The sequence below is a fragment of the Amblyraja radiata genome, chromosome 3 (genome assembly GCF_010909765.2).
Source record: "Amblyraja radiata isolate CabotCenter1 chromosome 3, sAmbRad1.1.pri, whole genome shotgun sequence".
Taxonomy (NCBI): domain Eukaryota; kingdom Metazoa; phylum Chordata; class Chondrichthyes; order Rajiformes; family Rajidae; genus Amblyraja; species Amblyraja radiata.
The window spans coordinates 63,096,084-63,216,185 of NC_045958.1; the positions used below are offsets into that span (position 1 = coordinate 63,096,084).

General features: G+C 43.5%; 1 protein-coding gene across 1 annotated transcript; it reads right to left on the reverse strand.

Annotated features, from left to right (window-relative positions):
- Positions 1-37,375: 37,375 nt before the first annotated feature.
- On the reverse strand, positions 37,376-105,563 carry tacr3 (tachykinin receptor 3). The gene is made up of 5 exons (XM_033017925.1): positions 105,103-105,563; positions 73,008-73,184; positions 67,686-67,836; positions 51,256-51,452; positions 37,376-38,287 (listed from the first exon to the last, which is right to left on the reverse strand). Exons 1-5 carry the CDS (start codon positions 105,492-105,494, stop codon positions 37,972-37,974), a joined length of 1,233 nt encoding a protein of 410 aa, XP_032873816.1. The 5' UTR covers positions 105,495-105,563; the 3' UTR covers positions 37,376-37,971.
- Between the last annotated feature and the right edge of the window lie 14,539 nt (positions 105,564-120,102).

Genomic DNA, 120,102 nt, shown 5'->3' on the forward strand with positions numbered 1-120,102 from the left:
ATGATTATTTAAAATAGACGAGCAATTGGATGTAAGAACAGAAAATACATGTGGAGAGCCGCAGATTGGTTATCTCTCCACAGTTGCTGCCTGATCTTCTGAGCTTTTCCAATATTTTCTGGTTTTATTGCAGATTTCCAGTTCCTGCGGTTTTTTTTAATTCCCTGGGAATTTGGTGTGGTATTGGGAAACTTGAGGCCATGAATCAGGAGTACCCGGAAGCCCCGCATAATTGGTGGAGAGTGAGACCGCCTTACACGCTGCATACCTGTCCTCTTGCACTTCATCCTTCTTCTACCCCACCTGTGAAAGAGTCCTGCACTGACCCCATCAGTCACCTCAGAACTCACAAAGCTGGCTGGATCTTGAACAGTTGCCTAATAAGAAGACTTTGCACCACATAGCCATTCTGCTATCTTTATCATTAAGTTACTGCACTAATGACTGACTGTGTCTGCTAGTTTCTACTCCTAAAAATATGTCTGCACTTCCTCTGGAATAAATAACTTCATATCTCTCATTGTTTGGCCTTCCAATACATAGCAGGACCGGAACTTGCAAGCATTGTGACATTGCAACATTTGTACATCAGTTGAATGCCAATATGAAAACACAAATAATTCTGAATTCTCACAATTCTGTTAGCTCTAGCTGTCTCCTCCCCTTTCTACCTCTCCCTCAGCCCTCGGGCTCCTCCTCCTCCTTTTTCCTTTCTTCTCCCCGCCTCCTCCCACCCCCCATCAGTCTGAAGAAAGGTTTCGGCCCGAAATGTTGCCTATTTCCTTCGCTTCATAGATGCTGCTGCACCCGCTGAGTCTCCAGCATTTTTGTGTACACAAATAACATCAGTCAACTCTTGCTATTGGATTCCATTGCTTACTGTCTCAAAACACAACCATGTTCATTATATATGACATGATCTCTCCTGGCTATCTGATCAGCTTACATTCATCCACATGCACAGAAATTCAGTTTTCAAAACTGATTCCAGTGACTATTATTAAATTAAAAGTCTTAACATTTCTTATTACATCTTTCCTATATTTTTCAAATAGTAAATTGGCAATGACAGGTCTGTCATTTTGCCATCTGTTTGTGCAGATGGCAAATTATTATTAGAATAATAGAAAAATAGGTGCAGGAGTAGGTCATTTGGCCCTTCGAGCCAATTCATTGAATATGATCATGGTTGATTATCTAAAATCAGTACCCCGTTCCTGCTTTTTCCACATATCCCTTGATTCCTTTAGCCTTAAGAGCTAAATCTAACACTCGCTTGAAAACATCCAGTGAATTGGCCTCCACTGCCTTCTGTGGCAGAGAATTCCACAGATTCACAACTTTCTGGATGAAGAAATTTTTCCTCAGTCCTAAATGCCCTACCCCTTATTCTTAATCTATTACCCCAGATCCCATCTCAGCTTCCTAAACCACAACCAGTACCTTATGCCCCTGTCCCACTTAGGACCGCTGTCGCCACATGGTCGCCGGGGTGTTGCCTGTATGGTCGTGAGTAGTCTCCTCAGTCGCCCAAAGAGGCGTCATGTTTTTCTGGTTGCCGCTGGATTTTGAAATGTTCAAAACGTTTCGGCGACAGTCGGCGACAGTTAGCTTGACGCCAATGAGTGTAAGTTGACTTCTCCTGATGTAGATGCTGTCGTAGATTGTCGCCAGGATGACTTAGGTTGTCGCCAGGTGACGTAGGTTATCGCCGGTGTTGACTTCGGTGAATTCCATTGGCGAATACCTACGTCAACCGGCAACAGGCACTGGCGACTGAATTGTCTTAAGTTCTGAGACTCAGAGCTTCCGTGGATTTTGAAGAAACAGCAGCAAAGAGAAGCAGGAAAAAGCATTGATTGGCTCTAGCCCATGTGGGAGAAGAGTTAGAAGTGAGTCAGAGGGGGAAAATTGTTTAAAACTGAGGAATTTGGTTTGTAAATTGGGAAATTGGTAAATTAGGCAATTTATCAGTCAATATGAGCAAGACGGCTCTTAGGGAGCGGCAGTGAGGGAAGTGCCTTGTGAGTAAAGTGTGAGTCTTTGGCTCGAGAGTCTTTGGCTCGAGAGTCTTTGGCTCGAGAGTCTTTGGCTCGAGAGTTTTCGGCGAGGAGGCTGAGGAGAGGAGGCTGCGCAAAACGTTGGAGAGGGAGAGACGAAAGAAGGAGATGTCAGGCAAGTTGATTCAGTGCGGTGTTTGCAGTATGTGGGAGGTCAAGGACACCGCTGGTGCTCCTTATGCTACAAGTGTGAAAAGTGCATCCAGGTACAGATCCTGAAGGATCAAGTTGGGGAACTGGAGAAGCAAGTGGATGACCTCAGGTTCATCCGAGAGGCTGAGTCGTTCCTCGACGAGTCCTACAGCTAGATTGTTACACCAAAGGTACGTGAAGAGGGAAGGTGGGTGACGGTGAGAAAGTGAAGTAAACATGGAATGCACAGGTCCCTGGGTGTTGTACCTCTTGTGAACAGGTTCACCCACTTACAAGCTGTCGGGACAGAAGACGTTGACGCACTGAGCGGCGCATTGGCTTGCCAAGCAAAAAGTGCTGTTGAGCCAAAACCAAAGAGGCCGACGTCAGGCAACGCTGTGGTGGTTGGAGACTCCATTGTGAGAGGTACGGACAGGAGTTTCTGCGGCAACAGACGGGATTCGAGGATGGTGAGCTCCCAGGCTCTGGAACTCCTTCCCCCAACTGATCCGCAATTCCGTGTCCCTCACCATCTTCCAGTCCCGCCTCAAGACCCATCTCTTCACCTCTGCCTATCCTTAGCCCCACGTCCCCATCCCTTTTCATCTGTGCATTAATTGCCTCGTACTGTGTTTTGTATTGAATTCTGTCTTTACTTTGTGTACTAGTCATGTCTCTACTATTTATTTCATTCCCCTTACATGTTTTTCCTCTACATGCTCAATTTTTGTAAGGTGTCCTTGAGACTCTTGAAAGGCGCCCATAAATAAAATTTATTATTATTATTATTAAATGGGATAGTCAAGGACGGAGTTAAAGGGAAAGGGAGTAAAGGGATAGTTAATGACCCCAGAATTAACGGGAAAGAAAGGTCCCAAAGGGATAGGAGATTATGGCCAAGTGTAGTAGGGATCGATGTGAATGGTGAGATGCATAAGGAATTGAATGCGCTAAGTATAAGAAGTAAAGTAGATGAGCTTGAGGCTCAGATAGAGGTTGGTAGATATGACATTGTGGGGATTACCGACACGTGGCTGCAGGCGGATTGGGCCTGCAGCCACGTCTTGGAACTTAATATTCAGGGTTATACATCCTATAGAAGGGACAGGCAGGTGGGCAGAGGAGGGGAGGTAGCTCTTCTGGTGAGGAATGGAATTCAGTCCCTTGCGAGGGAAGACATAGGGACTGATGAGGTAGAGTCACTGTGGATTGAGTTGAGGAATTGTAAAGGCAAGAAGACACTAATTGGTGTTATCTACAGACCCCCAAATAGTAGCCCGGATGTAGGGTGTACGTTGCAGCAGGAGTTAAAACTGGCATGTAACAAAGGTAATGCCACTGTGGTGATGGGGGATTTCAATATGCAGGTAGACTGGGAAAATCAGGTTGGTTCAGGACCCCAAGAAAGAGAGTTTGTAGAGTGCCTCCGAGATGGATTCTTCGAGCATCTTATAATGGAGACGACCAGAGAAAAGGCAATTCTGGATTTAGTGTTTACCAATGAACCAAATTTGATAAGAGAACTCGAGATAAAGGAACCACTTGGAGGTAGTGATCATAATATGATTAGTTTTAATCTGCAATTTGAGAAGGAGAAGGTTAAATCGGAAGTGGCAGTGATGCAGTTGAACAAAGGCATGAGAGAGGAGCTGGCCAAGGTAGACTGGAAAGGGATCCTAGCAGGAATGACGGTGGAACAGCAATGGCAGGAATTTCTGGGCATCATCCGGAAGCTTGTTAGTTTAGTCCCGTGTCTGAGTGTTATTGGGTAACTAACTAATTATATGCTTTAATTTCTGGACTTCGAAGTAAGATTGTTTCATATTTGTTTCAGGGATGGGATAAATTGCAGACTAGATTTTTAAAATCTCAAAATTTTGTAACATTGCTACTCTGTGAATGAGGTGTGAAGAAGGTGATTGGTTCAGGTGCCTGATAGCTTTGGGGTAAATGCTGCTCTTAAGTCTGGACATCGGTGTTTCATGTTTTTGTATCTTCTCCTGGAAGTTAGAAGAAAGGAAAGGGAATGGCCAGGGCAACAGTCATCCTTAATAATACTTCCAGTCTTTCTGATACCACATACCGTGGTGATGGACTTAATGGAAGGAGTGATGAGCCTGTGATGGACTTGGCTGTATTCATCACTCTCTGCAGGTTCACGGGAAAGGAGTCAAATTAGGGAAAAAAGCTGCATGTTTCTTAATTCTAGATAACACCACCAATGCTACGAGGGCAGATACCTGCTGAGTTACTCATGGTTAGATATATTAGAGCTATTCAGGATTTGGTGAAACCTCAATTTAAAGCATGACACTAGAACTTGTGACTGCCACATATTTGGTTCAAATATTGTGTGAGGAAACTAGTCTTAAGAACACTGAACCAGTTGCATATGTAGTTTATTTGGATGATGGTGACATGATGAAACTTCATCAAGACCACTTAGTAAGTTGTACATCACCATTATTAAATAAACCAGCTTAATGGGGCTTTTTCACGGGGCGAGTTGACGCAAGATGTCACCAGAGTGAAGTGGTCGTGGTCCAGCACGAGTTTCGCACGATATAACGAGGGGTAGATAAAGAGTTCCCACGGTACTCGGCATTTCTGTTATTTGTGCGAGTGACTTGTCCGTCTCCCGAGCTTTCCCGTTAATCTTGAATGAACATCGTGAACTGTAGTGTTGTTAATCACGTGGCACAAATGATGTTACTTTGTTTTCACACACTATATTGGGTTTTTTCACACACTATATTCCTCCCTTGGTTGAATTGGCTCATTTGGAGACATGCCTATACTAATATATGTCCTTTGCCCACAGAGGGGATTCGAGGACCAGAGGGCATAGGTTCAAGGTGAGGGGGGAAGATCTAATAGGAATCTGAGTGAGGGGTAACATTTTCGCACAAAGGGTGGTGGGTGTATGGAACAAGCTGCCAGAGGAGGTAGTTGAGGCTGGGTCCATCCCTACATTTAAGAAACATTTAGACAGGTACATGGATAAGACAGGTTGGGAGGGATATGGACCAGACGCAGGCAGATGGGACTAGTTTCGATGGGACATTTTGGCCGGTATGGGCAAGTTGAGCCGAAGGGCCGGTTTCCACACTGTAACTCGATAAAGCCAGTGAGTATACGATCTAAGATAGTCCGAGGGTCTCGAATGAGGTAGGTAGTAGTTCAGGAATGCTCTGTGGTTGGTGTTAGGATGGTTCAGTTACATAAGTGCTCAAATGTAGGCACCGTTTTCGCAGTGGAAGCTCCGAGACTGTGCAGCGGGCGATTGTCGTGTTGGCTGGGACTCCTGTTATCCATGCAGGGGATTGACCTCAGTCTGAAGAAGGCTCTCGACCCGAAACGCCACCCGTTCCTTCTCTCCAGATTTGCTGCCTGTCCGGCTGAGTTGCTCCAAGCAACTGGTGTCTATCTTCAAAGGACTGACCACCGGGCTGGATGTCGGGGCTGGCGTGTTGCGTTTCACAGACCGAACTGTCCAATTAATGGTAACAGATGGGCACTGAGGGAAGTCCCCCCCCCTCTCTGTTTATCTGCCCTTTCTTTAACGTTTGTGCCTCTATGCAAGTATCTCGCGAGCCATCCCAGACTGCCCATTTCTGCTCCCCCTCGTCTTTAATAACTACATTTCCCTAACAATTACTATCTTTGTTAGTTATAGGAGCAAAATTAGGCCATTCGGTCCATTAAGTCCACTCCGCCATTCAATCGCGGCTGATCTATCTCTCCCTCTCAACCACATTCTCTTGCCTTCTCCCCATAACCTCCTGACAACCGCACTAATCAGGAATGTATCTATCTCTGCCCCTATTCTTCACCCTTTTGACAGTAGTTTTGTTTTATTGGAGACGCGGGAGACAGCGGATGCTGGAATACTGAGCAAAACACGAAATGTTGGAGGAACTCGGTGCATTTGTGTTTAAGAAGGAACTGCAGATGCTGGAAAATCGAAGGTACACAATAATGCTGGAGAAACTCAGCGGGTGCAGCAGCATCTATGGAGCGAAGGAAGTAGGCAACGTTTCGAGCCGAAACGTTGCCTATTTCCTTTGTTCCATAGATGCTGCTGCACCCACTGAGTTTCTCCAGCATTTGTGTGTGTGGGTGGGAGTAGGGGGGAGAGGGGGGGGGGGGGGGGGGGTGAGATAAGGCAGCCTGAAGAAAGGGTCGCCTGTCCATTTCCCTCCGTAGATGCTGCCTGGCCCGCGGAGTTCCTACAGTCTTAGAAACTGCTTTAGACAAAAAGAGACACAAACTGCTGGAGTAAAATAGCTCAGCAAGTGAGGTACCTGAACACTCAAAAATGAAAAAGAATGAAAATGTGATTATTTCACCTCCCTTCAACTATTTTGTGTTTCAGCATGAGAGGGATTATAACATTAGAGACATTCATCTTGTAGTGATGTGTTAATGAAGAATTGCGGACATCAATCTGATAGTAAAAAATATATTTATTTAACAATGAGGTAAAACAAGCACTGACAATCAAACTGCTCAGTTACTCACCGTTCGCAGGAGTTCCCACGGTACCCGCAAGAGTTATTATGGATATCGCACGGATATCGCACTGGCCACTATGTTCATACAATGTTGCAATGCTCAACCACAAGTGTACAAGTCACTCTTGGAGAAATTCAAACTTACTTGAATTTTCTCCCGAGTGACCAAATTACACGACTACCTGCCGTTAGCGCCATGGTGGTCCACGGTGGTCCACGAATGCCGTACTGTTATCGCACGAGGTTCCCACGATGTTAAACTCTGGTTCACTCTTGCGTCAAGTCGCCCCGTGAAAAAGCCACTTAAGAGTTATTGGATCTGGATGTTTCATCACCTGCGAATTGTACTGTTGCAATGAAGGAGGATTCAGGATGAGTAGAGATAACATCATCTCATGCTGTTGTTTTGGCATAATTGAGGTGCATAGAGGGAAGACAGCACTGGATAGACTTGTAAACATGGAATTTAAATTTGCTGGTACACAAAAAAGCTGGAGAAACTCAGCGGGTGCAGCAGCATCTATGGAGCGAAGGAAATAGGCAACGTTTTGGGCCGAAACCCTTCTTCAGACCTATTTACTATTGATTTGCACTCTTGGACACTATAATGCCCACATTTCTCCTCTTAATATTTTTACCCATGTTATATGAACTGGAAACAGGAATATGCCAAATAGTCCCTCAAACCTACTCTGTTATTTAAAATGAGCATGAATGATCTGATAATAATCACAACTCTGTAACCTTCACCACTTGAAGAAATGATGTTAGTGCATTGGAAGCAGTTCAAGGAAGATTTATTGGACAAATGCCTGGAATGGAAAGGTTGTCTAATAAGAGGTCGAACAGACTAGTTCTTCATTCATTGAAGATTAGAAGTTGGAGGAAATTTGATTGAATCAAATAAATTTCTGAGAGATCTTAACAGTGGATGTGAAGAGGAGGACTCCTCTTGTGAACAAATGTAAAACTAATGTCATCATTAAATATAATGATGTAAGAAAGAATTGCAGATGCTGGTTTAAATCAAAGGTAGACACAAAATGCTGGTGTAACTCAGCGGGTGAGGCAGCATCTCTGGAGAGAAGAAATGGATGACGTTTCGGGTCAAAGATGGGTCTCGACCCAAAACGTCGCCCATTAAATATAATGGATTATCCACATTTGTTTATCAAGAATCACTCTACTTCAAACTTGGACACTTGGTTTGGAAAAAGAGGGAGATCTACAATAATTATAGGCAGCATGAAGTAAATGAGGTGCTTGAGGAGTATAAAGAATGTAAAAAGAATATTAAGAAAGAAATTAGAAAAGCTAAAAGAAGATATGAGGTTGCTTTGGCAAGTAAGGTGAAAGTAAATCCAAAGGGTTTCTACAGCTATATTAATAGCAAAAGGATAACGAGGGATAAAATTGGTCCATTAGAGAGTCAGAGTGGACAGCTATCTGCAGAGCCAAAAGAGATGGGGGAGATATTGAACAATTTATTTTCTTCGGTATTCACCAAGGAGAAGGATATTGAATTATGTGAGGTAAGGGAAACAAGTAGAGTAGCTATGGAAACTATGAGATTCAAAGAAGAGGAAGTACTGACACTTTTGAGAAATATAAAAGTGGATAAGTCTCCAGGTCCGGACAGGATATTCCCTAGGACATTGAGGGAAGTTAGTGTAGAAATAGCAGGGGCTATGACAGAAATATTTCAAATGTCATTAGAAACGGGAATAGTGCCGGAGGATTGGCGTACTGCGCATGTTGTTCCATTGTTTAAAAAGGGGTCTAAGAGTAAACCTAGCAATTATAGACCTGTTAGTTTGACGTCAGTGGTGGGCAAATTAATGGAAAGGATACTTAGAGATAATATATATAAGCATCTGGATAAACAGGGTCTGATTAGGAACAGTCAACATGGATTTGTGCCTGGAAGGTCATGTTTGACTAATCTTCTTGAATATTTTGAAGAGGTTACTCGGGAAATTGATGAGGGTAAAGCAGTGGATGTTGTATATATGGACTTCAGTAAGGCCTTTGACAAGGTTCCTCATGGAAGGTTGGTTAAGAAGGTTCAATGGTTGGGTATTAATGGTGAAGTAGCAAGATGGATTCAACAGTGGCTGAATGGGAGATGCCAGAGAGTAATGGTGGATGGTTGTTTGTCAGGTTGGAGGCCAGTGATTAGTGGGGTGCCACAGGGATCTGTGTTGGGTCCACTGTTGTTTGTCATGTACATCAATGATCTGGATGATGGTGTGGTAAATTGGATTAGTAAGTATGCAGATGATACTAAGATAGGTGGGGTTGTGGATAATGAAGTAGATTTTCAAACATGAAACATGAGGGGGAACTTCTTTACTCAGAGAGTGGTGGCTGTGTGGAATGAGCTTCCAGTGAAGGTGGTGGAGACAGGTTCGTTTTTATAATTTAAAAATAAATTGGATAGTTATATGGACGGGAAAGGAATGGAGGGTTATGGTCTGAGCGCAGGTATATGGGACTAGGGGAGAATACATGTTCGGCACGGACTAGAAGGGTCGAGATGGCCTGTTTCCGTGCTGTAATTGTTATATGGTTATATGGTTATCAAGTCTCTCCAAGCTTCGATGAATGCAGAGCTCATCTGTCCAACCTTCTCTTATTAGACAACCTTTTCCATTCCAGGCATTTGTCCAGTATATCTTCTTTGAACTGCTTCCAATGCATTAACATCTTTTCTTAAATAAGAACATAATAATACACACAGTACTAAATCTGACCTAAACAAAGCCCTGTGCAACTGAAGCATAAACTCCCTTCTATTGATTTTGTTCTCCTGGTTATAAATTAGAACATTTTTGGCCAGTCATAGAGCACTGAGAACATGCTGATTAGTGAGCAGCTGATACATAAATATTTTTTATTCCCCCCACATTTCCGTTAATTCCCCTCAGTTAGTTTTTTGCCCATTAACCCATCAACCAGCACATCTTTGTCATATGGAGAAAATCGTACCAGTTTGGGGAAGCCCATGCAGTCACAAAAATAATGTAGGAACTCCGCATAGATCGCAATATCTACTGCCTGATCCATCTACAGATCCCCCTGGTGTTTTTTTATGTAGGCCCTGGGATGATATATTACAAAGTCAGGATTGCTTTCCTACCGACCTTTTGGCCAATAGAGTTTGTGAGTCGGCTGGTTCTGCAGAAGATGCCTTGGCGAATGGCAGTAGTGCATATTGTCACACCAAATCAAAGTTGATACAGGATGCTCTGGGATCAGGGGAACTCTCTGGTTCCTCAAAATCTCTCTATTATCTAAAAGGTTCAAGTGATGAGCATAAATACTTGTTTGGATGAAATAAATGGTATAGCCCTGTATGACATTGACCATCAGAGAACAGATTGCCTGAACAATGTGCTTGCAATGGAACACAATATTGGGTCTGCTTTGAAGTCAATAGACAATAGACAATAGACAATAGGTGCAGGAGTAAGCCACTCGGCCCTTTCGACCCTCCCCATATCCCCTGACTCCGCTATTTTTAAGAGCCCTATCTAGCTCTCTCTTGAAAGCATCCAGAGAACCTGCCTCCACCGCCCTCTGAGGCAGAGAATTTCACACTCACCACTGTGAGAAAAAGTGTTTCCTCGTCTCCGTTCTAAATGGCTTACTCCTTATTCTTAAACTGTGGCCCCTGGTTCTGGACTCCCCCAACATCGGGAACATGTTTCCTGCCTCTAGCATGTCCAAACCCTTAACAATCTTATATGTTTCCATGAGATCCACTCTCATCCTTCTAAACTCCAGTGTACAAGCCCAGCTGTACCATTCTCTCAGCATGTGACAGCACCGGCATCCTGGGAATTAACCTTGTAAACCTACGCTGCACTCCCTCAATAGCAAGAATGTCCTTCCTCAAATTAGGGGACACAATACTCCAGGTGTGGTCTCACTAAGGCTCTGTACAACTGCAGAAGGACCTCTTTGCTCCTATATTCGATTCCTCTTGTTATAAAGGCCAACATGCCTTTCGCTTTCTTCACTGTCTGCTGTACCTGCATGCTTACTTTCATAGACTGATGTACAAGGACCCCCCAATCCCGTTGTACTTCCCCTTTTCCCAACTTGACACCATTTAGATAGTCCCACAATTAGGTGGAATCAAGGCAGTGTTAAAAGAAGGAGGACTGTTGAAATCCAAGGGGGTATTAGCCACTCTTTTTCCATCCTGAACTCGGTGGCAACAAGGACTCTGGCAACAACTAATTAACCATAGTTCATAGGTTCATAGGTGATAGGAGCAGAATTAGGCCATTCAGCCCATCAAGTCTACTCCACCATTCATTCATGGCTGATCTATCTCTATCATTCTACAGCCTTCTCCCCATAACCCCTGACCCATACTAATCAATTGATTGTGTAGATACAGATACATCATGTAACTATAAACTGTAAATGGCTCAATTCTAATCATGTACTGCTGAATGGTTAGCACGCAACAAAAGCTTTTCACTGTACAATTGTAATTCCATGGACATTGTGGCCTACCTCGTTGGCCCAGTTCATACACATCAAAGAATTTTCATGCCTACAAATCATCTGAGGTTTATAATCAGTTTACAAATGTTTGGATACATGACACTAGTGGCTACATCCCAAATAATTCTCCAGACTTACGAGTGGTGTGTGGAAAAGTAAGTTTTCTATCAGTATGCTATTACTTATTTATATTATTTATGCTATTACTTATAGGAAGCTATTTAACACTTTTTCTTTTTCTTTTCAATTATCCTCATACTACAGGTTCTGCACACACAAGCTGTAGGCGTGATATCTAAGCCATTGATGCCGTGGGTTATCTCTTTGGTATTGATGCTGGTGTACGGATTCGTGAGAAGAAAACAGTCACCCAGATCAAAGCATATTGGATGGAGCCAACAAGAAAGCAGGTTAAAGCTGCGCCTGTCAGCAAAGTTGACTGCTCTTCAGCAGCACGGAAGAAAATATGGCTTGATGCTACCATAGATGAGACTGAGCCGAAACAGCAACAAACCAGAGACAAAGCTCCATCAGTGTCATCCGCTTTGTGTCGATCATCGGAGGCGCTGCAGGACAAAGCACTGAGTGAACTTTTGTTAGGCCTGTCCCTGATAACAACAAGATCGACCATACTTAGCTCTGTTGACCCTTATGCAGCAAGATTTGTTCCTGCTGAGACTGTCACATTTTCACCCATTCTTACACTTAACGGACAAAGACACATTCACCTTGACATATGTTGATCTTCTAAAGAGATATGAAGATGTTGATTATTCTGATAATTAGGAGGGGGCAAAGAATGTGGAGGCACACACTCGTCAGCAAGCAAAATTAGATCTCTGGTTTCGGTATCGGGCAGGACGCATAACAGCATCAAAACTGAAAAGTGTTTGCACGACAAATGCAGGTTCTCCTACAATTAGTGTGATCTTTTATGTGGGTAGGAACCATACTCACCTACCTCCACTGTTGTTTAGTGGTGTGTTCATTTCTTCGGTTTCTGGTTCCTTGTCCATCGGGGTGGTGTTGTTGTGGGGTGGCGCATTTTCCATGGGGCCCTCTCTGGGCCCTGTCCGAAAGACTTGCGGGGATGGCATGCGGGCCCCGAGCTTTCACCAGTACCATAAGTAGACGCCTACTGGTGGATGCATGGAGGTACTGCTGTCTGGTTTTGTGTGGTTTGCTCATTCCAGGTCCTGCACTCATGAGGCCGAATATCTTGGATACTTCGTCCAGTTTTTAGGCTTGGTTTGGTAACTTTGCCAGATAGCAGGATCTGTGGTTCTGAGGTTGGCGTTCTCACAGTCCTGTGAATTTTTTAGGTTGAGGGCAGGCTTTGTGACTTCCTTCCAGAGGTTGCGGATCACATACTGTGTTGAACAGTAGGGTCAGGTGTTTTGCCATACTACCCTGCCCCTCTGGAATGAGCATGCGAAATGATAGCCAACGTCAGGGGTATCAATATTACAAATTAAGATTTTGGGTTTTAAATGCCCTGCTCAATGCACGCCCAATAATGGTAGGCACTTTGAGCAAATGCAATTTTGGGGAGGCGTGATAAAGTCCAACGCCTCATGACTACCTGTCTTGGAGAGGTAGTAAGCTGGCCGCCAGATTAGGCTGTAACGGCCATCTCGCTCGTGGTGTAGCCACGTTGCGGTATCTCACATCCAGCAGCTCTTCCTGGTCCTGTACCTCAAGCATACTCCTGATGTTGTTCAGCCAGTGACCCCTCTTTTTGACCAGCCAAGCCCTGGTCGCCAACGATCCCCTCTGATGAGGGAGATGCGATGGCCAGTGCGTTAGTGCACTGGAGCGGGAGTGTTTGTGCTCCCTTGGCGAGCTTGCCCCAGCTCCCGAGGCAAGTTTTGCTGGAGTTTTTACTCCATGACCTTTCTCTAAGGCTTGGAAACAGACACTTTCTCGATCTCGGGCGGTAGTTTGAAGTGCCGGCTCTCTGAATGAGCCGGCCTGTCCGTCTTCCGTGTGTCTGTCTCCAGAACGCTGCGACTGGTCGCCAACTTTGCTCAGGCGGCTGCCTCTGTCGTTGTCGCGGCGAGTCTCCTTGTCGGAGTATGCAGGGATTACCGGCCGGTCTGTATCTTGATTTGCCTCCAGCCCGCTGCTGTTGGTCAGGCAGTGCTAGCGGGCTGGGCTCGGCTCGGTACCCGTGACTGTGAACCGCAGCGTGTGCGGTCCAGGTGCCGCCTCTCGCCCCCTCCACTGACGGAATGCTCCTTCCCTGGAGTCGAACGGGGGCGTTTTTTCTCTGTGCTGCTTTGCTACACAAAGAGGAGCAAAGTTAGTGAATTCAAACCTGTGGGTAAGTACTTACCTAACGGTCCATTCTTTCAAGCTTGTAGCGGGAGCGCCCGTACTCCCATTCGTCGCTGTTGCACTGCGTGAACGCTCATGTCGTGCATGCGTGCTGGACGGGTTCTTCACGTAGTCATTCACGTGGCTACGAAGTAAAATCTGTGATCTACCCCGACCTGTGCAGATTTAGCACTGAGGCAACAAGATGGAGCTGTGATCAAGAACAGCATGCAAGACAAGCCTATGCAGCTTAAATGCATACTGAACACTGCGGTTTCATGATAATAATAATAATAATATAATATATCTTTTATTGTCATTGCACGTCAGTGCAACGAGATTTAGTGTGCAGCTCCACTGATGTACAAGATGAAAGACTTGATGAAAGACTTAGGACAGATCATAAACCCCAAGTATCCTCATTTGGGTGCAACACCTGATGGACTGGTTCAGTGTGCTGAACATTGTTGCGGGGATGAGCATTTCGGTGTCTGTGAAATTAAATGTCTGTTCAGTAAGGACATGTCTTTAATGTCCGCTGCAGAGAACAAACAGTTTTGTCTTCAGAATTTGAATGGTGAGCTTCATCTGTCCAATTAGCATGCTACCAGGTCCAGGCCCAAATTTGTGTCTCGGAGAGATTGTTTTGCGATTTTGTGGTTTGGACCAGTGATGACATCCGTCCCCATATAGAGCGTATAGTGGGTAATCATGCTTTTTGGACAGATGTTGTAGCTGCTGCCACTCTGTTCTTCAATGTAGGCGTGTTACCGGAGCTTGTTGGCAACCATTTTACCAGTCCTCCCAAAAATATATTAGAGAATGTCGTAGAGACCGATGACCAGGATGAACAAAAATGGTGCTACTGTCAAGAGGGGGAAAGTGGGGAAATGATCATGTGTGATAACCCAACCTGTCCTATTTCGTGGCTTAATTTTGAATGCCTGAAATTGCCGGAAAATTATGAAACAAAAAATGGTTTTGCCAAAATTGTAGGCTTCTCCCAAAATCAAAAAGAAAAGCTGCCAAAAAGAAATGAACGGCAAGTGTTGTGTTAAACATGTTTCTCTTAAATACAAAGCCTAGCATTTGTATACCACGTTTCCCCTGCACTGCATAAAGCCACGTAATAGGCTATTTTGTGTTCACTTTAAAAACGCCTTTTTGAAACTGTTCTATTTAAGTTTAATGTTAAAGATTTTGAAGTGCATTTTAACTTCTGTTTTTGTTATTTAATGGTTTGACAATTGCAATTGCAATTTCATCCATAATAAATGCTGATAAGCCAAGTAACTATTTTGAAAGTTTTTATTGTTTGTAAATACCCCATACAAAAGCACAACTGTCTGCACCTACTGTGAAACTATGGATTCATTTAAGTTGAAAGGTGCACAGCAGATCCTTGCAATTTTATCAATTTTGGGTACTTGACTTTCAGAGTTGGTCACTATGTACTCCAATGGCACAGTATGACTTAGAAATGGGTATTTTTGCCTGACACCACAATCACTCTCTACATGAATGTGCAAATGTGCTAATTCACAAGTTTTTTCCTCATCCAGCGTAGATAGTGCTTTCCCTCTTGTAAACGCAGAGATTTCTGCTTGACAACCATAAAATCCGGCATCATCTTTTATGTCAAAACCGCGATCAGCTAAAATGACAACTCCAGGGAGCAGGTTGTCAAAAAAGTTAGATGAAAGTGTAATTGTTTTATCTGTGCCTTTGCCTTCCCACCATGCAGCAGATAAAAATGAAATAGCACCACATGGTGTTACACCTATCAAGAATTTGATGGTGTTATGGTGTTTATAGTTCGACCAAGTCTGTGCGTGCGCCTCTAACCTCGTATATTAAATAAATAAATAATTGTGAGTAATTGTGTGTAGGCATTAAACAAGATAAATTGAGATATATATTTTGGCAAATAATAAAATGTCCTGGCAGCTTAAACACCCACTCACTTTCAAAGATATTGTCAATTTGCTGAGGTTGATTATATCCAATTAACAGTCAACAATTATGCCATTCCTTGGCTTGCGTCTGAGTAAAATATATTTCAAAACTCACGTATGGTCTGCGATTTTTTTAATGATAAATTTAGCTTCAGAAGCGTTTTCTTTCTTCATATAAAAACCCACTTGAGAACCATGGGCAATTTTAAAATTTTACTGACAGATTTATCACTTCTGAAACTTTTTAGATGCCAAATGAATCAAGAAAAAATTCAAATAATGCCTTACTATTGATGAAATGCAGTGAGCAAACATGATAATTCCCAATATTTTCAATCTTGATATCTGCATGGCCAATGTTCGCCAACCACTTTAGCTGTTGTTGTCCCTTCAGCTCTCGCTTCTCTTTACATTCATTTCCCTTCACTTTTGGAATTCTGAAGTAGGATAGATGTCTTTCACGGTTACCCCGATTTCTACAATTATTTACAGCGCAAAAATTGACCATTTCGGCAGTTTTTAACAGGTAAGAAAGTTCACATTTCGTGTATTAACAACCTTTGCCGGAAGTTGTGATGTCCTCCGCTGGATTGAGTAGCTCCGTGCGTCACACCCTTTGACCCAATGACCTTATGTGCGCAGCCAGAAGCAAAGATACTAGAGCTCCTCTAGTATCTTTGGCCAGAAGGCATCCCGACGGCCTGCGGCTGTGAACTGGGAACGCCGCCTTTATCGAGACGCCGCAGTCTCGATGCCTCCCGGTTCGCCGCGAAGAAGCCCGGGTCGACGGTGCCCGCAGCCCGGGTCAGCACCACGGAGGCGTGAAGTGGGGTATCGACAGCGGTGATGCTGATGGCAGTGGTGAAACCTCGCGGCGGTGGCGATGCCTTAGCAAATTTCAAATCCGCGGATGCGCGTAGAAATCTCATGCCTGCTTTTTGGAGTGTGGGAGGAAACCGAGGAACTGAGAAAACCCACGCAGTCAAGGGGCAAACGTAATAACTCCATACAAACTGCATCCGTAGTCGGGATCAAACCGGGTCTCCAGCGCTGTAAGTGCAATGGGCCTGTCCCACTTAGGTGATTTTTCAGCGGACTGCTGGCAACTGTCAAGTTGCCGGCAGTCATTTGAAAAACCTGGAACTGGAACAGCGACTGTCAGAGTGGAAGACACACACACAAACACACCGCAAAGGCGGGGACACGGGCAAGTGGGTAAGCGTTGTCTGAAAATCACACAGTACAAAGCCAAGGTGATACAGACTCACACCGCAATGAACAGGAAGGTTGGCGTTGTAATTAAGATGGCTAGCACAGTGTACGGTAAGTTCTTTAAAAGAGGGGAGAAGGGAGGAGGAGGGGGAGATGGGGGGAGAAGGAGGAGAAGGAGAAGGAGGAGAAGGAGGAAAAGGGGGGAGAAGGAGTGGAGACAACTTTTAAGAAGCCATACAACTTTTTATAAGCCAGAGACACACAGCTGTGAAGTTCGGCGGACATTTAACATTACCGGTCGGTTATCCTTGGTTCTGAAAACTCTTGTTTACGTTTTTTCCCCCCAATGAGCCAATGAAAATGACCGGTCAGCAAAGGCGATTAACTAAAACTACCTCGACTACCCATAACTACATGGCGACCCCACTACAACTGCACCTACAGGATTATCCATTTTCTCCATGGCGACCAATTTTTGGTCGCAGAAAAATTTTCAACATGTTTGCGGCGACCATACTGAGGCTGCGACTGGTTCCCAGAATACAGGAGCTACTTGCGACCATGAAGGATACTCACCAGAGACCATCAGCGAACATGTGGCGGCCATGTGGCGAGCGCAGAATCTCCTACACTCGCCTAAAAAGTTGCCTAAGTGGGACAGGCCCAGAAGGCAGCAACTCTACTGCTGCGACAGCATGCGCCCACCTTAGTAGGCAACTCAGTGGTACAGTTGGTGGAGTTGCTGCCCACAGCTCCAGTGACACAGGTTTAGTTCTGACCTCCAGTGCTGCCTGAGTGGAGTTTACGCATTCCCTGTGTGGATTGTGTGGGTTTCCCATGGGTGCTTCCGCTTCTTAAAGATATGCACATTGTTAGATAAAATAGCTGATGTAAGTCACCCCAATTGTACAGATAGGTGGTAGAACCTGATTGTGGGGAGGGAGGGGGTTTTGATAGAAATCTGGGGAGAATAAAATGGGAGTTGCGTAGTAATTATTCAAATGGGTGCTTGATGGTTGGTGAAGATTTGTTTCCATGCTGTACGACGATATGCTTTATTAACTTTCACTCTAGTTTCAGCTGACACTTGACAAGAGCCCATCTTTGCGCCCCCAGTGAATGGAGCCGGTGCTTTGACACGGATAAATCAATACTCATGTTAAAAAAAGGGATACATCACAAGTAGATTTGATGAGATCAGTGTCAAACTCTTAGGCAGTAGCGTTTATTGATGAGCAGAATCTTGCTCTCTCCTGGAAACAAGGTACAAGCACCAGCAGAGCAAGTGAAGGAAATGCAATTTGAGTGAAGGAGAGGAAAGGCACTAAAGTCCAGCAATATGTTGAAAGAAGTTATTTGATTCTCTCAAAGAAGTGTACAGACTATTTAATTCTGGCACAGCTCTCTTGAATCTGACTGATTCTACAACTCTTCAACAAAGGCAAGAAAAATATCATGTAAAGATACACCGAACAGTTCAATAATTTACACAACAGGTCGTCCACAGTGAACTAGTGTACTGTTGATTAACCATCTGAGAAACCCACCTAAGAACACTTCAACCTCCAGACAAAGACAAGACTAAAAAGACAAGGCATGTGGCAAGGAGGGAATTCCAGTAGAACTGTGCAAAGCTGCAGACCTAAAGATGATCAAAGATGGTGATATGTGATATGTTGTGCCAAATGTGTAGCCAACTCCTAGTATTGTATGAGCATCCAAAATGAAGTTTACAACAGATTTGTTATCATCATCGTACAAGATACAAGATAGATTTGTTCATCACATGTGCCAGATGGCACAGTGAAATGAAATTCCTATACAGCCATACAATAAAAATAAGGGACACAACACACTATAGGGTTAGACATAAAACATCCCCACACAGCAGAATCAGAGTTTCCCACTGTGTGGGAAGGCACCAAAGTCAGTCTCCTCCTCCACTGATCCTTGTGGTCAGGGCCTCCCCAAGCCCTCCGCAGTTGCCGCTACGGGCGGCCCGATGTCCAGGACCGCTCGCCGGGGTGATACAAGTCCGACGTCGGGGCTGCGGGACGTCCTCAGCGGCGTGGACACCAGAGTCGGCCCCCTCCTACCGGAGTCGGCGGCTTCCAAAGTCCGCAGGTCGCGCCGGGTGAATACTGCTGCTGGAGACCCTCTGCAAGGCGCCCCAGGACTCCGCGATGACGGTCAGCGCCGCCCGCGTTGGAAGCTCTCCGCACCAGAGCTCCACGATGTTGGAGCAATGGCTCAACGCTTCGGAGCTCAAAACGGCAACCCAGGTAGGCATCGCCCACTCCGCGGTGACTCCAGCGCTGCGCCGCCGCTGTAGCAGCCCTGGTCCGGTTCCCGGTCCCCGGCAGGAAAGGCCGCTCCGATCCAGCTGGTAGGCCGCGAGGTGGAGGTCGAGGACGCGACTCGGAGAAATAGTCGCGCCCCTGCCAGGAAGAGACTGGGAGACGGTTTCCCCCTTACCCTGCCCCCCTCCCCCACATAGAAAAGTTAAAGTTTCCCCCTAAAACAGACTTTAGACTAACTAAAAATTTAAAAAAAGATAGAAATAACAGACAGGCTGTGGGTAGAGGCTGCTGCCAGTGCAGCGCCCCCTAGGTACTCGTCAATGGAAAGTTAATTTAGGTTTATTTGTGAACAAAATGCTGCAGTGTGGGTGGACAAGTTCACATTTCTGCACAAAATTACAGATATGTCCACTTGCTTGGGAGACTGAACAGAGGACATGGAGTGAAAAGCAACTGTGAAAGAGGGAGGTGGGTTAGAGGCCAATGCGTTTTAGTAGGTAGGTACCAACTTCCAATAAACTTATCAGGGAGCAATTCTCCCACCAAAATCTTTGCTTTCTTCTTCAATGAAGATATCAGAGGCAAAGAGTTTGGCAGCTTCTTTGTGTTGAGAAGAGAATGAAAGTTTATTTCCTTCGGTGGCTCGGGTTGATGTTGTCTGCGTGAGTGTCCTGAAAATATTTGTAGAATGGATTGGTTTACATTGTTATCTTTTCAAAATTTCCTGTTTAGAATTTCTTTTTCTGAATCTCATGACATTTTTTTGCTAGGCTTTGATTCCTCACCCCTGTATCTTTTTACAGTGCATTAGTTCAAATGCTTCGCCAGAATTAAACAAAGGCTCCACTTCCTCCTGGAGCACACGTATGCTTTTATCATGCATACCCAACAGCTATTCTTCTTTCTATTCAGTAATATCTACTCACATTCCATGGGTTCTTCGTGAGTCAGGTTTAAGATTATTTTTGGTCAATTCACAGAAGGTGGTCATCTTCTACCTTGGCAACACCAACCGACCTGGAAATAATTGATGCTTGATTATATTATCATGAGATCATGCTTTTCGACCCTTCACCTTTCACAATCTCCCGTTTACATTTGCTTAGAGTGGTCTGATTTCAACATTCAATCCAGAGCATGTATTCGGAGTGAACTGCTATATATTTGCAAGCATTGATATTCATGCAATTTAAACTATTCTTAACATAAACTGCTGTGCTGTCAGCATAAAATTTCAATACACGTCTCCAATCCAACAACATATATAGATATCTATCCCAGCACAAATTCCATGATATATTCTGGTTGGCAAACAATTCTCCAGGACTCGGTCACGTCTGGGTCATCATGACCTGGTTAAACTGCAATGCTATTCATCTGCAGCAAGGGTTGCAGTGCATCTTATGCTAGATTCTGAAGATACATAAAAATGCAGGTGCTGGAATCTTGAAAAAAAAGTGCTGGAGGAACTCAGATAATCAGGCAGCATCCATGGAGGAAATGGATGGATCTTCTCCTTTCGTGTCCATTTTCCATGTTTCAAATATTGACATCGCTGTCATCGTCCATCCTGAAAGGTACGTAAGCTTCCAGCGACAATCAGTGGGAGCTATCACTTGTTGTAATTGATGATGGTGATAGCAAAATTAGCTCGGGATACCTCCAGTTTCCAGCCCCGCCACATGGATGCTTCTGCTATGGGGCCAATGGACAGATGATATTTTGGGTTTGGTTCCTTGTGTGGGTTAGAAAGCTGGAAAAGAGAGAAGTATAGCATTGATAGGTGGAGAGGGGCTGGTTGGCAAATAAGTGAAGAAAGTGACAAAGGCTAGAGGTGAAAAGGTGACACAAGGTGTAAGACAATGAAAGAAGAAGGGGAGTGAAATGTAACGCCAGAGTGATGGACATGGTGTGAGCGGGTGGATAGGGGGGAGGAGTTGGGGAGGGAAAGTAGGGGGGAAGAAAGAGAAATATGGGACTGAAACAAAAGGGCATGGATGATGGATGGTGGAAGGAATGTGTGTGCAACTGGGGAAAGAGTGGGCGGCGGAAGTATTACTTGAAATTGGAGAATTCAATGTTCATACCATTGGGTTGTAAGCTACCCAAGTGGAATATGCTGCTCTTCTACTTTGCACGGGGCCCCACTCTGGCAATGGAGGAGGTCAAGGATAGAAAGGTCAGTATAACATTTGCACTCGAAACATGAGTGTGTTGACCACAAACTTGCCAGGATCGCATAGAAATATGATGGATACAAGAACATGCCAGAGGATGGGTACAATGTGGCAAGAGATTCACCTCTTGTCATCAGCAAGCTTTTTCACCCTCTTCAATGTACAAGTCAGGAATGTGATGGAACATGCTTCACCTACCTGGATGAGGGCAACACTAACAACTCTCCTGAAGGCTGACATTACAAAGCAACCCCCTTGAATGGAACAAAGTACTGGAAACAAACATTGCAGATGATGTAAATCTGAAAGTAAACCAGAAAATCCTGGAATCAAAACATAGAAAATTGGTGGAGTAGGCCATTTGGCCTGTTGAGCCAGCACCGCCATTCAATATGATCATGGCTGATCATCCAAAGTCAGTATCCCGTTCCTGCTTTCTCCCCATATTCCTTGACCCCATTAGCCCTAAGAGCTATATCTAACTCTTTCTTGAAAACATCCAGTGAATTGGCCTCCACTGCCTTCTGTGGCAAAGAATTCCACAGATTCACAACTCACTGGGTGAAAACATTCTTCCTCATCTCAGGGGTAGGCCATCTCAAATGGCCTACCCCGTATTCTTAAACTGTGACCCATGGTTCTGAACTCCCAATACATCGGGAACATTTTGGGGTGGAAGATTGCAACCTTCACGTGGTCCGCCCTGTTTCAACGAATGCACTCAACCTGGCGTGCACAATCAAATAAGATCAAATAGACAAGTTGTCCCACAACTTTAGGCTGTGCACGCCGTACACAAGATGAAGGGAACATTTTTCCTGCATCTAGCCTATTCAATCCCTTAAGAACCTGGTGAACCTACGCTGCACTCCCTCAATTGCAAGAATACTCAATAGAATAGGACGGCGCTGTGGAGAGTCAAACTTGGTTGATGATCTTTCGGCAGTTAAAAATTAAAAAAATCAGAAAGGATAAAAGCCTGACTGAAGAAGGGTCCTGACATGAAAGTTATCCAGTGATGCTGCCTGACCCTCTGAGTTACTACAGTGTGTTGTGTCATATCTTAGATGATAATCCTTTTGATACAAGCTGGAAAGTTTGGGTATTTTAAAATGTTGAATTTAGTAGGTCCCGATGGCTGTAATGTGCCAAATTGGACGATGAGATTCTGTTTCATCATCTTATGCTCGTTTCATCTTAATCTTATACAAGAATCGCAGGATCAGGTGTGGTCGCAGAAGACTGGAAAATTGTAAATGTTACTCCGCTGTTCAAGAAGGGAGCAGACGAAATAAGGGGAAACTATAAGTCAGTTAGCCTGACTTCAGTGGTTGGTAAGATTTTAGAATCCATTATTAACCTGTTCACTGCTAAAAAAAAAAGATCACTATTGACCATGACTCGAGTATACGCGAGGTGGGGGGGCACTGAACAGGTTAAGGATGAGGTGTCCGAGTACTTAGAATCAGCATGGTTTTGTGAAGGGGAGATCTTGCCTGACAAATCTGTTGGAATTCTTTGAGGAAGTAAATAGCAGGATAGACAAAGGAGAGACAGTTGATGTGTGTTTACCTGGATTTTTAGAAGGCCTTTGATAAGGTACCGCACATAAAGCTGCTAAACAAGATGAGAGCCTATGGTATTAGAGATAAGGTACTAACATGGATAGATGGTTAGCACAATGCCAGATGGCAAAGAGTGAGAATAAAGGAGATTTTTTTTCTGGATGGCTGCCAGTAACTAGCAGTGTTCTGCACATGTCAGTGTTGGAGCTGTTTCTCTTCACGTTGAATATTAATGATTTGGATGAGGGAATTGGAGACTTTGTGGCCATGTTTCTGGATGATATGAAGATAGGCGGAAATGCAGCTGGTGTAGATGCAGTGACTCTGGACAAGTTGGGGGGATGGGCAAAGACATAGCAGATGGAATACAGGGTAGCAAAGTGTGCGGTCATGCACTTTGGTAGTAGGAATAAAGGTGTAGGCTAATCTCTAAATGGTGAGAGGATTCAGAAATTGAAGGTGCAATCAAACATGGGATTGCTGGTGCAGGATTCCCAAAATTTGCAAGTTGAATCGGTAGAAAGGAAGGCAAACGTAATGTTAGCATTTATTGTGGGAGGACTAGAATATAATAACAGGGATGTAATACTGATGCTTCATCTGACAATGGTCAGATCGCATTTGGAGCAGTTTTGGGCCCCATATCTAAGGAGGGATGTGCTGGTGGTGCAGAGAGTCCAGGGGAGGTTTACGAGAATACACCCATATTGCTTAGGTTAACATATCATCAGCATTTGATGGTACTGGGCCTCTACTCGCTAGAGTTTAGGAAGATGCGGGGGGCTCAATGAAACTTACCAAATAGTGAAAGGCCGGGATAGATTGGATATGGGAAGGATATTTCCACTCTTGGGAGAGTCTAGGACCAGAAGGCACAAACCTGAGAATAAAAGGGCGTACATTTAGAAAAGAGATGAGGATAAATCTCTTCAGTCAGAGGAAGGTGAATCTGTGGAATTCATTGTCACAGGATGTTGAGGCCAAGTCATTTGGTATTTTAAAGCATCAAATCTCAGATTCTTGAATAGTATGGGTGTCAAAGTTTATGGGAAGGAGGCAGGAGAATGAGGTTGAAAGGGAAAGATAGATGATTGAATGGCAGAGTAGACTCGATGGGCTGAAGAGCCTAATCCTGCACCTATGACTTATGAACCTGTATTGCCAGACTTGAATGTCCACGATCTGGTCCTCAGTAGATCGTAAACATCCTGGTTCATCGTAGGCTTCAGGTTTGGGAACGTTAAGATGCCTTTGGTGGGAACACAATACTCCACACACTTCCTTATGAAGTTCATAACAATCATGGTGTATTCATTCAGGTTCATTGCCGAGTCTTTGAACATCGCCCTGTCTACCGTCTACAAGTAGTTGTGGTCTTCCATCGATGCCTATGCATAGCAGGAAGGAGCATAGTATGGTCTGATTTCCTAAAATATTTCTCTCAACATAAGAATAACACTGATAGAACTGATGTAAATATTTGTGTGTTCATGCTCAACTATAAAAGCTGAGTCTCACGTTGCGAGTTGACACAAGAGGTACCCTGAGTTAAAACTCGTGGTAATAACGTATGATTAACGTACGGAGCTCGTGGACGCAACTTAGAGACTCGTGGCGCTAACGGCAGGTACTCGTGAAACTTGTAAACTCTTGCAAAAAATCAAACATGTTTAAAAATTTCCACGAGTCAATTTTACTCTTGTGGTTAAGAATTGAAACATTTTAACTCGTTGTAAGAACGTAGTGGCCCATGCGTTTACCTTAGTGTATCGTGAGTCTACCGTGGGAACTCTTTAACTCGGCGGGTAGGCAGCAGCAGATTGTCGCTCCCTTCAGTTTCCCAGCGACAATCACCTGCCATAACGCGAGAGAGATCATGCACTGTTGTAGGTCTCCTTTGCACGTCGGTGTTTCTGTCTTTCTCCACTCATTGTTGGCCCTATCTGTCACCACCCCCACCTACACCCCTCTGCTTCCCGGCCTTGTGTGTGACCCCTTCCCTCCCCTCTCCAGCTCCCCGCCCATTGCACCGGCGCGGGGGCTTTGCACTGTCTTCACGTCGGCGATGCCAGCAGGTCAATGCCAGTCGCCCCGGGGCAGTCGCTCCCTTCAGTTTCCCAGGGGGTCGGGATGGGACTGGAGTTGGGAGGGAAAGGTGGGGTGGGGGGGGTGGGATGGGTGGGTTAGGTGAGCAGGAGAGTGGGGTTGTTTGCAGTTGCAGAGGGAGGGGGCAAGGGCGATACAGTTCCCAGTCTCAGCTCCTGTCCAGGGGGGTGGCCGGAGATGTCAGGACCAATGGGACACCGACCCCCAGGCCCACCAGGCCCACTGCACGCACGGCAAAATAGTCAAGAGCCGACGTGCCCGCTGACTCCCACCCCCCCCCCCCCGTCCGGGGCCACTCTGGGGGGGAGACCCGGTCCGGAGCTGAGACTGGGAACTGTATCGCCCTTGCCCCCTCCCTCTGCAACTGCAAACAACCCCACTCTCCTGCTCACCTAACCCACCCATCCCCCCCCCCACCCCACCTTTCCCTCCCAACTCCAAGAAGCAGAGGGATGTAGGTGGGGGGTGGTGACAGATAGGGCCAACAATGAGTGGAGAAAGACAGAAACACCGACGTGCAAAGGAGACCTACAACAGTGCATGATCTCTCTCGCGTTATGGCAGGTGTTATCGTTATCGCCTGCCCGCTGTTCCTGACACTAAAGCCTTGGGATCGTTGCCCTTCGTGTTGGTGTGGAGGGGGAGGGGGGTATTGTGCTGTTTGATCGCCCCCTGCTATCCCAGGGACAGGGAGACACAGCGGCTTTTGAGACTGGTGGGCAATCACTTCCAAACTGCCCCCCCCCCCCCCCAACCTCTCCCCACCTCAACTCACGCCTGGGCACCAAAGCAGCTCAGGAGGCGAACACTGAGCTCCGTCTCACAACAATCTGATGTGCACATCAAGTTCAAGTTCAAGTTCAAGTGAGTTTATTGTCATGTGTCCCTGTATAGGACAATGAAATTCTTACTTTGCTTAAGCACACAGAAAATAGTAGGCATTTACTACAAAACAGATAAATGTGTCCATATACCATGATATAAATACATACACACATGAATAAATAAACTGGTAGTGCAAATAACAGAAAGTGGTTGCTAATAATCAGAGTTTTGTCCGAGCCAGGTTTAATAACCTGATGGCTGAGGGGAAGTAGCTATTCCTGAACCTGGTTGTTGCAGTCTTCAGGCTCCTGTACCTTCTACCTGAAGGTAGCAGGGAGATCAGTGTGTGTCCAGGATGGTGTGGGTCTTTGATGATACTGCCAGCTTTTTTGAGGCAGCGACTACGATAAATCCCCTCGATGGAAGGAAGGTCAGAGCCGATGATGGACTGGGCAGTGTTTACTACTTTTTGTAATCTTTTCCTCTCCAGGGCGCTCAAATTTCCGAACCAAGCCACGATGCAACCGGTCAGTATGCTCTCGACTGTGCACCTGTAGAAGTTAGAGAGAGTCTTCCTTGACAATCCGACTCTCCGTAATCTTCTCAGGAAGTAGAGGCGCTGATGAGCTTTTTTGATAATTGCGTTCGTGTTCTCGGACCAGGAAAGATCTTCAGAGATGTGCACCCCCAGGAATTTGAAGTTCTTGACCCTTTCAACCATCGACCCGTTGATATAAATGGGGCTGTGGGTCCTCCTCCTACTCCTTCCAAAGTCCACAATCAGTTCCTTGGTTTTGCTGGTGTTCAGGGCCAGGTTATTGCGCTGGCACCATATGGACAGTTGCTCGATCTCTCTTCTGTACTCTGACTCATCCCCATCAGTGATACGCCCCACAATAGTGGTGTCATCAGCGAACTTGATGATGGAGTTCGCACTGTGGTTCGCTACGCAGTCATGGGTATAGAGTGAGTACAGCAGGGGGCTGAGCACGCAGCCTTGAGGTGCTCCCGTGCTGATTGTTATTGAGGCCGACACATTTCCACCAATACGAACAGACTGTGGTCTGTGGACGAGGAAGTCGAGGATCCAGTTGCAGAGGGATGCGCAGAGACCCAGTTCTGCGAGTTTGGTAACCAGTTTGGAGGGGATGATTGTGTTAAATGCCGAGCTGTAATCAATGAATAACAGCCTGACATATGAGTTTTTGTTGTCCAAGTGGTCCAGTGCGGAGTGGAGGGCCAGCGAGATCGCATCCACCGTTGATCTGTTGTGGCGGTATGCGAACTGCAGTGGGTCCAGGTTTTTGTCGATGTAGGAGTTGATTTGCTCCATGATCAACCTCTCAAAGCACTTCATCACCACCGGCGTTAGTGCCACTGGTCGATAGTCATTGAGGCACGTCACCTTACTCTTCTTGGGCACCGGTATAATTGATGCCCTTTTAAAGCAGGTGGGGACCTCAGACCTCAGAAGTGAGAGGTTGAAAATGTCCGTAAAAACTCCCGCCAGTTGGTCCGCACAGGTTTTTAGAACACGGCCGGGTATACCATCAGGTCCAGGTGCTTTTCGGGGGTTCACCCCTCTGAAGGATTTCCTGACATCGGCCTCTGTGACTGAGACTGAAATGCCATCACAGCGAATGGGGGATCGGGAAGGCACATCAGTATTCTCCCTGTCAAAGCGTGCGTAAAACGCATTGAGCTCGTCAGGGAGTGATGTTACACCGGCATTCGAGCTGCCTCCTGGTTTTGCCTTGTAGGAGGTGATTGCATTCAGACCCTGCCACAGCTGCCGAACATCTGTCTCGTCCTCCAGTTTGGAGCAGAAGTCCCTTTTGGCCTTTTTGATGGCCTTACCAAGGTCGTATCTGGTCTTCATGTAGGCCACTGTATCGTTGGATGTGAATGCCCTGTGTCTGGACTTCAGGAGAGTACGGATCTCATAGTTCATCCAAGGTTTCTGATTGGGAAACACTCGGAAGGTTTTTGTAGGGATGCAGTCCTCCACACATTTCTTTATGAAGTCTGTAACGACTGTGGCATATTCGTTCAAGTCCGTTGCCGAGTCCTTGAACATTGCCCAGTCTACAGACTCCAAACAGTCCTGGAGTTGTTCTTCTGCCCCCCCCGACCAGCTCTGTGCTGTCCTCACTTCTGGGGGTGCGCTCTTTAATTGCTGCTTGTAGGCAGGAAGAAGCAGCACCGCGGTATGGTCGGACTTACCGAAGTGAGGGCGAGGGATAGAACGATAGGCATTCTTGATGGTGGTGTAGCAGTGGTCGAGGGTGTTAGGTCCTCTGGTGCAGCAGGAGACATGTTGGTGGAAGTTGGGGAGTGATTTCTTGAGGTTCGCCTTATTGAAGTCCCCAGCAATGGTGGTAAATGCCTCGGGGTAAGACGTCTGGTGTTTGTTGACCACGGCATGCAGCTCCTCCAGTGCCAGACGGACGTCTGCCTGGGGTGGGATGTAGACCGCGGTCAGGATAACGGAGGTGAATTCTCTCGGGAGGTAGAAGGGACGGCACTTCACCGCCAGATGTTCGAGGTGTGGAGAGCAGGAGTTGGACAGGACTGCCACGTCGGAACACCACGCAGAGTTGACCATGAGGCAGACGCCCCCTCCTCTCCCTTTCCCAGATGCCAGGGTACGGTCCATGCGGTGGATGGAGAACCCTTCAGGCTGGACCGCTGAGTCTGGGGAGCTGGGGGTGAGCCATGTCTCTGTGAAACAGAACACAGAGCATTCCCTCAGCTCCCTTTGATAAAGCAGTCTTGCCCTTAAGTCCTCCACTTTGTTTTTAAGGGACTGTACATTAGCCAGTAGGATAGTTGGGAGAGGGGGCCGAAGGCCCCTGCGCTTCATTCTGACCTGAAGTCCTGCCCGACGGCCACGTTTCCGGACACAATGGAGGCTTCCCCTTTGTCTCCAGGTACTGTGTTTACTGTACCTGCTGTTTCTGCGGACCTGCGCTGGAACGGGGATTCCCTCACAGACGGCAGCTCCAGCTCCTGCCCTCAACATCCGTCCACATTCAAAGATTTAATCTCCCGTCTGCCCGCAGTGTGTAGACATGGCAGTAAATTCAATTAAAACATATCAAACCTGTGTGTTTCAAACAAATCATAAGTATAACTGCTCTGGCACTGGATGGTGCGCATTTTCCCTTTGTAGGTCACATCAATAGATGCGGCCGCGCTGAATTCTATCTTTAAAACAAAGCCACAGGATGGAGAGGTCTTCTTTAACACTGTTGCTTATTAAAACATAAAACTGTTGCTTATTAAAACAAACCTTCAATCAGGATTGGCTCAAGAGTAACTCGGGAGACGAACTTGGAACATCGCAGAAATGACAAGTAAACGGCAAACTTGTCATACCCGTGGGAACTCGGTTAAACTCTTGATCATACACTTGGAATCTCGTACACAACCACGAGTCTTTCACTCGAGGTACCTCTTGTGTCAACTCGCAACGTGAGACTCAGCTTTAACACTATCTCACTAACAGAGCGAAGAATGTATACATATAAATATGTTCCATCTCAACCAAAGTCATAACTAGAGCCAGGATGTTTAGGCGCTAAAAAACTCTGAAATAGGCAGGCAAAAAGGCATAATAAAATGACAAAAAAGGACCGAAAAAGGAATTTATTGACAAAAAAAGGCAAAACAGGCATGTATTTCCACCATCAAAATATGGGTAAAAATGATAATATAAAGGTATTCTACATTAAATGGCCAAAGTTGCCTGGTTGCACATATTAGCATCTTTTTCAAATTATCTGGTGTTAAACTATGCCGTCTGTCAGACAGAATATGCTTCAGTTGTGAAAAAATTATTTCTACCTCAGCTGAGGTCTCTGGTGCATACCCGAAACAATCTACAGACTCTATATTCATGTCGATATCTTGTGCATTACAACTACCTTTGAGAACTTTTGCTATGTTTTGCATTTCTTCAAGGTATTTCTGAGCTAAAATCAATCTCTCATATTTTCCTTATATATCTTTAGCTACATCGCCAGGAATTTTACGGATATCGTCAGTTACTTTGTTGAAAACCTACAAGTTATTCACTAATGTTTCGCCACGTTTCTCAAGGGAAGTGATAGATTGTGGGAAGTTTGCAAAATTGGAAGCAAATAAACACAAGATCGCAGTGGAGGGACTTTTTCTGCATGATTTCACTGACAATCTTGACTGTAACAGATTTTACTTCTTCAAAACAGCTGACGATTTCTTTTATCTTTTCAAAATTTACAGCATAATGGAGTGCAGCAGAGAGCCATGTACCCCACCTTAGTCAAAACAGGCTGATGAGGTAGCGGAACCTCCGGTTCCATTTCCTTGAACAACTGCACACGTGACGGTGCTTTGAGGAAGATTTTCTTGACATTGGAAACGAGGCGATCAACATTAGGAAACAAGCTACGTATGTGCTTAACAATTCTATGCAGTCCTTGAGCTAAGCATGTCAAATGCAACATTTTGGGGAATAAAAACTTTACGAGCACGAGCAGTTTTTTTCATGTACGGAGCTGCATCAGTCACAAACAGTAGAACATTCTTGTGTTTTATACCTTCTGGCCAAAGTACAGCAAGTGAAGATATAAACAACTGAGCAATAGTTTAGCTGTTTGACTTCTCCAATACTTCGGATGTCAACAAATACTCCTTTTATGGTTGACCTACCTCCAGTGTACCGATGACCACTTTGGCAACATATCTCCCTACAGCATCGGTTGTCTCATCTATTGAGATCCATATTTTGTTGCATGCGACTTCATCTCTAATTTTTTGCACAACATTGCTGAATAATAATTGTTGAATCAACATTATTTTTCTGTTATGATGACTGGCTTGGTATATGTTCCTCTGTGTATTTCTCTAAAAAACCTCTGACAGATTTGTTTTCTAAGTTCCACAGTAGAATTCCAGCATCAATGAATGCCTTGCACAGATCACTCAAAAGCTCAGATTTTCGACTGGAGGCAGCAGTAAATGTAGTGAAGAAACAAGCTCAGGTATTTCGCTTGTGTAGTCATCACCCCAGCGGTATCAATATTAACTTCTCTAATTTTAGATAGCCCTTGTCTTCTACCACCTCCTCCTCACCTTTCCCAGCTCTCCTTCTAGTTCTACTGTCTCCGTTTCTTCCTTTCTTCTCCCCCCCCCCCCCTCCGCACATCAGTCTGAAGAAGGGTCTTGACCCGAAATGTTGCCTTTTCCTTCTCTCCATAGATGCTGCCACACCGGCTGAGCTTTTCCAGCATTTTTTGTCTACCATCGATTTTTCCAGCATCTGCAGTTCTTTCTTAAATAGATCTTGGAGAAGACTGAACCAGTGGGCAGCGGCACGATCGAATGAACGAACGACGGTGGCGCCCCCGGTTTTGCCCCGCTGGTGGAAATTTTCTTGTACGTTATACTATGTTAACACGTTAATAATAACATGAATATTAGCATGTTAACATAGAAAACGTCATTGTAATCACGGTACAATTAGAGAAAATAACAAGGTCTTTTAGCAAAACAGCAAAAAAAGGCTGATTTTGGGCACTCGTTCATGAAAAAGGCTTTATTGTGGTGAAATCATAAAAAAAAGGCTTGAAAAGGCAGATGGCATTTATAGAAAAATCCTGGCTCTAGTTATAACTGTTTAAAAGGGCTCTGGATATGTGTCTATTGGGGCTAAACACTTGATCATTTTAAGTGGTGCATTCAGATGCTAATTGAGAAGCTGGACAAACTACAAACTGTTTGTATTAAACTGTTTGTATCAAATTTGTATTAAAAAGGCTATCACCATGTAAAGTGGATAACTTACCTGGTGCCGATAGGATGCATACTAAACTGCTAAAGGAAGCAAAACGGAAGAATTACAGACGACCTGTAGTGTCAACAGTTTTCATCACCATTTAACTAATGTTTCATCTAATTTGTTTATACTTTTTTCCTTACTGCATTTTCTCAAAGCACTCTCTGCATTTTGTTGTTGATCTGACTCTGATGTTCGCTCCATGATCAACCCAGGCCGACACTAGCAGAAGGTTGGTACAGCAAGATCCCATTAAAGAACCGGAAGCCGATGATTAAGTGAAGTTTGGTTTAATCAATGATGTTGAATGAGGAATGAATGTTAGACAGGAGAATCTATTATTATTGTACTTTGATCTTTTTTGCTCTATATCGGATTGCACTCTAATCTTGCAGCATTCTGCTGTTTTTGCACTTGTATTTATTGTATTTATCATTACTTAATGTATATTGTTTACTCTGTGAGCTTCATATGAACAAGGAATTTCATTGCACCTTGTTATACATGACAATAAATTAATCTGAGTCTCCTTATTCTCATATGCATGTGGAGGAGCAGACTGAGCCCTTGCTATAAAACTTCACTTAACAATGTTTAAGAAGGAACTGCAGATGCTGGAAAATCGAAGGTAGACAAAAGTGCTGGAGAAACTCAGCGGGTGCGGCAGCATCTATGGAGCGAAGGAAAAGGCAACGTTTCGGGCCGAAACCCTTCTTCAGACTGATGTAGGGTGGGGGGACGAGAAGAAGAAAGGAAGAGGAGGAGCCAGAGGGCTGAGAGAGAGCTGAGAAGAGGAGGAGACAATAAGGGCTACCGGAAATCGGAGAAGTCAATGGTCATACTGCTGTGGTATAAACTGCCCAAGCGAAATATGAGGTGCTGCTCCTCCAATTTCCGGTGGTGCTCACTCTGGCCATGGAGGAGGCCCAAGACAGTAAGGTCGGATTTGGAATGGGAGGGGAGTTGAAGTGGTGAGCCACCGGGAGATCAGGTTGCTTATTGCAGACCGAGCGGAGGTGTTCGGCGAAACGATTGCCAAGCCTGCGCTTGGTCTCACCGATGTAGATCAGCTGACATCTAGAGCAGCAGGTGCAATAGATAAGGTTGGAGGAAGTGCAGGTGCAATAGATGTGGTTGGAGGAGGATCGTTTCGCCGAACACCTCCGCTCGGTCCGCAATAACCTACCTGATCTCCCTGTGGCTCAGCACTTCAACTCCCCCTCCCATTCCGAATCCGACTTTACTGTCTTGGGCCTCCTCCATGGCCAGAGTGAGCACCACCAGAAATTGGAGGAGCAGCACCTCATATTTCGCTTGGGCAGTTTATACCCCAGCGGCATGAACATTGACTTCTCCAATTTCCGGTAGCCCTTATTGTCTCCTCCCCTTCTCAGCTCTCCCTCAGCCCTCTGGTTCCTCATCTTCCTTTCTTCTTCCCGCCCCCCACCCTACATCAGTCTGAAGAAGGGTTTTGGCCCGAAAAGTTGCCTATTTCCTTCGCTCCATAGATGCTGCCGCACCCACTGAGTTTCTCCAGCACTTTTGTCTACCTTCATTTAACAATGACCTGGATTGTTTCCTTAAGTGCTCAGAATGATTGAATCACAACCTGCTGCTGAAAGGTGAGAGTGTAAACAATTTATTCAAGATTGACAGAGTAAGGTGTGGGTTTCTCAATGGGGATTTGTTTGCTATAGTGAAGTTGCTGAGGAAATGGAGGAGGCAAGATTGTAGACTTTGTCTTTTGTCTTCTTCACATATAATCAAACCTGTTACCCAAACTTCTCAGTACTTAGCCCCTTACATGCCCTTTGGGTTTTATATGGCACACATCTGAACTTTGTCGCATTTGGCAGTGCCACATATTGGAAGTCAAAAGCCTTGATATGGTATTTGTTCCACATAATTGGTTTTATTTTGATTACATTGTCATGACAACCAGACTGAAATATATTTTGAAACAAATATTAAGATTTAGTAAGTGCATACCTATATTTTAATCACAATCAGTACTGAAGGACATAAACACATTGTATAAAAAATTCTGCATTTACTACAATAATGTTAAAGACTGACAATAAAGAATGTACATCAGTACTGTGCTATCCATGTAATACAAGTTAAATATTGTGAGCTGTAAAGAAGATTTATTCCTTTAAGAGGTAATTGCTTTCAATGCATACTCAAGATAACTTCACGTCAATGACTATTCAAATACATTTATAGCTGAAGTATTTTTGACTACATTACAATTAGGCTTCACTTAGTTTAATCAGTAAAATGTAGTTCGAAAAAGCTGGAAAAAAAGCACAATATAACAGGTTGCATCAGTGTAGACTCAACTTTTCAAATATTTGTCCTTTTCTGAAGACGCTGAGCATTATTTAAATAAGAGCATAATGAATAAAAGGGCGGTGGTGAGTGGAGATCCTGGAACAGTAAGGCAAATGGAAAGGAATCAGAAGACCTGTGACATATTTGGTTGAAGGACCGGAGATAATTAAATGGCAGGATTCAGAGAACATACGAGACAAGACACTGCATGTTTGAATAGTAGAATATGAGAAAAGGAAGTACTGTATGCAAACAAGTAATAAAGGGTGAAGGTATTCAGTCTGAGGCTGCCTAATCTCTGCTTAGCTCCTGTATTCCATAGGAGACCATTTGCACAGTGAATATGGCAGGTTAGCTCAATGTATGCAAGTTGTTGGCTCCATTATCATCTTTTCTGTCCCTTCTACTGCCCTGCTGTGTTGCTTGCTCCACTGAGTGATATGAATTTCAACTGTAACTCCATTAGAGCAGCAGCAGAAGTGATTCCAGCCACCTGTTTGGGGATATGAAGTCTAAGAATTTGGTGAGAAAGAAGTCAAAACTGTGAATTCCATTTTAATATGAAAACCACAAACTATCTCTCACAGTGAAACCTAACATGAACCCAACTGAAACTGAAAATTGACTGAATAAGACGTCTAACAAGAATAAAACAACTGCAGATTTAAATAATTTCAACAGCGCTGGAAAATGCTTAGCTTCTCTCTAAATTAGATGATACCAATAGTACTGCTGCACTATTCATTAAACTCCTAACAGAGCAATGGCATTGCCTCATGGGATGATTTTCTGTAAAGAAATTAAATTCTGCACAGATTGAAAACTTCAATTTAAATATATCCAGCATGCGATCACATATACATCCAACATATCATTTCCAGACATTTTCACCACCTCGAATGTGATCCACCACCAGTCACATCTTCCCATCCCCACCCCATTCTGCAGAGACCACTCTCTCAGCAACTCCTTGGTTCACTCATCCCTTCCCACCCAAGGTAGTCTCCCCTACAACTGCAGGCTATGTAACATCTGTACCTACACCTCTTCCTTCACTCTCAACCAGGGATCCCAGCAGCATTTCCACATGAGAGAGAGGTTCATGTACACCTCTTCAAACCTAGTCTACAGCATCGGTGCCCGATATGGCCTTCATTATATTAGCAAGACCAATTGTAGACTAGGCGACTGTTCTGCTGACCATCTTCTTGTTGCTAACCATTTTGACTTCTCTTCCTATTTCGACCTTTCTGGGCGTCATCCTCCACCATTGCCAAAGTAAGACCACGCACAAACTGGTGGAACAACACCTTATATTCCGTTTGGGTAGTTTACAATCCAATGGTATGAATACTAAATTCTTTGACTTCAAGCAATACCCTTGCTACATCTGTTTTCTTTCCTTTGCCCCCACCCACCTCCACAGCAGAGTGCTCACATATCTCCCAACCCCACATCAGCCTGCTCCTTTTCCCCCTCCATTGTATACTCATCTTCCATCTCTGAATCTCCCATTCCCCTTCACCCCTGTCCTGTTCCACCCATGTCCCTCCATATCCCTACACTACTTCCTCCTCTCCCTATCTGATACCCTTTTGTTTCCTTTACATTTATGGCCATTGTCACTTAGACCCCCTATCTGGCTATCAAACCTTCCTCACCTGTGTCCACCTACCACTTACCAGGCTTTGTCCCAACCGCAACTCTCTTTTCCAGCTTTCACCCCCCTACTCCAATCTGTCAGGATAAGAGTCCCCAACCCAGAATGTCACCTGTCCATTCCCTCCTCAGATGCTGCAATGATCAAGTTTGTCCTGCTTTTATCCAATCACATGCAGTCATGATGAGCCAAATACGTTGGGATAGGAGGAAAAGAGTAATACTAAATATTTTGCAGCTTGGGGCATTATTTTGTGCAGCATTTTATTCAGTGCCATGAAGAAATTAATATAAAGAATAGTTTACAATCACGGATATGCACATTTAAGATTTAATTCTTAATATCTTGTACAGAATGACTAAAAGCACAGCATGATTATTGGGTTATATTGAAATCTTTTGGGGCGTTAGGGAGCTGGCAATGTCTGCTTGTCACTGTGAACGTTGAACAACTGTTGATGCTTAGAGTGGCCGATGTGTCATCACTAATTGTAATTAGCTACTCTTAATGCAGCAGACAAAATCCTCCTGTCTTCAATCAGGAAAGTCGCTTTGAAACATTGGATTTGTTAACACACTTATTGGCTGCTTTATTTTTGTTCTTTTGTGACATCTCATTGCTTTTCCTGCTCTGCTTCAAACTCTGAACATGTTCCCACTATAAATACATTGAAGGAAACCACAAGGTCGGGGAATTTAGCAGAATAAACTGTTCATTCTCCCCATTAGCAAAGCTCGAATGAGGTGATAAATCTATGTGACTACTTGAGAAATATATACATAACCCAAAAATCAGTCGAATAGACAATGAACTGCTGTGAACACCAATACTTTGCCAATGGTAATGTTTCTATTTATACATTTACTCTTAATAGACAAATAATATTAAATATAATTTTAAAATCCAATCTGTTTCTATTACAAAAAATATGTACAGTCCTGGTAGTGAGAGAACAGAAATGGTACATGGGGCACATCCTGCTTCTACTGAGCATTTCCAAAAGGTACTTAGTACACCATGGCCCTGTTTCCACCTTCTATTAATTTTTTGTCAGGAAAAGAACAAACGTGAAACGTGAGATCACCTATTACAACTGCAGGCCTCAGATTTTAACTAATCACGTTTTTAAGCATAGTCATTGGGAAAGACAAAAGATTTTGAACAGTGATCCCAGAAATAGTAAAGGGCCTGTCCCATACACGTGTCCTTGGCACGCAAATTACGCAACCTCGTGGTCGCTTTGAGCCGAGACGGTCGAGCGAAGGTCGGGCGCGATTACATGCGTACGCACAGCCGTCTGGAGCGCATGATGTCATTTGAAGATGGACACAAAGCTGGAGTAACTCAGCGAGACCGGCAGCATCTCTGGAGAGAAGCAATGGGTGATGTTTCGTGTCGAGACTCTTCTTCAGTCTGAAAAGAAAGGTCTTGACCCGAAACGTCATTCATTGCTTCTATCCAGAGATGCTGCCGGTCCCGCTGAGTTACTCCTGCATTTTGTGTCTATCTTCAATTTTCTTGGCCCTGCTCTGGGAGTAGAAGTGGGGGCGGATCCGGACCGCAACGGCCGTGAGCCCCAGGCCGAGTTCGGTGATCGTTTGCCTGCTTCTGCTGCTGTTGAAGGTGAGACGTTGTGTCGCGCCAGGATCTTGGGCCTGTCCCACTTTGGCCGTCAGTTCCGCGACAAGCTGTTGGCGCGCAAAGATTTCGTTCACTGCAAGAATTTCGGAGCCCCGCGCGATGTCGGGACCAGCCCCGCACAACTCCATACCTCTCCGCACTTCTAAGTGGGACCGGCCCCGCGCGGCCATACGGTGCCCGTACGCCTCAAGCGACCACGAGGTTGCGTAATTTGCGAGCCAAGGACGCATAAGTGGGACAGGCCCTTAAATACCCATCTAATTTTTTTTGCTATTGAGTGGTTGCCATTGGTCAGGACAACTCTGATGTTCCTCAAAGACTGAGACAAAACATTAAAAAGTTACTGGAATTGTGCTACCTAATGCTCACTGCATGTTTGCTAAAACTGGTCCTACAGTTTCTCAGGTTATCTGTTTTGGTCTTTATGGACCATTGGCCAGGTAATACTACACCTGGCAATAGAGATTCAACACTGTAGGCACTTGTATGTGAAATATGCATTAACAAGCCACAACGGGAACCAACTTGTATAAACATGGGTGCCTATTAGCCATGCGGTTGCAGTGATTAGAATCAACAGTGGAATTCAGTTCTGCTTTCACCCCCTGGAGGCCATGAAAAATGACCCAATTTCATAATTCAAAGGATACCAGTGCAGTAATAGCAACGTCATCTCACTAGTCCAAGTGCTGAAATGGGATTGAACCTAAGGCTTTGTGCCTCAAGTGGGGAGAGTTGTAATTACAAAGCCAAAATGACATCCAGGAAACAGCCTCCATGTTGAATGGCACCAATTGTGCATGCCCAGTTGACAAATTAAATAATACAACCTGTTGCTCTATGAGTAGTCGTCCAAAGATGTGCTTACTTGGCTAAAGTAAGTCGAACTTCGGGAAGTGTTTTTAGAATTATTTCGAGCATGTCCATTGAAACTCACATTTCGTGCAACTGCACCCTTTTTCCTGCATGCCTCCACACTATCAGTTTTAGATGTTTCGAACTCCACTGTCATGTTGGACTCCATGCGGGTGATGGTGTTGGCGCTATTCTGCCGAGTGGGGTGAAACCTGGTCGACTGTAGTTCCAGTTCATCGTAGGTAGAAAATACAACGAAGGGGCACCACTGGAAAGCCCTCTTGAACCCAGCACGAAATCTGCAAGCATATCAACAAAAAGAATGATGTGGCCACACGTGTATCCTCATTTTAGGTGAGCTGCACCCTTAAAATGTTGCAGCAAAGGCTACGGGACAAGAGAATATCCCGGCTGTAGTAATGACGACCTATACTCCAGTAATAACTACACTTTCCACTGAGCTGCTTCAATACAGTAATGACACGTATCTCACTGACAATATGGAAATAGGTCAGATATGTCTTATTTATATCCTGCTAATACTGCACTATCAATCTACCCTCAATCATCACCACAATGATGAAACTGATTATCTATCAATAATGTTATCAAGCAATACTTACTTATCAATAGCCTTGCCAAGAACGCACCTTTAGGTATTGCTAGGCCCGAAAACTCCAGGCCCTATCACAGCCTTGATCCTAATACAGACCAAAGAGCTGAACTTCAGTGGCAAGGAAGGGCTTTAAGGCGGCATTTAAAGGGATGCGGTAACAAAGAGGGCTGGTAAAACTAAAGTGATTGGACATAAAGATACAAAGAACCATTGGTTGGAGTCATATCTTCCACAATGGAAGATGGTTGTTGCATCTGGGATGTCCAAGATCAAAGACAGCACTCAAGTGTTCCTCAAGGCAACGTTCCTGCTTAACCATCTTCAGCTGCTTCATGAATGACTTCCTTCCATTATTATTATTATAGAAGAGGGAATGTCTGCTGACAATTGATCAGTGCTCAACTTGCAGTTCATCAGCAAATGAATCAACCCAATGCTTACATGCAGCAAGACCAAGACAACTGGACTGATGCGCTGGACTGATAAGTGGATAGTAGCATTGACCACAGAGGTGCCATGCAATAACAATCTCCAACAAGATCTAGCCACTAATCCGCGACATTGGCTGACATTAACATCCTGAGAACTTCCCAGTTCTCTGACCAGTCTTACTATCTCCAACTACATTTTATCTCTGTTTTCTTTGTCGTTACCTTCTCCCAGCTAGCAATGATCTATTTTGCATTTTACTTGATCTCCATTCCCTTTGCACCTTCAAGAGTGCAAGAGACATTTATTATTACATGCACCAATAGGTATAGTGAGATTTGAGTTACCATTACAGCCATATGAATAAAAAGAACACAATACACGATAGAATTTAACACGAAAATCCCCACAGCAGAATCAACGTTTCCCACTGTCACACTTCCTTATCTATCTATCTCCCTCCCCCCCCAGACGTCAGTCTGAAGAAAGGTCTCGACCTGAATCGTCGCCCATTCCTTCTCTCCAGAGATGCTGCCTGTCCCGCTGAGTTACTCCAGCATTTTGTGTCTATCTTTGGTTTAAACCAGCATCTGCAGTTCCTTCATACACTTAACATCCTGAGACCCAGTGTCAGCACTGATCAGAATCTTTACTGGTCCCGTCATGTACTCTCAATTTCTCTAACTTCGCTGTATCTGCTCCCAAGATTAGGTATTGCAATCCTTTAGTAAACATGGTATTCCCCCCTCCTGTCTTATATGAACACCTCACCTGCATCTCCTTGATCTGCTCTGCTTTCCCTCTCCCCCAGATGCAACAGAGGTAAGAGTTCCCCTGGTCCTCACTTTTCACCCCACCAGCCATTGAATGTAATACATTATTCTCTGACATTTCCATCACCTCTACCGTAATCCCACTACCAATCACATCTTCCCATCCCCACCCCTTTCCATCTTCCACAGAGACCACTCCCTTGATTCATTCATCCCTTCCCACCCAAAACACCCCCTCTCTAACTATTTTCGACTGCAACCACAAAAGGTGTGACACTTGTCACTGTACCTGATCCCTCACCTCAATTCAGGGTCCCAGCAGTCCTTCCAGGTGAGATAGAGTCTGACGGGCACCTCGTCACACCCCCATCTACTGCATCCACTGTTCCCGATTTGGCCTCCTGTACGTCAGTGAGACCAAGTGTAGGCTCGGCGACCATTTCATCGAACACTTACTCTTGGTCCGCCAAGGCCTGCAGGATCTCCCAGTTGCTATCCATTTTAATTCCTCTTCTTCTTCCTATACTAACCTTTCTGTCTTGGACCTCCTCCATTGCCAGAGTGAGACCACACGCAAACTAGAGGAACAATACATATTCTGCTCAGGTAGCTTACAACCCAATGGTATGAACATTGAATTCTCCAATTTTAAGTAACTGCATAACCTTCCCCTTCTCTTCTTCCCCCACATAACCCACCATCCCCCTTCCCTGGGCCACACCTGGACTAATCTCCCCATCCCTTGTATTTCTTCTTCCAGCTTCACAATTTGTAACTCTTCAATCCTTTTGTATCACATCTTCGTTATTTTCATCTCTAACCTTTGTTCAATCATCTGTCTATCAAATAACCCTCCTCACCTGTATCAGGCTATAATTTGCAAGGTTTGTTCTGCTGCTTCACATTCCAACTTTCTCTCTCCCCCCCCACACACTTACAATCAGTCTGAAGAGTGTGCCGACCCAAAATGTTGCCAATCCATGTTCTCCTAAGATGCTGGGTGACCCGTCGAGCTACTCCAGCACTCCGTGTCTTCTTGAGTTATGTAAATAGCTTGGGTGCAGTAGGAGAGAAGCTGGATGTCCTGTGGTGTGTGTCTCATCGCCTGATGATATTAAAGCCTTTTCACTGTCATCAAGTTTAAATTGGGATGTAATGGAATATTCTGCAATTGTCTGGATGAGCACAAAGCAGGCCATCAACTTTCAGGAACATTACATGATGGAATAAGCAGTCCACTGAGTGTTTGGGAGTTCCGAACATTACTCTTAATGTTTATTTACTCCATCATTCTTGCACTATGACTACAGTGTGTAACATCTACAAAATAATGCAGCTATTTGTGCAGATGACTCTTTTAGTACCTTTCAAACAGACAGTTGTCTCTCCCACTGAGGTTTCATAAGTCCAGACGGAAGGGATACAAGTTGCTACACTATTTGGGTGCAGGTAGAGAAGGGGATAAAATCCAGAACGAACACAGTACTTTTATCAAGAAGCAAGAAATTGCAGCCACAATTTGTTGGGTCAACAGGAGAACTGAGGATAAGGAAATAAACTTCTCTATGTGGTTCTGTGACAGGAGAGGCTATATATAGATCAAAATTCCATTAGCCTTTTTACTTATTTTCTGTGCCTTCCTACAAGCCTCTTTGGACCTTCACAGCTTCTTGCTTTCATTGCTTTGGAAGCACATTTTTCTATTCTATCGAGGTCCAAATAGATGACCTTTTGTCAGCCAACTCAGGTCAACATTAGAGAATTCTTATTATCCATTTGCATAAATTATTAACCATTAAATGGAAATTCTCTAGTAAATACTGTAGATGTCTGTGTAGATAAGTATAAGGTCATCTGTTTTGTAATTCGATGCTTTCACTGCTTGGAACGTTTTAACTCTGTGTCTGCACAAAGGTAGATATGTGACTTTCACTCCCACGATCTGAGTGATTTATAAATACAATGGCTCTGGATTTGGCCAAGATTGACTGATGCGATGAGACAGAGACTGTTCACGGTAAACTCGGCAAATCTGTTAATCGGTAAAATGATGGTGTAGTTGGTTGCGAGTGGTGTTCAAAAAAATAACGTAATATGATGCAAAATCACTTTGAACCCCAAAGGGACAAGAACATTGCTTGATATAAAAAACAGCCATTGGTGACTAATGTTCAACATCAACTAAAATCAAGCATATAAAATGGCAAAAACTAGCACATTTCCTGAAATGAGGCAAATAAAGAATTAAAAAGTGACACAATAATTAGAGCTCCAAGAAGAAAATAATGTAAATTTTGCAAAGAATGTCAAAACCATGTCAAAGAGAATTTGAACTATTATTTAGTGAAAAGGAAGTGTTTGAGAGCCAGCTAAGGACCTAAACAGCGAAAAAGTAATATTAATAATGAAAATGTGAATTAATAAGGCAAGGAGGAGCGGATTCTGTATGACCCAATGACCCAATGCGATCGTAGCATATAGAGTGACATATTGCAGAAGATGCAAAAAATGGTAGAGTTATGGGAAGTGAAGAAAGCTGTCAAATGATACAACAGCATATATAACTACATATAGTGTATAGTAGGAGAAATGGCAGGTAGGGTAAAATCCAGGCAAGTGTGTGATGTTGAACTTTGGGAGCTCAAATGTAAGAGGAATCTATGGCAGAGTCCTTAACAACACTGATGTACAGAGGGATTTTGGGTTGAAGTCCATAATGCCTGAAAGTAGCAACACACAGTGTGGTAAAGAAGGCATATGTTATGCTTGCCTTTGACAGTCCAGGCATTGACTATAAAGGTCAGGAAGTCATGTTGCACATTAGACCACATTTAGAGCATTGTGTGTTGTTCTGGTTGCCACAAAACAGACAGGCAGGCTGTGGAGGCGTTGGCGAAGTCACAGAAGAGTTTTACAAATACGCTGCCTGAATTAGATTAGATGGTATTAGCGATAAGGAAAATTTAGACAAACTAGGATTGTTTTCTCTGGAGCATGGCGGCTGAAGGGGGGCCTGATAGGAATTTATATTAGAGGGTATAACTTTAAGAAAGGAGATGGCGAGTTAAAAAAAAAAAAAGACATTTGTAGGTGACAAGAAAACACTGTCAAGAGTGGGTGGTGGAAACAGATATGACAATGATGTTAAAGAGGCTTTGAATGTGCAGGGAATGATGGGATGTGGATCATGTGCAGGCAGAAAGGATTAGTTTAAATTGGCATCAAGTTTGGCACAGGTATCATGGGCCTGTAGAATCCACTAAATCTCACGACCGAAAGTAAAGGGCAAGCGACACCAAGCTTTGCTAAACACCTTGTGCCTTGTTTAATAAAAATCTCTTTAAACTCCCCTTGTACAGAAAACACTGTAATACCCTCTGATCTTGGAGTTTGAATCTCAGCTCTCGACCCTCACGTGACGCTGCTCGTTCCTAGGCAACGGGAACAAGCTGTACCTAAACACCACGTGGGCCTGAAGTCGCCACAGTTCCCCTCTTAGTCACCGAGTCAAAAGGTGGCGACTGCCTGGCTTTGTCCTGCCCCGTACCGGTCTGGCAGATTGATTTTACAGCCTGATCTCGTTTGTTACTGCAGTGTTGGAGGTCTTTGACGGGAAGTGTTCATGTCCTGTGACTTCGCCCGCTCAATGAGTAAGGTTGTTGGTTGGTTCTCGACATGTGCTGGCTTTAACCGGTCAACGGATACAGTGTCCATTTTTCCATTCCGGTTGATTACGAAACTCTTGGGTAGGCGTTGGATGACTTGGTACGGGCCATTGTATGCTTGCTGGAGAGGTTGACAGACAACGTCGTGTCAGACTAAAACATGTGTGCAGCTTTGGAGATCAGCAGGCATGTAGACCATTGCAGGCGTTTGCCGCGTCAGTGTCGGCCTGAAGTAGCTGCATAGTTCGCTGTAATTGATTGACATATCTGTCTGGGTCATAGGATCTATCCGTGGGAATTGGTTTGACAAATTAGTCGGGCAGCTTCAGAGTTGTGCCATAAACTATTTCCACCGACGAACATACTAGGTCTGCTTTCACCGCCGTACGAATGCAAAGCAGAACCAGAGGCAACCGTTCAGTCCTGTTCAACGAGTCTCCTCCGGTTGCCAGAGCGGCTTTCAACTGGCGTTGAAACCGTTCAATCAGGCCGTTCGCTTGTGGATGATACACCGTCGTTCGAATCCGGTTTGTGCACAAAAGGTCGGCTAGTGTTTGAAACAGCGCAGACTTGAATTGTAGTCTTCGGTATGTTTTGATCGTACTTCGGACCACAAAGACCGAAATCCATCAGTCAACATAGGCGCAGGCTATTGTCTCTGCTGAAATGTTGATGACTGGGATAGCATCTTGCCATCTTGTGAACCGGTCTTCACAAGTGAGCGGATATGTGTCGTTTCTTGACGGTGGGAGTGGGCCAACCAAGTCCAGGTGCACGTGCTCGAAACGGGTGTTCCGTCCAGGAAACTCGCCGAATGGGGTCCCAGTGTGCCTGGAGATCTTGGATTGTTGACACGGTAGACAAGTCTTTGCCCACAATCCAACGTCCCACTTGATGAAAGGCCAGATGAAACACTGTTTATCGTAGCCTTCTTGCCCGGATGTGATCAATTATGCAGCGCCCTGAAAACTTCTCAATGCATCCTCCTAGGCACAAACGGCCTAGATTTGCCAGTGGAATTGTCACAAATTATGGTTTCTCTCGTGTCACCGATCGGTACATCTTCCAATTTTAGGGCTGTATGCGTCCGTTGGTAATGGATAAGTTTGGGATCAGTATGCTGCAAGCGAGCCATGGCATAAAAATCGATGAATGTGGCCGCATTCGGAGCATCCACCTCCAGTCTTGATAGGGCATCGGCAACCTGATTTGCTTCATCTTGAATATGTCTGATATCACTGGAGAATTGCTAAACAAAATACGTGGTGGATTTCCTGTGGTGAATAGTTCCTCATCCTTGTACGAGCAGTGTATGTGAGCGGTTGGTGATCCATATAAATAGCGAAGGTACAGCCTTCCAACAGATGGCGGAAATGCTTGACGGCGAGGTACATAGCCATAAGTTCTCGCCCGAACGTACTGTACCGCACCCGAGTGCGTGATAATTTTTCCGAAAAGAATGCCAGAGGCTCCCACCTGCCGTTCACTCGCTGCTCCACGACGACTCCCACGTGGTGAATGAAAATAAGGCATTGGGCCTCTGATGGACCCGCATAATTGCGTTGGCGAGAGTCCTCTTAGGGGTGTTGAAGGCTTGCACTGCATCCTCGGGAAAACTCAACGATTTATTTGAAGATGATTTGTCCGAACCTTTGAGTAAGTTGGTCAAGGATAATAGGGAACTTGCGGCATTCGGTAGAAAGCGGCAGTAGAAATTTATCATCCCCAAAAATCGCCGTAATTGGTTTAACTAATTTGGCATTGGGTCATTTCAGATTTCCCGCATCTTTGATTCGCTGGGCAGGATGCCGTTCCCCGTCACGCGATGCTCGAGGAAAGTGAGTTCGTGAGCGCCAAACACGCATTTGTTCATGTTAATGACAATACCATATTTGTCGAGACGCCGGAACAGTAATCCTAGGTGTTCCTTGTGTTCTTCCTCACTGGAGCTCGCTACCAACACTTCGTTGATGTATGTGGAGACAAAATCGAGGCCGGAGAGTACGTGGTCCATGAAACGCTGAAACGATTGTGCTGCGTACCGTAAACCAAACGGTATCCGTAGAAATTCGAACGTCCTGAACGGAGTGACCACGGCTGTCATGGGAATATCGGCAGGCTCAACCGGAATTTGATAATAGGCGTGCACGAGATCAATGCTTGTGAACACCCGCTTACCCTGTAGACTTGAAGAGAAATCCTGCAAATGTGGAATGCTGTATTGATCTGGAATAGCGGCATTGTTTAGTGCACGATAGTCGCCGCAGAGTCGCCAATCCCGAGCTCAAACATATTTTCAAATTCCGCCTTTGCCACCTTGGGGCGATCCACGGGTAACCTGTGACAGAGTGTTTGATATTATTGTGCCGGTAAGACGGAGATATTAGTCGCAGAATTTGTTTCAGTAATTCCTGATATGGGCCAGTGCTGGGTTGGAGGCTGGCAAGGTGAGAGATGGTCATTGCCGGATGGCAGATGCAGTTCATCTGTGCATGAATTCAGCAATCATTCAAGCGGCAATTTCTTAAATCCACCAGCAAAGAAAAGTGTGAAAGAAAATCCGCTACGATAATAGGCTTTGATACGTCAGGGACTGAAAATCCAGCAAAACCTTTTCTGCAGACCGAAGTCGAGTGTGACCGATTTCTGACCGAATGTCCTTATGCTAGAATTGTTTGTGGCAGTGAGAACACATCCGGGGTTAGGGTGTAAACACTCTGGGGAACTGGGAGGAACAACCGATCACTCAGCGCCAGAGTCAATAAGATATTGCATACCCGAAAGGTGGTCGATGAGAAAAATGCGGTGGCTAGTTTGCCCACGGGCAGTAGTCGCCTCTACTGCTGGGCCTCATCATTTCCTCGGGTGTTGATATTTGTAGAATGCGATCTGCTCTGGAAGACGAGCTGCTAGGCACAACATTTTTTTTCATTGGCTTGCGACATTGAGGGAGTGAAATCGAGCTTCTAGTATCAAAAACCACACTCCTGCGTTGGTCGTAAAAAACATTGGGACGTCAAGTTTTACTTCACTTCTATCGTTGTACATTTCGTAAGTAAATTGAAGTTGCGTGTAGCCACGAGGTCACCAGTTGTAGAATCCACTAAATCTCACGACCGAAAGTAAAGGACAAGTGACACCAAGCTTTGCCAAACACCTTGTGCCTCATTTAATAAAAATCTCTCAAACTCCCCTTGTACAAAAAAGACTGTTATACCCTCTGACCTCGGAGTTTGAATCTCAGCTCTCGACCCTCACGTGGCGCTGCTTGTTACTGGGCAACGGGAACAAGCTGTACCTAAAAATCACGTGGGCCTGAAGTCGCCACAGGCCCTTGGGCCTGTTCCCGTGCTGAACTGTTCACGCTCTATGTTCTATCTCTTTAACAATAATTTAACATCTTTATAGGTCTTTAACTTTATAGGTCTCATTCCAATCCTGTTTTGATCTCTTTCTGAACACCATATAAAAAGTTCATGAACCATTAGACTGTTAATTAAATCTATCTCACACATCTAACAACTTTGGATACATAATCCCATTTCTGAATCTGATTTGGTGTCTGCACTTGAAAGTAAGACTCAGTTCACTGATACTATTTCTGCAGCTACTGATCTGCTCAAGCCCTTAACTTTCGTACCACAGTTCCCATCAAACCCGTTGGTTTTTCTCGCCCTGGCTACACCTCAGGACTCATCTCCACGCCATTATGCAAGGGTTGAGACCTACAAGGATTGTACTCACCTGGTTCCCCACTCTTAACTGCCTAGTCTTAGCCAGGGAATGACTTGCAATAGCGTTCTTTCTAATTTTGGTTTCCTGAAGTGGAGGAAGACTTTGGACCACTGGAATATTGTAAATCAATGAAAGTTGCCACAAATGTAATTTTTTCAATTATTTAATGTCCACAAATATTTTATTTCCTTGACCTACCCTGGTTTATAATCTATATGGCACTATTTCACAAAGCCATGTTGACAACACCCAGCTGAACCCATGAGCACCACTCTTGACCATCCACTCTCTTCAAATAGTCAGGCACCTAACATATTGATTATGCAATAACTTCATCCAATTAAATGATGGATAGAACAATCCTTTCATCTTCAATTACTTGTGAATTGTGAGCAGCGGATGCTGCTGCATTCTGGTATTTGACAACAATTGTTTCATGACAATGGATGCTTGCCCTATCCAACTCTAAAAGCACCAATTTTCATGAGTAATATTGCTTTTCATGTTCTCACACGGCAGCATTCAATGCTTTCACTTTCTCAGTATTGTCTTCCAGTACAAAAATATTATTGGCTTTGAAAACAATTCCCTCTCTCCCCCCCATAAAATTTGAATGATTCACAAACTTCACTCTTCTCTCTGTGACTGCCGATGAACCAAGCTTATGCTTCAGTTGCCATTTCTTCTCTCACCAAAGAGCATTCAAGCCACTTGTGAATGCTCTTTCTCTCAACTTCTTCTGTTATTTGCAGACTTACACTGTCAGCTTCAGTTTTACTTGAAAGGTCAATGAGTGTAACTTGAATGAGGATGGCTGCTGCTTCAGTCAAAACACGACACCTTCCGCTTTCTCTCTCTGCCTTTCATCTGCTGGATGGACCCTCATGAAAGAATGTACTGAGTCTACAAACAGGAGGGGACCAATTTTGGCCATTTTGATTGCAGCCATGGGACATTCACAGAATTGGTAAGATAATTGGTCTTAAAGGCTCCATACTGATATTTTCTTTGATTTAAAAAAAAAAATCCAATCCTTGCCGCTAATCGTAATGTATCCTAATGTGATTGCAGCATACTGCTGAAGTGTTGATGTTTAGTTTAACAAAGATAGATTAGCACAGAACAACTCTTGCGGCCTCTTTCAATGCATATGCCGAACACGATACCAACGCCAACTCGTATCTGCCTATACATAATTCACATGTCTCCATTCCCTGCATGTCTTTGTGCATATCCAAAAGTCTATTAACTGCCCCAATCGTATCTGTATCCATTACCACCCCCAACAGTGCGTTCCAGGCACTCACCACCCTCTGTGTAAAAAACTTGCTCCGCAGATCACCTTTAAACTTTTGCATCTCCCACCTTAAAGTTATGCCTCTAGTATTTGATATTAGAGGCATACATCTATCGATGTATTTGTATCAATTTGATATTTTAATCCTGGGAAAAAGGTTCTGAATCTCTACTCTTATCCATACCTCTTATAATTTTATATACTTTTGTACGATACGATAAAGTTTATTCATCCCCGGAGGAAAATTGGTCTGCTAACAGTCACAACATACAACAAGGTACACAAAAACCTGAAATTAAAAGTGAAAAAAAAAGACAAGCGACTATTGGCTGGCTACCGTGTGCACGGCGCCTTCACAGGAACAAACCGGAACAAATGAACAAACACAGACTTATCCCCTGGGCAGAGGATTCTAAAACTAAAGTGCCCCCCCCCCCCAAAAACCGGGTCCCCCTTTGTTCTCCTCCCGTCCCTCACGGCGGTCCCCTCATGCTGGGTCCTCCATTGTTTTTCACGGTGGTCCCCCAACGCCTGGTCCCCATTGTCTTCCTCTCCCCCCCCACCTCCCTCATGCTCCAATCCCCTCCACAGAGAATTCGATACCACCCCATCCACCTCTCACCCTGACAACTCTGTGAATCTCAGACTGCAATGTGGAAATTTCGAATCAGCAACGATTACAGCTTGAGAGGAAACCATGTGCCCCGTCAAGTGCTCGATGCAAGTGATCTCTCCTGACATCTCCGCTTTGCCCTATAAATTCTGTCATTTCAAGTACTTACCAGTTACCTTTTGATCACCACTATACCCTTGGCAGACATTCAAGACCTAACCACTTGTGTGAAAAAAGTAATTTCTCATGTTGCGTTTTTTTCTTTTGGCACCAGGTTTATTCTGGTAAACCTGAAGCACTTCAGCGGTTGGAGTCATAACACACTCACAGTAAGATGATTATGATTGTTGAAGGTCAATCATCCCAACCCAAAAAATCATTACTAAGCTTGCTAAGGGCAGCATCCTATGCCCAGCCATCTTCATCTGCTTCTGAAAGACCATTATTAACTATGTCAAGGAGATATCCACCGATGATTAGAGAAAGTTTAAATCCATTTGCAGCCACACCGTGAATGAAGCCGTTCATGTCTGCATGGTCAGATATGGGCGGATAAGTGACAAGTAACATTCATGGCACAAAAATGTCAGGCAATGACCATTTTCAACAGAGAATCCCACTGTTAATCCTTGACAATCAAGTACATTGTTGGGTCTCCAAACAGAAAATCCTGGATGGTCACCACCAGAGACTCAAGTGGACCAGTGATTTAAGTTCTTAAGCTCAACAAGAGCTCGGAGCTCAACGACTCACCTCCTATGCTCAAAGCCTTTTGACCATCTGCAGGACACAATTCAAGAGTGTGATGGAAAATACTCCACTTGATGTCTGGAACTTGATGACTCTTGATGCCTGGAACTTCAGACAATGCTCCACTTGTATCTAACCCAAAGTTTCAAAAGATGCATTATGACTTCCTTGCTCTTAGATTCATAAAGCCATAGAATCATAAAGGACCTCAGCCCACCATGTCCATGCTAACGATCAAATGCCTATCTATACTGATCACATTTACTAGCACTTCATCCTTGGCTATCTGTGAGGAGGCAATTCAAGAGCTCATCCTAAAACATAAATGTGTGAGAGTATCTATTTCCAGCCCTTTTGTCTTGTACACCATGTCATGCCACATGGAAACAGGCCCTTTGGCCCAACATGTCCATGCTGACCAAGATGGCCCATCTGTACTCGCCCCACCTGCCCATATTTGCTTCATCTTATCCAAATGTATTTTAAATGTTATTATAGTACCTGCCTTAACTATCTCCTCTGGCAGCTCATTCCACATACCCACCGTCCTCTGTGGAAAAGTTGTCCATCGGGTTACTATTAAATCTTTCCCCCCTTACCATAAACATATGTCCCCTGGTTCTTGATTCCCCAACTCTGGGTAAAAGGCTCTGTACATTCACCCTATCTATTCCCCTCATAATTTTATACACATTTATAAGATCACCCCTCAGCTTCCTGTGCTCCAAGGAATAAAGTCCTGGCCTGCCCAATTTCTCCCCATAGCTCAATACTTTGAGTCCTGGCAACATCCTTGTAAATACTCTCTGCACTCTATCCAATATCCTTCCTATAGCAGGGTGACCAAAACTGAACACAATACTTCAAATACGGCGCCACCAACGTGTTATTCAATTGTAACATAACATCACAACTTCAATACCTTGACGAATGAAGGCCAATGTACCATAAGCCTCCTTTACTATCCTATCTAACTGTGATACTACTTTCAGGGAACTATGTACCTACACTTTTCAATCTCTCTGCTCTACATCATTCCCTAGATCCCTGTCATTCACTGCAAATGTGTTGCCCGGGTTTGACTTCCCAAAATGCAAAACTTTGCACTTATCTGCATTAAACTCTATTAACCATTCCTCAACCACATGATGTAACTTTTGATAACCATTTTCACCATCTACAATACCACCTACTTTAATGTCATCTGCAAACTTACTAATTATGCCTTGTACATTCTCATCCAGATCATTAATATAAACCACAAACAGCACCAATCCTGGACTCACACCTTTAGTCACCGTTGTAATGTTTTGAGTAATCCTTGATACCCAGTCAATCAATTGAAATGCTGAGGAGAAAGACAGCTTCAACCTAGAAGGTTTGACTTACCGGCTGTTCAAGCAGCAGTATATGATAGGGTTGTGCATGTTGGAACTCATTGCCAGTAGAAACACAGCCAAGAAAATTTGTTGTATGGGCTTCCAGTTGCTTACTTCTGGATACTGCTTGGTGACGAGAAAGAAGACGTGGTAGGGCAGCCAGCAAACGGTGAAGGTGAAAACCACCACAATCATCATTTTAACAACCTATACAAAAAAGCAAATGAGCAAGTGAATAATAATCAAAGAAGCAATGCATTCATTAGTCCCAAACATATGACAGAGTGGTGCAACTCATTAAATGGAGAGAAACTAATTTAGATACAGCCTTTTATGATGCCAGGACATTAGAAAACACTTCACGGCTCATGCTTGATGAGTTACTTCTGCTGTCATATGGGGAAACAGGAACAAACTTATAATAAGGAATGATAACAGGAACAGCACAATAATAAATGGCCAAATTGTTTTGGAAATACTCTGCAGAATCTAAACAGAGTTAATATTTCAGATCTCTGACTTTTCATCAGGTCATTAATATACAATATTAACTCTATTAACCATTTCATCAGGTTATTAATGCACAATATCTGTTCTGTTTTTCTCAATCAATCAATCAATCAATCAATCAATCAATCAATCAATCAATCAATCAATCAATCAATCAATCAGATTCATTTATCACATACACAATAAAGTGTAGTGAAATGAAGTTGTGGTAGGGCAGCCAGCAAATGGTGAAGGTTGACCAACTGAGTATTTCCATTACTTTACTTGTTTTTTCAGATTTCTAGCATCTGCAATGTTTTACTTTTGAGTAGACCATCTTTATTAATGGACAAATAATAACTGTATTAGTGCACAGAGCTGTGTTATGGGACATTTTATGCCCAGCCCAGACAGGAGGCAGTACCATATTTTCTGCTGCCTAAAACTAGCCTTGCCCATAATTCTAAAATGATTCTCTTTCCATGTTGCCCCCACCCCCCCTATTCTGTCCCTACTAATGGCTGGCCAAATGGTGCCAGAAAAACAACCTTGCTCTAAATGTCAGTAAAAACGAGAAATTAATTATTGATTTTAGAAGCCGGAGAATCAACAAACCTGTGTCTGAAGAAGGGTTTCCGCCCGAAATGTCATCCATTCCTTCTTTCCAGAGATGCTGCCTGTCCCACTGAGTTACTCCAACATTTTGTGTCTACCTTCACCAACTCTCAACTCAGTTCCACCAGCCATCACTGAAATGAGTCTATATCCACCCCTGCTCTCCCTGACCTTGTCAACCTTTGTGTGCTGCCTGTGCCTCAATGAATCACATTTAAAATTCTCTTCTCGATAATAAAACCCCTTCAGAACTCACTATTCCCCAAGTCCTACCTTCAGCTCATCAACTACCAAGAACTCAGGCTTGGGGTACTCTGACCCTTCCCATCATTACATTTCCAGAGTCTACATCAGCTGCCTGGGCATCAGATGTATAAATACCTGCGATAAAACCTCTCACTCTCCTACTTAAAGACTATAATTTAACAATCACCTGTCTTAATTTCTGATGAAGGGTCTCGACCCGAAACGTCACCTATTCCTTTTCTCCAGAGATGCTGTCTGACCCGCTGAGTTACTCCAGCTTTTTGTGTCTATCTTTTGTCTTAATTTCTCCGTCTGTGTCTTGGTGTCTAGTTTTTTCATGGCATATTCATGAAATTCCTCCGGATCTTCTCCAAAATTAAATGCTCAATATAAAGGTAACTGACATTGAAGTGAAACGGTTTTGTCAGAAACTCAATTGATGAGCTTGATCTGTTGTCTGTTTGAATCTGACGGGTGTGACAATCCTGTCAAAAAGACTAAAAGTCATTCCTATCAATACAGAGAATGCAACAAAAAGGAGCATTAATATTCATCCCCCAGAAGGTATTCATGTTGCCAAAGCGTTGTCAGGCAGTGACAAATATAGTGCATCTTCCAGTCCAGTTGCATTCACAGTTAAGCATCTTCAGGAAGTCACTTTCAATATTTCACTACCATCTGTATGCCAACTTTTATACTCTTCACTTTCCATTTTTTTTTGCTCAATTAAATTAAGAATAAAGTTTATTTTTAAAATCTACATTATGTTATTTAATGGTAATCATGAGCCACACCAGTGCAAAGAATTACACTGGGAGGGAACGTCACCATTGATTGATAGATTGTCAGTGCAGGAAAAACGTGCTGAGGTAAAAGAGCAACCATGGCCACTGAATGGCAAAGTAAGCACAGGGGGTGGAATACCTTCCTTCTGCTTCTATTTCTTACAGATATGTTTGCATAAACGCAATAGACCACTTTGAAAATGAAAATTCAGCAAATACAAACAAACACAACAAAATAGGAATAGGAATGGACTGCTTGTCCTGCCATTCACTATGATTATGGCTGATCTTCCCCTGGCCTCACCCCCCCATCGTTTAGTTCCCCATACCCACAAAAGCTCTAATCTTTCCTGTTCCCTTGGATGGATATAAAAAACATGCATGATAATAGTTCAATAATTTATATTATTAATACTTAAAGGATGGTCAAAGGTGACATTAATTAAGAATCAAAGCAGAGGCAGAGGACATGGCTGAGGTAATGATCAAGGAGTACTTCACAACTGTGTTCTTTAAAGAAAGGGTTAATCGGAAGGAAAGGATGGAGTGGAAGTCGAGTGAAATCTGAGAAGATATAAATATGGGAGCTATTTAGAATGCTAGTAGTGTGCAAAATAAAGATTCAGATAGAATGTTTCCTCGGTTTTTGATGAAGGGTGAACATTGTGAAGGTCCTAACCGCAAACACAAATTCTTCCTTTGATACAAAGACTCAATGATTGCAACATAAAGAAGGTCATCACTGCAGTCAGCATAATACTGGTGGTGGTGGAAAATTAAGAGATATTAATTCTATATGAAAATGTCACTTAGAAAAAACAAAGGATAATTATTGAGCGAAAAATAATTTACAGGAGAAACTCAGTGGGTCAGGCAGCATCTCTGGAGGGAAATAGATGGTTGCATTTTGGATCAAGACCCTTCCCCTCAAGTGAAAGTGAGAAAGATGAAACAACATTCTAAGCAGGAGTAGTGGAATGGAGTAGGAATGGAAATGCTTGATCCACCCATTGCTCTTGTTTAGACTGTTTAGGATGATGGGTCTGATGAGAAGGTGGAGTGTGGGACCAAATGGGGGGGGGGGGGTATGGGGTGGGCAGATAGGAACAGTGGGGGCGGTGAGGAGCTAGAGATCAGTAGTGTGTTGGTGAAGAAGAAGCTAGGAGCAGGGTTTGTGGAAAAGAAGGGTTCAACTCGAGGAGGGACCATAGTAGATCTTGTTGGGCAATGAGCCTGGCTAGGTGACTGGTGTTTCAATAGGAGAGAATTTGGCGAATAGTGATCATAACTCCCTAAGTTTTAAGATTGTTTTGAATAGGGGTAAGTTGGGCTTTGGGGGGATACACTAGATTGGAGTAAGACAGATTACAATGTTATTAGTAAAGCCAGGATGCTTAGGCAAAAAACCCCTCTGAAATAGGCAGGCAAAAAGGCATAATAAAAATCATAAAAAAAGGCACGAAAAAGGCATTTATTGACCAAAAAAGGCATAGAAAGGCATGTATTTCCACTACCAAAATATGGTTAAAAATGATAATATAAAGGTATACTACATTAAATTACCAAAGTTGCCTGGTTGCACATAAGTACTTGCATTTATTTCAAATTATCTGATTCAATTATCTATGTCGTGTGTCAAAGAGAATATGCTTCAGTTGTGAAACACTTCTTTTTACCTCAGCCTAGGTCACTAATGCATACCCAAAACAAGCTACAGACTCTATATTCATGTCGATATCTTGTGCATAACAACTACCTTTGAGAACTTTAGCTATGTTTTGTATTTCTTCAAGATCTTTGTAAGCTAAAATCACTCTCACATTTCCTTGTATATCTTTTGCTACATCGCCAGGAACTTTACGAATATCGTCAGATACTTTGTTGAAAACCTGCAAGTTATTCACTAATGTTTCACCACGTTTCTCAAGGGTGGTGATAGCTTGTGGGAAATTTGCAATATTGGAAGCAATAAACACAAGATCGAGATGGAGGGACTTTTCCTGCATGATTTCACTGACGATCCTGACTGGAGCAAATTCTTCTTCTTTAAAACAGTTGACGATTTATTTTAACTTTTCAAAATTTGCAGCATAGTACAGCAGAGAGCCATGTACCCCACCTAGTCAATACGGGCTGATGAGGTAGCGGAATCTCGCGTGCTATTTCCTTGAACAATTGCACATGTGACGGTGCTTTGAGGAAGATTTTCTTGACATTGGAAACTAGGCGATCGCCATTTGGAAACAAGCTATGTATGTGCTTGACAATTCTATGAAGTCCTTGAGCTAAGCCTGTCAAATGCAACATTTTGGGTAGTAAAACTTTAAGAGCACAAGCAGCTTTTTTCATGTATGGAGCTGCATCAGTCACAAACAGAAGAACATCCTTGTGTTTTATACCTTCTGGCCAGTGAGTAAAGATGTAAACAACTGAGCAATAGTTGAGCTGTTTGACTTCTCCAATACTTCCGATGTCAACAAAAACTCCTTTGAAGGTTGACCTGCTTCAAAGGTACAGATGACCACATTGGCAACATATCTCCCCACAGGTAGACAAAAATGCTGGAGAAACTCAGTGGGTGAGGCAGCATCTATGGAGCAAAGGAAATAGGCGACGTTTCGGGTCGAGACCCTTCTTCAGACTCCATAGATGCCGCCTCAACCACTGAATTCTCCAGCATTTTTGTTTACCTTCGATTTTCAGCATCTGCAGTTCCTTCTTAAATATCTCCCCTCAGCATCCGTTGTCTCGTCTATTGAGATCCATATTTTGTTGCATGCAACTTCATCTCTAATTTTCTGCACAACAATGTTGAAGTTGCTGTCAACATAATTTTTCCGTAATGATGACTCGCTTAGTATAAGTTCCTCTGTGTATTTCTCTAAAAAACCTCTGAGAGATTTGTTTTCCAATGTCCACAGTGGAATTCCAGCATCAATGAATGCCTTGCACAGATCACTCGAAAACTTAGATTTGCGACTGGAGCCAGCAGTATATGTAGTGAGGAGACAAGCTTTGGTATTTCGCTTGGGTAGTCCACACCCCAGTGTATCAACATTGACTTCTCTAATTTTAGCCCTTGTCTTCTCCCTCCTCCTTCCCAGCCCTTCTTCGAGTCCTACTGTCTCCGCCTCTTCCTTCCTTTTTCCCGACCCCCCCTCACATCAGTCTGAAGAAGGGTCTCGACCTGAAATGTCGCCTATTCCTTATCTCCATAGGTGCTGCCTCACCCGCTGAGTTTCTCCAGCATTTTTTGTCTACCTTCTATTTTTCCAGCATCTGCAGTTCTTTACACATTAATAATAATTTATTCATTTTAACGTGTTAACATAGAAAACGTCATTGTAATCATGGTACAACTAGAGAAAATAGCACAACCTTTTAGCAAAACAGCAAAAAAGGCTGATTTAGGCACTCGATCATGAAAAAGGCATTATCCTGGTGAAATGTCAAAAAAGGCATGAAAAGGCACATAGCATTTATGGCAAAATCCTGGCTCTAGTTATTAGAGAGAAGCTATGGTCAGTAAATTGAGAGCAGTCGTTATTGGGTCTGATATATGGGAGTTGTTTAAAGGCTAGTTCAGGAGTGGGAGGGTAATAATGGCAAGGTAAGTGAACTTTGGATGACCAAAGATGTTGTAAATTTGCTCAAAAAGATCAAGGGAGAGAATGGAATGTTTAAGAAGAGAAAATCAGCCAGGACCTTTGAGGAATATAAAGCAAGTAAGAAATAACTTAGGCGGGTGCAAGGGCAGTTTGAAACCAAGAAGTAGGTTTTGAAATCAAGGAGGTGTGTTGGGGCTCTTGAAGGGCATTATGGTGGATAAATCTCCATGGCCTGATTGGATCTATCGCACGTTATTACGAGATGCAAGAGCCTTGTAAGAGATTGTAAGATCCTTGGCGAAAATCTTCACATTCTCCCTAACTGCAGACAAGGTCCTAGAGGACTGTAGAGTAGTCAGTGATGTTCCTTTGTTTTAGAAGGGAAGTAGAGCTATTGGAGAGGACTCTTCAGAATAAGGTTTGCTCTCATTTGGCAAAGAATGGGTTGATTAGGGACAGCCAACAAGGCTTGCCAATGGCTTCAGCAGGACAGATGCCAATTAACAAAATGGGCAGACACATAGCGGGCAAAACTTAAAGTAGAGAAGGGTGAAGTGATTTTAAAGCACAAATAGGAGTGACAATATACTGTAATCTAAGTAACATCATGCTAAAGAGAGTACAAGTATAGATATACCTGAGTGCATATGAACAGAAATGTTCCATAGAAGCAGAAGTTGGTGAGATTATTTTAAAAAAAAATCTATTTATCACGCTCTTGGCTGATGAAGAACAAAATCAACAGCAAAAGCCAAAATGCCAGTGAAACCGGAAAGAGTTTAAGAGGAAAGAAATCCAACCATATGATGTGTTTTACCAATAACAATGAAAGAATGCTTTCTCAGCTTGCAGTAACTGCTGCAGAGAACAGGCCATGGATAATAGGTCATCATAAAGAATATACCAGGATTCCCAAGATAAATGTTTTCAATTGGATCGTGGCTACCATCTGGATCTCACTATCTGCATCAACTCAGTGCTGGAAGTTTTGAATCCAGCTGAGAAGATTGTAGATCAGAAGTTGCTTTACCAATCTTCATAAGAATTACACTGTAAGTGATATATTGAGGGTCACCCTTATATTGTTTATAAAAAAAACACACAAAAATCACAATCTTCATTTCAGTTACCCACTGTATGGTTGTCCAGTTTCACCCCACTGTTTTAATTTTAGCGCAGTTCTAATCAATTCTATTGATTTATTTGAAAATCTTTTAGCCTAGGAATTAGAACGTTGATAACCAGCTCTTAAAGGAACATACATAGTACTAGCAGCACCTTTCTAACGGGAAATGTTTCTATTTAGTGTGGCCCCAACTACAGAACATGCTTGGTTGCTGTGGGGCTCCCTTCCATCTCACCTGATCTAGCTTCCAAGGTGGAGTATGTCAGAGACTCAGAGGGAGAAGGAGGATGTGGAGGGGGTGGGGAGACGAGGGGTGGTGGAGGAGGCGGCAGGGGGCAGTTGAGGGGGGGGGGGGGGGGGGGGGGCGGCGGTGACCCGAAAAATGATCTGTTGCCAGGGACTAGAACATGAGTTGCAACTATAGCAGTGTCACCGGACACGTGCAGATGTACATTTTACATTTGTTTTATTTAAGCTTCTGGCACTCCACGGTGCTTTAGAGATATGGGAGTGGTGTCATTATTGGGCCAGGGGTGTATTGTTGTTTCATTATCACATGACCTCTGTTGGTCCAGAAAAGGGGACAATCCAGATAGGCTCTGGAACCGAGGGTGCCGGAAAAATAGTGTTCAACCTGTACCTGCATTTAGATGGACAAGAGCCGACTAAGGATAGTCAGCACCATTTTGTATGTGGGAGACCATGTCTCATGAATCTGATTGAGTTATTTGAAGATGTGACCAAAAAGGTTGATGAGGGCAGAGCTGTAGACATATATATGGATTTCAGCAAGGCATGTGACAAGGTTCAGCATGGTAGGCTGCTCTGGAAGGTTAGATTGCATGGGATCCAAGGAAAGATTGCTGAATGATGGAAAATTGGCTTCATGGAAGGAAGCATGGGGTGATGGTGGAAAGTTGTTATTCGTATTGGAGGCCTGTGACTAGTGGTGTGCCTCAGGTTTGGTGCTGGGCACATTGGTGTTTGTCATCTATATCAACGATTTGGATGAGAATGTACATGATTAGTAAGTTTGCAGATGACAATAAAGTGGAGTAGATAGTGATGGTGGTTGTCAAATATTGCTGCAGGGTCTATATTGGTTGGGCAGGTGGGCAATGGTTGATGGAATTGGTTGGGCAGGTGGGCAATGGTTGATGGAATTGGCTGGGCAGGTGGGCAATGGTTCATAAAATGTAATTCAAATGGTGGTGGGTGTATGAAATGAGCTGCTGGAGGAGGCAGTTGAGGCAGGTACTATTGCAATGTTTAAGAAACATTATGCAGGTACATGGATAGGACAGGTTTAGAGGGATATGGGCCTAACACTGACAGATGGGACTAGTGTAGATGGGGCAATAGTACTGGTCGGCGTGGGAAAGTTATGCCCACGGGCCTGTTTCCATGTTGTATGACACTAACTGCTCCCAGGTGAATCAGACAAACCTTGACCAGCTGGTAAAGAAGAGTGCCATGTTTATGTGCACATGCTTGGGGTGGGCTGAAGGGCTACAACTCAGTGCCCCGTTGCCAGGGACGTTTTCATAAGGAATAATAAAACAAACCTGATTTGTATGAATGCCTGCATTTAAGGAAAACCTACATTGCTAACTTATCCTGCTCCTGTGGATTGAAGGTAAAGGATATTAAGTTTTCTTTCCTTGAGTTTAGCCAAGCTCTCCAAAGTAGTAGAGAGCAGCAAACTGTGACAGAGGAAGAGATCAGTAGCAGCAACCTTAAAGGTGGGAGTGGGAGTTTCCTTGAACTTGTGGGCAAAGTGTTCAAAGTGTGGGGAAGATGATGCTGAACACAAATAAGAAATTGCACTACCACTGATGTCACTTAGGTTTGCTTTCTCTAATTTTACGATCAAGGGCAAATAAACATTCTACTGCAGAACGTTGCTGAATTTCACAATGATACTAACATGTTGGGATCTGGAATATCGCTTTATTCCAACTGCGACCAATTTTTTGGAGTTGCACAAACAAATTTCTGCACCTAATCCACGTTCCATCCCAGATACTGGAAGGATTGCTGTTCTTTTAGTTACCAGGCAACTTTCAGATGGCCGAGTTGACATTCTCAGGTGGATGTAAAGTGATTAAGGCACAAATTAATTTTCTTTTCCGACACTCTCTCTGACCTCTTTTTGTCCTGGAAGTCCAACACTATGCCAATGATTATTCAAGGAATCGCTAGTTTTCCATTATGTTATGTTATGTTGACTTCCGGTGGCTGCTATGAAGCAGTGAAGGCAGCTGCACTGAGCTCTCCTCCAGACAAATCGTGTTTAAAGTCGACTCCCATGCCAGGATCGAGTTAAAAAATCTTATCAGGTTTGCTGAACGTCGAGGGTACTGACTCCATCAAACGGTACCGGTGGATTTGGGATTTAAAACGATCTTATCGTAAAATCTGGATGAGAAAGAGAAGAGGTCAGAGAGGACCCAAGAAGACTTCAATCAGTTTCCAGCTCCAAAAAGCCCTGGATGAGCTTGAAACCACCCCGGAACTCACTTTTGAAAGTTTGGAAGAGGAGCTGGAACCTCAACAACCTACAAGCGATATGGCTGCGAGAAGTGATACAAAGGAGAAAGAAATGAAAAGCTGGGAAGAAACGGTAAGAGCTAATATTCTTAAAGACATTACTAAAGATCTTCAGAAGCAATTTGCCAAAATGAATTCTACAATTCAGAACAACTTCTCCACTATGGAGGGCAATCTTTCTAAGAAAATTGATAATAGCTGCGGCGAAGTAAAAGAACTTTATGTAGCCCTGAACCAGCAGTTTAAAGAGTTGGAGTCCAGGACTGCGAAGCAATTGGAAAGTATGCAGAGAGATTATAAAAATAAACATGACACCCTGCTGAAGCAATTAACAGACTCGGAAAAATTGATGGAAGAGATGGATGGTGAAATGGAACAGATGAGCCAAGAAATACAAGATCTGAAAAAACAACACGATACGAATTGGGAGCTAACGAATAAACTGAATGAGAAATGTCAAGATTTAGAGGCCAGGTCAAGGAGGCAAAATTTGAGAATAGTCGGAGTTAAAGAGGGTGCTGAACACGGCCTTCAAATGCGTGATTTTATTACTAATCTACTTAAAGATGTTTTCAAACTTCCAGAAAAACCAAAGATAGATCTGGCTTATCGAGTGGGTCGCTTCCAAAAACATGATAATGCTAAACCAAGGCAAATTATTGTAAAGTTTCTGGATATTTCAACTTTGGAAACTCTATTAAAGAAGATAACCTATGGAGAAAATCTTACATTTGCTGATAATATCATAAGATTCTACAGGGATTATCCGCGGGAAATTTTGGCAAAAAGACGCGAGTTTAAAAGGGCAAGCAGTATTTTATATGGACATTCTGAAGTTCGTTATGGCGTGATCTATCCAGCGAAAATGCTAATTACATTTAATGGCAAGCAACGCTCATTCACGGACCCGGACTCTGCTTGCAAATACGCCCAGGTGATTTTAAACAAAATTCAAGGAGGAACAGAATAATAGACATTTTATCTGTGGAACTTTGTTTTTTCTGTTTCAATTAAGACACTAGAACGCTTCAGACGGTTACCAGACAGACTTATCTGGCAAGAATGCGTCGTTCAATAACAGAGGCCGAATTAAACTTCTGAACTGAAAGCACAGATGGAAGCTCAAGGTCGCAAGCTCGTCACCAAACCCCTCAGCACGGAGAACTATGAGACCGTCTCCTTTTGAAATGGCCATGATATGAGGCATCTGTTCCACACTATATGACCTATTATTTATACATATAACTAACTAACTAATTAACCACTTACGCGCAATAAACTCAACTAACGTTAAAGGCGTAATGTACTATACTAACACGAATAACTATATAGCAGGAAGGATGGGAGAGGTTAGACATATATTTTAAATACTAAATACTAATTATGAATTAATTAACATACAGGTAAATGAAAAGTGTAATTATTGACGAGGTACTTTAACCCATAATTTATTTTATTTTAATCCAAATCTTCTACCTTCCCTTTTATTTTATTCTATTTTAAACTGTTCAGCGATTATTTAACCTGATATGATAATTTTGGTAACAATTAGAGGGAACCGACTAACGTTGGGTCAAATTCTAATAGGGGGATAAGGCCCAGTGCATAATCTCATCGACGGAGGTCAATTTAAAAACAAACCTAGCTACCTTAGGTGGCTTTTTTGTAATTTATCGCTTTTTTGATAAATTACATTCACTTTTTTTGTTTATTCACAATTATGTGTTGTATGACAATAATTTTTATGTATACTTTATTTTATGTTTTTCTCTTTCCCTTAATTATGTTTAATAGTGTCAGGAGATGTAAAACTACTGTAGAAATTATGAAGGACAACTCTGGATTCGGGATTCCGAGGTACTTGGCTGCATCACATGAATCATACAGTCTGGTAATAATAACCAATGCAAGATAATAGTCGAATAAATATCGGAGGTCTCACCTTCTGTAGTTGGAACATCAGAGGTGCGAATGAGCCAATTAAGAGGGGTAAAATTCTGGCACAATTAAAATCAGTAAATATGGATATTGCTTTCCTACAAGAGACACATCTGAAACAACAAACTCAGATCAGATTAAGGGCAAATTGGATAGGTCAAACCTATTACTCCTCATTCACCTCTAAAGCAAGAGGCATGGCTATTATAATTCGGAAGGGTATACCTTTTAAATTAAAGAAATCTATATCTGATAAAGAGGGAAGATATGTTATAGTCACGGGAGAAATTTACAATACACCATTAACTACGATAAATATTTACGCGCCTAATTTTGATAACCCACAATTTTTTAGGAAAATAATAGATTTAATCGCAGAGCATAATTATCAAAATATAATAATGGGGGGAGATTTAACTGTATTATAGATCCATACTTGGATAAATCAATAAAGCTAGGGAAGCGTCTTGTTAAAACTAAGACCTGTGAATTTTTAAATACTTATATAAAAAATAATAACATAGCTGATGTTTGGAGAATAGCAAATCCAAGTGGTAGTGAATACTCATTTTATTCATCAGTTCACAAAACTTATTCGCGAATTGACTATTTTTTATTGGACACAAAATTAATCCCGTATACGAATAAACCATCATATCATAATAGTATTATTTCTGATCATTCACCATTGACTTTTATACTTAAAATTGAGGGAATGCCGAGTATAAAACCTTTTTGGAGATTCAATGTACATATATTAAATAACCCGCAGGGTTAAGAGTATATAAAAGAACAAATAAAACTTTTTTTCAAAATAAATGACACGCCGGGTTTTTCTGCACCGCTATTATGGGAAACCTTCAAGGCATATATTCGCGGTGTCATAATTTCTTACCAAAGTTTTCAAAATAAGGAAAATAAAAGAGAACTTCAGCGGATAGAACAGAAAATAAAACTACTAGAACTGGACAATGCAACTGACCCAACCATAAATAAACATAATAAGATAACTTTATTGAAATATAAAGTCAATAGAATACTATCGGCTAGAGTAATAAGATTATTCCAAATTACAAAACAAGCACACTTCGAATTTGGGGATAAGCCACATAAACTACTTGCGAGGCACTGAAGCAACGAGAAAAGGAAAAAACTTTTACTAAAATTAAATCGGATAAGGGTGAGTTTTTAACACTGCCTAAGGATATTAATAAGAGGTTTGCCCAATTTTATCACAATTTATATACATCTAAAATAAATACAGATGTAAGTAAAATTACAAATTTTTTAGATAATTGCAAGCTCCCAAAATTGGATAGTTTAGAACAAGAGCAATTAGGAGCACGGATTACTAATGAAGAAATAAAACAAATAATAAACTCACTAAAAAATGGGAAGACCCCAGGACCAGACGGTTTTAGTAATAAATTTTATAAAAGATTTCAGGAGTCAATTGTACCAAGATTATTCAATTTATACATGCAGGCTTATACTGAAAATAAACTACCAGAAACCCTAGCAGAAGCAACAATGACACTTATACCAAAAAAAGATAAAGATTTAGTTGAACCGGGTTCTTATAGAGCTATTTCACTACTAAATACGGATCAGAAAATTTTAGCAAAGATTCTAGCTAGAAGGCTAATTAATTATATTAACAATTTAAAAAATACGGATCAAATGGGATTTATACCCAAAAGACAATCATTTCATAATTTGAGAAGGCTTTTCAATATAATGTACTCTCATAATGAGGGCAATGAAGATATTTCAGTTGTCACGCTGGATGCAGAGAAGGCATTTGATCAAGTAGAATGGCAGTATTTATACAAGGTACTCCAAAAATTCAATATGGGAGAGAATTTTATTAGATGGGTTAAACTACTTTACGATAGACCTACGGCAAGAATACTAACTAACAATACGCTATCTCCAAAATTTTACTTATCAAGGGGCAATAGGCAAGGGTGTGCCTTATCACCATTGCTATTTGCCCTTATGATAGAACCGTTGGCCGAAAGGATTAGAAATCATCCGAATATTCACGGATATAACACTAAGGACTCAAAGAATAAAATTTCACTATATGCTGATGATATCCTTTTATATATTACTAATACACAAACGAGTATACCCACCTTATTAACACTAATTGAGGAATTCGGCTCTTTTTCAGGATATAGAATACATTGGAATAAAAGCGAAATTATGTCTTTAAAACCACAGGATTCGAGACACTTACTAAAATTCCCCTTCAAAATTGCAACAGAAAAATTCAAGTATCTGGGTATTCAAATTACGAGAAGACACAAATCATTATTTAGTGCCAATTTTATACCACTATTAAATAAACTGAATGATATGATTAAATTTTGGAAAACGCTTCCGCTCTCATTGATAGGTAGAATTAACACTATAAAAATGACTTTCTTACCACAATTAATATATTTGTTTCAAGCGATCCCAATATATATTCCAAAATATTTTTTCAAAAAACTAGATTCCACTATCACTAATTTTATATGGGATTATAGAACACATAGAATTCAACGAAAGCATTTGTGCAAATCTAAAGAAGTTGGGGGTTTATCATTACCTAACTTTATGTATTACTACTGGGCAGTGCATATTAAGAACATAATGTATTGGTTGGATAGTTCCACTCAGCATTTGGAGTGGATAAGAATGGAGAAAGAGGAGTGCTATCCGCACGATATAGGAACGATCCTGCTCTCACCGATAAAATTGAATAGTATAATATATAAGAAGAACCCAATTATTCACAATATAATAAGAATTTGGAAACAAATAAAAGTATCCTTGAAATTAAATAATTTATCAGTACTAACCCCACTATTGAACAACCCCGCATTCAAACCTTCTCTCATCGACAACACATATCAACAATGGGATAGACTGGGGATTAGGAAAATAGGGGATATGTATGAATTGGGCAAACTGTTATCATTTCAACAATTAAAATTAAAATTTAAATTGAAGGATAATCAATATTTTAAATATATACAGGTATGTGACTTTATGAAGAAATATACACATAGATTTCAAACTATATTTTTAGACCCTTTAGAAGAAGCAATGAATATTAAGGCTGATTCACAAAAATTAATATCATACTTTTATAATAATATATTATATAGAGAATCACCCTCAACAGAAGCACTAAGGGAAGATTGGGAACATGAGCTAATGATAAAGATCTCGAAGGATAGATGGGAAAAGTATTTGATGAATACACATAACTGTTCTATTAATGCAAGACATAATTTAATTCAATTCAAATTATTACATAGACTATATTATTCAAAAACGAGGTTGAATAAATTTTATCCAAACGTCTCTCCCAGATGCGATAAATGTTTGTTTCAAAACGCTAATATAACACATTCATTTGTAGGATGTACAAAGTTGAATAAATTTTGGAGTGATATATTTGATATATTTACAAAGCTCTTCAAGTCAAGAATAGAACCCAAAATGGAATGGATTATATTTGGAATAATAGGAGAAGACACCAATTTAAATAAAGACCAAAATGTTTTTTTTAGTTATGGGTTAATAATTGGAAAGAAATTGATACTCAAATTTTGGAAAAATATAACCATACCAACTGTTAAAATGTGGATTAGGAATATGATGAACATAGCACGCCTTGAAGAAATGAGACTCCGACTAATAGATAAATATGACCAATTCTTAAGGAGTTGATCTCTTTTCATCGACTTTTTGGAATCATGTGATGCAGCGGTACCATAAGGATTGCTGATTTCAGTTCATGATGTGGATAGATCTACATCTCCGAATACAGATTTGAAAAATTCTCTTTTAAGGGGCCTTCTCTTCTATTTCTACTTACCACTTTTTCTTTTTTATTTTTTTTTATTTTTTATATACACACTTCACGTTTTTCTACTCTCTACCATCTATTTTTCCACTTTTTCCCCTTTCTATTGTTTTCTTTTTCTTGTCTAGCTTACTTCCTTCTCATAACATAAAACTAGAGGTTGTACATAGAATGGATTACGGTATGACATAGTTGGCACCTAAAATTAGGTTCCACTGTATTGTTTTGTACTGTATTAACTTCTAATAAAATAAACAAAAAACAAAAAACAAAAAAAAAAATGTTATGTTATGTTATTGAATCAGCAGTCACCCTGTACATGAGTTCTGAGCCCAGCATGGCAGATGGGGAAATTTAAATTCCTGTAATTAAATAAAATCTGTACTTTCTTTAGAAATGCTTATCTATGTATTGGAAGCTATGAAACAACTGGATTGTAATAAAAACCCATCTGATTCACTAATCTCCTTCAGGGGAGAAAATCTGTTGTCTTTACCAGTTTGTTTTATACCTGCCTTAAAACTAATCCTTGTGATTAACTCTCAATTAAATCTTTGGTTCAGTTGTGTTTAGGTTTGGACTACAAATGGTAAATAAATAAATGAACAAATAAATAAAACAGTTTAGGAGAGTCGGGGACATATTGCCAATAGCCCAACCAAAACTTATCCTTGAAGCATCATTATTGAAACAGACTATTGAGTTATTGCATTGCTATCAGCATAATTTTGTGCATTGCAGGTGGCCAATCTTCAAAACCACTTTGATGCCCATAGCTATAAAAGGCGCAATCTAAATGCAAGCCTCCTTCCTTCTTTCACGAGTAGACCATTGGAGTCCGCAAACGCATCTAGATGGGGCGGTTGGGTTGTTACCTAAAATCGGGGAATTCAAATGCTCGTTCAGTTATTGTTCTTTTGGTCTTTGGGTGTGTCAGAAAGAAGGCAGAAACATGGCATTTTTAATATTAGCATTGTGATTTTAAAAAATGTGCCAATGTGCTAATCCAAATGAACATTATGGCTTTGTGTTATACAGAATAACTAGTATGATAGTTGTATAAAAGGTTTCTGTGTTACATTCTAAAGTGACATTATTTGTCTCAACCTCAGAAACATTTTGCACCATGTAACGTACCAAGCTTCATTAAAAGCTACAAATTCTGTCAGAGTAAAACAACATGAGTTGCTTCTGAACATTTACAGCAGATCTTGCATTCACCTTTCGTTTAGCTTTGAGCTGGTCATGGTAGCTGTCAGATGTGTCCCCAGGAATTTCCCCACCCCACAGCGTGATTCCAACAATGGCGTAGGTAATACCCATCACAACTAATGGCAGGACATATCCCAGAATCAGCAAAGCAATTTGGTATCTATAAGAGAGAGTTAAAGAATAAATTATAGCAAACCGGTTGACAAAAAGGTAATAATTTCTCATAAAAATATGATGCTCAGAACATTAACACTAGTCATTGGAATAGATCAATAGTTAACTTAGTTGGTTTCTCTGTCAAATATTTTTCAAAGAAATAAAGCTATTGAAGTGCATTTAAATATATTTTTAAAATATTAAATCCCTAGCCATCACCTAACTGCCAGACATCCTATTCATACCCCATATCATCTATTTCCTGTAGCTTTGTGGGAGCATCCGATATTAAGTCCGCGCCCATTGGTAGGGCCCAAGGTCGGTCCGAGGCGGCCTCCAGCTCCATCGATGGAAGGTCGCAGAGCTCCGGAGACGTGACCTGGAAACATCGCGTCTCCGGCAAGGTAAAAAACTGAAAAAAAAGTTTTTTCCCCCGATACCCTCCCGCTCCTCCCCCAATTTTAAACAAACCAGAGAGCATTTACACACAGATATAAAACATACTAAAACTTTAAAAAAGACAAAAAAACAAACAGACTGTTGGCGGGGCTGCCAATCATTCGGAGCCCCAGGCACAGGCTTCCATTTAAAACACTCTGGTGTGCTTATCCTCTGCATTTATTGCTGATTTTACTTGAATTGGGTTTAGAGAATCAAGCAAAATGACTTATGAAGGCAGAAGAGCCTCCATGAGAAAATCTATGGACCTGGGGTTCAAGTTAATCTCTAGACACTGGGTGCAAGAAATTGTTGCAAAATTGGAGGATTTTTAAAAATCAGGTAAAATATCATACTGGGCTCTTGTTTGTTTTCTTAAATGAATGTAAACAATCTCAGGAAGCTATTCAAAGAAGAAGTGGGAAGCTTGCTCCACTTTTAATGTCAACCAGGAACTCAACAAGCAACATTATTAAGCCCAATCATTACTGCATTGCTATTTATTGCCTCTTGGTGTGTTTATATTGGCTGCTGTGCTGGAACATTGTAACAGTAAATCATTGACTGTAACGAGCTCTGTGACCCTCTCAGATCAGGAATAGTCAGATTAAACACCATCAGCCATCCATTTTATGCGGTAGTGTGTCGTCCAGGGAACTGTGGCAGCATAGGAGAACATTTCCCGAGGCTATCCTAATACCAGTTCTGCCGCAGGGTCTGCCAGAGGAGTTCTCTAACACTGTCACTTTGCATTTCACTGAAACACTGATATGCCTTGTGCCATTGGGAATTAAGTCAGGTTGAGCAGTGACCACACTGACGCTCACGGTAGGGTGAACTCAGATGATACATTTTATTTACTGTGGTAAGAAAGTTCAGGACTGCATGGGGGCACTGACCCTCACTATCGCTGGGCTCCGGCGCTCATGTGAGGTGGCACTGATGATCTTAGGGTTGTAACGGCAGCACAGTCCTGGTCTTTGAAGGAGGAGGCATGGCAATCTCAAGCTTCTCCCTGCAGTTGAGTCCTGCTTTAAGAGTCGGCACTGGCAATCTTAGGTTTACCCTGGCAGCTCAGTCTTTGCCTGTGTGGGCACTGTCCCTCGTTGTCCGTGGACAGGAAGGGGCACTGGCATTTCATGCTTTGCCCAGCTACTCAGTCTCAGCCTCAGTAGAGATGATGGCTGTCTAGGGCTTCTGGCCAGCAACTCAGTCATGACCATGCAGTGGAGCTGGTGGTTTTGCATTTGTCCCAGTGGCTCAGTCTTCCTCAAAGCTGCAACAGAGGAACACAGCTAGCAGGGAGGCGACCCACCTTCTCCTCCTTCCTCTACTTCTTTCTTCCTTCTTTCTTTCCTTCCTCTTTTTTCCTCTTTCCCTTCTGCTTCTTCTCTCATCCTCTCCACCCTGGTAAGAGTGCCTGGGTTTTATAGGGAGTAGGCTGACAAGGTTCAAGTAGCCAAAAATTATCAGCTAATAAGACTCAGCTAACCGTTACCAATGATGCTGGGGATTGGACTCTCCTGGCCTGTCATCCAAAGCTAGGGATCAGAGCAACATCTAAGGGAGAGGGCGCTGCCACAGCCTCCATTCCAAATACCATTTGTGTTTACCACAAGCAACAGTACCCACACGGAGTGATAATTATAATTATGGAGAGCAAAATGCAGAATACAAAGTCTAGATGAGGAGGTCTGAAATTCAGTTTCATATAGTTTATAATTTAAGAGATTAAGGCTTGTAAGGAAACTCAAAATTAATCACAAATGAATAGACATTGGAGAATCATTTGTAAAGCTGTTCACTGAGTCCCTGTTATCCCCCAACAGTTCCAGCTACAACAAAGATGAACAATGTTGACTTGTGGAGTTGGGTTGAATACATGTGGCATTCGGCTACAGGATAAAGGGATTCCGTTGAATTGTGGAAAATAATGTTGATGCATTGAGGATCTTCCCCCCGCACATTCATGTACAGGACATGGGTATGAATGGTAGGCCCAGAATTTATTACCGATTAATATCTGAACACAAGGTGGCAGCCAGAATCACTGCATCTCTTACGATGAAGTGAAGGGCCAGTCCCTCTTGGCGATTTTTTCAGAGACTGCCGGCATCATATCAGTATCGCCAAAAGATTTAACATTTCAAAATACAGCGGCGACAAAAAAATGTTACGACACTTGAAAAAACACCGCGTGTCATACATCATCACGCCACAAATTTTTCGGTGACCTAATACGTCAGTCAATGATGCCGGCAGTTGCCGAATAAATCCCCAAGTGGGGCAGGCCCTTTAAGCCGTTGTACTGCTTGCATCTCATGGAATAATGACCAAAACAACGATGAGTGATAGACAATAGACTGGGTTGGGTTGTCATGTGACCTAGATGGTATTGCATGTCATTACGTTCCTTGTGTGCAGAATGTCAATGCCTTTCTCAGAGGTAGCATTTGCTGAGTTAAGAGTTGTAACTGAAGAAGCTTCATAAGTTACTGAGTGAATCTTATTGATGGCATACAACACTGTCATGGGCGTGGCAGCTTCTCCTGGATGATACAAGAATCTTCAGAGCTGTTTTAGCTAACATCACTCAAACCAGTATAGAGTCTCCTGTCATAATTCCAAGCCATGCCGCATAAACTTTAAGTTGCTGGAATTGGAGACATTTGCTTCAGTATAAACAGCTTTTAAAGTACTCTTTTTTGATTACTAATGATCCCCTGGAGGTTAATGGCATGAAATTCCCAGAATATGGTGATTAAAATATGGTGTCGGACGGACATGGCCATTGCCTTGCCATTATGTGCCAGTTTACAGCTCAAGCATCAGTGTTGTCCAGTCCTTGCTGCATAACAACGTGAGCAAATTTATTATGTTAAAATTGAACAGAGTATTAATGATCCTTGCACATTACCACTTAAGGTCTTGATGATATAGGGAACATCATTGCAAAGGATGAAGACAGTTGCACCTAGAACATTTCCACATGGTGCCCACAACAGTGTTCTAGTTAAAGGATTGAGAGGATTCAATGCAGAAGAAGAAATTGAGAACTTGTAAAATTGAGAATGGCGAATGTTTCCAAACATTCAATAGACTAGATGTTACCTTTGGGAAAAGTCAAATTTGCAAAGTTGGACTGTCCTCAACACATGGGAAAGCTGCCTCTTGCAATATTGGTGTTCAGCTCCTGAAAAAATCAGTGCAGTGCTATTAGAAGTTGGAAATGACATCCGAATTCTGTGGTCTGTTACTTTGAAAAAGAATGAAAAAGAATGCTTTAGAGATTGTGGAGACATTGATAGTGATATTTCAAGAATCACTAGAGTCAGGAGTGGTTCAGATGATTGGACAATTGCCAAGAAGCCGCTGCGCAAGAAAGGAGTAAAGCAGAATAGTGAGAACTGACTTCGGTGGTTGGTACGATTTTGGAGTCCATTATAATGGATGAGGTTATGGTTAATCTGCAAGTTGAATCTGCAGTAAAGAAAGCAAACACAATGATAGGATTTATTTCAAGAGTGCTTGTATATAAAAACAGGGATGTAATGCTGAGGCTCTACAAGGTGCTGGTCAGGCTGCATTTGAAAGATTGTGAGCAATTTTGGGTGCTATTTCTGAGGAAGGATGTGCTGGCTCTGGAAAGAGTCCAAGAATGATCTCAGGAATCAACCCTAATATATGATGAGCATATGACGGCACTGACCCTGCACTCGCTGGAGTTTAGAAGAATGAGGGGGGAACTCATTGAAATATACAGAATAGTAAAAGGCTTGGATTGAGTGGATGTGGAGAGAATGTTTCCACTAGATCATGACCATCAGCTTGTCTGGCACTGCCGGCAGCGCCATGTCCGCCGGTTCCAGCAGACAAGCCACACCCAGCATTGCCAGACCACTGAAAGCCTGGGGAGAGAGGAAAGGGGGGGGGGGGGGGGGGGGGGGGGAGAGAGGAGGGAAAAAACTTTTCAAGAGAGAGTTAGATTTAGATCTTGGGGCTAAAAGGAATCAAGAGATATGGGGGGAAAGCAGGAACGGTGTACTGATTTTAGATGATCAGCCATGATCAAATTGAATGGCAGTGCACCTATTTTTCTATGTTTCAATGGGGAGAGTTTAGGACTAGAGGTCAGTCTCAGAATTAAAGGATACTCATTTAGTAGGATTAGGAGGAATTTCTTTAGTCAGAGGGTGGTGAATCTGTGGAATTCTTTGCCACAGAAGGCAGTGGAGTCAAAGTCAGTGAATATATTTATGGCAGAGATAGATTTTTTTAATTAGTATGTGTGTCAGAGGCTTTGGGGAGAAGGCAGGAGAATGGGGTTAGGAAGGAGAGATAGATCAACCATGATTGAAGGGCAGAGTAGACGGCCCAATTCTGTTCCTACCACTCATGATAATTTTATGAATGTATTGTGGGAAAATGTTAATTTGTTAATGTTTCCCAGCACTAAGTTATCATATTAGATTGTGGTGTGATAATGTTTCTTGAACTGCTTGGTGTTGAAGCTGACTATATGAAATGAAATCATGTAATATTTCCCATCATGTTGATAAAAGTGATATAATAAGTATTAGTAGTCTTAGAGTTTCCGGTTTTACATTCCAAAAGCATGCAGTGGTTTACGTCCTCACTCACTCAGTCCTAGGAGTGCACATCCCCATTCCAAACGTGTAGTGCAAAGGCAGTGCTGTGCTTATGGGAACCCTTTGTGTAAAGTTTGCTCATACTTACATGAAATCTCCTGGCCAATTCAGTTGGCAAAGAACACGCCCTGGCTGTTGTTTGATTTCTGAGTAATAGCACAGAGGGAATGCAAGAACAGTGGCCAAACCCCAAATGCTTGCAATGATGACTTTCGTTACTGTTGCTGACATTCTTGGCTGTAGAGGATGTATAATGGCCATGTACCTACAGAAACAAAAATATGACCAATTAGTTACATCCTCCAAAATATGTTTTACACTGGGCAAATTATATTCATTCCATTCTTTACAATATTTGCAAGTAAAACACTTTCTGGTATGTCATTTGAAGTTTCCTTCAAGCAACAATTCCATGGGGATAATAAGCATTTCCTGTTTTATTTCAAATAGTCAAGCATGCACAGCATTTTACTCCGGCAATTTTAAATGTTCCTGCTTCTAAAAATATAAGTAAAAGCAAGTAGGCTCTTCAAACCTTCGTGACTGATCCTCCATTCAGCAAAATAGTGGATTCTACCTTTTGTGTTAAACCCATATACTTTATTCCCTTAATATCCAGTAATGTACCACTTTGTCTTGAATACGTCAGTGACTGAGCCTCCATAGTGCCCTCGGGTCGCGAATTTCAAATTCTAATATAATGATCCATTTATATCATCAGCACAAAAATATTACTTGATCACTCATTGAAATAATTTGTAGAGGCGGAAAAGTTGGCCCTTGCACCGTGCCAGATTAGTTGTTAGATTAGTTACTTCTCATAAATCCATCTCAACTCTGCCCAATATATTATTACTTCATGTATTTGAATACATATCAGACAGTGTCTTAGCAGGCAGAAGCAATTAGTCTAATTTGACATTATGTTTGACATATACACATCATGGGCCAAAAGACCTCTGTATGATTTATGTAGTTACCATTTCTTTAACAATACATCGCAGTATTTCTCCACCTTCTGTTGTCAGTCTCACAAGTATGTACTTTCTTCTTTTCTCTCTCCCTCTACTCTGATTCGGCTGTGTGTAATTTATACATTTTTGTGGTGACACGGATTTTCTCTAGATAATCCAGTTTCCTTCCACATCCCAAAGATTTGACAGGTTTATGGCAATTTACATTAGCCAATTAATATATAGGTAAGTGTTTGAATCCAGAATTCCAATCCTGGAACAACTTGAACACTGGGAATAGGCAGAAGTGTTTTGTCAAAGACAAAAAGGTTCTGCTGTTTTCAAGTAGCCTCACTGAATTGCAGTCAGGAAAATGAAGTAGAAAGCATTGCTTTACCCAGTCTCGAGTTACTTTGGGCACAAGCACTCACCGTCATTTATGCCCTCAGTTCCCTACATTTCCCCAGAAAAAAGTTTAGTGACTTGATAACACCACATTTATTGTTCTACTCTTCAGCTGCATTCCCTGGACTGACAGCAGGGAAAGGTCGAGCCATGAAAAAAAGATTTAATCACAGCAAAATGAATGTTAAATATTGACTGTTTAGTATGGGAGATGGCTTAAGCAAAGCTAACTAAATAGACAAGAAGTTTCAAATCATTAATAATCCTAAAGATTCCTTCCAAACTGATGAGGGAGATGTTTACATGTCCACACTCAGGGTGGCACAGTGATGCTGCTTCATAATGCCAGAGACTCAGGTTCAATCCTGACTGTGCAGAGTTTCTACGTTCTCCCCGTGATCGCGTAGTTTTTCTCTGGGAGCTCCAGATTCCTCCCATATTCCAAAGATTTGCAGGTTTGTAGGCTAATTGGCTTCTGTAAATTGCTCCTAGTGTGTAGAATGCAAAAAGTAGGATAACATAAAACTAGTATACGGGTGATCGATGGCATGCATGGAGTCTGTGGGCCAAAGGGTCTGTTTACACTATGTATCTCTAAACTAAACTATACCATGTTTTGCGGCATCAGCCCAATAATCATTGCAATTAATAAAATTTGTTACAAAGTGCAGCCACTGTGTTTGTTTTGTGTAGAAAATAGTCATCAATTTGCATTCACCAAGGCACCACAAATTGTCATATTATAATGATTGGAATAATTTGTTTTATTGTTGTTGGCTATTGGATAAATATTTATACTTTAGGAAAAATCTCCTGCTTTATTCAGCTTCATACCAGGAGATGCTTTGCAATCACTCAAGAAAACAGAACATGTTTAACATCTCCATGACGATAGATAGCATTTTCAATAGTTTGGATCAGCCTTCAGCAATGTCAGACTCTCTTGCCAAGTGGAGTTTGGTATCATATGCACAAAGGTTCAAAGGTTGATTTATTATCACATACACCTAGATGTAGTGAAATTCTTTTTGCCAATGCAGCACATTAAAAAGGAATACAAACATAACAATAATAAATAGCTTTAACATAAAAAAACATCCCCCCACAATGGTTCCCACAAATACATGAGATAAAAACACAATGAATGATCTTGCTTGCAGCAGCATCACAGACACATAGATGAAGACTATGACAGTGCCCTCTCTCTGGATATTGCTCTGATCCCTTTGGCTGATAGGCCAGGAGAGGCCAATCCGCAATATCATTGTTAACAAATTGGTCCAATTAGCTGAGATTGGTTGGCCACGAACATTGTCAGCTTCCGCCCCAGAAAACTCCGGCTTTGTGTAACACTTGTTCAAATGGTGGCAGCGAGAAGTGGACATGGCCCAGGTGGTTGAGATCCATGATGCTGTCTTCTTGATCCAGTGCCTCATAGATACTATTGAAGTGGGTGTGGGTGAGAGTGGTGTGGGTTGTGGCAGTGGGTGGGGTGAGAGTGGTGCGGGTTGATGAAGGGCTGTTATTGTGATGGATGTGTCCATCAAGCTCTGCAGCCTCTTGGGTTCCTGAGCGTTGGAATTACCAAACCAGGTCATGATGCAACCTGCCAGTAAACTTTCTACAGTACATCAGTTGAGGTTTGTTAGAGTATCTGCAATGCATTTTCAACCTATAACCATTTACCCGAGAGCACTCACTAACTGAGCTCTGGCTATCAATCAAACCACATTCCATTTGTTCCTGTGAAATTAAGAGCGTACATATTAAAAACATGTTTCGGAAGCATTATCCTCATATTTCTGATGTCCAAATGATGATGTGTGAACACTACAGAACTGAGCTTGGAGTTGTTGCCATCATACAATAAAAATCAGACGGCAGTAATTTTACTTAAGTTTGTGGCTGTCACTCAGTAGAATTAAGAAATGGCTTGGGGATTGTAATGTATATAATGTAATTAACATATGTTATGTCTGGTGCGAGGGGACGCATGCGCTGGAGGAGACTCATGGTGGCGTCCTGGAATAAAGAAGCTGGTTAGTTTACTCCTGTATCTGAGAGTTCTTTTGAGTCAGTTCCAAGTACCCAAAATACACTACAATTGGCGACTAGGATGGGATAGAGTTTGTGAACTCACCCACAGGACTGTTTTGCAACACGTAGGATTGTTTAACAGTTTAAACTGTAGATACGGAGTTGTGTCGCAGTTGTTTGCGAGCGGGACAAGAGAGGCCTCTATGCCGGGGATTGCATTTAAAACATCAGCTGTACAAGTCGGCGAGTTTTGTAAGGCTATCTCTATGTTGTGTCTACGTGGCAAGATGTCGTCCTTCGGATTGTTACTCATTTTAGACTGAGTTTTCCTTTTGTCAAATTCCTCAAGCTAAATAGTCTTTGTATAAGTTTTAGGTGAATTGTTACACCAAAACACACAACAACAGCATGAAGAGGATAAAAGAACAGAAAAGGAAAGAAGAAGGACTGTCAGAAAAAAAAAGGTTGTGTTTGGAAACAAAGTGGAACGGCACCAAGCCTAAAGATTTGGCGCCAAATGGTTTTGGATTGGCGCCAAAGAAAAGAAAGGTCGGAACAGGAAGCAAGGAAAACAGGTGGGGCAGAAGTAAGTGTCACCGAAGAAAGCAGCCGAAAGCTGGAAGCCTAACCAGCAGGACAGCGACGGTGTCAACTTACCTGGAACATTTTCCAGGGCTGTGCAGCCAAGGCAAAGGGGCAGAAGAGGCCCAGTAGCCTCCACCGACTTTGTACGTTTTCCAGGGCTGTGGGGCCCAGGAGCCGCCAACGATGTCGAGTGAGGGCCTAGTGCCGGGTAGGTCACGGACAGGTCCAGTGAAGCCACCGACGAAATGGAGTCAGCCCGGCTGGGAGAAGAGTCAACCCGGTCGAGGGAGAAAGCCGGCCGCGTGAGAAGCGGACCAGCAGCGAGAAAAAAAAAGCCCGGTCACGCATGAGAAGCGGACCAGCAGAGTAAAAGAAAACTGGCCGCGAGAGAAGCGGACCAGTCGTGAAAGAAAGCCCGGTCGGGAGTAGAGTCAGCCCGACCGTGAGCAGAAGAGAGGGTCCGGCCACGCAAGAGAAGCGGACTGGCCGAGGGGAAAAGCCCGGACGTGAGAGGAAGTCCGGCCCCGAGCAAAGAGTGGGTCTGCACGAGAGAAGCAGGACAGCACTCAAGCACTTCAGCCCGGTCCGGAGTAGAGTCAACCCGGTCGTGAGCAGAAAGTGGAGAAAGCCCGGTCGCGAGAGAAAGCCGGCCGAGGGAGAAGCGGGTCCGCGCGAGAGAAGCGGGAACTAGCAGCAGTAACTAGCAGCGACACGCCTTCCGCAGGGTGTCCACGGAGCCAGTGACGAGCCGAGCAGCGGATCCAGTGGAGAGCAGCGGGAGGGCTGTGGAGACAGCGGGCAGGCAAGTCAGCAGAGCAGCAGTAGTCGACTTGGCAGCGAGCCAGCGGCAGCAAAAGTAACGGTGAAGCCCGGAGGAGCCAGCAAAAGCAGCAAAAGTGGAGGTCTGGCGAGGCCAGCAGCAAAAGTACCGGTGGGGACAGCTCGAGAGGTCGAGAAGGCACCGGAGTCCATAGGCTGAAAACCGACCAGTGAAATTCTTCAAAGTAAAAGCAGGACTGTTCAATGTAATGCGTTGGTCACTGTTCCTTCACAGTAAAAGCGGGACTGTTTGGATGTAATGCATTGGTCACTGTTATTAATAGTAAATCTGTGTGCATAGCAGGAATATGGTTAAAATGTTCTAAATGTCTATTAACATTGTATTGTATTGTATTGTATATCTTTATTGTTATTTTCCTGAGTACTCACATACCCAGAGGAAACAAAAAAACGTTACTCAAACCAGTGTCCATTCAGTGTGCAGTAAAAAATAAATAGAAATAAAAATACATATATCATGAACAAATTTAACACTACTCTCAACTAAACATCAACAGGCGTTCCGATCGGCAGCGGCACGACAGTGGCTCTGTCCAGGTTGGTGGTTGGTGCGCGATACTTTGGCAGGGGGCAAAGTCCGTTTAACAGTCTTATAGCCTGCTATTATTCTATTCTATAATCTATTATTATAAGAATTAGTAATAGTCAGTGGGCTGGATCACTTCTTAGTGTGTAGAAGGATTAAGTCTAGTGCAGAATACACAGTGAGAGAAAAGAAGATAGTGCACCTGAATAGCAACAGGTAGCATGGCTTTTCAAATTGTAGGAAACGTGCCCCAGTTAGATTCTGGGTGTAATTTTGAGAAATGGACCAAAGTCTTGGAGGCTTGTTTCATTTCCAATGATATCGCTGCAGAGGAGAAGAAGAGAGCATGGTTCATATTAGGCTTAGGAAGAGAGGGTTATCAGACCTTACGTATGTTACTGCTGCCAGCAAAACCCACAGATAAAATGTATGAGGAGTGTAAAGAGGCTTTAATGGCTCATTTCTCACCAAAACCTCCAAGGGTATCCAGAGGCAAGGAGCCTGAACTAAAGAGGGCAGAGAGTCCGTCAAAGGACCAAGGTCAAGTGAAAAAGGACAATGGTCAAGTGCAAAAGGACAAAGGTCAAGTGCAAAGGGACAAAAGTCAAGTGCAAAGGGACACAAGTCAAGTGCAAAGGGACACAAGTCAAGTGCAAAGGGACACAAGTCAAGTGCAAAGGGACACAAGTCAAGTGCAAAGGGACACAAGTCGAGTGCAAAGGGACACAAGTCAAGTGCTAAGGGACACAAGTCAAGTGCAAAATGACACAGGTCAAGTGCTAAGGGACAAAGGGCAAATGCAAAGTGGCAGAAGTCAAAGGCAAAGAGAAATTGCCATCCAAAGGGCAACACTAGCTATTCAAGCTGCATTCAGGGGTATGAATGTACGGAGAGAGATCCGGAACAAACAGAAGGCAGCAACGGTAATACAAGCAGCATTTAGAAGGCACAGAGTATACCGTCAATACAAGGCAATGAGATTGGCAGCTATAATAATACAAACCCATTATAGGGCACACCTTCAAATGGAAAGTGATCGTAAAACTTACATGAATGTACGCAGAAGCGTTGTACTGCTTCAGGCAGCCTACCGTGGAATACTTGTTCGAAGGCAACTGCGAGGCATGCATAAATCTGTCAAGGTCATACAGACTTATTATCAGATGTATAAACAGCGTCAGTATTTTAAGAAACTACGCTGGTCTGCCATTGCGGTACAGCAACGATACAGAGCATGCCAGATACGAGATGTCCAAGTGAGACAGTATAAGAGTTTGAGAGAAGCAGTGGTGTGTATTCAGGCCTTATACCGCGGGATCAAAGCCAGAGTATTGGTAGAGAAAACCAAGGCAGCACGCTGTATTAAGTCATTCATAAGAATGTGCATAATAGAAAGCATTTCTTGATGCAAAAGGCGGCTGTAGTCACTCTGCAAGCTGCATACCGTGGTTACCGATTAAGGGTACGGTACAGAGCTATGCGACAAGCAGTCATTTCGATCCAGAGATGGTACAAAGCATGTAAAATAGGGCATTCCCAGTTTGTGCAATATCAGTCAATGAGGGATGCAACTATTACCATTCAAACTGCCTACAAGAGTATGGTTGTTAAGCAAAAGAGAGCTACTGTAAAAGTGCAGTCAGTACTCCGTATGAGTTGGTATAGGAAAGACCTAAGGAGACAAATAGATGCACAACAGAAAAGGCTGAAACGATACAAAAGACTTAAACGTTATAGGAAAGACTTCCTCAAACCGATTTATACAGCAGTTGTAGTGCAGTATCACTACCGTGCTTATGTAGTAAGAGAAATATACAGAGTGCAAATCAAAGCCACTGCTGTATTGCAAGGACAGTATAGATCCTACTTCTTGATGAATAACCAGAAAGGTGATTTAAGAAGACAAATAGACGAACAACAGAAAAGGCTTAAACGTTGCAAAGAACGGTTAAATAAATGTGTGACGATGAGCAAAAAGCTGTTAACAGAAAAGTCTAAAGAAGAGAGGCTTGTCGGTCGAGACAAAAGTATGCAGGACCGATTGCGATTAGGACACTTCAGTATAGTCCAGCATGGAGCTTCCTTCACTGAGCAATGGACAAATGTTTATGCATTGCAGAATGTCATTATACAACAAGAGCAGATAAATACGTAGCGCCAGGAAATTGAGCGACAGAGAGCGACTGAAAAACGAAAACCTGCAGTCATGTGTCAGAACCCACCTACAAATAAAGAACAGAAACAGAGGAAATGTTAACTTTAGCAGAATTTCAAGAACAGGAAGAAATCTTCAAATTAGATTAGGATATTTAAAAAGGGAAGAGGTAGAGATACAGGTAGAGCTAGAGTGATTAGAAAGATGAGTGGAATGAACCATTATAAGTGCTAAGTTTTAGTACGATTATTACAGTTATGAGGATGTAATGTAAGATGACTGCAATAATATAATTTTGCAACTGTGTGTTAATCAATTATATTTAACGTACTAGAAATGGTGTTATTCGCCTCCAAGCTAAAGGGTAATGTATATAATGTAAATGGTGTAACCTGCCTCCAAGTTAAAGGGGGAGCAGTGTAATGTATATAATGTAATTAGCATATGTTATGTCTGGTGCGAGGGGACGCATGCGCTGGAGGAGACTCATGGTGGCGTCCTGGAATAAAGAAGCTTGATAGTTTCCTCCTGTATCTGAGAGTTCTTTTGAGTCAGTTCCAAGTACCCAAAATACACTACAGGGACCCCATTCAATCTTCAAAAATGTGCGGCAAAACAAATTGGTGAAGAGTACAGGAAGAGGAAAAACCTAGATTTTCTGTCCCAAGTCTATAAGGCCTGTCAACAGAAGATGAGAACACAGAGATAGACAATAGAAAAAGGATGGGTGATGTTTTGGGTGATATTCTTCAGACTGGTTCTGGTTCTGGTTCTGGTTGATTACTGTGCAAACACCTCATCAGTGGCTATCTCGCGCAGGTCGGAGTGAGTAGAGTAGTGATTAAATTTTGAAGTGGGCCTTTTCGACCAAGTTGAGGAATCTAGTTGCTCAATCCCCTTTGTAAATGACTTAACATCGGGAGCAGCACGTGTGTTGGGTGGTAACATATTCCATTCCCTTATCGTCCTTGGGTAAAGGGAATATTGGTAGCAAAGTTTATTGAAATGTAGCGAGTTGATGATGCAGGGACCGTTATTTTGTCTTGTTTCATGGCAGTTTGTGCTCTGGGATGACGGGAGATTTGATGGCATGATTTTGTGAATCTCCTTGTAAATTGCAATAAGTCTTAGCCTGATTCTGCGGAGCTCTAGGGTATCCCATCCGAGAGAAGTCAGCATACTATTCACGCTTGATTTGCGCTTGTAGTCATCACATACAAAGCGGGCTGCTCGGCGTTGTACTTTCTCCAGGGTGATCTTGTTGTTGTCGTTGTTGTTGAAAGGATCCCAAACGGCTCCACAATACTCTAATTTGAGCCTGACCAAGGACTTGTCGGCATTCTCTTTGACGGATGTACTACATGCGTGAACATTTATATTGAGTAGGCCGAGAGTTCTATTTGCCTTGTTAGACACTTGATTAATATGCGTCACCCAACTTAAATCTTTGCTTAATTCGACTCCTAGATATGGATGATGGTCGACAGCAAGCAATATATGGCTACCCATGTTGTATTCCGATAAAAGTGGTTTGATCTTGTGTGGGACAAGCATGGTATGACATTTGCTTGTACTGAATGACATCTGCCAGGTTTTCCCCACTCACAGAGAGCATCCAGATCCTTCTGTAAGGACAAGCTGTCTTCTGATGTTTTAATCTCTCTATAAATTATGGCATCATCTGCAAAGAGTCGAACTCTGGACAAAACTGCATTTGGAATGTCATTGATATACAGTAGGAAGAGCAATGGACCCATGACAGTCCCGTGTTATACCTGACGTCACAGAAGTTTCAATAGACGTCTCTCCCTCCAAGAGAACTCGCTGGTGTCTCCTTGTCAAAAAGATCTCAATCCATTTTTAGAGGTTGCTGTCTATTCCTACATGGTTGAGCTTGTACAGGAGCCGCTTATGGGGAACATTATCAAACACCTTACTGAAGTCTAATATAATCAGGTCAGTCTCACCCTTGTTATCGAGTGACCTGGCTAGATCATCGATGAGTCCCGCCAGTTGGGTTTCACATGATCGACCCTGTCTAAAGCCATATTGGTGGTTTGTTAGTACCTTGTGGAAGTCAATGTGGTCCATAATATGTCGGTGGATTATATGTTCGAGAATCTTGCATGGTATGGAGGTCAGTGAAACTGGGCGATAATTTGCAGGATTTATCCTATCTCATCTTTTATAGATGGGGACTATGTTAGCATTCAGCCAATCTTCTCGGAGTTCTCCACTATCCACAGACTTCTGAAAAATATTTTGGAAGACTGTAGCTAAGCTTGCTGCACAATTCTTTAAAACTCTGGCTGGTATCTGGTCTGGCCCTGATGCCTTTTTTGGTTTTATTTCTTCCAATAATATCTGCAACCCGTTCATTGTTACCTTAAGATCTGAAAATTTTGGAGTTTGTTGTGAGTTCAATGAGGGGAATTCATCTAGGTTTTCTTCAGTAAAATCCGAACAAAACTGCTGGTTTAACACTTCGGCCCTGTCTGCTGCCAAAGAAATGGTCCGCCCCATCGTGTAAGGCTTGAGATTCCAAATACTTCCTGGCTCATTTTCTTAATGTAATTCCAGAAAGGCTTTGTGTCTTCTGATTTTAAACTTTCCCCTATCACATCATGGATGTATTCTTGATGCACTATCCTGATTTGTCTGTCAATTGAACGCCAACATTTCTTGAAATCTGTCCATGCGGAAGTTGACCCAGATTTTCTTGCTCTGTTATAAATCCTTTGTTTTTTCTTAATTGCACGCCTAATTGATGAATTTACCCACGGTAAATTATATCTGGTGGAACACATTTTTGATGGAATAAAACGGTCCATGGCCCCGACAAGAACTTGTTTAAAATCTAACCACAGCGTGTTTATGTCCATTGCTGCCACATAATCTCCTGTTAATTTCTCATTAAATTCTGATATGTTCATCTATGGAAGAGAAATCTGCCTTTTTGTAGAGGAAAATCTTCCTTCTCGGTGGTCTAACTTCTTTGGCTGTCATCTTGGCTTGGACAATAACAGCATCATGGTCGCTTATGCCTGATGTTACATCACAACTTTCTACAAAGGAGGAATGGCTGACAAAACACAAGTCAAGTATATTTCTGTCTCTAGTGGGCTTATCAACCATTTGAGTGAGGTTAAAATCATTGGCTAAATCCAACATAATCTTGCTACATGCGGTATTTCTTCCTGCCGTACAAAGAATATTACTGGACCAGTCTATATCAGGGAGAGTAAAATCACCCAGTAGCCATACAGAAGCAGACCGGAATCTTGGATAAAGAAGCTTCAAGTTCTCTTAAATATTCCTGTCCTGACGATGGAGGATGGTAACATTCCCAGATGTATGTAGGCTTTAGCCCCTTTATGACTGAAAGTAGAGGGGAGGGAGCTGGAGGCAAGAAAAGACCAGCAGCAACAGATGACCAAGGAAGGATAGAGCCCATAATGTCTCATTGTAAGCTGGGGAAGAGGTGATAACTAAGTGAGACAAAGATGCAAACAGTGAAACATGTAGGATGACTAGGGAGGGGGCGAAAGCAGGGGTTACTTGAAATTAGATAAATCAATTTTCATACCGCTGGGTTGTAAGCTGTCCAAGCAAAGTATGAGGTGCTAGTCCTTCTATTTGTGTATGCAGTACTAGGTTAACATTTCTGTATAGAAGATCTGCCTGTATAAAACTAAAAGGGACTTTGTTACAAAGGTACTTGGAGCCTTAATCTGCTTCACGAAAAGAATGGAAGTGTTGAGGAGCCTCATGTGCCACAAGGCCTGGTGGTGGAGGAAGAGATAGTCACTCACGTCTGGAACAGGAAAACCAACCAGTATCTGGACGTCTGATTGCCAATCAACAATCTTGGAACACTGATTCATTGAACTTCCTCGCCATAACTAAACAATGAACAGCCAGATCTGCTAGGATTGCACATCATAAGTTTGAGTGCAAAGCAAATGGATTCCAGTCATTAAATTTAAATGATGAAATAAAATCACCCAGAGCAGTCTTGTGGTGAAGAGTGCAAAGTCAATTACTCTGCTGACAGCATGTCTCAGTTGACAGCACTTTTGCCTTGGAGTCAGAAGGTTATGAATAGCATTGCAAAGGTTGCCTTTGCATTGCAAACTTAGAGTCAGCTTTGTCATAGCTTTGTCATACAGTTTCAGTTTCCCAAGAAGTGTTAAAAATAACCGACTCCAAATTGAGTAACTTTTCCTAGGACTGATAGCTAAAGTCATGAGCAATTGCTAGGCAGGAATTCACGCACATGAAGTGAGGTAAGCAAAAAGCTTTGTTTCAGATGCTATCAGATCAAATAATACATAAGTAAATACAATCATGTCAAATTCAAGTACAATAGGTAGAGCAAAGGGAAAGATGGAGTGCAGAATGTAGTTCTCTGCAATGTTGCACAACAGTTCCATTGATAAAGTTCAATATCCGCAATGGGGTAGAGATGAGTTGGACAGTACCTTCGATATGGATACGTACTCCTAGATCCCTTTGCACTACAACGCTCACCAGGTCCCTACCATTGAGTGTGGTCCTGCCCGGGTTTGACTTCGCAAAATGCAACATCTGACACTTGTCCAAATTAAACTCCATTTGTAATTCCCCAACCCACTTGCATAGCTGATCAGGATGCCCCTGTAATTTTTGATAATCATCTTCGTCTCTGATACCACCTATTTTTGTGACATATACAAATTGTATTTACTCATCCAAATCATTGATAAACAACAATGGACCCTGCACCAATTCCTGAGGCACAAAAAGTTACAGTTAGCCCGTTCCTGTGCTATACTTTTCTATGTTCTCTAGTTTCCACGTCTTTCTTTATGGTATAAACGGAGGAGAAATATCCATTGACGACCTTGTCCGTCTCCTTCAACTCTACACCTAGATGACCATTTTGGTTTCTGAGAACACCTATTCTATCTCTGCTTAGCCTTTTTACGAAACACACTTTGCACAGAGTTTTAAAAATGACCAAGCTATCAACCAGCACATATTTGAGACATGTGAGGAAACTGGAGCAGTGAGGGAAATCCACATTGTAACATGGAGAATGTATAAATTCCATACAAACAATATCCAACGTCAGGATACTACCTAGGTCATTGGCAACAGATCCATTATCACTCTGTCACAGGAGAATAAATGGAGGGACAGGATTAATAGGAATGGCGCAAGTCAGAGTAGATATATGGGCAGCATGTCACATTTTATATTACAGTGAACTAAGAAACTCATTAAGAAAGCAATGAAAATTAATACAACAATGAACATTGCAGCATAGTCCCTTTTTCTAATTTGACCGTTGCTTAGCAAACATTGAAGAATCCCATGTCAAAAAATACTTTTGGGACAAGCACAGAGCCAGCTGGACTTTGCTCACCCACCTCCACAATATTATCCATGTCAATTATTTAGAGGACCTGCTTTACATAAATAATTTTCCATATAATCTCTCCCTCAATCACCTGAACCATGCCACCAAACACTAAAACGAGACACTCCTTTCCAATGTGCCTTCTGATGAAGGGGTTATCTTTCTCAAAATAATTACTGTTTCTCTCCCTGCAGCTGCTGCCTGACCCATGGAACATTAAAATATCTAGTTTTTATTCTTGATTTCTTGCAGCTACATCTTTTGTTCTTTGGCACCATTTCCCACTCCTCAAACAAAATAATTCACTCTTCCTCTCTGTTTCACTATGATGGATGGAGCTCCTGCCTGCAGATTGTGACAACAATGCTACACTCGCCTTGACTGTGCACTTAGATTCCACTGGCAGTTCTCTGGCTCTTAACAAAATCGATCTAGAACCAGCTTCTAACCCACCCATTGATGGGTAGTGATACCAGTCTAGGTATCCATCTCCGTCCCCATTACAGCCTAACATCGTGGTTGGTGGCCTTTCCTGGAGACCGACGGGACTTTAACATCGCTGAGCTCGCAATCCCTTTGCCGGGGATCGAAGCACCAACTGCGGGGCCTGTAGACTTTAACATGGTGAAGCCCGCGGTCTCTGGTAAGAGGAGGCCGACTTGGGAGCTCCATGCCGCGGAGAGAGTTTCAAGTGCCCCGACGTGGGAGTTTCGAACACCCTTCGATCGTTGGCTACGGGGGCTTTGATCGCCCCGACTGTGGGTGGTTTGACTGCCCCGACCGTGGGAGAACAAAGAGGAAGATTGAACTTTATTGCCTTCCATCACAGTGAGGAATGTGGAATCCACTGTGATGGATATTTATGTTAACTTTTATTTTATGTGGTTGTGTGTCTTGTTGCTTTTCACTTAGTATAGCTGTATGGTTACTCAAACTTCACTGTACCTTAGCTGGTACCTGCGACAATAAACTGACCTTGAAACCTTGAAGTGCACTAATTAATTACATCTCTTGTTCAATTCCACAAGAGTTCTCCAAATGAGCAGGGTGCAGGGATTGATATCAATTCTGCATGGCATTTGTGCAAAAGCTTGGAACACCATTAGAAGTGTAAAGTAAAGTACTGTCCACTGACTACTAGGAGTAACCATTTTTTGGTATGTGAATGAATTTCCATCATACATCAATCGTACAAGGCATAAAACATAAGCAATGTGATGCACAACCTATGGGAAGCATTAGACCATTGAGATTTATCCCACATAACTAGTAGAAGATTTGGACAAAGGAGTTCATTGCAGCCAAATGTAACCATTAAGGAGGAAAACAGATAGATAGAAGAGTGTCCTAGAACGACCTGCCCCCCCACATCCCAATCTCTCTTACTACCCAAAAAAACAAATAAATTAGATGGTCAAAGAACTGGAAGGTCCTTAAGGAATGCATTAGGATCAGCACAGATGGCTGAGCAAATATGTAAAATGGATCGGCTTAAAACAAATCCTCGATATGATAAAAACAAGAGATGTTATATAAAAGCTTGAATGATTAAATGTTTGCCCGTATCCTGAGCTTGTTAGATTACATTTAGAGCTTGTACGGAGATTAGCAGTGCTTGGACTGCTTCTTTTTGGAAGTAAAGTAAGGAGTTGTTCAAACAACAGCAATGCAGCTTCAATTTCCTGGAAACAAACACAATCCAGATTATTGAACTCTCCAATATTAGGTAACTACCAACCTGCCCACTCCATCTATCCCCGTACTCCATTCACCCTCTTCCCTGTACCCTACCTGGATATGCACCTATTTCTCCCCTCCACGTACATTCCTTCCTCTAACGTCACAACTCGCAATTGTTCAATGCTTTTGTATCACAACTTGTTTTTTCCATCCCAAGCCTTTGTCCAACCATCTGCCTGTCGAACTCCCCTCTCACCTGTATCCACCTATTATTCACAAGGCTTTGTCCTGCCCCTCCTCTCTTCCAACTTTCGGTTCCCCCCACCCCACCACCACAACTAGTTTGAAGATGGATCCATCACAAAAAGTCACCTATCCAGTTATAGAGCTGCTGCCTCAGCACCAGAGACCAATGCTCGATCCGGACCTTCAGCGCTGACTGCGCAGAGTTTGCACATTCTCACTGTGGCTGCGTGCGTTTCCTCTGGGTGCTCCAGATTCCGTTCACATAACCATATACCAATTACAGCATGGAAACAGGCCATCTCGGCCCTACAATTCCATGCCGAACAATTATTTCCCCCTAGTCCCATCTACCTGCACTCAGACCATAACCCTCCATTCCTTTCCCATCCATATACCTATCCAATTTATTTTTAAATGATAAAATCGAACCTGCCTCCACCACTTCCAACATGAGTTTGTTGGTTAAATTGGCCTCTGTAAATTGCACTTGGTGTGTAGGGAGTAGGTTAACGTATAACTAGATGTGATGGTTCATCATAAACCATGATCAATGGTTGTGTTAATTCTGGCTAAATAGGAGAGGCTAGGACTTCAAAATGGGGTAAAAGCTACAGGGCAGCTGGGAGATTTGGTCAATTTGGAATTGCTCTCTGCAGAGCTGGGATAAGCTGCGGAGCGTGCCAGTGTGTCTAGAGCCTTGGTACAATTTGCAAGAAAAGAATAAGAACATCTGCAGACCCTGTCAATTAGGTGCAAAATGCATAGAATGGATTTGATGGCTGCAAACCACACATACACCTTGTAAATAATTGTAAATAATGTTGCAGTTCAATTTTGCCGAGTGTTGATTGGATGAGGTATTGAGCCTTGTTTGGATTTCTTGTAGATCAGGGTAAATGTTTCTAAGTTGGCTTCCTTGCGAAGTCCGATTTGAATACAATGTATTGAGCTGCTGTATTATTGGGTTAGGGAAATGTCTGTTATGTATGCGGTTGTATGATATCTGTATTTGGATTATTAAGAGATATAGTTCGGCCCCTCGAGGTCCCAGGACATGCAAAAGGCCGCTGCCACGAGGTCCAGCGTCGATCTTCCGGAAGACCGCTTGGGACTGCGTGACTTTCTGGGGTGTCACTGTTTGAGCGAGGCCTAGAGGGCTTGATCAGGCAGATACGAGGATCGAACCCGCGGTGGGATAGGTACAGTCGCTGAACTGTAATTGCGCTTTTGTTAAAATAAAGATTAGTTGTTTCAAGTGCTTGATTCAGTGTGTTTACTGAAACTAGACGGGGGGAGGGGGGGGGAGGGGGGCTTAGAAACAAGCAATTTACAGTTGCCATGAACTCGGTTGGCCAAAGGGCCTGTTTCCTTGCTGCATCTCTAAACCAAATTAAATTGGGATTAATACGGGTGGCAAAATGTAAAGTGATGGCATTGCCAGAGATGGTGTTCAGCAGCAAATAGGAACACAAGTTGCCCTGAACCTCACACTTTGTTACCCAAGCAGGGAGGAAACTATCTACCACACAAGGGCAGGGAACTGCAGGAAAACGCATGGAAACAGAGTTAGTGTTTCATGTTTGTGAATTTTCTTGGGTCAGCTGCACCCCAGCAATCTCCAACCACTTCTGTGTGAATTTGTGCATCGGACTTGGGTAGACACAAGACGCTGTTCCTGGAGGCTCGTGTCTTCCCAACATACAACATACATCATCCCATCTGCAATCTCAAGCGGCCTTTTCACGGGGCGAGTTGACGCAAGATGTCACCAGAGTGAAGAGGTCGTGGTCCAGCACGAGTCTCGCACGATATAACGGCAGTAGATAAAGAGTTCCCACGGTACTCGGCATTTCTGCTATTTGTGCGAGTGAACTTGTCCGTTTCCCGAGCTTTCCCGTTAAATCTTGAATGAACATCGTGAACTACACGTGACACAAATGATGTAACTTTTTTTTTCACACACTATATATATCCTCCCTTGGTTGAATTGGCTCATTTGGAGACATATTTTACTGTGTATGTGGGAGACACAGATGGACTGAGCACAGTACCTCGGTCTTACTGTGTGTGGGAGAGGGGGAGAAAGAGACGTACACTCACAGAGGCAGAGTCTCTCAGCCTGTGTAAGAGGGAGGGAGAGAGAGAGAGAGGCACACACAAGGTGGATGTGAAATCTCACCTGCCTGTTTCAGTGACAGACACCCGCCGTCAGTAAATGAAGACACCCCCATCTGCCTCCCCCTCCTCTCCCTCGACTCCCCCACCTTTCTCTCCCAACTCCAGTCCCGTCCCGACCCCCTGGGAAACTGAATAGAGCAACAGTCAACTGCTGCCTGTGCGCTGATATGACAATAAAGGCTACTTTACTTTACTGAGTTAAAGAGTTCCCACGGTAGACTGTAAAACTGGGACCCTGGTTCTGGACTCCCCCAACACCGGAACCCTTCTTCAGACAGCCTAATCGGAATTGAGTCTGAAGATGTGTCTCGTCCCGAAACATCAGCTTTTTTTCTCCAGAGATGCTGCTTGACTCGCTGAGTTACTCCAGCTTTTTGTGTCTGTCTTCGGTTTAAACCAGCATGTGCAGTTCACTCCTTACACGGGTCTCTGTACAACATTGATTGGTAGCGTTCCGGACCCCTGGACCCGAGGACTCCGACCTGTATCTCTCAAAGAAGTACATGTGAAAATTTTCTCACGGACCATAAAAATGCGTAACCTTTCAGTAAAGTCCCTTTTAAAGTCCCTTTTAAAGATTATAGTTATTTTCTTGAATCTCATTAACATAACTCATGAATAAGTTGATGTCCATATGCGGATGCAAATCTTTATTTTTATTTATTTTTTAAATTCAATCCCACATAAGATAATTTTTACTCACCTCTGTCCAGCTTCCGGGTTCACCGTTCGCAGGAGTTCCCACGGTACCCGCAAGAGTTATTACGGATATCGCACTGGCCACTACGTTCATATAATGTTGCAATACTCAACCACAAGTGTACAAGTCACTCTTGGAGAAATTCAAACTTTCTTGAATTTTCTCCCGAGTGACCAAGTTACACGATGACCTGCCGTTAGCGCTACGGTGGTCCACGGTGGTCCACGAATGCCGCACTGTTATCGCACGAGGTTCCCACGATGTTGAATTCTGGTTAACTCTTGCGTCAAGTCGCCCCTTGAAAAAGCCGCATTACTCAGAAGATGAGTTCTTAACTGTGTTCTTAAATCACGTAATCCACATCAGCAGGTTTTGAAATTACTCAACTAAATTTATTTAAAGAACAGGTGAAGTTAAAAAGAATCCTGAATATAAATTCTACAATAGTATCAAAACTAGAAAAGGATTGTCTCCTAAAAATATTTAAATATATAAAGGACAACAAATTGGAAGGACAAGGAACTGCAGAAACTGGAATCGCTGTTGGAATAGCTCATCAGGTCAGACAGCATCTGTGGAGGGAATGGATAGATAACGTTTCTGGTCAGGTTCCTTCCGCAGACCGATTGTATTAAGGGGAGAAAGCTGGAAAAGAGGAATGACGGGAGCAGGGCAAAGTCTGCCATTATTCAATTATGGACACAATAGTCAAACCTCCCTCACCTATATCCATCTATCACTTGCCAGGCTTTGCCCCACCCCCATCTTTTTTCTAGTTTTCTACCCCATACTAAAATCAGTCTGAGATGGTCCCGACCCAAAATGCCATCTATCCATTCCCTTCACAGGGAAATTACAAATTTGACAAATTACAAAGTATTAAACCAGCATCTGTTGTTCCTTGGATCTCATTTTTACATAGTCAACAGACAATAGACAATAGGTGCAGGAGTACGCCATTCGGCCCTTCGAGCCAGCACCGCCATTCAATGTGATCATGGCTGATCATCCCCTATCAGTACCCCGTTCCTGACTTTTCCCCATATCCCCTGACTCCGCTATCTTTACGAGCCCTATCCAGCTCTCTCTTGAAAGCATCCAGAGAACCTGCCTCCACCACCCTCCAAAGCAGAGAATTCCACAGACTCACAACTCTGTGAGAAAAAGTGTTTCCTCATCTCCGTTCTAAATGGTTTATCCCTTATTCTTAAACTGTGGCCCCGGTTCTGGACTCCCCCAACATCGGGAACATGTTTCCTGCCTCCAGCGTGTCCAAACCCTTAACAATCTTATATGTTTCAATAAGATCTCCTCTCATCCTTCTAAACTCGAGAGTGTACAAGCCCAGCTGCTTCATTCTCTCAGCATATGACAGTCCCGCCATCCCGGGAATTAACCTTGTAAACCTACGCTGCACTCCCTCAAAAGCAAGAATGTTAATAGTCATCTTGTTGTGTACAAAAGTGTAAATCAGTAGTAAAACCATTGACAAGTCAAGCACGTTTCAACAAAAATGTAAATAAATTAGGATAGGGTGATGAATAACAACTTGAACACAATTGGTATGCCAGAGAAAAGTTGATTTTTAAATTATCATCAGGCTCTCAAACAAAATTTTAAAATTGGGGAAACACAATGAAGGCAATGCATCACGAGCCACTTACATCAAATGATGAGCTTGAACACCAAATCCAAATTACCTGAAGCAAATGATGCTGAATGAACCAAGAGACTGTTTACAATTTGGTAACAATGATGGGTCTGTACATCCAAAGAGACCACAAAAGTTCCTGAATTTTAATTTATTGTACTGGGTCCAAATGGCCTTATTCCCAATGATACAAATTGAATGGAATTTTCCCATACAGTCAGTTTAAGAATGGTTTGGATTAAAATCAGGAGTGATCCCAACTTTTGGAGTGGAATAAAATGGGTTGCACACCCCAAGATGGAAGACCCTATCAAACATAGAATATTGAAAACTAAGAGACAAGAATGTTTAATTGCCCAACGCAGTGGGAATGGAACAATCCAAATTTAACTTCCTACACCTTTGCAGTCACATTAAACGCAAAAGCACAACAAATAAATACTATACACTAAACAATAAAACAAGAAATTATCAACTATACTAGGTAAACAGACTTTTGTAGTGCATAACAGTTCGGAGGCCCCCCATTCTCCTTCTTACCAGTAGCAGAGGGCATGGCAAGGGTGGTGTGGGTCTTTGATGATATTAGCTTCCCTCATGCGCCAACACTTTCGGTGGATCCCTTCGATGGTGGGGAGGTCAATACCTGTGATGGATCAGGCAAAGCTCACCACCTTCTGCAGCCTACTTTGTTCTTGACAGCTTGAGTTACCAAATACAGTCATGATGCAACCAGTCAGAATACTCACTATTCTGCACCTATAAACATTTGATAGAATATTCAGGGCCATACTGAATCATCTCAATCTTCTAAGGAACTGGAACCATTGATGAGCTTTCTTTGTGATTGCATCAATGTGCTGGGCCCAGGACAGATTTTCAGAGATATGCACGTACAGGAACTTGATGTTGTGGCCTTTCTTCAGGTTCGTGAATCTTCCGTTTTCCCTTTGTGAAATCAGCAATCAGCTCACTGGTCTTGTTTATATTAAATTTAAGATTGCTTTTCTGGCACCATTCACTCAGGTTATCAATTTCCCTTCTGTATGTTGACTCATTGCTGCCCATTATTCATCCAACAACGATAGGATTGGTGAATTTAAGGACAGCAATGGAGCAGTGACTTGATACGCACTCAAAGGTATAGAGAGAGTAGAGCAGGGTAATGAGCATGCAGCCTTGAGGTGCTCCTGTGCTGATGGTCAGCAAGGAGCATTATTGCCAATTTATACCGATGGAGGTCTGCCGATGAGGAAGTCGAGGATCCAGTTGCATAGGGATGTGCAGAGATGCAGTAGACAGAGTGCCAAAATGTTTAAAAGTACCATGACTATGGCCTATTACAATGGAATCCATTCTACGGAGATTTACAAAGATCATAATCACCGGACACAATTTTCTTCAAACCTGGAAGTAAGGGTTTCATTAGTAGCAATGCTAAATGCATCAAATTTTGATATCTTACGGAACATTGTGGATGATTCAAAGAGGCACAGAAGAGATTTGGCTTTGATGTTTAGGAATTACGTTTTTAAGACTAGACCACATATTAATAAACAGTTACAAGGACACGGTATTGAAAAACAATGCATTCATTTCATTGGAATTTTTTTAATTGCCAATACATCTAAATTGTCCAGTTTAGTTTAGTTTATTGTCACATGTACTGAAGTACACTGAAAAGATTTTTTGTTACATGCTAGCCAGTCAGCGGAAAGACTATATGTGATTACAATCAAGCTGTCCACCATGATGGTGTTGTCTGTGAATTTGCAAATTAAGTCTCAGATCAATCTATAAATCCAAATCTGATCAAAATTGTAATGGATACACTGTGGTGGACAAGATAAAGGGAATAGCATTTAGTGCAAGCTAAAGTCCAGTAAAGTCAGGTCTCCAATGAGGTAAATGGCAGCTCAGAGGGTGGCTCAGAACTGCTCTCTATTTGGTGATAGGCTGGTTCTGTTGCCTGACAACAGTTAGGAAGAAACTCTCCCCGAATCGGGAGGTATGTATTTTCACACCGAATATCCTGAACTTCCTAAGCCTTCTAAGGGATTAGAGACATTGATGTGCTTCCTTGGTCATTGATTCAATGTGGCTAATCCAGGCCAGGTTGCTGGTGATATTTACTCTTAGGAATTTGAAGCTTTCAACCATTTCTAGTTTACCACTGGCAATGTATACAGGGGTATGTGTACCACTTGGCTTCCTGAAGTCGATCACTATCTAGTTTGTCTTGACACCAGGTTACGAGGTTCTCAATCTTCTTCCTGTACTCCGTCTCATTATTTGATATCCGGCTCACTATGATGGTGTCGTCTGTGAATTTGCAAATTAACTCTCAGATTAATCTATGAATCAAAATCTGATCAAAATTGTAATGGATACACTATGGTGCACATTTCACAATGTGGGGTGAGTATACATTCCGTCACTGACCTGCAGTGCACTTACTGCTTTCCTTTCAGCATTTGGGGATTTTTAAAAAACTTCTTATTAGTTTGCTTCACAGGTTGTGCACTGTCTTTGAATGGGTGAGTTTGTCTAGGTGTCATCCTACAGCAGCCTCATGTAACAGTTCACCATCTTCCTGTTGGTTCATTCTTCAGCCAATCAGCATCAATTGACGATCTCCACTAAACAGCTCCGCCATTTAGCTGAACATGATTTTCCATGTACTCTTATCATTCAGCCACAACCAAGATACTCATCTACAATAGGTTTTGTTTCCAGTCATCTAGATGACTTTAAAAGCCATCAATTGTGTCAAAAACACAAAGGGTTCCACAACAATGTTGATAAAAGGATTTGAACACAGTAGTGATCAATCTGCTGCCTGATATTCTCCACCAACTGGACAGCAGATTTCAAACTTCATACTATTCAAACAGTTGGAAAAATATGGGAACATAATCTCTAGAATTTAGGAGATTGAGAGGGGATCTTATAGAAACTTACAAAATTCTTAAGGGGTTGGACAGGCTAGATGCAGGAAGATTGCTCCCGATGTTGGGGAAGTCCAGGACAAGGGGTCACAGCTTAAGGATAAGGGGGAAATCCTTTAAAACCGAGATGAGAAGAACTTTTTTCACACAGAGAGTGGTGAATCTCTGGAACTCCCTGCCACAGAGGGTAGTCGAGGCCAGTTCATTGGCTATATTTAAGAGGGAGTTAGATGTGGCCCTTGTGGCTAAGGGGATCAGAGGGTATGGAGAGAAGGCAGGTACGGGATACTGAGTTGGATGATCAGCCATGATCATATTGAATGGCGGTGCAGGCTCGAAGGGCCGAATGGCCTACTCCTGCACCTAATTTCTATGTTTCTATAAAGAAACTCAAAAGTACAGCAATTGACACCTGGATCATCAATTTACAGCCAAAGTAGAAATTCCCTAACTTTATGTACAAGTATGGCTCGTAAATATCCTCAAACCTGTTACCTTTGGCAAAGGTGGTGGTAGATATTGGAGCAGACAATACTGCCTGCTGGCAATAATTCCACAGAGACCGGTGCACAGGTCAACTTATTCTCGCCTGTACTCATTCCCACTCCAAAAGTTAGGTGCTTTGTAGATATGCAAGGGTTTGGGTACTTTGGAAATGGCAGGTGTCTGTGAGAAACTGGGCTTCACAGATAGTGACAATACATTGCAAGGTGCTGGAGACCCATGTGACCTAGCTGGCTCCACCATATCTGGAACTAGGAAGCTCCAGGAAGCTTCTGCCCATGTGACCCACCTGTTACCATTAAGTCTGGGTTCATCAAGGGCTTTCTGTTCTGCTTCAGTACACTGATACTTAATGTATGTTTGTGATTGGTTAGGGGAGTGTTATGTTTCTACTTTGTTTCAGTGTCTTCCTGCCGGTACCCGTGATTGGTCCAGAGGGGTGACCTCACTAAAGATGTTTCTACTTTGTTTCCATGTGTTAAAGATGATCCTATGTACTGTTCTGTGATTGGGCAAAGGAATTGCCACTCCATGTATTTTATCTGTGATTGGTTTGTTGGGGTTGCTCCCCTCCTTATACTTTCTCGCCCTTCGTGTCTAGGGTATAAAGATGATCTGTTTGTTGGGGTGTGGTCTTCTCTTTTGGTTCTGTCTACATGAGGCTGTCACGGGCTTGAGTGAATGGAGCAGAAGTTGACCTGCCGGTGTTGAATAAAAGGGTTTGGATTCCAGTGTTTGACTCAGTGTTTTACTGCCCCAGACTCAGGGTAGAAGAACCGGAATTAACATTTAAAATGGGAAACTGTCCTTCGATTTTTTTTTTTTTTTTTTTTAAAAGAGAGATGAAGCATGGAAACAGGCCCGATTGTAGGGTCAGTGCTTTTTCTGGCTCTAAAGAGTTAAAAACTAAATTTAAAAATTGTTAGTAATCTTTTCGTAGCATTAAAAATTAAAAAAGTTTTAAAATGAAAATCTATTCACTAAATAGGCAGTTAAGCTCTTGATCAGCTTAAGCAGTGTAGTGGACGACAATCCACAATAGACGCCAACAGCAAGAAATGATACGAGTGCAAGCATATTTTGTCGACGAAAGCATAGTGTAGCGTTACACAGCACAGAAACAGGCACTTCAGCCCACCAAGTTCTTGCAGACATACTGTACCCTTTTATTCTAATTCTATTAGTTCCCGGCCTTACATTTCTACGTGCTAAAAAATATGAATGCTCTTGGAGTAACTACTCCCACCATCCTATCAGGCAAGTTGTTCCAGATTGCAAGCACGCTTTGGGTGGAAACATCTTCAGGAATCTCTATCCCTCTTACTCTCCTTAACTAAAGCCAACTGGTTTTAGACATTTCAGCCAATGGAGACATTTCTCATTACTCACCTTGTAATTTGCACTCCGAATTTTACATACCTCCATCGACAACTCAGTTACCTCTGCTCTAATGAAAGCAAACCTAACCTACCCAGATGAATTGCAGTCCAGACAGCTGTGAGAATCAGTAGGTTTGTAATAGATGCCAATCGATAATCTCCTGTGTTGGAGTCAGTGATGTCAAGAAAGGGAAGGGAGGTGTCAGAGATGGTTGAAGGAGAAGTTGTTAAGGGCGAGGGCCAGCTCCACTAGATTGTCAAGAGTGTTCGTAGAGAGAGATTGTCTGGGTCTGCGGTCGAGGAAGAAACTGAGGGCTTTAAAGCCTCTCTGGTGGGGAATGGAGATGTAGAGTGAAGATAAAAGATGAGGACACAGGGGCCTGGAAACTGGAAGTCATTAAAGAAACAAAGGTCACTTGGAAGTGTCTTGGAGATAGGTGGGAGGAGATTGGACCAGGTGAGATATGATGGAATTGATGTATGTGGAAATGATTTCAGTGTGGCAGGAACAGACAGAAACAATGGGTCTGCCAAGGTAGTTCTTTCTGCTTATGGATTTTGGGGAGAAGGTAAAACTGGGGTTCAAAGGGATGGTATTCGGTACAACAAGTAATTAAGAATGCTAATACAATGCTTTTTTTGTTGCGCAGGAGAATGAAATACAATAGCAGGAGTCGTGCTTGTAATGTAATGCTTTGGTGAGACTTAATTGGAAATAGTGACCGGCATTAGCCTCATTGTGAATGATTATTGCAATGAAAACAGTTACAGGATCAGAGAGCTAAAAAGCACCAACACATGTTCTTCAGCTCCACTTGTCCATGCCAACTAAGCTGCCGGACAGAGATGATCCAATTTGCCTACAACCAGCCCATAACCCCCCCCACCCCCCCACCCCCAAACCTTTTCTAAGGTTGACCAGAACTGTATAAACCATTCCAAATGTGGTCTCATCAATGTCTTTTACAGCTGCAACATGACATCCCAGCTGCTGTCCTCAGTATATGCAGGAAAGAACTGCAGATCCTGGTTTAAATCAAAGGTAGACACAAAATGAAGGAGTCAGCAGGACAGTCGGCATCTCTGGAGAGAAGGAATGGGTGACTTATCGGTTCAAGAACCTTCTTCAGACTAATGACAGGGGATTATGCGAGATAGAGATAGAATGCAATCGGAGACAGTAAGACTGGTGGGAGGACTGGCAAGGGGGAGGGGATGGAGAGAGAGGGAAAGCAAGGCTATTTGAAGTTAGAAAAGTCAATGTTCGCTACCCAGGTAAAATATGAGGTGCTGTTCCTCCAATTTGCACTGGGCCTCACTCTGACAATGGAAGAGGCCCAGGACAGAAATGTCAGATTGGGAATGGGAGGAGGAGTTGAAGTGCTGATCCACTGGGAGATCAGGTAGGTTAAGGCAGACTGAGCGGATGTGTTCAGCAAAACGATCGCTGAGCCTGCGCTTGGTCTCACTGATGTACAGGAGTTGACACATGGAACAGCAGATACAGTGGATGAGGTTGGATGAGGTGCAAGTGAACCTCTGCCTCACCTGAAAAGACTGTTGTGGTCGGATGGAGTCGAGGGGGGAGGTAAAGGGACAGGTGTTGCATCTTCTGCGGTTGCTGGGGAAAGTACCTGGGGAGGGGGTGGTTTGGGTGGGAAGTGACGAGTTGACCAGGGAGTTGCGGAGGAACGGTCTCTGCGGAAAGCAGAAAGGGGTGGAGATGGGAAAATGTGGTCAGTAGTGAGATCCTGTTGGAGGTGGCGAAAATGTTGGAGGATTATATGCTGTATGTGATGGCCGATGGGGTGAAAGGTGAAGACAATGGGGACTCTGTCCTTGTTACGAATGGGGGGAAGGGGAGTAAGAGCGGAGCTGCGGGATATCGAGGAGATCCTCGTGAGAGCCTCATCTATAATGGAAGAGGGGAACCCCCATTTCCTAAAGAATAAGGACATCTCTGATGCCCTGGTATGGAAAACCTCATCCTGGGCACCTCAATTGGGAGTAGGGGGATAGAGTCTATTTAGACGAAGAGCATGTGAGGTGTCTTGTACATAGATAGGGAGTACATGCTGTACTCAGTACTCTGACCAATGAAGGCAAGTGTGCCAAAAGCCTTCTTCACAACCCTGTCACCTGTGTAAAGAGACTATGTACCTGCACCCTTGTGTTTTGCTCTACAACACTCCCTAGGAACTTACCATCAAACCAGTCCTGCCCTGGTTTGTCTTACCAAAATGCAATACCTAGTACTCATTTGCTTTTCAAGTTGAACAAGATCCTTTGGTAATCTTAAACCTATGCACTGAACTATACCACTATTTTTTGTGTCATCCACAAACATATCTCACGTAGACAGGAATTAATAAAACATTCACATCAGTCACGATGATCTTTCTGAAGAGCAGACTTTGGGTAGAAACAGTGGGGTGATTGGAGTGATTCAGTGGGTCAGGCATCATCTCCAGAGAACATGGATAGGTGAAGTTTCAGGTTGGGACCCTTCATCAGACTGATTGTAAGGTGGGGGGGGGGGGGGGGGTGGAGCAAGGAGGAAAGCTGGAAGAGGAGGGGCAGGACAAAGCTTGGCAGGAAACAGGTTGCTACAGGTGAAGGTTCAAGCTCAAGGTCAATTTATTGTCACATGTACCAATTAAAGTGCAGTGAAATCCGAATTACCATACAGCCATACTAAAAAAGCAACAAGACATACAACTACATAAAAGTTAACATAAACATCCACCACAGCGGATTCCCCACGTTCCTCACTGTGATGGAAGGCAAGAAAGTTGAATCTTCTTCCTCTTTATTCTCCCGCGATTGGGGCAGTCGAACTACCGCAGTTGGGGCGATCGAAGCTCCCACAGCCGGCAATCAAAGCTTCCGCATCGTGGCTGTTGAAGTTCTTGCGGCTTGGAGCTCCCAAAGTCGGTTTCTAACCAGAGACCACGAGCTCCACGATATTAAAGTCTGCAAGCTCCCGAGGTTGGAGCTCAGGGGTCGATCCCTGGTAAAGGGTTCGCCAGATCCGCGATGTTAAGTCCTGCAGGCTCCCGAAGTAAGTCTCCAGCAAAGGGCGCAACTCCTCGATGTTAGGCCGCAGTGCGGACAGAGATGCGATACGGAAAAAATTGCATCTCCGTCGATGTAAGAGATTAAAAAAAGTTTCCCCAAACCTGCTCCCCCCCCAACCCCCACATAAAACAAGCTTAAGAACTAAAATATACATTTAACATTTTCTATCAAATAACAAAGAAGGGACTGTTGGCGAGGCAGCCATTGCTGGCGCCATCCGGTGGTGAGAGGTGGTTTTACATAGGCAGAAGGTTGGACAAGAGCCAAAGATGAAAAGATGGAAGTTGTGAGACAAAAGGATTGAAGAGTTGTGAATTGTGAAGCTAAAGGAAGAAACTAGCCTACACCTCTTCTAATTCTGATGTTTCTGTAAGGTATCAATAAGTTTATAAATGTGTCAGTAAGTGAAAATTATGGATAAACAATTCACTGCTCACAATAGAAGTAATGACACATTTTTTTAATGCAATTTTCTCCTTAAATGCTTCAAAGAATAGTTAAATGTGAAAATGCTATTTGATTTAATATCTTAAATCTGTATACATTCCAGGTCTTAATTTGCTTTCTATATAATGTTTAAAATATTAATTAAAGTTAATATTCCCTGATTTCAGTCTGACAATTCTTCAGACACTATGGCTATGTCACAGATGATGGAGACCAAAGATTTAATGTCCCACAGCAATCAATGTTCTAAACAGGGAACTGAATTGCTGTAATTTTGTGACTGCTTTCTTCAAAATCAGTTGTGAATGTTGTCATTTTATTGTTTTAACAAAAAAATCCTGGACAATGTAAAGTGAAGTGGTGTATAAAAGTAGCAATAATAGGTCGACAGAATATACTGTGGCTCAGCAGAAAGATAGCAAGGGATTAATAGGGACATGTTATTTTGCTGCAAATTTGGAAACTGCTCCTTACCCCTCCAACCACACATAGTAATGATATACAGCTCTGCGTTTGTTGAAGTACTCAGGATACGATTTAAAACTTGTACCTTGACAGTTTTAAAACCACCAAGTATACAGGAGCTAATTCACAGCCACAGTAATTCATGCCAAAGAAAACATCCTCAATGATCCTTTTACTTCTCTGCCGCACTCAGAAAACAGAGATAACATTTTTAAAACTAATTGTTCTCTTATATTGGAACTACATCCTGCTTATGAATTTCTTCCCAAGGGTCTTTCCCAGATGCAGCTTGTTTTATGTTTATTCACCAAATTCAAAATAAATAATGCAACTATTATAGCTGTGATATTTATTTTACCATATAAAATTTAAAGGATAAATTACATTAAATAACTGATGTTAATTGGCTCCTTTTGATCACAAGTTGACATTGCCTCTGTCAATTTATTATTGTGAACTGTTATGGCAACTTTCCACTGAATATAAGTACATTGACTGTGTAATTGCAAACTCTGCCAACCAACTACTGTTCAGTTTACTTTACGTACATTATACTGTAGATTATTGCTCAATAGTTACTTTCTACCGTTATAGTCCTCTTTATCTTGGAAATTCTACATTTGGACATTTCACAGGCAAGAGATAAAGTCAGATTATTCCTGTTATTGCAATGTCATGTTAATAATGTAACAGCCTATTCTGCCAAGCCCGCAGCCAAACATGAAGCAGGATATTCCGAGCCAGTGTTCATAAAAACAAATTATATGAAACCAGAAGCAATTATGTCATCACATGCAAAGAATGTAATTACAATGCTCCCACCTCTGTTTACTGATAGTAAGCCGTCTAAATAGCTGCAAACCATCCCATCAAAACTGTGTCACCAATCATAACACAACATCCTTGGATCAGATGGAGGGAAGTGCTGGGGCATCTTCCACACATACAGTTATGTCAAGGCTGATGTCATAGTGATGAATCACTTCGCCCTACTCTGTCTGTGCTAACTACAAGTACCCACCTCTACAAATCTTAGTTTCTAATAATTGGCTTGTAACACTCTGTCCCATGATGTTTTAATTCCTCATCAAAATTCTCCTTAAATATTGCAACAGTACTGCCTTCACCAATCGCTTACACAGATTTCAACCATTTCCCTGGGTGAAACTAATTCTTCCTCAAGTCTCCTCGTGTGTACCATCACTCCATTAATTTGTATCGGACCTTTTATACCACGCAGCTCCACCTGAAATCTGCCCATCTTTCCATCACCAATTCACAGCCTTCTGGATCAAGGACCAGAAGCATGTGGGACAAAAATGGTTACACAACTTGGTCAGCATAATCGAGTTGAGCCTAAGGGCATGATTCCATGTTGTATAACCCCAGGACTATGACTTCTTAGAGGAGAGAATTTATCTAGTGTTTTTTGGGTGAAAATTGCTGTAAAATTACTCCTTAATGGCCTAGTACTAGTTTTATAATCACTTCATTGTTTGGGGTTTTCTCAAATATCAGTTTATTGGATCAGTTTATTTACTTTAAACACCTTATTAAACAATGTCTAAAGAAAGGTCTTGATCTGTAATATCATCTATTCCTTTTCTCCAGAGATGCTGTCTGACCTGCTGAGTTACTCCAACTTGTTGTGTCTATCTTTGGCATCTGCAGCTCCCTCCTGCACAACTTTATCACCTTTCTCTTAATCATCAATTCAACTCATCATTTGGTAAATCTGTTTCCTCTTTAATAACTAAAGTATTTTTTCCAACTTTCTCTGCTCAAAATAAATGTATTACCCCAGTGGGAACCACAGCCACTTTAATTTTTTCAAACGATGATCATACTAAAATGAGCTGTAATTTAAATGGTGGGATTTTCCCACAAGTATATTACCCTAGGTCCTCATATCAACTCTCTTCATACATTGTCCCCTTTTAACAATCTAATCCCTCAACCTTCAACTTTAGTTTAGTTTGGATATACAGCACATAAACAGACCCTTCAGCCCACTGAGTCTTTACTGACCAGTAATCACCTTGAATGCTAAAACTATCCTACACACTAGGGACAATTTAATATCCTACACATAATGGACTAGGGACAACTTAAACTACAAACATTATTTATCTTTGGAGTATGGGAGGGAACTGGGGCACCCGGAAAAAACCCATGCAGTCATGGAGAAAACAAACAAATCTGTACAAACAGCATCCACAGTAAGGATCAATGGTCTCTGGCACTGTAAGGGAGCAACTCCACTGCTGCGCCATTGTGCCGCCAATACTTCTCCACCAACAACCACTCTCTCTCGGCACCATTGCATATGACCACAGGAGATACAACACCCACCATCCCTAGATCAAAACTCTCCTTTCAGGTGATATAGTGATATACGTGCTCTTCTGTCCTCTGCATTAGTGAAACCAAACACAGTCTGGGCGACACACTTTACAGATATTTCTATTCAAAAGGCAAGGGTGAATCTGAACTTCCAACTCTTTGCCACTTGATTTATCTGTCCCCCCCCCCCCCCCCCCTCCCCCATTCTGATCAGTAAGTGGCCTCCTGCACAAATCTGACATTGCCAAGGCAAGTTTGAAGAACAACAGCTCATTTTCCATCACTGCACACGACAGTCCTTGGGATACAAAACTGAACCCAATTTCAGATAATCGGCATTTCTGGTTTGTGACAAAAATGGACTGCTGTAATGCAAGGACATCAGCCACCAAGGTTTCTGTCCTTTCACAGAGGATACTGACATGCTGAACATTCCACCATATTCTGTTTTTATTCCAGATGAACTCATCATCCGTTTTCAAGAAACCTGTACAGACCACTTTCTTTTTGAATTTCCATAAAATAATATATTGACATTTACACGGGGAAGAGGCAGTCCTGAACCTGGTGATGTGTGCTTCTGCCTGCCTGACTGGAGAGGGGAGACGAGGGAATGGAAAAGGTCCTTGACTGATTGACTGATTTCCCGACTTAACGTGAAGCGCAGATGGAATCGATAGTGTGGGAGGCTGGTCGGTGTGATGGGCTACATGCATCACCACATACCTGACTCGATTATATTCCACCGACCGAAGGTCCACCCAACTTTCCCTGCGACCAATTCGCCTGCCCATGAACACCGTCTCGATTCGTTTACCTAGCTCCGCCGGGGAGAAGTTGCTCGCTCCACCCGGACAGCAGCGGTGGTCACAACTCCACTCAGCTCACCGCCCCATATTCACCCACTCAGCGAGCTGTAAAGGCGCCGATTTGCGGGACGATTTGTAATATTCGGAAGAATCGGATAATCCGAGAAAGGCAAAATTGTAGATCGGACACTATGGTGGGATCACCGAGTTAAACTACCCAGCCGTCGGTCCGATGCCCGTTCGTCAACGCTACTTTCTGCTATGGGATTTTAGGCAACGTGTGGGAGGGTGGGATTACAGATTATAGTTTAGGAATCTTTATTGAACACATTGTTGAAAGCCCCTTTTAGTCTACATCGCTAACCCTTTGTGGAAAAGCGTTCCTTGTTCGACACTCAACATTTTAAGCGGTTCGTCACTCTGTGCCCCTGTAAACATTGACACACCAGTTGCACCATCCAAAACTCCTCCTTATTTCCCCCAATTACTCTTTAAAGTGCAGGTTTTAACCATTTGAAATAGGGATTTTCAACATCTCGATAGTTATAGAACTAACTGAAATGCCAGTGCTATTCGGGGCAACAACAAAACCCCATTGGGGTCCAAAGTTGCCCTAGCAAATGCTTTCGAGGGCGTTTTGTGTCTAGCTTTCGCCACCCCACCTACCTTTGGTTGACAGGTAGACCTGTTTCATTGTTTGTAACGGGCACTCGGGGACCCGGGAGTAACAGCGATGCAGACGGTTTGATGACTGGGGCTGGAGAGGCTACTATAGGTGAAGGGATAACACATTACCCGATACAGTGGGGTTCCCGACCTTTGGACCTGACCCTGGGAGGGGTGGGGGTGTTACCTGTCTACGGCAATGGCCGTCATGGAGTAGATGCTGGCGAACACGGCGGCGATGGGGAAGAAGTTGTGGAAGCGGCAGTAAGTCTCTCCGAAGTACCAGTCGTTGTGGACGGAGTAAATGAAATTGACCAACGTGTTGAAGGCAGCCACGGAGGCGTCGGAGAAGGCGAGGTTGACCAGAAAGTAGTTAGTCACCGTGCGCATTCTCTTGTGCGCTAGGATGATCCAGATGACGATGAGGTTGCCGAAGACGGCCACGGCTACCACCGAGCCGTAGGTGATGGACCACAGCGCGATCTGCCAGAAGGGCTGGATGAACTGGTTGCCCGGGGAAGGTTGCTTCTGGCTCTCGTTTCCCCAAGTACTGGTGACATTGGGCGACAGTGTGTCCATCTTGTTGTGGCACTGAGCTCCCGACCGCGGGACTCCGGAGTGATCAACCGCGCTCCCCAAGACAGCGGCGTCTACACACCAGCGGACGGGCAGCTCCCGCTTCTTTTAATCTCTGTGGGGCGGCGCTGTGCTAAATCACTTGATGCAATCCGACAGGCCGTGAGGGCATAGGCTGGATGCAGCAGCGGCTCCGCCCCGGGCGGGCGGACTGACTGACATTGTGGACCAGAGGCGGGGAAGGAGGGAAGTTCCAGGGCGCCGGGGAGGAGGCGAGTTTTGCCCTGAACTTGTTGCACCGATTGAGCGAGCTTTCCGAAAGTGAAAGGATTGAGCATCCATTACAACAATCCGTACAACCCCAGCAGGAAGGAATCGGCATTTATTTGGGATATTCAAAGGACTGTTACGAGCAGTTTGGAGAGCTGCGCCGTCGAAGTGGCGGCTCTGATGCGGGACACTCCTCACTTCTTCACCTTGCGAGATCTCACGGCGTTTAATGGCTCACTATCTGTCTGTACACCGGGTCAATAACCGAAGTGGGAAATGCCCGAAAAGACGATTGGATGCATTCCAGCAACATTGATTTTTCCCGGTTGAGATCCCACGCTAGGATCACCTGTAGAGATATTGGTGATTTCGATATTGTACATCTATCAAAGTTCAATTTTGGTCTTCACGTGTGAACGTTGTGATCAGCCGGCAACTTCACCACTCCATGCCCATGCACAATCAAGACCAGGGACAATTTCGGACGCACATATAAGAGTCTTCAGATGCTGGAATCGTCAGCAAAAACACAAAGCGATGGAGGAACTCAGCGGCTCAGGCAGCATCTCTGGAGGGAAGGTCGGGACACTTTGGATCGAGAAGGGACCCGACCTGAAGAAAGGACCCGAACGGAAACGTTGCATGCCTATTCTTTCAACAGGTGCTACGTGCCCGCTGTGTTTTTCCAGAAATAAACGTCCCTGTCTTTGCTCGCTACTCCGCTATCAAACTCAATCCTGAAAGCTCAACATTTCGCCGCAGACACGCCGTTTGGATGGAGTGAGTGCCACGATCTCATTATCTTTCGCTTTCACTCCCGAACGGTTATATTGTAGGATGTTATTTGAGAATACATGGGGTCATCATGCTGGGCGCCACAGAAGAATCCACCTTGGTCCTCTTTGTTCCCTTTAACCATTCACCTGTAGTGACGTACTTTACACGTCAATTAACCAGATCACAGGGTAGAGGAGATGGGAGGAAACGGGTATACGTGGAGTAAATCAACTTGGTCTCTGGGAGAACGCGCAAACTCCACAAGGACATCACCCGAGGTCAAGTTGCAAGGGGATGGCGGGAGCACAGGTTGTCTCTGTTCTGAATCCCCCCCCCCGACCAATTCTTTGTTGAAAAGCAAGGTAAAGGAACATGGAGCTTTATAGGAGGAGCAAGTTGCCCTGGAGGTGAACGTCAATTTCACACACTCAACATCTATTACAAGCCTGCACGCTCCCACGGCAATCTCAACGGTACATCCGCCTATCCGGCCTCCTTGGAAAACACCACTCTATTCTCGCAATTGCTCCATCCCCGTCATATTTGTTACAGTGACAAGACTTTCCACCAAGGTGCCTGAGATACATAGATACATAGACAATAGGTGGAGGAATAGGCCATTCAGCCCTTTGAGCTAGCACCGCCATTCAATGTGATCATAGCTTATCATCCACAATCGGTACCCCGTTCCTGCCTTCTCCCCATACCCCTTGATTCCAATAGCCCTAAGAGCACATTCAGTGAATCAACCTCCACTGCCTTCTGGCACTGAATTCCACAAATTCACAACTCTCTGTGTGAAAAAGTTTTTACTCATCTCAGTTCTAAATAGCCTACCCCTTATTCTTAAACTGTGGTCCCTGGTTCTGGACTCCCCAACCTCGGAAACACGTTTCCTGCATCTAGCGTGTCCAATCCCTTAATAATTTTATATGCTTCTATAAGATTCCTTCTCATCCTTCTAAATTCCAGTGGATACAAGCCCAGTCGCTCCATTCTTTCATCATATGCAATCCCACCATCCCGGAAATTAACCTCATGAACTTCCTCAATAGCAAGAATGTCCTTCCTCAAAATAGGAGACCAAAACTACACAGAAAACTTCATGTGTGGTCTCACCAGGGCCCTGTACAACTGCAGAAGGACTTCTTTGCTCGAGTACTCAACTCCTCTTGTTATGAAGGCCACATGCCCTGAGCGCAGCCTTCGACACAGTGAACCATAACATCCTGCTCACCAGACTCAAAGACCTCGGCATTGAAGGCTCTGCACTCGGCTGGCTCCGTTCCTACCTTTCCAACAGATCCCACTTCATCTCTCTCCACAACCACACCTCTGCTACAGCCACAGTCACTCAAGGCGTTCCCCAAGGCTCCGTACTCGGCCCCCTCCTCTTCATCATCTACATCCTCCCCCTTGGTCAGATACTCCGCCACTTCAACCTGGACTTCCACTGTTACGCTGATGACACCCAGATCTACCTCGGCACCAAATCCCCCCACAATCCCCCCCTCTCCCATATCAACTCCTGTTTGTCAGCTATAAAAACCTGGATGCAACATAATTTCCTCAAACTCAACAGCGATAAGACAGAATTCCTCATCATAGGCTCCAAAGCCACACTCAGCAAAATCAATAACCCCACTCTCACCATCGACGGCACCACTGTCTCCCCATCTCCCCAGGCCCGCAACCTTGGCGTGATCTTTGATTCCACCCTCTCTCTTGAGCCTCACATCTGCCATGTCATTAAAACCTTCTTTCATCTCCGCAACATCGCCAAACTCAGACCCTCTCTCACACCTCCCGCTGCTGAAAGACTCATCCATGCCTTCATCTCCTCCCGACTGGACTACTGCAACTCACTTCTCCTTGGCATCAGCTCCACCTACATCAACCGACTCCAACTAGTCCAGAACGCAGCCGCCCGACTCATCACCCACACCAAATCCTGGCATCACATCACTCCAGTCCTCAAACAACTTCACTGGCTTCCCATCTCCCACCGGATCAACTACAAAATCCTGATCCTCACCTACAAAGCCCTCCACCATCTGGCCCCCCCCCCATATCTCACTGACCTCCTCTCACCCTACCAACCCTCACGGTCCCTCAGATCCACATCAGCCGGTCTCCTCTCCATCCACAAGTCCAACCTCCGCAGTTTTGGGGACAGAGCCTTCTCCAGGGCAGCTCCCAGGCTCTGGAACTCCCTCCCCCAACTGATCCGCAATTCCGTGTCCTTCACCATCTTCCAGTCCCGCCTCAAGACCCATCTCTTCACCTCTGCCTATCCTTAGCCCCACGTCCCCCTCCCTTTTCATCTGTGCATTAATTGCCTCATATTGTGTTTTGTATTGAATTCTGTCTTTACTTTGTGTACTAGTCATGTCTCTACTATTTATTTCATTCCCCTTACATGTTTTTCCTCTACCTGCTAAATTTTTGTAAGGTGTCCTTGAGACTCTTGAAAGGCGCCCATAAATAAAAGTTATTATTATTATTATTATCAGCTTTCTTCGCTGGGCCTGTCCCACTTTGGCCGTCAGTTCCGCGACAGGCCGTTGGCACGCAAAGTTTACATTCACTGCAAGAATTTCGGAGCCCCGCACGATGTCGGGAGCGGCCCCGCACAACTGCATACCTCCCCGCGCTTCTAATTGGGACTGGTCCCGCACGGCCATACCGTGCCCATACAACTAAAGCAACCACGGCCAAAGACGAGTAAGTGGGACAGGCCCTTAACTGTGCAGGCGGGGCAGGAGGGTGTGGGCAGGATAGGGGGTGTGGGCGGGGAGGAGGGTGTGGGCAGGAAAGAGTGGTACACGGGCGGGGAGGTGTGGGATGAAGGGGGGTGTGTGGGCATGGGAGGAAGGGTGGGAGGGGTAGAGAGCTCGGAGAAAAGACAGGGAAGGGCCATGGAGGAGAGGGGGGTATCACGCGGGAGGAGGGTAGGAGCCAGCGAGGGGGAACAGAGGGGAAGAGGCTGGAGCTGGGAGGCAGCGCCCGGCTCCCTCAATCCTCCCACTCTCCCTCCTCAGGATCTCGAGGTTGCTGCAGTGACCAGGCTCTGGGCCGTTCCGCTCTCCGGCTGCTTCACACTCAGCTCGCTCCGCTCCTTCAGCTTTATTGTGACACAGGAGCCGACCAATCAGTGCCGCGATGGTGCGCCGTCCCGCATGACTGACAGGAGAGGAAACCAATCTCCTGACAGGAGAGGAGACCAATCTGCGCAAGCGCGGTTTTAAAGATTTTTAAACCTCACTAACATTTACAATATACCACCGATCGGAACAAAACTTGTTGCACTTGCAGCACAGGAGAATGGTGAATGAGCTGGCGAAAGATTGTAGCGCTGTCGCGTACCGTCTTTGCGCAAATAGAAAAACCGTGCAAACTGGAAGAGCACAAGATCAGAGTTTTAGTTAGTTTTAGTTAGACAGACAGACGGACGGACGGACGGACGGACGGACGGACGGACGGACGGACGGACGGACGGACGGACGGATTGTAAATAGCTGCAGTCCCAGCAGCGAGCTTTGTGGCACCCACTGGTCACTGCCTGCCATTCTGAAAGTGACTTCCTTTTTCCTCAACTATGTTTTACCTCCATCTTAGTGGACAGAGCCCTTGGCTACACCTCAACCATTTACCACACCTCTGCTGCCACCTGGATAGAGTTAGACAAAAAATGTGGAAATAGCTCCGCAGGTCAGGCAGCACCTAGAAACATAGACAAATAAGTGCAGGAGTAGGCCATTCGGCCTTTCGAGCCAGCACCGCCATTCAATATGATAATGTCTGATGATCTAAAATCAGTACCCCGTTCCTATTTTTTCTCCATATCCCTTGATTCCTTTAGTCCTAAGTCCTAAATCTAACTCTCTCTTGAAAATATCCAGTGAATTAGCCTCCACTGCTTTCTGTGGCAGAGAATTCTACAGATTCACAACTCTCTGGGTTAAAAAGATTTTCCTCAACTCAGTCCTAAATGGCCTACCCCGTATTCTTAAACTGTGAACCCTGGTTCTGGACTCCCCCTACATCCGGAACATTTTATCTAGCCTGTCCAATCCTTTAAGAATTGTATATGTTTCTATAAGATTGCCTCTCATCCTAAATTACAGTGAATACAAGCCTAGTCTTGCCATTCTTTCATCATATGTCAGTCCCGCCATCCCGGGAATTAACATGGTGAACCTATGCTGCACTCCCTCAATAGCAACAATGTCCTTCCTCAAATTAGGAGATAAATTGCACACAATACTCCAGGTGCGGTCTCACCAGGGCCATGTACAACTGTAGTAGGAACTTCTTGCTCCAGAACTCAAATCCGCACGCAATGGCCAACATACCATTAGGTTTCTTCACTGCCTGCTGTACCTGCATGGTTACTTTCAGTGACTGATGTACAAGCACACCTAGGTCGCACATCTCCCCTTTACCTAATCTGACACCATTCAGATAATAATCTGCCTTCCTGTTCTTGGTACCAAAGTGGATAATCTCACATTTACCCACATTATACTGCATCTGCCCACTCACCCAACCTATCCAATTCACCCTGCAGCCTGTTTGTATCCTCCTCGCAGCTCACACTGCCACCCAGCTTTGTGTCATCTGCAAACTTGGAGATGTCACATTTAATGCCCTTGTCTAAATCGTTAATATATATTGTAACTAACTGGGGTCCCAGCACTGAACCTTGCGCCACTCCACTAATCACTGCCTGCCATTCTGAAAAGGACCCGTTAATTCCTAATCTTTGCTTCCTGTCTGCCAACCAGTTCTCTATCCATGTCAATACCCTACCATGCCAATACCATGTTCTAATTTTGCACACTAATCATTCTCTGGAGAAAAGGATTGGGTGATGTTTCTGGTCGAGACCCTTCTTTAGACTGAATGTCGGGGAGAGGGAAACTAGAGGTATGACAAGGTACAGAACAAATCCGAGCCATACCTTTTTTGCCTCCAGTGCCGATGAAGTAAATGATGGAAATGTGGTCTGTGTGATGGACTGGGCTACATCTACAACTCTGTAGGTTAGTGTCACTCATATCATGACTCATACTGTGGCTCCGCCCCCAGGTTTAATAGAAAACCCTTTTCCTCTCTCTCCCTTAGTCTAGTGCTGTAGGCTGAAATGAAGTTACCTATGCTGAATTGCTAATAAACACTTTGGATCCTATTCATATAATGTGAGCCTTGTCCTTTGAACATGGTGTCAGAAGTAGGATTTAAACCCAAGCCTCCACTTGGTGCTGGACGTACTATCCAAGAACAGGACGCAAATCGAAAAAAGGTCCTGGACCGCGCCAACGCAATTAACCTCAAGTTGAACCTACAAAAGTGCAAATTCAGAGTAAGTGAAGTGAGCTACGTAGGCCATGTGTTCACTAAAGATGGCCTAATAACCGATCCGGCAAAAACCATTGCTATCAACTAGTCTGCAGAGATTTCTTGGCATGGTAAACTACCTGGGTAAATTTATTCCGAATTTCAGTGAAATATCGGACCCTCTGCGCCAGCTTACCCACAAAGACACTATTTGGGCTTGGCATGAGCAGCAGAGGGCGTTTGTCACTCTTAAGCAGCAAATGTCTTGTGCCCCCACTCTCGCTTATTTTAATCACAAACTACTGGTCACACTGACTTGTGACGCTTCACAGTACGGACTAGGCGCAGCCTGTCTCCAAGGTGATGGCAGCGGCAACAAGCCTGTCACTTATTCTTCATGCACCATGACTGACACGGAACAACACTACGCCCAAATTGAAAAGGAGCTGCTAGCAGTCATTTTTGCACGACTTTATCTTTGGACATACGGTCACGATTGTAACTGACCACCAACCCCTGGGCAGCATCTTTCACAAACCGATACATGCCTCTGCAGGATGCCTTCGATGGATGTTACTTCAGCTTCAAGAGTATGATATTGCCCTGACCTACAAACGTGACAAGGACATGCACCTGACTGACACCCTCTCACGTGCACCCCGAAAGACCTGTGAGGGTCCGCCCTCACCGGATGACGACTTTGTGGTAATGACTGTGTCTTTTATTCCCTCATCCTGTATGGAGGACCTGGTTACCCACACTGCTGCTGACAGTACCTTACGGTCGCTCGCCTCCATCATTAAGCGCGGCTGGCCTGACAAGCATTACAATGTACCACTTCCAGTTCAACCTTTCTTTGCCCTCCGTGATGAACTAGTACCACAAGATGGTATTATCGTAAAAGGCCACAAGGCTGTAGTTCCTGCTTCTGCAGTCATACACAGCAAGTATTTTGATGCTGTCCATGCGGGGCACCCAGTTGCCGATGCAACCGTCCTGCGAGCAAAATTTTTTTTTACTGGCCTGGTATGACTGAATACATTCTCAAGAATGTGGCATCCTGTGCAATGTGCAACAGCTTGGCACCTCATCAACAAAAGCAACCGCTTCTCTCACACCCGGCTCCTGCCCTCCCGTGGTCTACAGTGACAACTGACATATTTGAGTGGCATGGCAAGTAGTATCTGGTTCTTGTTGACTCGTATTCCGGTTGGTTTGACATCGATCTTCTTAGTAGCCCCACTTCTCACGGGGTAGTTTTAAAACTCGCTTGCAGACTACGGAGCTCCTTATCAACTGCTATCTGACAATGATTGTCAATTTACCAGCCAGCACTTCAAAGACTTTGCTGCACGCTGGGGTTTTCGCCACACCACCAGCAGCCCTGAATATCCTCAGTCGAATGGGCTGGCTGAACGGGCTGTCAGGAGTGCCAAACAATTAATGGAATGATCCCACAGAGCTAAATCTGATGTATACCTGGACTTGCTCAACCTGCGCAACATTTCCCATGAACCTGTCTTGGGTTCACCTGCTCAGGATTTATTGTCGAGACAGACCTGAGCCACATTGCCTGTAGCAGATCAGGCACTAGTACCGCAGGTGGTCCCACCATCAGAGGTCCAGTCCAGGCTGCACCAAAAGCGCGATATACAAAAAGAATTGTATGACAAAAAGAGCAGACCGTTGTCACCATTAACAGAGGGGCAAGTGGTTCGTTTGCAAACCGACAAAGGTCATGACCGTATTGGTGTAATTTCTGGAACTGCCTCCGAGCCACGTTCATACTTGGTCAATGCTGATGGCGGCACCTACAGACGTAATAGGCAACACATCCTGCCTGTGAATGAGCCAGCTCCACCTCCGTACTATCCTGACCGCACAGGTGTACTTCCATCCACGTCCAGCGGCACCAGCACAACAACCTGCTTCTGAAAAGGTTACTTTGCCAACGGCCACACCACCTCCGCCTGTGCCAAAGTCTCCTGTTTCGTCACCAGAAATGCCGTTTCAATCTCCGACACCAATTATATCACCAATTGTGTCCCCAGTGGCGAAAAATGGAAATGGTCTATGTCGTACACGTGCTGGTCGTGTTTGTAAACCCACTGTAAAGTACCTGGGCTAAGTTTGACTTTCCTCCTGCTTATTGCCATTTACTATGTATGCTTTATTTAGTCAGATTCCAAGGCCCGACCTCACGATGCTCCTCACGCCTCTGCCGAGCCCAGGCCCCCACCTCCGGGATCGACCAGCTCCACCACCGGCCTGCGGCGGTCAGCCAGATCAAAGGCTCAACCTCCCCGGCCTACCACCAACGCCAGGTCTGAGACCTGATCCAAGGCAGCTCCTGGCAACGACTCCAGCCGTCGGCCTGGACAAGGCCCTGACGTATCGCAGCGCCCGACTCCACCATGGCACAGACGGACTCACCTCCCAGGGCTCTAGATGCCCCCACCGGATCTAGAATATCTGACTGTGAAGTGCCGTCCCTATTACCTGTTGAGGAAATTCATCTCATTTACCTAACAGCAGTCTACATCACCCCCCCAAACGGATGTCAAGCTTGAACTGTACTTCAATATCAACAGGTTCGAGACAAAACATCCCGAAGCGCTGGTTGTTGTAGCCGGAGATTTCAATCAAGCCAACCTCAGGGGCATACTACCAAAGTACTACCAACACGTCTCTTTTCCCTCCAGGAGCCAGAGCCATCTTGATCATTACCACACATCAATAAAAAACACCTACCACTGTGTCCCTTGGCCACATTTTGGGAAATCTGATCATCTATCTGTGCTTCTACTGCCTGCCTACTAAACAAAATGAAGCAGTTAAACCACAGAAGGCAACTGGTTCAGATGGAGTTCCTGACCATGTCTTTAGCTAAAGACACGATCAGGAACTCCATCTGAGCCAGTTGCCTTCTGTAGGTTCACCCTCAGGAAGGCCGATCTATCCTCTGCAACAGTGAACAAGGGAAGAGGCACACTTGAGTCTGAAGGGCTAGGGGTCATCATCCCAATGGCCTTCTGCTCAAAGTGAGCACAGAAAGCATTTTGTTCATCAGGACTCACCAATGATGTTCCCTGACCTTGCTTTGCAGCTAGTTATCGTATTCAGACCTTGCCACATTCTCCGATGATTATACTGGTAATGCCAATTGAACCTTTTCCTAACAAAGGTTGACGGGATGTAGACAGATCTGTCTCATCACTAAATCATCAGGAGCTCATTTAATGTTTATCTTTAGGGTAAATATTAAATCTTATTGTGGGTTTGGAGAGAAATGTCTCATAAGACCAGAGTCATTTTATTATAGACCAAGTGGGACCCATTGTATCCCTGTCGCACTGGGGCGCCTGGTTCCCCAACGCATTTATATTTTAAGTCATGTATAATATTCCACCACTGAGTCAGTTCGGTGTTGCACACATTGTTAGCATGTATCTATCTATGCACCCATCCATCCATCTATCTATCTATCCTTGTTATCTTCCGGTTTGCGCGGTTTTTCTATTTGCACAAAAATGGTATGTGATACCGCTACGATTATTCACCAGCTCACTCACCGATCACATGTGCTGCGAATGCACCAAGTTTCGTTCCGATCGGTGGCATAATGTAAAAGTTAGCGAGGTGTAAAAATCTTCAAAAACGCGTGTGTGCAGATCAATCCCCTACCTGCCAGTCAGCGCCATGCGGTTATTCACTTCTCCTGTCACTCCGTGAGACGGTCCGCCCCTTCCTGCACCATCGCATCTTTACTGGAGCTGAGGGACCCTCTGGATGGCCGGCGGAAGTCTCCAACTGGAAACAATTTTCGGAGGAACCGGAAGCCGCCCAGCTCAGCCCAGCCCAGCCCGGTCTTGTGCGGCGCAGTCGGAGATGTCGCTGATGTCGGCAAACGGAGAGCGGAGACTCTGATCCCGGCGGAGGAGAGCGACCAGTGCCCGCTGTGATTCCCCATTGCACTGCCACCTCCAGCCCCCTCCCCTCTGGTCCCCCTCGCTGGCTCCTGCCCCCCTTCCCCATGATACCCCCTTCTCCCCCATGGTTCTTTCCTGTATTTTCTCCAAGCTCTCTCTCCCCTCCCCCCACATCCCCCCTGCCCACAACCCCCCTTTCCCCTACAACTCCCTCGCCCACATCCCCCCCCACATCCCCCCCGCCCCCACATCCATCCCCCCCACAATCCCCCCATGCCCCCACACCCCTCCCACTACAAGCCCCCGCCCCCCACAAGCCCCCACCCCACAAGCCCCCACCCCCACAATCCCCCGGCACACAAACACCCCTGCCCATACAGCCCGATCCCCCACAACCCCCTGGCCAACAACCCCCCTGCCCTCACAAACTCCCCCAGCCACACCCCCTCCCCCCACAACCCCCACTCCCACACCCCCTCCGCCACACAATCTTAAAAACATGCACATGCAGGTTCCTTCAGTCAGCGCCATGCAGATTGGTCTCTTCTGTCAGTCAATGCCACGGCCGGGATGATGATGCCCCTTCCTACCCCACAAACTCCTCCCCGTCGCCCAGTAATGTGTCTATCGTCACCCCCACCACCGGTGGCGGTCGTGTGGGGAGGTTCAGTGGAGGCCTAATGGAGGCCCTGGTCCCGTCACTCTCTACCTCATCACTCACCCCTCTGCAACATTGGCGGTCTCGTGTACCCGTCCCCCCGGGTCCATCTCCTTCGCCGCCACCATTGCGGTAACTCACCCTCACGTCCTTCTCGGAGATCTTAGAAACATAGAAAATATGTGCAGGAGGAGGCTATTTGGCCCTTCGAGCCAGCACCGCCATTCATTGTGATCATGGCTGATCGTCCCCAATCAATAACCCTTGCCTCCCCATATCCCTTGATTCCACTAACCCCTAGAGCTCTATCTAACTCTCTCTTAAATCTATCCAGTGATTTGGTCTCCACTGCCCTCTGTGGCAGGGAATTCCACAAATTCACAACTCTCTGGGTGAAACAGATTTTTCTCACCTCAGTCTTAAATGGCCTCCCCTTTATTCTAAGACTGTGGCCCCTGGTTCTGGACTCGCCCAACCTTCGGAACATTTTTCCTGCATCTAGCTTGTCCAATCCTTTTATAATGTTATATGTTTCTATAAGATCCCCCCTCATTCTTCTAAACTCCAGTGAATACAAGCCTAGTCTTTTCAATCTTTCCTCATATGACAGACCCGCCATCCCAGGGATCAATATAACCATATAACAATTACAGCACGGAAACAGGCCATCTCGACCCTTCTAGTCCGTGCCGAACACATAATCTCCCCTAGTCCCATATACCTGCGCTCAGACCATAACCCTCCATTCCTTTCCCATCCATATAACTATCCAATTTATTTTTAAATGATAAAAACGAACCTGCCTCCACCACCTTCACTGGAAGCTCATTCCACACAGCTACCACTCTCTGAGTAAAGAAGTTCCCCCTCATGTTACCCCTAAACTTCAGTCCCTTAATTCTCAAGTCATGTCCCCTTGTTTGAATCTTCCCTACTCTCAGTGGGAAAAGCTTTTCCACGTCAACTCTGTCTATCCCTCTCATCGTTTTAAAATCTCGTGAACCTACGCTCCACTGCCTCAATCACAAGGATGTCTTTCCTCAAATTATGAGACCAAAACTGTACACAATACTCCAGATGTGGTCTTATCAGAGCGCTATACAACTGCAGAAGAACCTCTCTACTATACTGAAATCCTCTTGTTATGAAGGCCAACATTCCATTAGCTGTCTTCACTGCCTGCTGTACCTGTATGCCAACTTTCAGTGACCGGTGTGCAAGGACACCCAGGTCTCGCTGTACCTCCCCCTCTTCCAAATCATTAATATATATGGTAAACAGTTGCGGCCCCAACACCGAGCCTTGCGGCACTCCACTCACCACTGCCTGCCATTCCTACTCTTTGCTTCCTGTCTGCCAACCAATTTTCTATCCATGTCAACACCCTACCCCCAATACCATGTGCTCTAATTTTAGCCACCAGTCTCCCATGCAGGACCCTATCAAAGGCTTTCTGAAAGTCTAGATACACTATATCCACTGGCTCCCCTTCATCCATTTTGCTTGTCACATCCTCAAAAAATTCCAGAAGATTAGTCAAGCATGATTTCCCTTTCATAAATCCATGTTGACTTGGACTAATCGTTTTACTGTTATCCAAATGCCCCATTATTACCTCTTTAATGATTGACTCCAGCATATTTCCCACCACCGAAGTTAGGCTAACTGGTCTACCCACGTCCTTTTACATTTTTTTGACCTGTCTATAACATCCTGAAACCATGCTGGCTCATTTTAATCTGGCTCAACATTATTGTGTTGCCTATTGCTGTGTATGAGATGTAAGTAGCTGTGTGAGCTGCAAGGAGGATGCAGCGTGGTTTCAGGATGTTATAGACAGGTCAAAAAAAAGTAAAAGGACGTGGGAAATGGGATTAAAAAATTGAAAGATACTAGTAGAAAATTCAGACTTTCATTTAAATGGTGCGAGATTGGAAGGCAATCTGGATGTCCCTGTCCTTGTATCATTGAAAATTAACATGGAACACAGCTAGCAATTAAGAAAATAGATTCCCAAGAGGGTCTGGATAAAAGGGTCGAAACATCTTGTTCCAATAAAATATGGTCCTGATAAATGTATCTAGACTAATGTGTCCGGGTCTGGTCTCTCTAACTAAGGATAGATGGAAAGGAATGAATAGCAAGCACATTAGATTGGTTCTTGGGACAACAGGGTTTGTTGTCTGATTAAACAGTCTGAGAATCTCCTCTGTGCTTTGAAGAGTAAAAGGTGATCTCACTGAAACATCAAAATTCTTTAACAGCTTTACAAATGGATGCAGCAATGATGTTTCCTCTGGCTAGGGTGTTCAGAACTAGGGGTCAGTGTATTGGAACAAGGTGTCAGCTATACGGAACTGAGATGAATAGAAATTCCTTCACCCTGGGGGTAGTGAAGCTTCAGAACTTTCTACCCAAGTTCAAACAGTAAGTACATCCAACATACATTCAGATTGATGGCGTTTTTAAATATTAATGAAATCAAAGGATAATGGTTAGTGTGGAAATGTGGAGTGAAGTAAAAGATTGGTAGAGGAGGCTCAAGATGCGGAATGGCCAACATATAGTTCTATTTCTCGCGTGAATATACTGATGTCTGTATACGTTACAGGAAATGGAAGTATGAAAATCTAAAGGCCACCCATGGTAATTTGGACATTTTGTTGGCTCCAGTAGTGTGGGATAACACATTACAATTGATATATGAGGCAGAAAGCCCCAAACTTTACTTTGGGCCTTATTAATGTGTTTTAGGTATGCTTCCAGTACTAGTCAAGCCACCTCCGACTACTTGCCCATTTCATAACAATGAGTTTCTTGGCCCTTGCTGTACCAAAAGGTACATTTCAAGGTTGGGGAGGGAGGGAGGCTGCATATGCTTTAGTACGGGAATGAAGACCAATTAAGAACATTATGGTGTTACTGGCAGCGCATGTCTATTTTTTGTTAATAATTTCTATTCATTACTCTTTTGCTTAAAAACCTGGCCCAGAGTTATCTAGCTCTAGCAATCTGAAGCTGCTCTAACAAGCAGGTGGTAAGAATGGCCACTGATAGTTGGAAGAATTTAAGTCATCGGTACATTAATAGGCTGTGGGCCGAGCATCGAAAATGTGTCTAAAATTTAACTTTTGTGCCCCAAGTCATATCTACTTGAATTTTGGCACAAGTTTAGATAAAATATAATTGAGAAGGAATTCATAACTCGTCAGTCAAAAGTTGCACACTAATTAATGAAGCTAATTAGAAAATCAGATCGATAAAGTATGCGCCATCTAGTGCTCAATGCTCATATTACTCTATGGGGAGACTAATTCCGTGCTGCAGTCTATTTAAACCATATATTATTATACTAACTATATATATATATGTATAGTATATATATAATGACTGGATTTATATATAATTACTAGACCAAGTGCAGACCCGTTGGGTCTGTTTCTCCAACGGCGTTTGGGGGGGTGGGGGGGGGGGGCTGAGGCATCACACTCACATTAACCACCCCCCAAACACACAGGTGGGGGGAGGAGGGTGAGAAGAGGGGAGGGAGGGGAGAGGAGGAGGAGGAAACGGGACAGATTTGGGAGGGAAAGGAGAGCGGGGTAGGGGGTGAGAGAGGGGGATGGGGAGAGAGAGG

Bases quoted from the DNA above. Each gene is read 5' to 3' on its own strand.
- tacr3 (XM_033017925.1), bottom strand. From the start codon at position 105,494: ATGGACACACTGTCGCCCAATGTCACCAGTACTTGGGGAAACGAGAGC. The intron at 67,837-73,007 runs GTAAGTATGAGC...TCTCTCTTATAG, and splicing joins AATTGGCCAGGAGATTTCAT to ATACCAAATTGCTTTGCTGA. The intron at 38,288-51,255 runs GTAAGTCAAACC...ATATGCTTGCAG, and splicing joins TACTGCTGCTTGAACAGCCG to ATTTCGTGCTGGGTTCAAGA.